Raw genomic sequence first — 124,329 nt, forward strand, 5'->3', positions numbered from 1 at the left:
GTGTAGACTCTCTCCAAGAGCAAGTTCCCACCAACTATAGTCAACCTTGGTCAAAGCCATCAAAGCTTGGTCAACCATGGTAAATGGAAATAAGGATGATCAAAGTGAAGTTATCATGGCCTAATTTGGCTAAAATAAGTCTAAAAGCATCACTTTGAGCCTCATTATACCTATTTTTAAAGTGTGTTGTAGAATTGATGCAGCAAGGTAAAAAACGTATTCGAAGAGGTAAGTTGACAAAATCCAACTATGAAGATGCCCCAAATGGTCGTGTAATAGGTCATTTGGATTGGAAGAGAAATAATACAATTTTGTTCTCTCATCAGAATCACCAATGCAAATACAAAAACAAAAGGTGTTTTGAATGGCGCCAAGACATTGCACATATGTATTATCATATTTCATGAGTGATTCAATGGCAATGCCAAAAATGATGTAATGTTTTCACAATGTCGTTGGATCATATGAGTTCCAGTTTGTATCTCTAAAGCTCCCAACTTATGCATTGAATAGAAATTTTAACTATTGTTCAATCAGACTGCTAGTTTGAAGCTCTACGCATAAATATCACTTTGTAGAATGTGAAATGGCTTTTTGACCTAATTTCTAAGAAAGAAATCTCCTCTCCTTGGAAATAAGCTCTATCTTCCATATCTTTTAAGCTTGATTTGAACTGTAAATGAAGAGCTTTCTCCTTCTCTACTCTCTTCTAGTATCTATTGAGTGTGTGCGGTCTTTGTTTCTTGCATTGCAGATGTGCTTGCTTGGGTGTGTGTAGAGATAATTTTTATTTCCAATGCTTGTATGTGTGTTCTCTTAAATGTTTGCATGTGCTTATTTGCGCGTTTTTTTCTTGATGATGAGAAGAAATGTTTGCTTTATTGATCGTAGATTGTAGGTCTAGTAGGATTGAGAAGAGGTATCTTCGTCATAGATATATACATTCTTCATAAGTATTGAAGTATATCGAGCACTTGTTGCAATATATGTGGAGCAAGACTTGCTAGGTATGGAGCTATGGAGGATTAAGCAAAGTAGCATTCATGATTAACTTAGTCATAAGCTCATGCAACATTAGAGTGAAAATGAAAGTAGAATTTGAATCTTGAACTAGCACAAGAGAGTACTAAGGGCTAAGCTTTTGTACATGGGTAGTAATGTAATACATTCTACGAGAGTCAAAAAAATGCATGTGAGGAGTATCCCTAGGAAGAGAGGTCACCCTAGATTTTGAGCGCTGAATTTGGAAGTCAATGTTTGCACCTAATGACCATCTCATTTCATATTGTCTCATCTCATGTAATGTAATTTCAGGTGAATATAAGAAGGGAATGCTCGTAGGCTATTCATCAATCCTACCCATGGACTTTATGCTATGACAAAGGTAGATACAAATGGGTGTTAAAATGGCTCATAAACTACCATGTCAAATGCTCACATGATAGGTGCCAAATAAATGGCTCATAAGTGCATAAAAGGCTCATAATCAAACTGCCATAATGACTCATAACACTGATAGCAAGAATTTAACAATACAAATACAACATGCTAGATTAGTGCCACAATACGGACAAAGAACAACAAGGTGCAATAAGAAAATAAGATAAATGAGATTTATAAACGAAGAATTTGGTAACCTCATTGACACCTTGCCTTAACACACGTAGTACAAATGATCCCACAATACTATACAAATAAGGATAAAGTCTTGAACCAAGATGAAATGTCTAAGGTATTACTAGCGGACTCACGAAGCTAGCAAATAAAGGGGGTTAGCCAACTAGGTTGTTGTAGAGGTTTAAATTATGAAACATAGAGAGTAGAGTAGAAACAAACCTTAAGTGTAACACTATATTGCATAATGCACCAGCACCTGTCGTGTTCAAAAATGGATTCCCAAGTTCACCATCCATCTTCATGTTGAAAATATCCATCTTTGCAAGTAGCCCCATGTTAGGCCTCCCTCACCTTTAGCTGTCACACACTTGCAAACCTTTAATTATAGTCATTTGCACCAATATTCAAGAGACATTAAAGGACAAAACTACACCAAAAAGAAGAAACACCACAACGATGTGGATGCTTATGAGGGCATCCTACTACATCAAAAATCAAAAGTTCCTAAGTAAACTTCCTACACATTGGCCAATCATTCCAAAATGGGAGAAGCCAAGCCTTATTCAAAAAAGAGAAGACCGTTGACTTTGATGATCTCCCAATTATGTGCATACACATGATCACCTGCTTAACTTCAACATCTTATATAGAAGTTAACAAAGAGAAACTTGAAAAGGTACTCTTGTACCTTATATATGCCCTGTCTTGCTAGATATGATTTTCTACGCCTTTCACTTTGCTCTCTGCTGCCACTTCCATTTGCTCATCATCATGACAGAAATTCCATCTACTTATCCTTACCAACCCTTCTTATTGCTCCCTCTCACTCCCCCCCTCTCCCTTCCTCGACGGGCTTCCTCTCTAGTGCCACTTGCATTTGTTGTATGCTACCCTCTCATTCCTTGCACTCACATTGCTCATAGGTTGATAGTTTGAGACTTTAATTTTTGTATAGAAGAGCAAGAGGGGGGAGATTGAGGGCAAGCGAGGGAGAAGGAATGTTTCATGCTGATGGAACTCATCACAGCTAGGCAGAGTGTGTTAGAAACTTGACTTTCCAAAGGTGGAACTACAACACAACATCTGTCAATTTGTTGTTTCTAAAATGCCACGTAATATGAACCAACTATGGCAAAAAATAAGCCCCTCCCCAATGGCAAGCCCAAAATCCTTTCGAAACACAAAACTATGCACCTAATATGCATAAATGAGGTGTGAGTTTAGAAATTGATCATCCTCTTGAAGTAGAAAATCAAAACACTTTGCATCGTCTATAAAAAGAGGTGGTAGAGTGTAGATGCAATGCATGTACAATTCTTTATTTATTTGTTTTTTGGGCCCCAAATGGAGCACATACTTAGTGGTCAATTGATAAATTTTTATATATTTTTGGCCTGCTGGCCCTAAGGTCCCCACATGTCAAAGCAGTATTAAGAAGGTGCATATCCAATTTGAAAATTTGAATCTACTTCGGTGCATCCAACATATCCTTCTATGGCTATCATTAAGGTGGTGCTCCATTAGTGAGAATTGATTGCCATTGATAGCAAGCATGTGGGACTTCTACATTAGAATAGCATCCTAGCCTTTTATGCTACTATAAATCAGTTTGTAGCCAGCAAGGATGAGAGCATAATTCTAACCTCTTTGAGTTCTTCAAGCGGTAGGAGTAGGTATGGGACTCAAATTTATCAAAATATGGGTGGCACCAACTATGGCAAATGGTTTTATCTATGTATGATATTCAAAAAGTTGGCCAAATCTCATGGGAATCAATGGATAGCTAGGTTAGCTTGCAAAGGTTCAAGATGTTCTTGTATGGATTTGAATCATGTTACAAATATGTGCAATAGATAAGATGTAAGCTCATGTGGCGAAGCCATTAGTGTGCTCATGGAAACTATGGTAAATTCAACATAAGTTTACCTAGTGCCTTACTAGTGTTTGATATTGCAGATACATTGACATCCTACAAAGGATGAGGGTCGATAGCACAAAGTCAAAATTGAGAATTGCATGGCTCAGTCTCAATCATCGTGATGTTCAGAAAAAGCTTCTTATTTTTTGCTTAATTGTGCATATTGGTTTTCCATTATGTTGAGTGGTATGGATGTTGTGACACTCCTAAAAAGGATGAGGATTGATAACATGTGATAGTGTCTATGCGTAAGATTTGGATAGCTAGCCAACCTCGTGAGAATTGACAAATAGCTAAGCTAGCATGTAGAGGCTCAAGATTCTATTGTACGAGTTCGAGTAACGTTACAAACACGTGTGAACTCATGTTTTAAAGCCCTTAATGTCCAACTCATGGAAACTCTGGTACATTCAACATGATTTCACATAGTTCCTTGCCAATGTTTGATGGTTTGGATACATTGACATCTTGCAAGGGATGAGGGTTGAAAGCACAGAGTCAAAATTATGCATGAGATTTTGACAACTGGCCAAATCTCATGGAATTTGATAGCTTACTGAGTTGATTGCAAAGACTGAAGATGCTAGCACCAAGCTTCCATTGCAATTGAGTTCTTGTGAACTCCAGTGCAATGCCTCATTAATCTTGGGGCTTCTATCAAAAAATGGTTTGATGGGAATTTGAACGAAGTCATAATCTCAATTGTCTAGAGGCTCAGAGAAAGCTTGTTATCTTGAGTAAATAAGTGTGCATATTGATTTTCCGTTACGTTGAGTGGTATGAATACCTTGACACTCATCAAAAGGATGAGGGCTGATAGAACATGTTAGTGTATATGCCATAGATTTGGACAACTGACTAAATCTCATAGAAATTGAAGGTTAATTCCTTGCAAAGGTTCAAGATGCTATTGTAGGGGTTTGAGGAACATCACAAACATGTGCTATAGTGCCAATGTGAACTCATATGTTGAAGCCCTTAATGTCTAGATCATGCACACTATGGTAAATTGAACATAAGTTTATAGAATACCTTGCCACCAATGTCTGATGGTTTGGATACACTGACATCCTGCAAGGGATAAGGGTTGATAGCACGAAGTCAGAACTATGCAGCATGAGATTTGAATGGCATGCCAAATGTCATGGAACTTGATAGCTGGTCGACTGTTCTTGCAAATATTGAATATGACAACACTAAGTTCCATAACACTTGAGCTCATCTAAACTCTAGTGTAGTGCCTCATTAAGATCGGTGTTTCTATCAAATTGGATGGCCATCCAAATATCAGTTGTTTTGGTGCTCAGATTAAATGTTTTATCTTGAGCATAAGTGTGCATATTGGTGTTCCATTATGTTGAGTGGTTTGGCTACCTTGACACCCCTCAAAAATGATAAGGATTGATAGCACATGGTAATGTCTATGCGTGATATTTGGATGGCTCGAAAAAACTCATAGGAATTGATACATAGCTAGGTTAACTTATAGAGGTTCAAGATGCTACCATGTGTCTTTAAGTCACGTCATAAATATGTCTAGTAGAATCGATGTGAACTCATCTGTCGAATCCCTTGATGTTCTCACAAAAACTATAATAGATTCAACATACGTTTACATTGCACCTTGCCAATGTTTTTGGTCTTGATACATTGACATCTAGTAAGGAATGAGGGCTGATAGCACGGAGTCAAAAATATGCATGAGATTTGAATGGCTAACCAAATCTCATGGAACTTGATAAGTGGCCCACTTTTCTTGCAAAGACTGAATATGCTAGTGCCACGCCATTGCACTTGAGCTCATGTAAACTCCAGTGTAGTTCCTCATTAAGTTCAAAGCTTCTAATTGGATGGCTATCCAAATCTCAAGTTTTTGGATGCTCGAAGAAAGCTTGTTATCTTTAGCATAAATGTGCATATTGGTTTTCCATTATGTTGAGTGGTATGGATACCTTCACACCCTCAAAAAGGATGAGGGTTGATAGCACTTGTAATTTCTATGTGCGAGATTTGGATGGTTGATCAAATTTCAAGGGAATAGATAGATAGCTAAGTTAGCTTATAGAGTTTCAAGATGTTGTTGTGTGGCTTCTTGATGTCACATTACAAAAATGTGTAGGAGAATTCATATGAACTCGCGTGTTGAAGGTCTTAATGTGCTCATGAAAACTATGTTAAATTCAACATAAGTATACATAGTGCCTTTCCAATGTCTAATAGGGTCGATATATCAACACTTATACAAGGGATGATGGTTGATAACAGGAGTCATATCTATGCATGAGAATTGGATGGTTGGCCAAATCTCATGGGCTAGGTGGGATATATTGCAAGGCTAAATTATAATAGCACCAAGCTTCCTTTGCACTAGAACTAATGTGACCTCGTTACAAGTATGTGTAATAGAATCGATGAGAAAGCCACTAAAGATTTTATGGAAGTGAATGTACATTCAACATAAGTATACATAATGGTTGCCAAAATTTGATAGCCAAATCTATGCTTGAGATTTGGATGATTGGCCAAATGTCATGGAATTTGATAGCTAGTTGAGTTTGCTTGCAAACGTTTGAGACACTAACGCCAAGCTCTATTGCACGTATTACAAAAGTTCATAAACTATTGTGATTCTATTTATAAAAAAATCCAATGAGATTTCGTCGATCGTCCAAATGTCAACTGTCTTTATGTACAAAATAAATGGGATATATTCAAGATAGAAGCTTTTCATATTGTTTATTCTACTATGTTAACCAATGACGCACGCCTTATCACATTGTTTTGAGTCATGGATCGGGCTTGTCGGTCCTAAGGTGATTGGATAGGTGCTTGGGTGATCGCCGATGAGAGGCGCACCACATATCTCATTTAACTCTATTTTTACTTTGACCGTTCAGTGTGGGTGTCCATGTGTGAATGGGCCAAACCCATATAAAAGGGCCATTGTGACCTAAATCCCTCATTCTGAAGGGTGCATGCTAGAGAAGAGTGCTCTTGCCCTATCTCCATCTCCTTCTCCATTGTGTGCTCACGAGTGTGTGTGTGTGTGTGTGTGTGTGTGTGTGTATGCTTGACAGAGAGAGAGAGAGAGAGAGAGAGTGAGTGATTGAGAATTGTGGTAGCATTGGCGGCGAGGCAATCTTCGCGGCAAGGAATCCTTCACGACGGCGAGCGTAAAGCGGTGAGTGACACGCCCTTGCTCTCTTTGCGCTTGCTAGGTTAGCTTGGTTGTGTGCTTGTTGCAACCATCCGTGGCGCGCACATGGTGATCGGAAAGTCCCTAGCTCCAACATCTGCGAGATACGCGCACATTTTTGGCGTCGTTTTTGTTGAGGTGTTGCCCTACACTAAGCTCGAGAAGGACTTTGTGCTGCCTCGTGAAGTCACTTAGTGCATGTAGGAAAGGTAGAGGAAGGTGCGTGTGTGTGCTTTTGGTACAAGTCTGTTAGGAATGGCAAGAAAGTTCTATTCTATTAAGCTCTGTGCTATTTTGTTCAGTCAAGCTCTATTTTAGTTTTATTCTGTTAGTTATGCAGTGTGTTAGTTATGTTCTGCAGTTCTATTTTGTCCTGGTTTTGGTAGGTCCATGCGTGTGACCGCTCAGTTATGTGTGCGACACGCAAATCTGTGCGCGACCACAGGCACATGTAGCTTCATACGCGTGTGGACAGCGAATACGTAGACAAACCTTATCCTCAAATTTAAAAAAGAACAAAGTACAAAAAAAAAAGCACAAAAAAAGAAAAAAAATAAATAGCAAAAGTTTAAAGAAAGAAAAGAAAAGCGTGTACTAAAAGAGTGATCGGGATCATTCCCCATGCAAAGCCCAAGCCTAGGCCTCAGTCCTCAGTCTTATGATATAGTATAGACCCAAGACTTTATATATAGTCTACCCCCACAAGAGGGAGTGAGGGCATGTGGGACAAGTCCTCCACCCTCCTCGTCACACTTTTCATTTTAAGCTTTGTTTCCAACTAGAAATAGACTATTTTGAGGATTCCAATGGTGTAAAGTAACCAAATATTAAGTTGTAAAGCACGCCACATCCTTGACCGAGACGCTCATTTTGAGCTATCACACGCTATATTCAATAGTGTGGTGTTAAAGAAAGGACCCAAAAATAAAAATTTGAGAATAAAACCTGGTTGCAAAACACCCAAAAAACTAGGTGAGCGGCCTTCACGGGCACTCACCAACACTTCTAGGGTGTCAAGGTCACCTGCACCTATGCTCTTATCATGTGCTAGAGCATGAGCATATAGAAAGTGCTTCTGTTTACACGGGCACCCATTATCCCTCCACATTAGGCTCTAGGCCCTCAGCAGGAACCCAAGGCAACACTACTCAAGACCCCCACCTAGCAGCTAGTGACTCTTCTTCTGACTTAGACGCAATGGAAGGTTATCATATACAAAACCCTGAGGAAGAAGGACACGCGTCCACCGGGGCTCCACAACCTAGTGCTAGCATGTTTAGCCGTTTTATGGAGACATTTAGTAGAGCTACTCGCCTCCGAACCCGAGACCAATGAAGCGTATGAAGGGGGTGGAGAAGTAGATTCTTTGTTCACATCTCACATGGGTCCCACACCCCCTAAGAGTGTCCATGTGGATATTATATCTACCTCCTTCAATGCAAGACCTATCGATCTACCTCCCTTGGAAGTTCCCTCTAAAGTATCGACCACGAAAGGCAAAACCATTGGGAGCAACATTGCTTCCACCTCACAAGGGACCTCTAACACGTCAAGTCTAGAAGGGTTATTCCTTAATGAAAATTGGAAATATGACCTCCACACTGAGATGTTGACGGTTCTATACTCTAGCCACTCCTACCATGTAGGTTGGATAGAGATTGTACAATCGACATCTAGCATCGTTAATATTGAGGAGCAACAAAGAATGATATGAAATGTCATCCATGGCATCATCCACTCGAAGAGGAAAATTCGAGGCGTGAACGTATCCTCAATTGGCCCCATGATATTTCTGGATACGAGCAAGGCTAAACAACCTACTCTATCAAAAGTGGAGACTCCTATGATGAGTCCCATGGACCCCTCATATGTCGTTTTTTTTTGGAGTCCCGATGCAATTTAAGCCCACAAATAACAACTTTAGTTTTCCTAGTTTGGCTCAACGTCCTCTCAGAGAAACCACGGCGCCTGCTCCAGTGATGGACATGACAGAGAATGCACCCATGACCTCTAGGGCTAGTGAAGTACTTCTACCTAGTGGTGTAGTACCTACCACTGGGCCTCGATCGTATGTGCCTATAGCCACTTATGCACACATGGCTCCTACACCTCTGATTGTACCAATAGCATATGCTCCACAACTGTCATTCTCGAGCCCTTATCTGACTGGGCCTCATATTCCATATCCTACATTGGCTACATTTATGCTAGGGCCAGTAACCACCCCCGTCCACATATGATTCCAAGAGTGCCTCCACCGGCCATACCTCCTCACATAGGTGATTTGACTGCATTTTCTCAAACGATAGGTTGATCTATTGTGGAGAATATGCGTCATGCATCTGAGAGAGAACCTAGGAGTAAAATGGTACAAATTGCAACGCTTACGCAAAATTTCAACGGGTATGAAGATGCTCAAAAGCACATCGAAGCATTTGACCAAGTGTGTGATTCCCTAAGAGAACACAATGAATGATATAAGTGCAATGCTTTAAGCGTGACTTTGAGTGGGAAGGCTGGGCATTGGTATAGGACCTTAAGGATGGAAGAGAAAACAATTACAATTTACCCTACTCTTTGGAGATTGTTCCTGAAAGAGTACATAAGAGAAGGTGTGATTTGGGGTGTAGCATCTCAGCTACAAAAGGCCAAACGTGAGGAAGGCGAGTCAGTGAGAGACTTTATTAGTTGTCTAAAGCACTTAAACTCTCATTGTCTTGTAAATGAGTGTTTCAACAATAATCAATTTCTCGATAAATTCCTCCGAGGATTGCAACATGAAAATATCTATAATGGCCTAGCTACCTGGGAGGCAGTCACTATCAATACAATCCAACTGGAAGACAATGTAATGATTGCAGGTGAAAGAGTGTCCTGTTAGCCAAAGTTTAGTAGCTCGCAAGCATCGGGGCATGAGCCAATGACCATAAAGCCTATTGTTAAAGAAAGATATCTGAGATGACTTTGGCAGATCTCACCAAGGCCATTCAAGAAAGTCTTAGAGATAATCGTGATCCACAAAACAATCATATGTATCCAAGAAGGCAACAACAATGGTGCTCAGTTTGCGTTGGTCCACATAGCACTAGTGATTCCCTACATTTAGAGTAAAATTCAATGGGAATTGCAATGCATGTGGTAGGTAAGATCACCAGGCTAAGGATTGCATAATGTTCAAATGTGTGATGGAGAATAGACAACCTTTGGCCTGGGCAGATTCACCTCGAGTTCTTGGATTGACGCCTGCCCCACCTGTTGAGAAACTATCGTAACACATGGTTCCTAGAGCCCAAAATGTTGTTCAAGCTACACCACTACCACCTCTAGTGCTAGGACCGCAACCCCGCATCAAAGAGTCACTCTTGTGAATCATATGGGTTGCAAGCCATTTAGTGTTTCGATGGCTACGAGAAAGAAATAGACACTAGCATTGCCTATGGGATGGATACTCTTGAATAATTTCATATATATTACATGGAAGATTGTTGTGGGCAAGTCAAGCATGTTTATCAAAGCAGGTGCTCTTGCAGCAAGAGGTCAAAACATCAACCTCATCACTACGAGACCACCTCTTCAATGCTACAAGTGTGGTAGACCACATCGGATAGCTGAATGTCCTATTAGGCTACAAAAGGATGCCACACAAGTGCAAACTAGTTAAGGGAGCACGTTCACAATGCTAGTACTCACATGTAATCATTGTGGGATAGATCATTTGATTGCACAGTGCCCCCATAACCCAAATGCACCCAAGATCACACCCTTGAATTTTGTCAAAATTGTTAGAGGGACATCAGCAATACCACATGTTGTACCCGCCAATGTGATTACACAATTAATGCTCCAAAATGCAAACCATATCCTTAAAGAGAGAGATACTGCATCGATTGCCAGAGCAAAGAAAAAGAAAACATGAAGGAAGAGATCATTAAATACCGAAAAAGTTCAAAATCGAGTTCCAAGACAAACATAGGGAACAAGAGATGATCCTGTGTATATGAATGACCCTGAGGATGATTCAGATTCAATTGAAACAATGGAAACCAAAACCATTGCCACAAATGGAAAAGCCAACAAAGAACACCATGAGACAGAGCGAAACAAAAATCCAATTTGGGAGAGCCATACAGAATCCCTGAAAACGCAACAAGTGTTTCCAAATCTAATAAGGAACCCCCAAGATAAGCCATGCGAGGGCCAAAAGAGGAAAACCACAAGAAGAAGATTGGGACCTACGCAAACCCAATAGAGGAGATTGAGCAAGTTCATCACCTAAGAGGTTTGGTGGAGGAGGCTCAAAGAAAGGTAGAACCAGAACCTAGACATGTGAAGATTTTTGACACAGTGTTTCTCACGCAAGTCCATCCTCACCACATGAACCATAGACCATTATCCATACCCAATATCATCTGAGAAGAGAGTGAGGACAAGACATCAGAAAGGCATACACCTTTCTTGTATGAAAGGATGTTTAGTGAGAGAATGCATTATCCCATTGAGGAAGGGGAGATTCCATCCCCACCAGTTCCTAGTCAAGGACCTACACCTCACAAAATGCCATTGAATGTTGCTAAGCTAGTGGATTTCATGTCTTCAGAGGTTCGAACCACTATTATAGCAAAGTTATACAGAGATCCTAAGCCATTCTTTGCCCTTTGAGAATTCCTCAATGGGGAGCTACATGCTAGATTACCGCAGTTTGCACAAATGAATGTGCATGATTCAATTATAAGTGTTGAGGAGAATCAAGTGCAATCGCCTGACTTAGATGGACACGAGTCTATTGTCGAGGTACCCATCAACGAATTAGGGTGGTATTTTGAAGGTAAGGAGTCTAATGAAACCCTGCCTATGACTACAAAGGATTTAACTATAAAGGGAATCCTTGATGGTGGTGCGGAAGTTAGCATCGTTACTGGAAATTGTTGGGAATCCATGGGAAAAGCCACCTCAGCATTATACACATCATTGTGGTAAAGATGGCCAATGGTACCATTGCAAAACCTATTGGGATGATCAAGGATCCTAAGATTAGAGTTCTAGGGCACAGGGTATGACCAACTTTCATTGTGATGGATTTCTCTAAGCACCCTATGTCAAAAAACCATGTCTATTTGCAATTCTAGGACTCTCTCATTAGAGTGGATTTGGTGACCAGTAAAGTACACCCCCTAGGAAGTAGAGCCATTATCAATCATCATTCTAACACCATAGTTCACTCAGCCCCACTACAATCCTATTATACACTTGTAAGAAGGATACAGACATTGGCCAGGATTCTCCTTATATGGATGTGTTACCGGGTATGACGAAGTCAGATAATGTTCATTGGATACACCTAGCTGCAACCATAGACACTTGGAGAAATAGAGGAACCACTTGGGTCATACAGAGGGCACCCCTAAACATGATAAGTGCAATGCATATATCCTCTAAGGGTAAGAAATTTGTAGTCCAACCTAATAGTGCTATCGATGACTCTATAGAAGGCTCTGACCATGCAACTCAGAGACTAAATCCCAAAGGTGAAACTGATTTAGAGCCAAAACAATTGGGAGATAAAGCAATTCTAGAGTCAAAACATTCAAGACCGAGTACGTCAACCCATGTTAGCTCATTCGAGAGTGAAGAAGACACCAACGAGGACCAATCTAGTGAGTCAAATCTAGATGTAAATCAAAAGCAGATCTTAGGCAAGAAAAAGAGGAGCTATAAGAGGCGGCGATATCAAGTAAATGTGCGTTCTTGGATGAATGAAAAGAACGCCACTATTTAGGCGGTTACGTCGCTAGCGGAAGCTAAATAGCGAGAACTCAACCAACAACAGAATTTGTCAGACGAGGACGAAGCTTGACCCGCAGGCGCATGGAAACAACTAGGTGGGTGTCAAATCACCTACTCGACCTTCTAATGACAATCACTACTAAGGAAATCAAATCTAAGTTCTAGAATACGCAAGTGACTGAAATCCGTACTACGAGCGAATGCTATACGAAACAGGATCTAGAATCATTGAATCGATCTCAAACTCAAGGGGAAGTCTATACACTAGGTAAGAACAACACCCTAAAGACTTGAACTGCAAAATCAACCTATAACCACTCCGTGTGGTAAACGCGTATGAAGACAGGCCGAAAAATACAGGTGATCAAAACTTGACCCCGATGGTACTAATGTGTAGCTCTACTCGTTTTGGTTCTATAGATATGCTGCACGCTCTATTCCGACACACGAGTTGGAAGAAAACTCACACCGAAGCTCGTAGGAACTTACCACACATAGAAGCCGATAGCGCGCACTCTTGGTATCAGTGCGTAGCTCTCGCCGTTGCTAACACAATGGCGGTGTCGCTTCTCCAATGGCGGCTCCGTAGCTCGCGTAGCAAGTAGATAAGACTCTCTCTCTCTCTCTCTCTCTCTCTCAGACACAGTCACGGCGCTCAAAAACTCACTTTGATTAATAAAACTGAATCTGCCTTTAGGTTACAAAACTTTGGCTTATATACCTCAGCCTTGGAGGTGAGAACATCTCTAACTAATTACATCAGAAAGTGAAATTACTTCGGGATTACAAGCTGGAAACTCAATTGAGTCCCGTTACTTAATGAATGGCTCAATTCAAAATCAATGTCGGAAAGACATTTATTACAATCAATGGTTACAAAAATGATGAGTGTGAGCAAAAATGTGGGTGTGATCCTCTGCTGGCTCAACACTCCCCCCTTCCGCGTTCATGTCGTCCCTGACATGACTTTTATGCTTGGTCAATAAAGTCCTATCGTCTTGAGCATCTGCAAATGTGATTCGTATCGTAGGTTGCCGATGGTCAAGGTTGGGCCGAATATTTTGCTTTCATGGGTGAAAAAGCCGGTGTAGAAAGCTTCTTCGAATGTTTGCATGTGGAAGCTAGGCAAAAACATAATCCTCTGGTATAGGAGGTGCAACACTTTTGGAGAAGGCTGCAATGAAAGATCATACATCATATCAGTCATTGTGTCGGCCGTCGATAGTAGACTCGAGGTCGTGGCTTTATCTGGCGCGAACACTTCAATGCAAGCTAAGAGAGTCCTGCAAATTTTCTTGAGCACCTGACACGAAAGGTCAGGAGAGCCAGTGAAGAGCTTGATGGTGCCCGTTAGGGTTTTCACCATGTAGGCTTTACCTATTCTCTCTCCTGCCTTTGGTCGTGGCATCCTGGGGTAATTAAGCCAATTTGGCTTCTTTTCTGCAATCCTGCCATGCTCTTTCCAGCTTCTGACTCTTGGCACCGGGCAGAAGGTTGCATTCTCCCGAATCTCCTTTGGTGCCTCCACCAAGTAGATGAGGTAGGCTGGGTATTTGTTCAGCCAACCTTTCCTCCATCTAGGCTGCGAATCTACAATCTTCTTTGATTGTTCCTCTTTTGTGATGTCGCCTTCGTAAAGAGCGACATACTGCTCCTCCTCTATTCTCTTTTTCGTTTTTATCACTTCAAACTTCATCAAAGGGAAAGGCAGGCTGGGTTGCATCCACTCTTCATGGAGCACTTTTGTGTCTAATCCCTGAAGTCTAATGGAGATGAGGAGTCTCCTCTCCCATTCCATTTCCGCCTTGGCACTCTCCTCTGCTGACTTTTCTATTTGGTCATGGAGCCTTTGTTCTTCTTCTTCAGAGATTCCTAAAGTCGAGGCCACCTCGTGAACTGGGGCTGGATCTTCAATTGTGGTTGCCTCTCCAGTTTCTGGTAGCTCTATGGCGGCTCCACCTGATTCTTCTTGTGGTGTCTCTGTCTCTCTTCTTTGTTGCTCTTGTAGATCTTGGAGCTGTTTGCGGAGGGTCTCATTCTTTGTTCTTAGTGTTTGATTTTCTAAAGTGAGCCTCTCCTCTGTTGCCAATGATCCCTCCGCAATGTGCAACCTTTGCACTTGCTCTAATCTTAGCTCTCTTTGTAAGCTTCGGACCTGGTCTTCCAGAGCTGGTACAAGAGCTCCCTCTTGTTCGGTTCCTGCTCTGCTAGCTCTAGGGGTAGTCCTGAGTCTAGTGATTGTTCTTTCTTGGAGCTTGACTCTTTCCCTTAGCTCAATGAGCTCATCTTTAGCCGCCTCCAAGTCGTCTTCCATCCGCTCCCTTGCTTCCTGTGCACTTGTTACTTCTCTTGAAGCCTCGGCTAGCTGGAGTATCAAGCCATCTCTCTCGTTTTCCGCGTCGTAGAGTGATGCTTTATGACTTTCAGATTCAGTCATAGCATCCTCTAATTTCCTCTGCAACTCGGCTTCCCTTTGTTTGGCTGTCTCAATATCCACTTCCTTTGCCTTAGATCTTTCTTTGATCTCGCTGAGCAGTTCATGCACCATGTGCATGTCTTTTTCATCTTCATCTGTCAACTCTAAAGCTTTTTCTGCCACCACCTCCACTGGCTTCGGCTCTTCTAGTACGTTCTGCTCGTCCAGTTTCTCTTCACTCTCTTTTGTACTCTTTATTTTTTCCTCTGTCCCTCTCCAATCATCTGCTTTTGTAGGTGGATCCCATAGACTGCCTCAAGGGCCTCTTCTTCAGTGTACCCTATCGCTACCAGATCCTCATAATCGTTTTTCTTTTGCTGAATTGGATCTATCTCCTTTTCCTTGGTCCCGGCCTCCAGCTTTTCCATACCAGCCGTGTCCATCTCTACTGTGGTCTCTTCCACAATGATTTCCGTCTACTTCGGGCTTGGTACATCAGTAAAGGAGGGCTGATTGTCCTCAGTCATCTTGGCTTTCCCTTTGTTTGCTTGCCCGTCTTTCTCTTGAGGTTCAGTAGACTCATCTACTTTCTTCTTCCGCTTGTCATCCTTTTTCAGCTCAGCTTTTAAAAGCTGTACTTCCTCTTCATTGTATGGCTCGACAGGTTGCTGCTCCAGTATAGCCTCTTACTCCTCATAAGCTCTAATATATTGATCATATTGATCAACATGTGGCCTGGCTGAGCTAGTTCCGACTTTAGTGGGGTCTGGAACCCACTTTTCTTCAAAGTCCCCCTTTAGAGCTCTTTCCGCTCTAAACTGCTCCACTAGTCTTTCCATTCTTGCCGCTTTCTGACTTTTGGTTTGCTTGGGAGCAACCTTCTTCTTTGCTTTCTTCATAAGCGGCTCATCCACATCCTCTTCAGGTTCTGAAACTATTTCTAGTTTCCTGCGTGCTCTTGTGGACGCCCTCTTGGATACTTCCGGCTGTTCTTCCTTCTCATCGGCTTCTCTAAGCCACTCATTCTGGGAGGGAACCTTTGGCCATTGATCTCTGGCTCCAATAGCTTCATAAGCTATTCTTGTCAGAACTTCAGCTCCTCCTATATACTTTGGCTTCTCGTTGTGCATGGAAATTACTTGCTCGTGGATGTGTTAGCGTAATTCACCTCTTTTGGCATATTGCTCTTCAATGCCCATGTGATGGTAGTTGCAATGGCATGGGGTGGTGTCGTATACTTTTGCGGTCTTTTACTGCAAATATGGAGAAACTGGTTGTATAGTCGACAAAGGGTTGCCGCTTTTTGGTCTGCCATATCTCCATAGGTTGCATTCTGTTTCTTAGACCCATAAACCTCTATAGCCTCCCTTCTTTCCCTGACAGAGCTCCCTTTGTTGTGCAGCTTCAATGCATCTGCAATGAGCTGTGGAGTGATCTGTACCTCTACTTTCTCTCCATCTATTGCTGTCAATGTGGCTTTCCCATCCTTCTGAATGGAGGTTGCCAACTCATACACTCTTCTTGTATCTACACCTAATGGTCTCGAGGTGAAGAATCTGTGCAAGTCTGCCCTTTCCAGGTACCTGCTGATGTTCTCTGACCTGCTATAATCCACCAATTCTTGTGGGATCATCGGTATATCCACCGCTTGCCCTTGAGGATCTCTGAAAGTCCCCTGGTAGATCTTTATTCCCTCTTGTTCCAGTACTGCTTCCTCCACCCAAGTTTTGGTTGGCTTGAGGGTTTCTGCTGGAATGTCAAAGGGTTGTGCTTCTGCAAGAGCATCTTTGATTGTCAGCCTTTTTCTCTTTGTTGCTGATGACTTGGCGGAATCCATGGATCCTGTAACTCCAATTTCAGAAGTTAGAGTCTTTTTAGTACTGAAAGCCAAAATGAAGCTTTTAACTATTCAAATGACTTGAAAATTGAAACATGAGCTATTCAGGGCCTAAGGATGCAGGGTAGGTGAAAAAATATGCAAACTGGGCTCAAAATCATGCTGGAGACATCATACGCGTATGATGTCTTTTGTGTCAAAATGATTTCATATTGGTTGTGCTTGTAGCTGATAGTGTATACATGAGTATCATATGCTTGGATTTGAGTTTGGATCCCATTTGGTCAAGTTTTGGTCAGTTTAGTCCAGTTCAGGCTCATGGCAAAATTTTGAAAGGGAATTGGATTTTATGATCCAAATTGGATAAAACTTGGTGGTTCACCTTCAAATGGCATGTAGATCACTTCTGTTTGGTGGTTGAAGCCCTGAGGTGCCAAAATCACATAGTGAGACATCATACGCGTATGATGTCTTTTAGTGTATTTTTGGACCAAATTTCTCTATAAACTTGGATTTGGCTTAAGATAGGCTTATTCAGTGGATTTATGAAGTTTGGATAGATTTTGGGCTAAAAATGGTTCTGGAGACATTATACGTGTATGATGTCTTTTTCATCAATTTTTCATGGGATTGGTTCTGTGGACTCCCCATGTACTAGCGAAGGACTGTCCCTACTCAAATCTTGGTTTGGACTTGAGTATGTTGGATTTGGGCTAAAATAGGCTTTGGATGAAGGATTTTCCCTCAATTGAGCTAATGGGGTGATCCACTTGACCAAATGGTTCCAAACTTCATATGTAGCATGTATTAGATATATATAATGGATGTATGATGACAAATGAGCAGTTTTGGCTCTGTAAGTGCAAATAGACATCATACGTGTATGATGTCTTTTGTGTCAAAATGGTGCTTTTTGGTTCCAGATAGCTTGTAGATGTGTTAATCAACAATCCTACAAAGTTTCAATGAGTTTGGAGTTATTTTGACAAAATTAGGACCAAAAATCAATTTTATGGCCTACCTTGCGTCTTTTTGGTTTTCCTTGGGTTTTCTAACTCCAATTCTCATGATACTTGGTTCATAGGATGTGATTAACATGTGGAATGAGGCTATGCACTCAAATGTTGAAATGGATGTGAAAATCATGCTGTGAGACATCATACGCGTATGATGTCTTTTCTTGAAATGTTGGTCTTTTTGTGCAAAGAATGCTTTGTGCTAGTGCCCTAAGCCCTGCTAACTAGTTTTCAACTTAAAAAGTCATCAGTTTAGCTAAAAAGCCCCCTTATAGGCATTTCAGTCTCCAAAGTCGTCTTTTTGCCTTGGAGTTGAATTTCTTCAATTTTTCTTCTCGAGAGTTGCATTTCCAGCTCATTGGATATGTTGTGAAGCCACCTATTTGGTTAAACTTGACTTTGGCTCCCCGTTCTCCATCTTTCTCCATTTGGTTGCCCGAAAGCGTCTTTTTCACCATCGGTAAGTGAATCAACTTTCTTTTGGGTTTTGCTTGCAAACATAAGTTATCCATGTATATTTGAAGCTGCTTGTGAAGTTTCATGTCATTTGGTCGTCAATTTTAGCTGTTATGCCAAAATGACGCTTTGTGTGTCCGCAGCTGAATCGGTTCTTCCGACCTACTTTTGGTGATCCAAACCTGGAGATACTCCATGGTTGCATTGTCCTTGATGTGGTTGAACTTCCTGTGAAGTTTCGTGTCGTTTCGACAACTTTTTCTTGTTTGCCTCTTGCAGGCTCTGTTGACCTAGGGTTTTTCCAGTCGTTCTTTCTCGAGCTTTGAGTGTTAGAAACCTATCTTCTATACTAGGGTAACCCACCTCTAAGTTCTTGCAAGGTTTGGTTAGGCGGTTGTGCCACTACCTAGCGTTCTTCCCCATTCCCCGTCTGCTCTTGTTTCTTGGTTTTGGTCAGTTTTCGCGACAAAAGTTAATGATAAGCATCAAAAGCTTATGGCAACGAGTCTACCTCTCATGTCTGGTGTCCTCTGAGCTCTCGTAGCATTCGTAGAAGACCGTAGAAGGTTGGATGCTCCTGTGTGCTCTTTGCTCTCTCCAAGAAGGTAATAGTGGAAATGAGCTTGAAGGTGAAGTGAAAAATACTTAACTTCGGACTTCCCAGATCACTTGTTACCAAATTTGACATGTGCTCCTATCTCGTCGTGAAATGCACTTTAGGAATTGAAATTTCTCAATTTGGACTCCGTTTGACCTGTTTCTGAGAAATCTGTCCACTTTGCCAAAATTCTGTCATTTCGGGCTTTCCGCAACTTTTTCAGAATTGTACCCACTTTTTACCATGGGTTGCCCTTGTCATTAGGACCATCACCGTCTATTCTTTTCTTTTTTCCGATCTCATTTTACCTGCTTTTTTATTTTTCTTTTATTTTTATTAAGAAAATCATAAAAAATAAAGAAAAATAGCAAATTGAAGCCAAAAAATTCCAAACATACACGATAAATAGCTGGTAACCCTGTGTATATGAATATACACTTATTTGTGATTTCTGGACTTGGATTACCACTTTTTTCCACTTTTTAGCTCCAAAAACACTCTTATTTAGTGATATTTACACGTCTAGAGACCCAAATACATCATTTGATCTCTTCTTGTTGCAAAACAAGGTATATAAGGGCATAAATATTATCAATATCCGCAATCAAACATAAAAATTGCAAAATCATGTAAGACACTGCCCTTGTAATATAATTTTTGTTTTTCTTTGTTTTTGGCGCTTGTAGCTGCTTTGTAACTCCTGTATACCTGTATACCTCCCCCCCCTCCTAGTCTGAGTCCTCCCGAACGACTATGAAGTGTCTGTGGGCGAAGCATTGTAGTTGTTTTGGTCATAAGTTCCAAATGCAATTGTAGAGCGACGATACAACATCCTTTCCAATAAAGCTGCTCTTTGTTTGATTGAAAGATTGTTGGTCGGGTTTTGGGTTGGTTTTGGCACTTCGGTAGTAGAATCAGTAGATGGATTCTTCTTTACCTTGTTGTTCTTTTTCACAATCCAAATCTGCTTCCGCTTTGCTTGTGCTTGCCACAAACTCTTTGCGACCCAAACCTGCTTTGTTTTTTGTGTTGATTTCCTCGCCTTGAAATACCTAGGAGTTTCCGTTGATTGTACTGAAGGGGGTTCCTGTTTACAAATCTTTGGGATCCAAATTTGCTTGCTATGGCTTTGTGCCGTTATGAATTTCTTTGGAATCCAGATCTGTTTCACTGTCCTTGATTGTCTGGAATCACTCTGTTGTCTGGTATTGAAGACTCTGTTTTCCACCTTTGTTTCTCTAGCACCACCTTTTTTGGTCTCCATATCAACTTTGATTCCTTTTTTTTCCAAGGTTGAGCTGTTATATTATTGCTTGTCTTCCTTATCCACTGTTGAGAATTCCTCGTCGAAGAGTAATCCGGTTGTATAGAAACTTTTGGTTGCCATTGCTTCTTCTTTTTCTCTGGTTGTTGTTTACCTTTGTCTTTGGATTCGTCCTTTGGAGTTGGCTCTTCTCCTTTGGTGAACTTAACTGATTGACTTCCACCTTCGTATTTGATAAGCACTGATTTAGAACTCCAGTCAATCATTGCATTGTATTGCTTCTGCCATGGTTGTCCTAGCAATAATGGTTGTTGTGTAGCTTGGTCTTCAACCACGTAAAACATGTGCGGATACACATACTGGTTAATCTGTATATGTAAAACTGTGCATCCGACAGTTTTGATTGAATTCTCAGAGTAACTCTTTAACTCTTGCTTGGCAGTTTGTAGTTTAGTGTCATTTGTCAATTGTCTATACAAACTGAGTGAAAGTAGGTTAGCTTGAGCTCCTGAATCCAATAGTGCTCTGGCTTTGATTTGGTTGGTTCCTACTTTGCAATCAATGATGGGTTCTTCTTTGTCATTATCCATTTCTGTTATACTGATTGCGTTTATTCGTATTGCTCCTTCACTGCGCTGTTTTTGACGTAGTAGTCTTCTTTTCTCCATTCTTTCTTTCGCCTCGGCTTGCGCTTCCTCCAAAATCATTTTCTTTTTCTGGACACGCAGCTTTTCTTGATGTATTTTGAGAAGCATGTCTTGGGTTAGCGGCAAAAGATACTTTTTCACTCTGCATCCACTAATCCAATTGGGCATTTCTTCTCCGTCTAATGTAGCAAGCTTGACGGCTCCACTTGGTGATAGATCTTTAATCACCAGAGGTCCCATCCCTCGCTTTTTAAGCTTCTTAGCATGCTGTTTCAGAGTGTAAACTAGGACATAGTCCCCAACCTTAAACTCTTTAGTCCGCACATGCTTATCAAAAAATTCTTTTTGTCGCCTTTTTTGAGCGTAGATAGAAGCTACTGCTTTTAGGCGAAGCTCATCTAGCTTTTCCAGGTCATCTATTCTATCAGAAAGCTCGTGCCCTGTCCACTCTAGATCCTTAGCCACCCTTAAGGTTGAAATCAAGAATTCTATTGGTAAGATAGCATTTAGCCCAAAAACCATGTTATATGGGGTCGTTCCTATTGATGTTTTATATGCTACCCTATATGCCCATAATGTTGAATGCAACTTCTGGTCCCAGTCAGTTCTCGACTCAGATACAATCTTCGTAAGGACCGTGCATATGGTTTTGTTTGTTGCTTCAGCTTGTCCGTTTGCTTGTGGATGATACGGGGCTGATTTCCTATGGATTACCATGAATTCATCTAGAAGGATCTCTATCACTTCATTTATAAAATGTGTGCCTCGATCACTCACAATTTCTATTGGCAATCCATATCGTACAAAGACGTATTCATATAGAAATTGTGCCGTGGTCCTGGCATCTGCTTTTTGAGTTGCCTTTGCTTCGACCCACTTTGTTAGATAGTCTGTAGCCACAACGATGTATTGTGCATGAGTCTTATATGCAGGAGGTGAAATGGGTCCGACATAATCAATCCCCCATTTTGCAAAAGCTCTTGCCCCCATCATTGGTCTAAGCGGCATATCATCTCTTTTAAGTGGTACTTTGGTCCGCTGACAGTCATCGCACCGTTTAACGTATTCCTCAGCGTCCATATGTAATGTTGGCCACCATATTCCTGCGGCTAAGACAAGTTTTGTTGTCTTATCACCTGAGAAATGGCCTCCACCTACTCCTCCATGAGCTTGCTCTAGGATTATCACATACTCAGACTCTGATGCGCAAATCCTAAGCTGGTTGTCTTTACCTCTCTTATAGAGTTGATCTCCTATTAAAGCGTAATCTCTAGCTTCTGTCTCTACAGATTTCTGACGAGCTTTTGACGTTCCTTCTGGGAAAGTTCTATTTGTGAGATATTCAACAATATACTGACTCCATTCCGGAGCGATCATTATCTGATATAATGTCGAATACTCTGCTGGCGGTTTTGATGAACATACAATACATACAGTGACATATTCATGTACGCTTTCTTTCATTCCTGGCCAATAGACTCCCAATTGTAACAAATTCCTATATGTGTTCCTTCTTGAACAATGAAATGCACATTCCTGAACATGTGCTTCGCGCAGATATATATTATATTCCTCAGGATTGATGCATAGTCGTAAAACATGATCATTTCCCAATTGATACAACCTTCCTGCAACCAATTGAAGATTCTTGGATTGCTGAATAGCAATATGTTTCTGGTTGTATTCTCTTCTATCGAACTCTCCTCCATAGGTTAATAGGTTAACGACATTTTGAGACCACTTCGGTATCATTTCTATGTTGAACAAGTACGCGTCTGGCATGTCGTCATCTACTCCTATAGGGTCTTCTCCATTCGTCAATCGCGAAAGATGATCAGCTCTAAGATGTGTTTTTCCTTTCTTTACTACTACCGTGAAGTCGAATTCCAGTAAGATAATGAACCATCTCACTATTCTCCCGGTATTGCATGGTTTATTCACTAGGTAGAGCAAGGCTTGGTGATCCGTAAAAAACACAAACTTGTTGGCTAGAAGATAATGCCGAAATTTCTTCACAGCATATATCATTCCTAATCCTTCTCGCTCTGTTGTGGTGTAATTCTTCTCTGCATTGTTGAGCTGTCGACTGGCGTAACAGATAGGAAAATCCATGTTTCCTTCTTCTGGCTGAGCCAGAATGCATCCTATTGCATATGCCGAAGCATCTATATGCACATGGAATATCTTCTCCCAATCTGGTGATTTCAAGACTGGAGCAGTAATGAGTGCCTCTTTCAATTTCTTGAACGATTCCTCACACTCCTCTGTCCATTCAAAGTTCACTATTAGCCTGTAAAGTGGTTGGCCTATTATAGCGTACATGTAAATGAATCGTCTATAATATCCGCAATGTCCCATAAAGCTCTGTACTTGTTTCGCATTGGTTGGTCTAGGCATATCCACTATAACTTTTATCTTCTCTAAATCCGTGGATATTCCGTTTTGTGAGACAATATGTCCCAGAATTCTGCCCTGTCGGACCATAAACACACATTTCTCAGGATTGAGACAAATGCGATATGTCCTACATTTCTCAAATACTTTTCTTAGGTGTTCTAGATGCTCATCTCTCAGAAGAGAATGTACACATAAGTCATCCATGTATATTTCTAGAAACAACCTTAAGTATTCTTTGAAAGCATGCGTCATCAGCCTCTGGAAGGTTGCGGGAGCATTGGTTAGACCAAAAGGCATAACCCTATAAGCATAAATTCCCCACTCCGTTGCAAAAGCTGTTTTATGTTGATCTTCCAGTGCTATGGCTAGCTGGTTATATCCTGAAAAACCATCAAGAAAGGAGTATGCTGTTTTCCCTGATACACGCTCTAGAACATGATCAGTTATCGGCAGGGGATAATTGTCCCTGATTGTTGCAGCATTCACTTTCTTTAAGTTGACACACACTCGGAGTTTTCCGTTCTTCTTGGGTACTACCACAATTGGAGATACCCAATCGGTGTGTTCAATCTCGTATATGAATTCAGCTTCCATTAGCTTATCTATCTCTTCTTTGATTCGCTTAGCAAACGTATCATTATATGTGTATGGTCTCTGTCTGCTAGGCTTTGCGTCTTGTTTCAGTGGGATTGTGTGTTGGCATATCGATGGGTCAACTCCCTTTAAGTCCTTATAAGACCATGCAAACACATCCCTATACTCTCTGAGAAGACTCAAAAGTCTCTCTTCCTCGCCTGGAGACAAATCTGTGGCTATGTACACCGGTCTAGGTGGCTCACCTGGAGCTGCTAAATCAACTTTTTTTGCATCCTCCGGTCCGTCATAAGATTCGTTCTCCTTTCTCTCTCGAATAGGTGGGGTTAATACCACCTTCCTATCCTCTATTGTGAATTTCCTATAGTGAGAGGGAACATCCATGTTTTCCTTGATTTTGGCGTTTTCGTCCTCTCCACTCTCAATTTCTGTCGTCCAAACTTCTTTCAGAGTTTTCTTGAGCTCTCTGTACTTGTTTCTACGTTCTAGCTTGGACTCCGTGTGTTCTCTGTTGCGCTTGTTCTTTTCTGATTTTTCTGTTTCAGTTTTCGTTCCATTCCTTTGAACTTGATTTCTTGAGCCTCTTTTTTTTTCGTAAGCTCTTTTGATCATTGCCTCTCATTCTTCCAGAAATCTTGTCCTTAACACAATCTTCCGCCTTTACTAGCATTAGGAATTGATTTTTTCCTCTTATTCTAGGCATCGGATTGGTTCTAACCCCCTTTGTTTTTTTCTTTGCTCTATAGCGTTTCTGGCGTTGTTTAGTTTGGTTCGGAAAATCATAAAATCGGACATCCGTTATAGTTTCTTCGTTTCCGCTTGAATTGTCCGTTGACTCGTTGTCTGCTTCATTTCCCCACTCTGGATGATCGGGAATGTCGTGAAACACCTCTTCTTCATCTTCCTTTTCCAGTGTATCGTTCTTTTCAGTTTCTTTTTCGAGTACAGTTCTCAACATGAAGTACGGAACCACGTCGTACCCGTCCTTGTCGCAAAATTTCGTTGTGGGACCATCCGGAATTGCACAAACATCTAGGGTTGCTAGAATGTGTGTCCATTCTAATGGTTCAAGCGTGTCCTCTGGAAAGGGTTCTCCTATATAAGTTTCGTCTTCGATAGCCCTTTCTAAAACACATTCTTCTCGTTTCAGACTTCCACATTTCGAAGCTCCACACATCCATAACTCCTTGGGTTTACCTAACCAAGCTGGAAATTCGGATCCCGCCAAAGTAGCTGAATCAAACTCCTCCACCGGTGTTCGGTTCACATCTTTGTAGCTATGGTCTTTCAGGTTCACACGTGTAGTGGTTTCCATATTTCTCAGGTATATGTGATCGTAGCCCCAATCCTGGACCATTTTCAACTGTCTCATGAATGGTCTTCCCAGTATGATATCATAGTTATTCTCCTTGCCAAAATCGACAATAGCAAAAGTATGTTCGTATTCAATGCCGCAAGAAGTCACTACAACTTTCTCTAATAACCCCACAGGTTTCTCCATGTGTCCATCTGCTAATTGGAGTTTCAACCTAGTCTTCCTTATTGCTGGTTTCCCCCATTTTTTCCAGATTTCTTTTGTAGCAATGGCTACCCCAGCTCCGCTGTCTAGTATTGCCATCGTCTTCACTCCTTGGAATTCAACTGGTAAGGTTGTATTCCCCTCTTCACCTTCGCAATACTCTCCGACCTTGTTTAAGGGTACAGGCTTAGCGTTCTTTTGTGGTTTACTCAGCTCTTGTATACCCTCTTGCAGTCTCGATGTTGGGTCTTTTATCCCAAATTTCTCCAAGCATTTTCCTACAGTGGTCCACATATGTGGTCTTAGCCTCAAAAGCTCAGCTAGAGTGTTACTGGTGTTGACAAGATCTCTATCAATCCTTGCGAGTCCATGACTTTTTCTGATGAGATTCTTCGTGAGGGAAGTGCTCTAATCTCGGATTTTGCTTCATACTCTCCTAAGTATGAAGGTAAGGTATTCAGTGAATGAGGTTTGCTCTCCATTGTTCTAACAGAGCCCCCATCTCCCCAGTAAGATTGCAGATCCAAGTCCACTTGAGATCCTGCCTCAAATTCCACTATGGGAGGATTCCTGATGTCCTTTTCCCAATTTGTCTAATTAGCTTGGCAACTTAGCTCGTTTGCAAAGTTTGCCTCTCTCACTTGTTTCCAAAATTCATTGTAATCCTCATCTCTTCCGTAAGACCTCTGTACAACTGGATGAAAACTCTCTCTCTCCTGATCGGTTGTGTTCAACACTATGCGGTCATCCTTGTGTGTATTTTCAGGCTTTTGTGCACTTAGAGTCTTTTCAGCTACCCGTGAAACAATAGTCTCCTGCTGAATTGGGTTTTCCGTTCCACAATTCATTGTTTCTTTTGGTGGTTCTAATAAGGCTTGTGCAGTCTCGATCATTCTCTGGCACATTTCAAGTCTCTGCTTTTCCAATTCCGCGTTTGGGTATGTCATCCACCTCTGTTCTTGTGTTTGGTTGTTCTTTAACCTAGCTTCGTAAGCTCTCATCAGTGCGTCCAATGGTTCGTGTACTTTGTCGACTAGCACTGATCCCCCTGAGCTTAAGCTCGTTGTTTCTTTGATACTCTTTTGTTTCGTTCTTTCCGGGCTCATCTCTCGTTTCCCGTTTTGACTCTCAAGTTTTTCTAATCTATCTTTAGTTCGCTTTAGTTCCTCAGCTAGAATAGCGTCTTCACGTTCTTTTCTCAACTTCATGCGTGCTTTTCTAGCTTTCCATGTGTTTCTTTGACTCCGCGGTCCTTGACTAACCACTTCAGTCGCTAACTTTCCATTCTCAGGTTCTCTAGTGGTTTTCTTAGCTTGAGCTCTAGTAACAACTTGCGTTGGTATCAGAGTTTCATTTTCAGACCCACTGCTGGTAGGAATAGTTTCTAGCATATTCAATGTCGTCTTTTGCACTTTGTTTGGATTCTTTGAACAATCCTCAATGAAGTGAGTAACCCCACACTCAGTGCAATAAGCGTTAATTCTAATGATTTCCGTATGTGGACAAACATTCATCAGATGGTCACCTCCACACTTGTAACAGGGTCCTAGTGCTGGTCTTGGTCCCACTTGATTCGTCCTTTGTGGATAGGATGGTCTTTGTCCTGTTAACCCTCCATGAGCTATGAACATCAATGTTCTTGCGTCCAAATTGTATCTCTCTTCATCAGAAGCACTTGTAACTGTTGGTATTCCAACATTCCCAATCATGCCCCATGGTTCTGGTTGTTTGGGTTCTTCTGGTGGGTAATACACAGTTGGAGACATGTGTGCACCAGATTCTTCATAATAGGCTTGAACAGGCACTAAGGCTTGTTCTTCCTGATTCTCTAAGGTTGGTGCATATCTAATGCCCACTGGTCTTGCTCCTGGTAAAGGTGGTTGTTGTCCCAATACCGGTTGCGGTCTTTCTATCCCCATAGGTCCTGGTACATTTCCCGTTGGGTATCGAGGTACTGGATGTACTTGAGGTGGTGCTAATTGAGCAGGAGGTGCATACTGACGCTCCCTTACATACCCTTTGTTGTAATAGCACTCCTCTGTTGGATGGTTTGTCCATTTTTGTTCAATAGCACACCATTTCAGTGGTTTTGGCAATGGTTTTTGGTATGGTGCCATCCTTTTTAGAGCATCTTCTATCATTTGCTCTACATTTGGCATGGTTGTTGTTTGAACATTCTTTTTAGTGGTAGTCTCGCTCGCTACGGAGGAAGAGCTACTGGATGCAAAATCTGTATCCGCTGACACCTCTCCATAAACCGTACAGTTATCCACTAAGTACAATGCTTCTCTCGTTACTTGCTCGAAACTTGTACAAGCTTTCAAGTGCAAGTCCTTCTTGAGAGTGTCGTTTCTCAGTCCCTCAATAAAGAGAACAGATAGTCTGTCATCTTGTGGTCGTTCACGTACTGGACATCTCTCAATGTATTGTTTGAAGCGAAGTGAAGCTTCCTTCACTTTTTCGTGTTCTCTCTGTTTAAAAGCATATATTTGTGAGACCGTATTGTGCTTAATCCCTCGTTTTGAGAATTCCTCAGCAAACTCTCTTAGCAAATGGTCAATGTCATGGAATCCCCCTATGTTCAGTGGTTGAAACCATGTCAATGCCGTACCTTCTAGAGTAAGACCAAATCCCTCGTATTGTGTATGGAAATCTGTTATCTGCTCAGCTCTTAAGACTTGCTTAAAGAGTGACACATGTGCATACGGATCTCCTGAACCACCATACTTCTTTGGCATACACTTGGCTACTTGAGATGGTCTCATACGTCTATGGTCTGCTACCAATCTCATTGCTCCTGTGTCCCGGCTAAAGCTTTCTCTAGCATCATGGACTTCATGGGTTACCCTTGTCGGTTCCCCTGCCCTGAATCTACTACTAGGAGGTAAATGTGATGGTTCCGCTTCGAACCTTGGACCTGGAGTGGTATATGTGGGATTGGAACTGCACTACCTCGATTCGTATCCATTGACTCTCTGGAATGTAATGATCCCATTGGTCCGGGCTTCGAGTACTGAGGTTGACTGAAAGAGTCAGCAACCTGAGTTCTTTGTCCTCCTGTTGTCATTGGGTTTTGCACTCCATTTGTTGGTGCTGGTCTTTGTGAGCTAGAAGTAACATAATACTGATGTAGTGGTCCCCCAAAGTATGTATATCCTTCTAATTCTTTCTTGCCCATTGTTGAGTATTGCCTCCCATACTTGTCGTAAGCAGCAATTTTCACTTCCGATCCCTCTGTGTAGGTAAAGACATAAAGTCTTTTTTGGTCTGTCAACTCTCCGGTGTAGGGTTCTTCACATCTATAATAGAGATCTTGCTCCCCATTATTATATTTGTATAGCCCCACATAGATGTTATCAGTGTTGATCCTTGTAGTTTCATTCTCTCTTCTTAACCTCGCATCAGGGAAGTTCATTATTGGTGCTTTCTCCTCAAGTTCTTCATCTACTTTGGCTTTGGTGCCCATCAATCCCCACTTGTCCACAATGTTAGGGTTTAGGACTACCAAGTACATGGTACCCTCGTCATCTAGATATCTATCTCCGCTATAGCTCACAGGCACTAAGTCCTTGAACTCACTAGGTCTCTCCTCTATCTTTACACAATAGCGGTCCATTCCATCTTTGTAGATCTTGGCACCTTGCTCATTGTCGTACTGATATTTTATGAACAATAGCTTCATTGTGGCGGAAGGGTTTGATGATCCTGCTGCCATATTTTCTCTGTTGTTCAGGTTCAGTGTTCCAAGTGTTCGGTGAAAATCTCGTAAGATCTCTCCGAAGAAGTATCAGAGACACTTCCTTCAAAGATCGGCTCTAATGGTTGCACCCAACTTTGGTTTACACTTCCCTCGGTTGATATGACACTTGCTGGTTCCCCTTGTTTTGGTTGGTTATTCTGGAGGTTCCTGCCCGATCTCAAATTCATCAATTCCCCTAAAGGACTTTAACTTTTCCGTCTCGGCAATTTGTTTTCCTCAAGTTTTTGTGGTCAGAATTGATCCAAACTGATTGATACTTGGTCAATTGTTTAATCTTGTCAGTTGGACAACTTCTGTTTCATCAAGTGAGAATTTTGTTGCAGTTATGCTGAAAAAGACATTATACGCGTATGATGTCTTTTTTCACAGATTTAGACTATTTTGGTTATGCTCACTCTCAGTAGCCCCTTTATGCTCTGTCCACTCACAAAATTTAGTTTGAACTCTGTTTGAGCAAGTTATGGCTAATTTAGGCTTTTCTTGGCAATTTTCCGCTTTTGACTTGTTTTTTTTTTTGGGTCAATTGTGATCCAAATGGGATGAAACTTGAAATATAACCTCTAGACAGCTATTACAATGGATCTGTGTTGGCAAAGTATCAAAATATGTCCAAAATTAGGTCAAAGACATCATACGCGTATGATGTCTTTTTCATCAATTTGGGTCAAAACTTGATATTTATGCTTCCTACAGTGCTTGTAACAATCTTGTCAGGTCAGATATTAAAAATAAGCAGTGGATGTGCTAAAAGATATTATACGCATATGATGTCTTTTGTCCCAGATTTTGACTATTCTTGGTTTTAAGCCTTCTCCAATGTTTATAATTGAGTTTCAAGTGTTTTTGTCAGGTTTGAATGTAAAAACAAGATCTAAATCCAAACTTTCTTATTCTTTGCGTTTCTTGGACTCCGACTTGTCTTTTTGGGTTTCTTTGAGTGTTAATGCTCTTGTTTTAAGTTGAAATTAGGATATAACCCCCTTTTTGAACACTCTGGTAAAGTCAAAATTTTTGTTTTGGTCTCTGTTTGGTCATTTAGACATCATACGCGTATGATGTCTAAAGTTGCAGATTTCCAGTTTTTTGGCACAGAATCCTTCCTAAAGCTTTCTCTAGTGCTCAGCAACTCACAGATACACAAAAAATTTCTCTGACTTTTGTTTATTGCAAGTTTCACTACTAACTCGACGGTTTAGTGATCTAACATGCAATCAACCATATCAAGCAAATACTCCAATGATTACTAGCTCTAGATCAAGATCAAATGAAGTCCTACCTAAGCTATTCCTAATCATAAAATGGGTTTGGTAATTGTGACTTTAAAGATATCCACTGTCACTCACGGACTAGCAAATTCTTCTTCTATCAACAACTACTCAACACCAACAAAACAACAAACAATTCTAAGCTAAACTAAAAATACTGTCAACACGGAAGACCCAGGAATACCCCACTTCCTAGTATCTCTCGAGATCTTCGGAGTCCACCACTCCTAGATCTTTTCTAACTAAAGTATACAAAGTAGTTTATACGACTCACCTCGTAGGATTAGTCTAAGGTCACCTACTTAGGGCTCTCGTCCCCGACAACGGCGCCAAATGTTTAGGCGGTTACGCCGCTAGCGGAAGCTAAATAGCGAGAACTCAACCAACAACAGAATTTGTCAGACGAGGACGAAGCTTGACCCACATGCGCATGGAAACAACTAGGTGGGTGTCAAATCACCTACTCGACCTTCTAATGACAATCACTACTAAGGAAATCAAATCTAAGTTCTAGAATACGCAAGTGACTGAAATCCGTACTACGAGCGAATGCTATACGAAACAGGATCTAGAATCATTGAATCGATCTCAAACTCAAGGGGAAGTATATACACTAGGTAAGAACAACACCCTAAAGACTTGAACTGCAAAATCAACCTATAACCACTCCGTGCGGTAAACGCGTATGAAGACAGGCCGAAAAATACAGGTGATCGAAACTTGACCCCGATGGTACTAATGTGTAGCTCTACTCGTTGTGGTTCTATAGATATGCTGCACGCTCTATTCCGACACACGAGCTGGAAGAAAACTCACACCGAAGCTCGTAGGAACTTACCACACATAGAAGCCGATAGCGCGCACTCTTGGTATCAGTGCGTAGCTCTCGCCGTTGCTAACACAATGGCGGTGTCGCTTCTCCAATGGCGGCTCCGTAGCTCGCGTAGCAAGTAGATAAGACTCTCTCTCTCTCTCTCTCAGACACAGTCACGACGCTCAAAAACTCACTTTGATTAATAAAACTGAATCTGCCTTTAGGTTACAAAACTTTGGCTTATATACCTTAGCCTTGGAGGTGAGAACATCTCTAACTAATTACATCAGCAAGTGAAATTACTTCGGGATTACAAGCTGGAAACTCAATTGAGTCCCGTTACTTAATGAATGGCTCAATTCAAAATCAATGTCGGAAAGACATTTATTACAATCAATGGTTACAAAAATGATGAGTGTGAGCAAAAATGTGGGTGTGATCCTCTGCTGGCTCAACAGCCACTGCAGAATGGCTTTGTTATGTGGGAGCTTTGGATGCTCATCAAAAGCTAGTAGACAATTGGGGTGAATACTTCCAAAGTGTAATTTGGTGCATTCCACAACCCCATGACATTGGCCAAATAGAGATTGCAAAGAAGCCCAAGTTGAGCCGTACAACAAGGAGATGACAGAACCAGGAGTTAGCCCAACAACAAAAAGAAGCAGAAGCTAAGACCAAGAACTTAGAACAATAAGAGCATGTAGACTTACACCCCGCACATGAACATTTCAAATCTTATACCATGGAAGAGCATAAGGTGGTCTACACCAAAGCCCAAAGAACGCCTACACCAGAAAGTCAAGGAGTATACGATGGTCCGACAATGGTGAAGGACATCAAATTAGCAGAACCATGTGAGGAGTCTAAACCAATCTTTATTGCCCAAGACCTCACAGAGAAGGAAGAGGAAGACCTTAAAGCACTACTTAAGGGATTCAAGGATGTATTCTCTTGGACATACCATGATATGAAAGGTGTTTCACCTTCTGTGGTACAACATACAATTCCAATGGTTAGCACTGTTAAACCGATCCAGCAAGGTCCCTACCCAATGAATCCTAAGTATGGAAAGATAATTAAAGAAGATCTTGACAAGCTTATCATATGTGGATTCATAAACCCTATTGAGGACTTTGAATGGGTGTCCCCAATCGTCATCGTGCCAAAAAAGAATGGGAAGCTCCGAGTGTGTGTGGACCTTAAAAAGGTTAATGCAACCATTAGGAGAGATCACTGTCCATTGCCATGTTTAGAACATGTGCTTGAATGAGTAGTAGGTAAGGCGACTTATAGTTTCCTCAGGCTACAATCAAATCATGATTGCACTAGAGGACCAAGTTAAAACTGCCTTCATAACTAAATTTGGTGTATTTGCATTTCGAGTGATGGCTTTTGGCTTGACCAATGCCCCTGCTACATTCCAAATATTAATTAACATTGCCTTCAAGGAGTATCTAAGGGAGTTCATTGAGGCCTTCTCAGATGACTTGTGTGTCCATTCCTCTTGGGAGGAGCATCTGACTTGTTTAAGAAAGGTACTTGAAAAATGCAGATTATATTGCATCTCATTGAACCCCTTCAAATGCCAATTCTGGGTTAAACATGGAGTGATTTTAGGGCATATAGTGTCCAAAAATGGGATTTCTATAGATGAGAGCAAAATTAGAGTCATTCTAGAATTGGCCCCACCAAAAAACTATAAGGGAGTGCAAAGATTCATGGGCCATGTTGGTTATTATCGACAATTTATATTATTCTTTGCTGATATAGCTCATACCTTGTACAAGCTTCTTATTGAGTTTATTTGGACCGAAGAATGTGACTAGGCCTATGAGTTATTAAATAAGGCTCTAGTGAGTGCCCCGATCCTATGAATGCCAAATTGAGATGTAATCTTTCATGTGCATATCGATGCATCAAACTTTGCTATCGGCTGTGCTTTAACTCAACCCGGCGAGCATAACCTAGACTGCCCAATTAGCTTTGCTAGTCGCTAGTTAAACGATGCTGAGAGGATCTACACCCCTGTAGAGCAAGAGGGGTTGGGTATGATTTATTCAGTGAAGAACTTTTGATATTATCTTCTTGCCACAAAGTTCGTTTTGTATGTAGATCACCAAGCGCTACTATACTTGGTAAATAAACCCTGCTCCACAGGAAGAATTACATGTTGGTTATTAATTCTTCTTGAGTTTGACTTCACTGTTCTTGTGAGACCGAGCAAAAGCCATGTCATGGCCGATCATTTGTCTTGTATACCCGATGGGGAAGCCCCTATAGGAATTGATGATGATTTACCCAATACTTCCCTATTCATGGTTGAAACAATGCCTGAATGGAGTGAGAGAATTGTTGACTTTTTAGTCAATGGCTTTCCACCTAAGGAGCTTCGTAAAGATTTAGCTCGGAAGCTAATCAAAGAGTGTGAACCATATTGCCTAATGGTTGGAACTCTCTACAAGAGAGGGAAGGATCACATACTTAGACGTTGTGCCTATGAAGATGAATACTTATTTTGCAAGAAGCACATATGGGCATAGCTGGGGTCATTTTTCAGGAGAATTGACTGCTAGGAAGGTGTTGCAATCAGGCTATTGGTGGCCCACTTTGTTCAAGGATGCGTCACTTTTTGTGAAAGGGTGTGATGAATGCCAACGGTACAAGAAACCACAGCCGAAGGATCAGATGCCCCTGCATCCCACAAAGTAAACCATTTGAAAAGTGGGGCTTATACTTTGTAGGTCCAATTAGTCCGGCCGCACGTAACATGCAATCACGATACATTATAGTGGCCATGGTTTATGTAACAAAATGGGTTGAAGCTAGGGCTACACGCAAGGTGGACGCATAGACAACAACCAAGTTCCTCTTTGAGAATATTATTACATGCTTTGGGTGCCCCTTTGAACTTGTAAGTGACAATTGCACTCATTTCATAAATGACGTGATCAAAGAGCTCACAATGAACTTCATGATATCCCACCAAAAGTCTACACCTTATTACCCCCAAGCGAATGGCCAAGCCGAGAGTACAAACAAAACTCTCATCTCTGTTTTGACCAAGTCTGTTGAGGCACATCGCATTAACGGGGATCTAAAGCTAACGTAAGCTTTATGGGCCTATCGAACTGCGTATAAAGTAGCCATCAATTGTACACCATTGAAAATGGTATTTGGCCAAGAAGTAGTGATGCCCTCACAATTTGTCATCCCTAGTCTTCGTGTGGCTAGTCAAGAAGGCTGGGATGGTAATCCTTTGGTCGAGCGATTGTATATTCTTGAGCCTCTAGAGGAAGAAAGGCAATTGGCTGTGTGCAATGCCCTAGTAGAGAAAGACAGAAGGAAAAAATGATTTGACCATCCTTTAAAAACAAAGATATAAAAGTGGGAGACAAAGTTCTTATGTATAGTGTAAATTGAAATATGCTGGTAAGGGACCGTATCGAGTGTGTGAAAATACCCCACAAGGTACCAGGAGGCTCTAGATGGAGTTGAAACCGTGGGATTCCTTAATGGGAGTAAATTCAAAAGGTATTATGATCCTCTAAGCCAAGAAGAATTGCAAGCCATCCATCAAAAGAAGGAAGCCAAGAAACAAGCAGAGCTACAAGCCCAAGCTGAGGCTCGAGAACGGCAACAATGTCTTAAATGCCAACAAGAGACTAATTTGGGGATCACGCGAGCGTTTTTTGAGGAAACCGATGATGATTTATTAGAATCTGAGTCACCCCTTTGATACTCGATTGAGCTAAAAAGCCCCTATGGAAAAGTGTTGTATAATGCCTTGTTAGATACGGGAGCTCAACATAATTTGCTATCATATGGAGTATGGTGCCAATTAGGAAAACCACCCCTATCTTCGAGTACCATGCAAGTCAAAGGAAATAATAAGAAGAAAATCACTGTTTTTGGAGTTCCCTATGAAAATGAGAGTGTAGGCCAAAGCTTTTTGGTCATGCCTGCTAGAACTATGGAAGGCAATATAAACCTAGGATGCAAGTGGATGTTGGCAACCAAATGCACTATTGATTGGGGAACTAGGAGTGTCACAATACAAAAACCGGCTATTCTCCCTACCATTCAAGAAAGGTCACCTATGTTATCAACTGTGGTAAAATTGTAAGATAACCAACATTCACGAACCAAAGTCGTTAAGTCATCCTCATTGGGTACCCACAAACCTAATGTATCAATTCCCATAGTTGCAGCAAGCATTGATACTGCAAGGACTCAACCTGAGTTGACTAAGATACGTATCAATGGGCGCTAAAGGCCTCACTTCCAACTCTTTCAACTCTTCCACCTAATTCAAGAAAACGCTTTTGTAGAAAATCAGTGACGCACTCTAAGAAATTCAAGACCACATCACGTTGGATTCCTAAAATCCTGTTAGATGTCCAAGGATACTATGATGGGAATGATCAAAGTTGGGTCACTAAAGGTAAGGTATCTTCCTCTATCTCACCCGCCACACCACACAAATTCGATTTTGCCACCCCAATCTCAATTGAGAATTGTGGCAAAGGGAAGATTCCAAAACACCCTACCCTTGTTCCAGAGTTAGTTTGAAAAAGCAATTTCAATCTATTCCAATCAACTCAGGATGGGAAGAGTCCCAGGACGCTCCTAGTTCCTCATCTAACTCATACCTTTTTGAAGAAGCTCCTACTCCTGCCCATACTATTGTGAATCACAGGGAAAACATGGAAAACTCCATGAAAGCACCTATAGAACCACCGACTACTGAAACATTTCAGGCACCATCATGGGAGAGCCTCAATGTGGCACTTGGGGTAGTGAGAATGTATTGGCCTAAGTCACCTCCCATCATAAACTGGAACAATTGGTTTCAAAGGGTGACAACAACTTTTCAAAGAGTATGATCTACCTGAGGAAGGGGGGAGTCCTCACTCACATCATTATTTTGGATTCCTATGCTCTTAATTTTCCTTCCTTGACATCTCAACTCTCCAATTGAGGGACACTATATACATAGCCTTATACTTATACTAACAAAAAAGAAAAAACAAAAACAGTAAAAGAGCAAGAGCGACTAGCAACGAGAGTTCACCCTATCAGATCCAACACATAGCCCAAATTCACCATGTCACATCAAGCAACACAAGAAAACAACCCTTATGTTTTAGAGACATAACCAAATTTATCTGTGTTCCCAGAGATGGCTAGTTCACCAGAGACGTGGGCTTCTATTTTTTATGAAAGGTACCCTTTTTTATTTTTCTCAAGTGTTTTACATATGCTATGTTGTACTTTCTTATGAATGGGATTTGGTAGAGAGACTTGCGTGCGAGAAAAATCTTGAGGAGTTAGAATGGCTGATATGTCTATGGACTACTAGTGATCCCTACTCGGTAGCGAATGTTTTTTCAGTGGCACATGCCTATTCTTTTGCACAAGATGAGTATCCACACATAGTGAGATTCTTGATTAACATATGTGCACAAGAAGACAATGAAGAATCAATAATAAAGACTAAGGAAGACTATGGACTCACTTAAACTGATTTTGTTTATCTAGGAGATGAGGATAGAGGCCTAGCCTTAGGGATGCCACCCGGTCTATATAATATCCTCTTCCCTTGATTCCATAAGTGGTGGCAGAAGGTAGGTTAGGGGTCTAGATTTTGGTTCAGCTTGTTTTCCTTGAATTTTTGGTCTTTCCACATTGACATACCTCCTTAAGGTATAGTGCCTTGTTTCTTGATATTGTTGTGTAAGAGCATTGATAAACCTTATATGGATCTCCATCCACATGGAGGACATCTTCTTCGACGTCATGAGCTACTCCATATAGGAACATGTGTAATTCTTCCATGATTGCTTTCCTATTTTCACTTCCATTTGTTTTATATGTATATGTTGCTAGTATTTATGATCATAGACCGTGAAATTATGTTGCTACTTTGCCACATAGATTGATTCATGCTTGTGGATATTTATATTTGCTGATTGTGGTTTTCCATGGTTTGATTGAGTGCATTCAGTTATGTTTTGTTATCTGCCATTATAAATGTATAAATTTATCTTTGCTTAGGTTGATTGAACTAGAGTTTAGTCTTATAAATGAGCCTTGAGGTTAGGAGGCCGTGGCTTTAGGTTAGCTCATTTAGTTGACCACTAGTCCTAGTTGGTAAAATTATCTGAGTGTTTGAGACCTTAGGAGTGTTTTAGGCATAGAGAAGCTTGCTCACTTAAACAACAAAAAACACTAGTGAGAATACAAAAGAAATGGAAGAAAAAACAAAAGTGCCACAAATGTAAAATCTTAAGCTGGAAGAGAAATCCCAGCTTGATTTGGTACTTCACTTACATGTATTGTCTATGGTACTAGAGCCCTAGAGGTTCGCTTTTCTTTGAGAGGCAAAAAGCCCTGCGCATACAAAATAAGCACACGTCAAATGATTTTGAACCAAAGTGAAAGAAAGAAAAATGAAGAGAGAAAGGGAAAAAAAATGACATGCAAAAGACTTCCATTGAGCTTAAAGTGAAGAATTAAAGCTTTTGTTTGGAGTTGTGAGAGTTAGTTGGCTATTCAAAGTTGAAAGGCACAATTAGGGAATCTTGCAAATAGATAATATTCTTAACTTAGCTAGTACTAGAGTAGTTGTTTTAACCTTCTTCATAGCTAACTAATCGATAGACTCGTCTATAAGCCCAAAACTCTTGATTGATTCATTCCATCAAAGTGTAATTTATTTGTCCTTAATGGCGATGTAGCATTTCATAATTCGTTGCATTTACTCATTACCGCATGTACTTTACATTCCCCCTCGTGCTTTATTTCCATATAGTTCAACTTGCATACTCTCACGATGACTTTGCTTTGCAGACATTCTATCCTAGATGTTCTACCACCTTGACAAACGGGCTTTACCTGACTAATTTCCAAGGACGGTGTCTACATCAAGAAGGGGGGCATATTGACCGATGACGGATGTCTTATCACATTGTTTTGAGTCATGGGACCGGCTTGTTGGTCCTATAGATGCCTGGGTGATCGCTGATGCGAAGTGCACCACATATCTCATTTGAAAGTATTTTTACTTTGACCAGCCGATGTGGGTGCCCATGTGTGAGTGGGCCAAACCCATATAAAAGGGCCATTGTGATCTAAATCCCTCATTCTAAAGGGTGCATGCTGAAGAAGAGTGCTCTTTCCGTATCTCCATCTCCTTCTCCATTGTGTGCTCACGAGTGTGTGTGTGTGTGTGTGTGTGTGTACGTGCGTGAGAGAGAGAGAGAGAGAGAGAGAGAGAGAGAGAGAGAGAGAGAGAGAGCAATCGAGCATTTCCACGATGGCAAGGCGGTTGAGCACGGTGGCGGTGGCTCTCTCATCTTCGCAGCGAGGAATCCTTCACGGCGGCGAGCGTAGAGCGATGAGTGACACATCCTTGCTCTCTTTGAGCTTGCTAGGTTAACTTGGCAGTGTGCTTCCAGCCTTCCGTGGCTTGGACACGATTCTCAACAAGTCCCTAGCTCCGACAGTGGAACAAACGCGCACATAATAGAATGTTCACTTGAACAATCTGAACTCTAACGTAAACGCTCATAAAGTGTGATACTTTTATCCAAAATTTGTTACGCAAGATTTGACTAATCACCCAAATCTCAATGATCGTTGTACTCAAGGAAACTTATGCTACATTTAGCATTTTATATTTGATAGTTTGGGCGAGTGGCAGTAGAGTATCCTCCCTTTAGTAAATGTGGGCATGCTCACTTCCACATAGATTGAAGATTCATGGGACCAACCATCATTTCCCTACCCACTAATGAAATTTGAGTATCTCATGCTCAAATATAGGATGACTAAAGAGTTCTAAGAAGAAAAGGCCAAGGCAAAAGCTTTGAGCAATGACATAAAGCCCAAGTGGAGGGTAAGTAGGATTAAAAAAATCCAAGGTACTATATTGTGCTCACAACATTTCCAAAAGGTATAAAAAACGATCCGCTTTATAGCCTAGTGCCTTGAGTGAGAAGTTGGCCATCTCATCAAAGATTACTGAAGTCTAGGGAAACCATGAAAACGTACGGAGGCATATGAGCTACAACTTGTGCTATGCTAATAAAGATAGCCAAGATGTTGTTTACATGCTTGAAGACTTTTCACACATTGGAGGAAACTAATGCTGTGTAGATATCTTTTCTAGAAGGGAGCAAAGACCTTTGCTATGATTTATCAAGGTAGCCAACGAATGAAATTCTTTATGGTTTCTTTGCTCAAGTGATGTTCTTACTGTCTTCCTTCATGTAGATCTTTTTACACTTGGTTTTTTACATTGAGGATAGGGATCTTGGGACTAGTACCAAAGAACCTAGATGCCAAATTTGTTGCCTATTCAACCATTGATCTCAAAAACCCGAGCACCAAAGAATCTATGTCAAAAAAACATAAGAAACTATGAATCAAGTGTGAAGAGGCTTTGGAGCAACTACCAAAGAGAGGTTGAGCTCTAGATCATTGGCTTGCTCTTTGACCATTGTGTCAAGGGATGACACGACCGAGAGCGGGGGGGGGGGGGGGGGTGTAGTATGTTAGCTACAAAGCTAACATATGTAGTATAATGGACTATCTTGTGGGGACCTTTTGTAATTTTAACATTAATTTATGTTCTCAGCCAATTTAAGTTTTTCATCTCGACTTGTAAATTTTGATAAATTAACAAATGGAATTATGAGCAATTATCATTGAGTTGTAGCTGCAAGCTTTTAGATTGTATCCATCATTTTTGTTGTCAACTATTTTGTTAAGTATTATGCCCTTTTGGGCCAAGGACCAAATCCTAAACTTTGGCCAAAGTATAAATATCACTTTTGCAACTTATTTTGATAAGTTTAATTATTGATAATAATTTTTTGAGCATACGATAGTGATTCTATGTATTTGCAAGCTTTATCTACTTCTTTCTTTGGCATATGCTATCAAAATTTAGTTTTGAGCATTGCTACACATTGCCAGGGGAAGGCACTTCAAGTCGATGTGAGTCTCTTGTGCTGTTTCTCAAGTTGTATTGTGCATGCCTACGAGCTGTTTTGTGTTGTATCTTGAGATTTATGTACCCAATTGAATAATTGTCAGTTGCATAAGATAGCTATCATTCCCAAGCCATAGGATCTCTTAAACATTGATTTTGACTTGTTAAGATTAGAATTAATATTTTTTGCATGTGGATGTTGTTTGGAGGTCTAAGACCCTTAAATTGGTTGTCCTAGTCTCCTTGATCATCCCTATTAATTTGGTTACATTTGGGTATTGTTTGGTTGACAAAGTTGTAGAGATTGACTCACAATCATAGATTAGCCTCTGATGATTTTGGGGTCATTTGAGAGAATTGGTAGATGTTGTTTTCAAAGGACTTGACACATCCTTGTTGCCTCCATGCCCTAGCGGGTCTACTACGTCTCTCACATTGACATTAATGTGAGGTTCTTCCTAATTCTACACTAAAATTAGAGCAGACTGTACTGTTGTTTACTAGTGGTTGCCATGCCTTGTACACCGTTCATAAAGAGAAGGCAACTTTGTTGCTCGAGACTTGCAAGTTCCTCATGCTGCAAATTTTGCACCTCCGTGAACCTGCATGGCGTTGTTTCTTACCCTCCTGTGCAAGCTCCCATCCTCACATTAGTTCCTTTGTTGCTTTTGTAAGGCCGACATCAAAGGTGTGTGTCCCTTTCTTTGTTTTCTTTTCCCACCCTTAGGTCAAGCACTTGAGGACTTCCAATAGTGCTGCATCTTGTTACAACTATTCCAAGAACCATGGTTTGGTATCAAAAAGAATTGTCATCTAAGAAAAGCATGTTTTGAAAGTGAAATAATTGTCTTGATTGTCTCAACCATAGTTGCAATAAGGTTTGCTCCTTTGTCCATCCAAACAAGCAATCCATGACCTCGTAAACCTCAACATGAAAATAGCAATGTGTGAATCTCCCTTTTGCTACTCTTTTTGTAGGTGTCATGGTCCAATCCTTCCAAGCAGCCTAAAATAAAATTATGTTTCTGTATGCAGCCTCAACCTTCCCTTCCATTGAAAATTAGCCTTAGCCCTTCCCTTCCCTTGCTATATGGAGCGTTAGCTGTTCCCTCTATATGCACTATTTCTACTTGTGAAGCCAAGAGAGAGCAGGCAAATCATGGTGTAGAGGCTATATGGTGAAGACTAGTGGAGACCATGTGATTATGCCCACTCCATTGTTGTGCCATCGGACATGGTTGGTCATTTTCCCATAAGTATATAGTTAGCAATGTAAAGCTGCATGAGACCAGGTCAAGCTATAGTCATGACGAAGTTGGTGGAACGGGAAGACTGGCCAAGATCGTGCAAAAATTCTGGGGTAGGCAGGCACCTACAAGTCCATGGCACCGAGGAATTGGTTGCCTTGGTTGAAAATCCTTAAACTTTGCTAGGTACTAGTGGGTGGCAATAACTATGGCAAACCTTTTGGTCGAGCGTGCGACCTCATTTTAGTAGGGTTATAAAATCCCCACTACCCTACGATAGGATTTTCCACCCATCTCCCCTTCTTCATGATCTTTTCTGTCGCATGGACTTCAAAATTTTCATGATTCTGTCCTAAGAAGGGCTTGTCAAAAAATTGCCCTTCTCTAAGGAATGGGAATAGGGCATTTGCCACTTGAAGGACAATACATTAAGATGCCCATCTAAATTAGAAAATGCAGACATGCAAATAATAAAGTAGCATGTGAAATACGAGTCTCTTCTAGCATTTATGTATTCCCAAAATGCTTGGGGAGAAGTTTTTGAACTAGACTAAGTTTTGTAAAAGAAATTCTAATTAAACATTGCTCACTAAACATGCTACTTCTTATATTCTCTACCAAACATGTCGCTAAGTTACAAAAATTGACTTGTAATTATTGTAATACTTCATCATTAAAAGGGCCAAACTAGTCTTGCATGGTCGGTATTATCGTAAAAATGTATGTTTTCAAGATATAATAAGATAATTTAATGAATTTCTTGGATGCTAAAACTAGTCCATAAATATAATAGTAAAACCAAATACGAGTTTTGCATTAAGAACAAGCACATTCTATTCATCAAGAGATTATAGCACAAGCCTTCTAAGTCATCTGTTAATTTGGAAAAGTATGCAATCCAAAATCTTGCCATCAAGAAACTACCAAGAAAATTAAACTATCAATTAAACTTTTCATTCTATTAAAAAAATCAAATCTATAGAAAAATAAATATTGCACAGACTAAGTGAGTGCCATACAGAAGTATGGTGGAGAGTTGGCATAGTTTTTCTCTAAAATTTATAAGAAACAGAAGCCATGCCCTACCTCATACTCTAGTTGTAAGGTTATGGGCTTTGTCCTAAGTCACCAAAGTGTGAGTGAATGAGAGAAGAGGTGGAATTATCCCACATGTAAAGGTGTGAGGTTGTAGACCTACTTAAAGCTCCTTTCATGAATAAACGAATCCAACCAAGTTTGCATTACATGTCTCTTGTCTATGGTGAGCTTGTTATGGGTTAGCAAACTACTTAAGATCGTGTTTAGGAGTCCAAGTTAATCTATCTTGGAACCTAATTTTCTTGATAACAATCTAGCCTACACACACTCACTTGTGTGCACAATGGTTGTCTATCACCCACCTTAGCTAGCACGATCCCATTCCCATCAAGTGGTATCAAATCCATGGTGTGCAAGCTAGGTTTATTGTTATGAATTTGTGTGTTAGTAATTAATGTCCCTTAATCATTTCCATATGTTAGATCACATTAGAACTTCCTCTCTTGCTAATTTTGATCGTTAATATAATTCCTTACATCTACATTTTTGGTTAGTGCCAACTCATTACCTAATTAACTTGTAATTGAGGGATATGTTCATGATACTATCCCATTGAGCCACTACCCTCATTATGAACTTGATTATGCAAGCAATAAGTGCATTCGATCTTTCTAATCAGCTCTCTAATTGAGCATCATTTAAGTAAATTATTGCATTCACGTTTAGTATTGAACTTAGTGTTGATTTTTTCAAATTTTGCATCTTCAATTAGTTTTTCTGTCTTTGCAATCACCTAACACTACTCACCTCATCTCAAAGTGCTCGACACAAGCTCTCCATACAGCCTTCCTGCTCTGCAATCCAAGCTGGGGAGCCCTTTCATCTCCATGCCCAAACCTATAGGTGTGTGTGTGTGTGTGTGTGTGTGAGAGAGAGAGAGAGAGAGAGAGAGAGAGAGTGCCTCTGCTTAATTTAAGGTCTCTCTCTTTGGCTATTTCCACGCAACAAGGGGTTGAGTCCAAGTGGCTAGCTCTAGCACACTATATTTGGTAGTGTGTGGAGGGTGGTTCAAATCCCCCAACTGAAATGTTCGAAGGAGGAATCTGGACGACTTGAGATCCGCGGTCAATTTGGACTAAGGAACCCCTTACGGGTCCGCTAGAGCTCATTCCCACAACAACGCTTGCCCAAGGCTTTGCTCTTTCTAGCGGACATCAAAGGCATTAAAGCTTGACTTTTTTTTTGAGTTTTCGGCTGAGCAAGACATGGTTCATGCGCCACCCTTGTCCAAATTGCTTACGTTGATCACGATCATCGCTCTCAACTGGATTTAAGGAAAAAGGTCGCGTCCGTCCCTACGGCCCCCTCTTCCCGTGCCATGCTGCCCTGATACTCCCAAGCGTCAACCCCTCACAAGGGGAGCATTCCCATAAGCTCCTTAAGCCCTTAAGCCAAGGAGCCCCAACCTCTTATGAAGAGAACTATCCCACGACACTGCAAGGCCTCAAGAGACCCTTTAAGGGCCCCGCTCCCACTGAGGCTGCAGCAAAGCCAAAGAATAAAAAAGTTTCAAGGCCACTCATAGGCATCGAGATAAAGCAACCAAAGATTGTGAAGGGTGACTTCACACAAGTGAAGAGGTACTTCACACTCAAGAGAAATTTTAAAGTATGCATTAAAATTGAAAATCTTGTAGCCAAGCACAACAGTTTTGCAATAGGCTCTCGGCAAATGATGCCTATTTCTCACTCAACTAGGAAAGTTTGATGATGAACACTGATAACACTTTCTTAGAATATGCGATGCTTGCTTCTAATTTTGTGAAGACCTGCGAAACGAAGAACATGTCAAACGAAAGGTAGCTGTTTTTGGGCGAATGAAGTAGCGTGCGTTGATTAGAGCAAGCTGAGCCACCATGTGCTGATTAAAGCAAGCGTGAACAGTGTTGTGGAGAATACATGGCAGGCGCATAATTGCTCTTGAAAAGTGCTGCATAGATTAGAGATCTGGTTAGTTGTTGTTGACGACTGAGATTAGGCTACGTGGAGTAGCGGCTAGCCTCATTTCACATAATCGGCTTAGGCCAACCAAGTAATAAAGATATGCCATTACAGGGGGAAGGGTACTACTTTCCAATGCCTATTTTTTGAAAGAATCGGGAGTCTTAACTCTGCCATTGTCCCAATCAATATTGGAGCTTTGCATCATACTCCTAAAGAATCTCAACCCACCTCACCTTTCGACCGACCCTTCAAGTCAGATTGCAGTGTACACCACTTTATACTTTTATAGTGAAACACTATTTCAAATTGAACACTATACAAATAATGTCGCCATGTTTTTAGGACGGACACGATTACATAGAGCTCTCTTTCGTAAGTTTTGCTATGCAAAAACGAGTTTCTTACGCGGCCATAACAAAACGTAACGCCAAGTTAATCATGAGGTCGGACGGAGCTCGATCGCTCGAGCATCTTGGGGCTTGTTCCCGCGATGCAAACGTCTCTCGTCGTCTTCGATGTACGGTATCGCGGGCGGGCGTGTTGTTAGCGCATCAGCACAGTTGGAGATACGTTGCAAAACGGCGGTGTCGTGGAGGGGCAGCGCGAGGCACCAGGTGAGGGCAGTGCACATGGAACCAGCCGCCTCCGCAGAATTCGCCACCACAGCAAATGGTGAGAAGGCAAGCGACCCAGTCGCCCAATATGTGGTCATCAGAAAGGATCTGGTGGACACTCTCAAGTGGCCTCTTGGCAGTGTTCTTGCCCAAGCATGCCATGCTGCTGTTGCTGCCGTCTGGCTCCACAAGGACCACCCCGACACCCTTCAGTACTGTGGCGACCTTGACTCCATGACTACGGTTAGCCTCCACCTTTGACATATACTATATTGAACATTCAAGTTATATTATGGTCAGCAACATCTCTAAGGCTGCATTCAGACTGCATCTTCAAGAATCTTGTCGGAGTACGTGAGCAGTTACGGGTGCTTTGTCAAGTGCATGACATGGACGTATGCTGAAATGTGAGTTGTATTACAGAACCAGAGGCACCTAAGTGTGAGCCTGGACAAGCCCATAGGACATGCTGCTTCTAACAAGTGACATAGCGGAATGGTTGAGTTGGAATACATTATCAGGGCATGTGTCTGTATCCATGAATGATTGAGAGATATTTATTAAACGCAAAAGGAAAGCAGCTACTAGTGAGTGAAGTTGGGGGCGTTTTTTGCCTTCCAACTTTAATGCTACATTATACAAATAACAATGGGTGAACAGGGAGTCGTATGCATCTTGACTCATTATGCTAACAGAAATGCAAGGGAATGAGGTGCTACCAAGTCATTTGTCCGTTATCTTATCTCCAGTCCAAGACAAGGTTTTGATTAAAGCCCATTGACAGAATGCGTTTAAGTTTCTTTTCTCCAGAACCGAAACTTCACCATGGAGTAGCTCTTGAACTCCTCAGGAGCATGGAGGCACCATGAAGAACAGAGTTATATAGATGGAATCGAGAAAAGGTGTTCTTGTTAAGAAGCCTTGGAGAAGGCTACATCTTTAGTGGGCATATGCCCTAATAACAACTACCTTGTCTCTGTATTAAATGTTTTCCTATTTTTGGCTTTTATTAGAGCTAGTCTTTATTATGGTATTTATGGCCAGCCGAGCCTGCCTTGCATCCTTTGCTTTGCTTGTGGGAGACCTGGTCATGTGGCAGCTGCATGCTCGTGCACGAAGGGTGGTGTTCTAGTGTTTATCATTTGTTAAAGTGGCCAGCGGTTTCAGGTGCTAGGTTATCCACCTGTATAGGTGACATGTCAGCTTCTGCCACATCATCTACTCCTAGAGTGAACACCAGCAATCCGCAAACCTCTCGTTCTCTCTACTCATCTTTAGTATGGTAACAGGGATGCCCCATCATCATTTGTGACATTCTTATTGATAGAGTGATTCCGATTGGGCAGGATGTGTTTACACGCAGAGATTTATTTTTGGTTTTCGGGCTCATATCATGGAAATGTCAGAAGCAAAACACCACTATCTCTTCTTCTACATAAGCATAGTGTTGGGCTTATCTTGATGCTACAATGGAAGCTTTCGATAGATTTTCTATCACCTTGCTATTGCTCCTACACCTCCTACCGCTATTTTTTCAGATAGTGAGCATGATATTGCTTTAGCACATGATCCACATGATCCTGTTGTTCGTGGACAGACTAAACATATCGATGCTCATCATCATTTTGTCGTGAATTACATTGAGGATGGATTTATTAGCTTGGAGTATCGTCCTACTACGGGCAATCTTGCTGATCTTCTTACAAGGTTCTACCACTAGCTTGACCGAATTATCTATTCGGGGATGTGAGTTGGACTGCCCGTTTGGCACTAAAGAGGAGGTGTTGAGATTTCTTGGGAGCATATGTTAGTACCTAGTTCTACACCCACTATTGGGCACTGACGATGTTAGTACCTAGTTCTACACCCACTATTGGGCACTGACGATGTTAGTGGGGATGTCATGGTATTTAGTCAATACTATGCATGATGGAGCTGATAGCCTGATGGTTATATTGTCTTGTGGGTGACTACCAGGGTCTATTGTCACGTGTGCACTGCACTTGCGCCACGCCGACAAGCTACTGCTATAGTCTAGCATTAGTCTTAGTTAGCTTAGGATCTAGCCTAGCATTTTGTGAGCCTCTAGAAGGACGTGCATGATCAGGCAGGTCATAGTTGCTGTCACGAGACGGCACTATGTGCCAACGGAAAAGAATAGATTGAACAACCTTAAGCACTTTAAATAACAATTGAACTGAAAGAGATAGAAGACACGAGACGGGGAGTGGCGGAATTCCACCCCAAGAGAGCACTGGCTCCAAACCTTGGCGTCCCTTATGGTATTTCTTTACTTTACTTGAACTCGGTACAATGCCGGTACTCACGCTCTGCACCTTCACCCGGGAGCCCTCTTTACATATTTAAAAGCCCTTGGCCTTGAAAAGCAGTTACATGAAAATCTTGAAACACAAAAGCATCTGGCCCAAAAGCTGGCGCTGAAAATCAGCCATCGTAAATCACAGAAATCTGTACAGGGTTGACGTGAGTTGGTGTAGATTGCGAAAATCTATATAGGTTGCCACGTCAGCAAGTTAGCGTAGATTGCGGAAATCTGTATAGGCTGCCACGTCAGCAAGTCAACGCAGATTGCGAAATTCGTATAGCAGCTGCCATGTCATCAATTCTCCATGCTAGAGTTTCAGTGTGTATGTGGTCCTACTTTATTTTAACGTCTTTAGGTCACTTGGGGCCCATCGGACGGGGTCCCATAAGTTGGTGGGAACTTCTTCCGCTTATTCTTCTTCTGTTGCTTCTGCTTCTTAGGGTTTAAGCCTCTGAGCCAGGATTTGTAGGTTGGCTCCGTTCTTCAGTGGCTTGACACGTCGGCAATTTGTGACATTCCCCCTTCTTGAAAGAAAGTAATCGTTCGTGATTACAGCATATTTGCCAAACAACTCAAGTTAGCTCAAAAATTTCCAAGGGTCATTCCAAGGGACAATCAATTTTCTCATTCCAAATCAGAGCTCTTGATTTCCTGGGTCGTTCGCTTTCCAAAAGAATCTCATCCAATAAGGAGTCTCATTCCAGATCAGAACTCTCTTGGGATGTTGACTTCCCAGAAGTATCTCATCCAAAAAGGAGTATTCCGAGGTTGACACCAATGCAACATCGATGCTCACATTTGCATATTACAAGACAACGAACGCCGCTGCTGAGCACTCCCCCGAGATAGACGGTTTGTTGTATGAAGCTACTCAACGACTACCTCGTCACTTCCCTCGCGAATAACCTAAAAAGGTCTGACTCCTAAGCCATGAGTTCAGAGGACTGGTACAACCAAACACTTCCCCGACCGCAGCCTGCATCCCTTGGAGGTTCAAGCATACAACCAAACGCTCCCCAGACATCCCGTCTGCCTTGTTCAAAGGTTTTCCAGTATACAACGAAACGCTTCCCAGACATTCCGTTTGCATCGTTCCAAGGTTCAGAAAATACCGAAACAACATTTCTCACTACTCCACCCGGGAGTAAATTACCAACCAATGAAATCAGTATTTAAAACCAAAGTCAAACAGTTCAAATCGGCACCGAGACAGGTTTAAAACAGATACAATCCATTTCAAACAAATTTCAAACAATACTTTCTCAAACAGAGTTTAAATGTATCTAATGACGAAACAACTCGAAAATTCATTAATGTTTTTGTTGGGACAGCCGAACTTTGAGGATGATTCGCTTGTCCGTCTGCATCAGAATAATGGTGGTTCGGATGTGGAGAATCACATCATTCTTGTCGTGCCAAGGCATGCCCAAGAGAACGTCGAAATTGCCTAACTTTATAATGTGGAAATCGGCTTTTCCATCATAATCTTGGATAGTCACTGGAAGAGCACTGTGACGCACATCCAACCCTATGTGTCCGTGGACAAGCTACAGCATGACAAAGGTTCAATTTAGTCAAGTTAGTCTAGAATAAGAAGTGATCTGGCACCTTTGTGAGTCTGTTTGCAGACCGTGCATATCCAGACCCTTAGATTAGATGCATATCCTCCGGTTGCACACAACATGATCATCAATATTCCCATCAGAATCCATCAGGGGAATTTTCCAGTGCATTAAACCTATTTTCCCTATTTTTGACATTTTTCACTCATTTATTAAGTGACTTTTGTTGAGAACTAGGTAGGGCAATTTTGCGAAGATAATATATAAGCAAACCAAAGCTAACACTTTCTGGCAGAAGAGGCAGTAGGAGCACTCGCTCAACAGGAAACTTCTCAGCAGAACCCTCAAGAGGCCCTAGCGTTTTTGCTCCACAGCTGAAGGCTAGCGTTTTTGGACAAAACCTCAGATCAGCCAGCGTTTTTGCTTTGACAACAGCCTGGCGACAACAAGAAGGAGCAGACTCCCCAGCATAGCAGATTCTCCACAGCAAGACCATTTTCAGTCCTAGCGTTTTTGCATCTGCAAGACACTTCAGCGTTTTTGCAGATCTTCGTGACGGAATCCCCACAAGCATCAGCGTTTTCAGTTTTCAGCAGTCGGACTCCACAGTAGAACCCCCAAACCTCGCAGCTCTCACCTTCCCGCAACAGATCTTCGCCGCACGGTCAGATCCCGCGTAGTTGTAGATTCAGCCCCAAAAACGCAGATTTCAGCATCTGCGTTTTCAGCGCGTTGTCGCCACATCGTTGCCGTCACCGACATAGAGTCAGAATTTAGCAGATAAAGATTTGCAGTTTTCAGCCATTAGCATTTTCAGATTTCAGCCCGTCTTGTCCTCGTCCTCATCGTCGTTGACATCGTCGGCAAGTCCAAGCATTGTAGAGATTTGTGCAATCATAAGTAGACCGCTCTCGCCATAGAGAGTGGGGCCTTCGGAGGAGGGTTTGACAACATTCTGGTGTCGTATTCTTCTCTCTCTCTCTCTCAGTTTCAACATCTTCATTCACAGTGTTCACCCACTTTGTTTGTGTCCATTGCACTCTCTCACTAAAGGAACGGAGGGCTCTCCCTTCTGTAAGTAAAAGGAACCTTGAGCACAATTCGGAGCACTCATCTTGAGCAATGTTCAACATTCACTTCCGTTGCACCTTACAAGCACCAATAAGCGGTACCACTTTCTGAGTTTGCCCATGGCTAGCTCGGCTTCAATTTCTCCACCCTCTGCATCATAATCAGAGTGTATCTGCTTTAAGAATTCCGGATGGATGAAGTTCTCTGTAGCTCCGGGGTCAAAGAAAATACGGGCTTTCAAGCCGTAGACTTTGCCATATGCTCGACACAATTCATGTGTATTTTCAAAGCGTATGCCACATAGTTACCCGGTGTAACAAACTTGGACACTCCAAGTCAAGAATCAACTGCGACAGCACCAAATAACCACTTCAAAACAAGTCATAGATCACAATAGATGTACACTGGCCCGGCGGAGTTCCGTGCCTAGAGATATTGGCCCCAAAGATTGGTGCCCCTTTCGGTATTTCTTTTTATATTAATCAGATCAAAGTACAAGAGAGTGGCTAGGGTTTCACTCTCAGACTCTGCGTCCAGATGCTCTGAGAAGTGAAGCCCTCACCACTTATTTAAAGATACAAGGGATGCCCAAAAGCAGAGTCCCAAAAGCTTTTAAAATAAAAACCATCAATTCTCTCTCTCTCTTAGAGTCTTTTCTCTTTTTTTATAAAAAAAAAGCAAAATTCGTGTCGCTCATCATTTTTCCAAATTTTTTTTTTCAGCCTCCGCGATTTTTGGAAATTAGGGTTTTTGGCAGAAATTAGGGTTTCTGCTGTCCGCCACGTCATCACTTTGTGACATACCCCCCTCTTGAAAGCATTGTAATCGACCGCGATTGCGCCTGTAAAACGGACAAAAGCCATAAACCGTCTTAGCAGACACTGACTGTTAGTACCTACGTACTAGGAACACACATCTAGCACATGTACAAAATCGACGGTCACATCACACGACATCACAGGACATCACCAGACATCACAGGACATCACATGACATTCAACATTCATTCGGATCTTAGACCATGATTTATTGACAATGTAGCTAGCAATCACATCTAGGTCCAATTGGGACCTCATTGATGTCCGATTGACTAACCCCTATTGAAACCATGTCTATTTGAGATCAATCAGACCAAAATGCTGCAGTCATTTCGTCTATCAGTTCCTGCACTCACAAGAAGTCAAGAACAAATCAGTATCATTATCAGGAATTCCATTTCATAAAGTCATCCAACAGAATACTGTCAGCTCTCAGTATCCCTGAAGCTCAAAGAGACATCAGTGACTTTAGTATCAAAATCGAGGCATCTGTTGACAAAGGAGCGGAGTAACTCCCCTCTTGTGCATCCCACTGCACCAAATCTTCGGCCAAGCTGAGTTTCTGGGTTCCGTTTGGAGTAGACTATGCTAAACCAAAACATCGAGGTAAAGTTTCACAATCCGAGGAGTATCTGCTAGGTCCTCCTCCTCCATCCACTTCGCATCAAATGCAGGAAAGTTCTTGAACTTAACCAAGAACCGGCTTCGGACTTTACCTTTCTTCGTATCGTTATGTGCCAAAATCTGTTCAGGAACAAGGATCTCCTCATTTTCTTCCACTTCGGGTTGCTCATCAGGCTCCCCATTATCAGGCACATCACCCTTAACAGGTTTCAAGAGACTCACATGCAATGCATTGTGAATCCTCCAAGTTTCTGGCAGTTTCAATCGGAAGGATACATCATTTATCTTTTCAGTAATCTGGAAAGGTCCGTAGTATCGCATACTAAGCTTTGGAAAAAGCCTCTCCTTTCCCTTTTTCTTTCGTAGGCGTGCCTTCTCAAAAGTAAGAGCACCCAATCATCCTCCTTCAATTTCAAGTCGCGACGATGGCGATCCGCTGCCTTTTTTTGTCGTTCTTGAGACTCCTGCAAAGTCTCGCGAACCTTGGCAAAAGCCGTATCCAAATCTCGCGAATATTCATCCGCTTCAAATATCTAATCTTTCGTGCTCAGGAAGGATGGAACCTTAGCAGCACTTTCAACAATCTCACATGGCGTCTTCCCCGTCGAAGAGTGTATCGTGTTATTTTAGGCAAATTCCACCAAAGGTAAGTTCTTTTCCCATTGAGTCTTCTGATCCGAGATACAAGACTTCAATAAATCTAAAATCACTGAATTGGCAATCTCAAATTGCCCGTCAGTATGCAAGTGGAACGATGACGAGAACTGCAACTGCGTGCCAATGTTCTCCCAAATTGCCTTCCAAAACAAACTCTTAAATCTGGGGTCTCTGTCTGAGACAATCGTCTCAGACGTGCCATGTAATCGGAAAATCATCGTGATCATTTTGTTTTCTTGGGAGATTAAAAATGAAATCCATTGCAATACTTTCCCAGGGGTGGGTGGGTATGGGTAAAGGCTGTAACAATCCCTGTGCCTTATGCCTGTCAAACTTGACCTTCTGGCATACCAAGCAACTGTGCACAAACTCTTCCATATCCTTTTTGAGTCTTGGCCCAAAGAAGTATCTCTCTACCCCCTTCATGGTGGTAACAATGCCGCGGTGACCCATAAAAGGTGGACAGTGGCATTCATTCATAACCTTATCCCTCAACGGCTGTGTAACGCACAACATAGTCTTTTTCATCAAGTAGCCTTCCCGAAGGGAGTATCCAGCTACTGTCTCCCCATCCCGTATCCGTGTGAAAATATCTGCAAAATCTGTATCTGTGGCATACTGATCGACCATATCCTCGAAGCTCCTATGATGTATCGCGGAAACAGCAAGAACCAACGGTTTACGAGACAAAGCATCTGCCACCACATTCTTCTGTCCCTGCACATGGACAATCTGGAAGTGGAACTGTGACAAGATGTTCGCCTACCGCATCTGCTTTTCCGAAAGCTGCTGCTGTGACAAGAAGTAGCGCAAACTTTGATGGTCTGTAAAGACAGTAAAATCCGCTCCGAGTAGGTAATGCCGCCACTGAGTAAGAGCATGGATAACCGCCAAAAGCTCTTTCTCATAGATCTGTGCTGTCATCTCCGGCCTAGAGAACAAACGGCTCTCGTAAGCTATGACATGGCCTTCTTGCATCAAGACCGCACCCAGACTACGACCACAAGCATCACAATATACTTCAAATGACTTCTGCAAGTCTGGCAAAGTCAAAATAGGTCCCGTAGTCAATTTCTCTTTCAATGTCCGAAAGGCAGTCACCTCTGTGGGTCCCCACGAAAAAGGTACTCCTTTCTGTGTCAAGGTATGCAAAGGGGAAGCAACCTCTGCAAACTTTCGTATGAACCGCCTATAGTGCGAACACAGTCCCAAGAAGCTTCTAACTTCATGGACATTCCTCAAATCGGGCCAATAATGGATAGTCTCTATCTTGGCCGGGTCCATTTGCAGTCCTGCTGCTGACACAATGTGTCCCAAAAAGTGTATCTCTGGTAGGAAAAATTCACTTTTCTTTGCATTAATCACTAACGTGTGATATCGTAATGCCTGAAAGACTTGAAGCAGATGATCTCTGTGTTCTGCCTCATTCTTGGAGAAAAGAAACGTGGACCACCAAGTACGAGCATTCCTCTTAGTGTAAGAGGCAGCTCTCCGAATCTTGGAGTGCTCTGAATAGCTTCCTCCTGCGAAAGCGATGTCAAACTGTTGTATAAAAGACAAAGCCTTCGAAGCATCTAGTATCCTGAAAAAGTATCAAACTTGACCGAGTGGCCACCTTCCTTAAACTCTCGGACTTTCTTGCTTTTATCTTCAAGAAAGTCATACTGGTTAGCTTTGTAAAAAAAATTCTTCTTGTTTGCATAAAAGTTTCCGTCATCGGAATCTCAGCTGTCTGTAGACGAGTCCTCAGTAGAACTGTCAGTCCCTTGGCGAGATGTAGCCTTCTTTGCCTTTTCTTGCCCTTTCCAAAGCTTTGTTTCTTGCTTCGCTTTTTGCTTTTTCTATCTTCTTCGCTCGAGTCTGAAGAGCTAGAAGAACTGTTTGAAGAAGAAGAAGAACTGGGTAAGCCTTCAAACTTGACACGCTTCTTTTGTTTCTTTGCCTTGTCGAATGTCGACCGACGACCCAAATATCCCGGGAAGTCAGTGCCTTTCTTCTGCTTTTTGTCGTGCTTTTTGTCCTTCTTTTGCACGTCGAAAAGCTGAGCAATCCGTGCATCAACTACGTTCTCCAGCTCCTTCTACGTATATTTCTTGGAGGCAGAAGGTTTCTTGAGAGCGTGTTTCGGGAGTGGTGTTGTGGTTCTTTGCCACTCCATCTGTACCTCTTCCAAAGAGGTCTGGTTCATATATTTTGCCATCTTCGGGTCCTTGGCAAAATTGAGCATCATCTTTGTTGCATCGCCAATCAATTGACGACGCTCCATCTCTCTTTGCTGCTCCGCCTGAGTAGGCCGAGGCGGGCCATACTCTCTCTCTGAATCTTCGTTGTGATCCCAGCCCGCATCTCCAGATGCAGAGGGAGTCAACTGATCATTGCCTGAAGCCATAGGTGCTGCGGAAAAAAAATTTCGGGGATCGGATTTCCCGTAGAAGAGAAATCGGTCGTGCTCTGATACCACTGTAACAAACTTGGACACTCCAAGTCAAGAATCAACCGTGACAGCACCAAATAACCACTTCAAAACAAGTCACAGATCACAATAGGTGTACACTGGCCCGACGGAGTTCCGTGCCTAGAGATATTGGCCCCAAAGACTGGCTCCCCTTTCAGTATTTCTTTTTATATTAATTAGATCAAAGTACAAGAGAGTGGCTAGGTTTCACTCTCAGATTCTGCGTCCAGATGCTCTGAGAAGTGAAGCCCTCACCACTTATTTAAAGATACAAGGGATGCCCAAAAGCATAGCCCCAAAAGCTTTTAAAATAAAAAGCATCAGTTCTCTCTCTCTCTCTCAGAGAGTCTTTTCTCTTTTTAAAAAAAAAAAGCAAAATTCGCGTCGTCATCATTTTTCCATTTTTTTTTTCCAGCCTCCGCGATTTTCGGAAATTAGGGTTTTTGGCAGAAATAGGGTTTGCAGGAATTTTAGGGTTTTTGGCAGAAATTAGGGTTTTTGCTGTCCGCCACGTCATCACTTTGTGACACCCGGAACGGGAACGGGGAACGGGAATGGGAGGGTCCGGAACAGGACGAGAATGGGAAGGAGGAGGGGGGGCCGGAACGGTCGGCTAAAGTAAGGCTTGAACTACCTCCATTTAGCTTAGTCCCAAATAAACTCCTAAACAACCCAAAGACTGCCCCCAAATCTGCCTTCAAACCTGTCCTCAAAGTGCACCAAATATGTTCCCCAAACAACCGCAAATCTGTCCCCGAAAGCGTATTTTTTTGCCCCCAAATGCCTACTTTTGCCCTTTCCACCCCGCTTTTCGCCATTCCACCTCATGTTCCCCTTGTTCCGGAACACCGTTCTGGTTACACTCTGTTCTGGAACGGCGTTCCATTCCCGACTCCATTTTGGGAACACGACTCATCTGGAACGCCGTTTCGGAACATTTGGGCTGTGTTCCGCCCATTCCCTGTTACACTGGTACGCCATAGATATTTGGACTGGTCCCATAGCGGGTCTAGCTCTCTTAGGTGGCCCTGTGGATCTTTTTGTCGTGGGAGCAGAAGGCTGCTCTAAAGACGTCGAGGCCCGCTCAGGACATGTAGTGAATGTATGTCCTGTTTGAAAACATTCGAAACATCGGCCTTCTTGTAAAAGGGTTTCTCGTTGACGTTGTGTCAGACAAGGCCTTTAAGATTGGGTTTTACTAGACTCCCTGTAAGGTGCAACGGAATGATTGTTTGTGCTTTGCTCAAGATGAGTGCTCCGAACTGTGCTCAAGGGTTCCTTTTGTTCTTATGGAAGGGAGAGCCTTCCGTTCTTAATGGAAAGTGCTATGATCACAACAAAGTGAATGGACACTGTGCGTGCGAGTGTATGAGACTGAGAGATAGAGAGAGAAGAGAGATACGACACCGGAGACGTTGTAAAACCCTCCTCCGAAGGCCCCACTCTTGTCGGCGAGAGTGGTCTACTTATGATTGCACAAAGTGGTACAATGACGATGCAATGAACTGATGCAATCTGGGACTATGCCAGTGACGGCGACGGTGATGACGACGACGACTTTAGGGCTGAAATCTGTGGTCTTCTATCTGCTGAATTTCGGGACTGTTTTGGTGGCTGAAAATGACTGTTTTGGCTGCGTTTTCGATGGCTGAAAATGGGGGTCTTCTGCAATGCTTCTAGGCTGAATTGTCTGCTGTCCAAGAAGGCTGAAAACGCTGCTGTTCTATTGCGGAATGGGCTGAAAACCAAAAACGCTGATGCTCTTCTAGCGTTAGTAGAAAACGCTGGCTTTGTTGGATCTGTTGGCTGGCGATCATGGCTGAAAACGCCAGGGAACGGTGGAGTTGCTGAAGGTGTGCAAAAACGCCATGGTTGATGGGAAACCCAAAGCGCTAGGGCTAGGTATCTGCTGATGGCGATGATGCAAGGCTGAAAAACGCCAGGGATCTGGGGGTACTGCTGGGGAGGTCCAAAAACGCTAGGTTGATGGGTTCTTGCTGAGAAGGTGTCTGTTGAGCATGTGCTTCTGCTGCCTCTTCTGCCAGAAAGTGCTAACTTGGGTTTGCTTATATATTAACTTAGCAAAGTTGCCCTACCTACTTTTGTTGAAAAGTCACTTAAAAATAATAAGTGAAAATACCAAAAATAGGGAAAATAGACTAAATGTACTGGAAAATTCTCCTAACTGATTCTAATGGATTCTGATGGGAATTCTGATGATCGTGTTGTGTGCAACCAGAGGATATGCATCTACACTAAGTGATTGGGCATGCACGGTCTACGAATAGACTCACAAAAGTGCCAGATCACTTCTAATCTAGACTTGACTGGACTGACTGAACCATGATCATGTTGTAGCTTGTCCACGGACACATAGGGTTGGATGTGTCACGTGACACTCTCGAGAATTTGTTCGTTGTTGCCGAGAGTTTTGGTTGGTGGCCGGAGTTGGTTCTGTGGTAATCGCCAACTTTCCCTTCATTCAGTTGTAGCCGACAACGGGATGGTCCATAAGCTCTTGCATGGTTGAGACTTGCTTGGATAGACAACATTCCTGCAACGGTGATGGTAGTCCAATGATGTATCGCTCGCACTGTTCCTCCAAGGAAAAGAACTTAAAGAAGGACACCGGAAGGTAGATGTCGAGAAACCTTTTGTTATAGTTGTCTGTGGTCTCTGTGGCAAGCATTTTCAAGTTGCCCCATTCTACCAAAATCTAGACTTCAAAGAGAGAAGTCATATACCTGCGTGCAAATATTGTCTTTAAAGCTTGCCAGGTCCTTGGAGCATGCGGTTGCGTCGCGATGGAACTCAACCACTGCATGGCATTATCTTAAAGAAATCCCGCTTCTCGAAAAATCTTGGATTCTTATGTATAGTTCCCCAAAGCATAGATGTCGTCGAATTGCTGTAGGAACTGCAATGCTTTCTTCTGATCTTTCATTCAAGAAAAGGTGAACCAAACCTTGGTGCCCCTTTTGGTATTTCTTTATATTACTTGTACTCGGTACAATGCCTGTACTCAACGCTCTGCACTTCACCCAGAGGAGAATGAGCCCTTTGAACATATTTAAAGGCCCTTGGCCTTGAAAATCAGCTAGCGTGAATTATGGAAATCCGTACAGGCTGCCACGCCAGTAAGTCAGTGCAGATTGCGGAAATCCGCACAGGCTGCCACGTCAACAAGTTACTGCAGATTGCGAAAATCCGTACGGGCTGCCACGTCATCAAGTCAGTGCAGATTACGGAAATCCGTATAGCAGCTGCCATATCATCAATCCTCCATGCTAGAGTTTCAATGTGTGTGTGGTCGTGCTTTATTTAAATGTCTTTAGGTCACTTGTCCGTACAGGCTGCCATGTCATCAAGTCAGCACAGATTGCGGAAATCCGTACAGCAGTTGCCACGTCATCAATCCTCCACGCTAGAGTTTCAGTGTGTGTGTGGTCTTGCTTTATTTAAATGTCTTTAGGCCCCATCGGACGAAGTCCCATAAGTTGGTGGGAACTTCTTCCGCTTCTTCTTCTTTTGCTGCTTCTGCTTCTTAGGGTTTAGGCATTTGAGCTGGGATGTGCAGGTTGGCTCCATTCTTCAGTGGCTTGACACATCGGCAATTTGTGACAGTTTCATACCCTCACTTGCACAATTAAGTCACTTAAGCATATAGGCATATGAACAATCACTTGAGTCATTTATTAATAAGTGACTTTGACATGACATTTATTAAAAGTAGGTAGGGCAAATGGCTAAAATACCTTTGGGCGCCAGTAGAAGGCAAATGAGCAGTGACAAAGCCTCTCCAGTAGTACCAGTAGGACCAGCGTTTTGGCACCAGCAAGGCCATCAGCGTTTTCAGCATTCAGCCCATTCCTCGTCGCGATTGCAGTCCTACCCTCAGCATGTTCAGTTTTCAGCCCATAGCCTCTCCAACGATTTCAATTTTCAGCCCATCGCCGTTCCCAGTGATAGCAGATGAGCCCACAGCCTCGTCGTCATCGCCGTCGCAGTACCAAGTATCTCCAACAATACCCATTAGTACCTTCATCAACATCGCAGCACAAGTACCCCTCGTCGTCGTAGTACCCCAATATCTAGCATCCCTTATGTTTGGCTTGGCTCCTGCCTAGCTTAGCGTAGGGATCATTAGGACCTCCTTGTCCTTAGCATCCAAGTACCTTCAGTACCAAGCACCAAGTACCTGCAGTATCCAGTCCTTAGCCTCGTAGTATCCAGCACCTCTAGCTAGTACCCATCAGTATCTCAGCAGTACCAAGCATCTACATCAAGTACCCATTAGCATCTCAGCGTTTAGTTATTGTATCAGCATTTGTGCAAGTAATAAAGCAAGTACTCGCTCTTGCAACAGAGCAAGGGGGCCGACATGTGGTGTCGTCTCTCTCTCTCTCTCTCTCTCTCTCTCTCTCTCTCTCTCTCTTTCATTCAGTTTAGTTCAATTCTTTCAAGTGAAGTAAAGTAACCTTGTGTTTTTGCGGAGTACTAGATCCGAGCTAAATCCTTCAACACTTCCGCTGCACCTGACATCTATATCTTGCACTTTCCTTAAAGGGTGAATCTGTGCTTATCGTGGATTCATCTAAGTATATTTTTTAGTCGTACAGCGGACACACAAATTTTACAATGTGAAGTTTTCTTCCAAGTTACGACTAGTTGATATTGTGCTAATTCTTTCTATCTTTTGTGGTTCGTATGCCCTCTCAACTACCTCATTTTTGTGCTAACTTTTCCAATATAATGCTTCTTTTAGTGCTAATCTTCATCATGGCTGAGTCTGCACTTGATCCCCGGAGTCATGATAGAAACTCAGTACGCTGAAGTGTTGATGTATGCTCATGTGTGTGCACGTGTGGAGTGTGTGGTGTTTGGGAGCATATGTTAGTACCTAGTTCTACACCCACTATTGGGCACTGGCGACGTTAGTGGGGATGTCGTGGTATTTAGTCAATACCATGCATGATGGAGCTGATGGTTATATTGTCTTGTGGGTGACTACCATGGGTCTTTACCTTGCACTTTGTTTTAAAGGTGAATCTGGGCTTATCCTGGATTCATCTAGGTATATTTTTTAGTCGTATAGCAGACATGTAGACTTCACATTGTTAAGTTTTCGTCCAAGTTACGACTAGTTGAGATTGTGCTAATTTCTATCTTTTTACTTATGAGTTTGATTTTATGGAGCGTCTTGTCCTTGCTAACACTTGCCCAATATTTTTGCACAAGTTATGCAATGTAAGACGCTTTGTAGATGATCTTTTTGTTCTTGGCGTTCCTTCTTTCAAGATTTTATGTACTTGAATTCGAGTTCTGTAGACGGAGGAATTTATCCTAAGGAGTTTTGTAAACTTAACTGTAGTACAACTAGTTTTGCTTGGTGGGCCTTGCTATGTAACATCTATAGAATATAGCATAACATATGCAAATTGACATTTAACATCGTTGGTTGTAAGAAGGATAGATACAACTTTGTGCGTGTGTGAGAGAGAGAGAGAGAGAGAGAGAGAGAGAGAGAGAGAGAGAGAGAGAGACAAATATACAATGTGAAAATCAAGCATCTCTTTATATGGACACAAAAGGTCTTTTGATTTTTCACCTTCATATGTCTTTTGACTTTTCACCTCCATTTGTCTTTTCATTTTTTAAACTCACCCTTCACTTACGCACTTAATATGTTTTGCAAGACATTTTATTTTTTCGAGATTGGGAAGACCTAATCACTACTAATGCATTTAATTCTTTAATACACCACATGTTAAAAATGTTATTATGCCTACCTACCATATGCAAAGAGTCGTATGTATAATTAACATATACAGATGTTGATCGACATCGAGTGTATAGTTCTGAAAGCATCATGCAGGTAAAGCAAACTGAAGGAAGCAATGTACAAAATTTTAAAAGAAGCAAATTGATAAAGCATCAATGGGGTGCAAATTTAAATGAAGTGCTTTACTGACTTGAAATGTTGTACAAATGTTTTTGGACTATCCAAGCTACAGGTCGATCTTTGATTCAAGCTACAGAAAAGGAATGTGAATAGTTAAATTATTTCATCTTGCAATGAAATATCTTGCAATGAAGCGCCATAAATTGAAGATGTTAAGTATACAGTGCACGTCATGCAAAAGTGCCATACAAAAGTATAGTGGAGAGTTGGCACTGTGGTCTCTCCAAAAATTATAAGAAACGGAAGCCGTGCCCTGTCCCGTAGTGTTTATGCGTTACGCCAAGCAAACGCATAGTCATGGAAAGTTGGATGAAGATAACGAACCTTGCAGTGTAGTCCAGCTGGAGTTACGCTTGGATCTAATTTTATTGTATGCTCAACAGCTGAGCCTGATAAGAACATCGCCAAAAAGAAACTCGTCAAAAAAGACAGCACTGATGAAAAATCGCTATCATTGAAGAGCGCTCCTACTGTTTCGCTCGTTTTTGTCAACTCATCAACAACATTTGGGAAACAACATTTGAAAAGACATGATTTCTTTGTCTTCAAGACTTTTAAAACTTTCAAACAAGACTTTTAAAACTTTTTTGAAGGACACATATTAAACAACTTGGAATGAATGGCCTACACTCATATGGATACTAACTACGAAGGCCTTTAGTTGGCCAAAAATATGGATGTGGAAAAAGGGTCCTTCTCAAATATTGTTTTCAAGAAGGGGCCTCAAAGGAGGATATGAAGGTGATGAGAAGAAGCAGCCAGAATCTTGAAATTTTATCGATCTGGCTTATAAATAAAATTATTTTAAAGAAAGGCCTACTCTGATACTTGTGTGTGTGGGTGCCCCTTGCACTCGATTGCTAGAAACATGATCGCGATAGAGAAAAACGAGGCGAGCTACTTCACCGTCTGCAGCCCCAAATCTCGCTCCACCACCTTGCAGCAAGCCCGCCTTAATTTTGCGAATCTTTGATTCTCCCTTTGTCATCAGGATAGAAGGCCCGTGTTTCTCCATGCATGTTTGCAATCTTGCTTTTAGGGGGAGAACAATTACACGAGTGCTGGTGAGCAAAACTTTCGACGAAGCGCTCAGGAATCTTAGCGCCATCCTCGCTCATGCTTTCAAAAAGCGTTTCATGCTTGATGAATGCTGCTAACACCTTGTCAAAACAGTTGATGTTGGCTTCAAGCTCTGTGCATACTAGGGACAAGCACTTTCAATCAACCATATAAAAAGTCTGGCGCACGAAAAGCTCTGACGCTATTGAGATGGAGATTACATGGCGACCTTCTTGCCCAAGCCCGTGAGCTCTCTGTGTGCTGCACCTCCCTCCTCTCCCCTGACATGGTAGCCCGGTTGAGCATGGACTTTGCTTGGCGCGATGAGGCAGTAGGGTCTCTCTCTCTCTCTCTCTCTCTCTCTCTCTCTCTCTCTCAAGCTCGAAGATCTTCTGTGTGCAATTGAGCAACGCAGAAACAAGCTTTATTTAGAGGTTTTTACGCTAGCGCAACATTTGTTTATTTTTTATTTGTTTTTAAATTAATGCCACGTGGTGGCTTCTGCGTTCAATACTGCAAAAAGATACTTGGGCTCACCAAGTAAATAGTGATTGTTGTGCCTTTTTAGACCTTAAGATTTTTCAGACTCCCTTGGGATTAGAAGTAGATATCTATGATAAGCGCCTTGAACCAGAATATGCCAATCTAAATATCATCCGTATGCCTCACGTTTCTTTGAACATTTCTCTTTTAGCTAAGTACGGTGTCATTTGCTCTTAACTATTTAGATTTTCTCGTCTTTGTTCTAGTAAATCTGCTTTTGTTGTTCAATCTTGCCATCTTATTTCATTACTAGTTGAAAAAGGATACTCATTTAAAAGAATCATGAAAAACGTTCGTTCATTTTTGCATCATAGTAAGTTTATTTTTAATGTTTCTTCCTTTGGAATGTTCAAGATAATCAGTAGTAATTCAATAGAAGTGGGAGCTAATAAGCCCACTTATTGTTTGACTTAATAACATCTTGTGTTGTTGTTTTGATCTCTAGCGCTTCTAGCGTTTATCATGGTTGAGTATGCCTATCACCTTCGGAGGGTGATAGAAACTCAGCTCGTTGGTTTTGTAGAGTAGGTTCAAAGCATGAATGACCTCTTTACAAACTTGCACCTACTCTTGGGCGTTGACGACATGAGTAGGGATGTCATAGCTGCTGTCCAAGCTATGCATGATAAAGGTGATAATCTTATTCTTCCTATTTGGATAAGCAGTGAAGTTGAGGTCACATATTGTCAAGTTTGGATCTTTGCTCTTCGTAGGTGTGTAGTAGTATTCATTTTTCGATTTCGTATTTAGCCTACCCGAGGACTTAAGAATGTGTTCCGTTAGAAGTTGTTGTGTGAAGTTTGATTTCTAGGATTAAGTTTTTAAGATGTCTTATCCTTTTTTGCTTAAAGTTGAGTACTTGTTTTAAGCCAAGTAAGTTGCGTCAACTTATTTTACGCATGCCTTTTCTAAAAACATTTTTAAGTTAATAATGTTTTGTTTTGTCTAGTTTTGTTTCGTAGCAAACAAAGTGATTTAGTTAGTTTGTCTTTGTTTTTGTTTTTGTTTTTTCTTTTCTTTTCTTGTGTCCCTTGCTTTTATAGTTTTATGAGTGCTTTATTCCATCTTATAATTCGTGAGTTCCGACTATTCAGAACTTATGAAGGTATATTGTGCTAATTCTTTCTATCTTTTGTGGTGTGTATGCCCTATCAACTCTCTCATTTTTGTGCTAACTTTTCCAATGTAATACTTCTTTTAGTGCTAGGTTTCATTATGGTTGAGTCTGCCCTTGATCTCCGGAATCATGACAGAAACTCAGTACGCTGAACTTTGTGTTGATGTATGCTCATGTGTGTGTGTGTGTAGGGTGTGTGGTGTTTGGGAGCATATGTTAGTACCTAGTTCTACACCCACTATTGGGCATAGACGATGTTAGTGGGGATATCGTGGTATTTTGTCAATGCTATGCATGATGGAGCTGATGGTTATATTGTCTTGTGGGTGACTACCATGGGTCTATATGTCACAAACTGCTTACGTTCAAACCACTGAAGAATGGAGCCAATTTGTAGATCCTGACCAAGGGGCTGTCACGAGGACGTGGCAACTGCTAACCCTAGTTGTTGGTTTCTTTCCCTTGATTTTTGTTTAATTTTTGGGACCCTGCAAATGCTCGGACATTGTATGGCTAGTGTGAAACGGCCAACGGCCGAGAGTTTCACCCGTAGTCGGGAAGGACAGGTCGCCACCGGGATGGTCGGGCCAGTCGGCACTAAAATCCGAGCAGTAAAAGGGTGTCTAGGCTCAGTTCAAAGTCATTTAGGTCCCCTTGCTACACTTATAAGTTGGTGAGTACTAGGAAATTAACTCAAAAGAGGCATAAGGGACACATGGCGGCTCCTGGTCGATTTTCTAAGAGCATGAAGAGGGGGGCGCCCATTTCAAGAGAGACTGTTTTTGCTCAATAAGTGACTACAATGTGTGTGTGAGTAGTGGGTGTAGGTGATCACAGCTTTAATGGAAAGCTTGCCTTCTCCCTTGCTCTATGTAGCACAATGATTTGCTCTCTTGCATCTCTCTCTCTCCTTTGGCACATACGGTAATGCCCCACTAGATGGGCTACTCAATTGACCATGTGCAGTTCTGAGGGTTTATGCACGTTTGCCAAGGCAAGAGCCTTCTGAACAAGCGGGCAAATGCTTGTAAATGTGCCAAGTGGCACTTTCCTGTGTACTTGCCCTATGCAGAAAAATTGGCACTGAATTTTAAGCTGGGAGAGGCCTCATTGGCTTCCTGTAAGAGCTATGGAGTGCTTTCTTTCCACTCAATGTACAATGTGGTGCTAGGAGTGATGCCCTGCACACTACACACTGCTCTCTCTCTCCCCTATGTGCAGTTATGTGATGCCCCACAAGAGGGCTCTTCGTTTAACTAATGTACAACTGTGTGGTTTCATGCTTTTGTGCTGAGCCAAGAGCCTCCTTGAGCAGGAACAGGGGTAGCTAATTGCTACTCCAAAGCAGGCACCAGTGAGGGTTATCCTCACCGTACAGGTGCGTTTTCAGCACTGTGTATGCGCTGTAAATTGATTGTTTTTCAGCCATACGGATGTCCGAACCATTGGGAATAGTGCCCCAGTTGGCAGAGGATAGTTAGGGGATTGTTTGGGGCTGAAAACAGGGCAAAAACCAGTAAATACAGCGTGCTGACTGTTTTTGGACAGAAATCAGAGGGTTTATGCCAGTGGAAGTGAGTTCCAGCAGGGGAATTGGTTTCGCTCAAGTTTTGGGGTTGTTATGCTCCCGAAATTTGGCCAAAATTTAGCATTTGTGTTGCATTGTGATGTGCCAACTACTGAAAATTCCTAATTGGATGAGATTGCCTGGGTATATAATTTTAGTGCATGAAGACACCCGTGGAAGAACAGTACAGTCTAGGTGTGATGGCCAATTTTACTACGCCGGAATATCAAGAGTTCCAATCTGGAGAAAGGAGAAGCTAACTCCTTGATCAAAATAGCCGAAAGGAGAAGCTAACTCCTTAATGAAAAGAGCAAATTGATTGTCCCTCGGAAATTTTTTGAGCTAACTTGAGTTGTTTTGTAGATATGCTGTAATCGCGAACGATTACTCTCTTTCAAGAAAGGGAGATGTAACAAACTGCTACGTGTCAAAGCCTAAAGAATGGAGCCAACTTACGAATGTGGCCGAGGGGCCTAAACTGTCACAAAGTGATGACGTGGCTGCTCGAGAGCAGAAACCCTAACTGTTGAAACCCTAATTTTGGAAACCCTAACCCTAAAACCTGCAAACCCTAATTCTGTTGCCAAAAACCCTAACCCTAACCCTAAGGACAACAGGGAGATTTCCGCGTTTTGCACTGGCCGATGACGTGGCAGGGTGTACGGATTTCCGTGATTTACGCTGACAGCTTTTTGACTTTGCTTTTGGACCAGAAGCTTTTGAGTTTTGAAGGCTTTTCACTGTAATTGCTTTTTAGGCCAAGGGCCTTTAAATATGAGGCTAGGGCTCATTCTCTGGCATGCTTCTTGGAGAAGGTGCAAAGTCTCAAGTACCGGCTTGTACTGTGTTGATGCAATATAAAGAAATACCGAAAGGGGCGCCAAGGTTTGGGGCCAATACTCTCTGGGGTGGAATTCGCCACTCTGTGTCGCGCGTCGTCTCTCTCTCTCTCTCAATTCAGTTGTTATTGAAGTGCTAAAAGTCTGTTTCAGTCTCTTCTTTTCTAATGGCATGTGATGCTCGTCTTGTGACACATTGGATGTGCTAGCTCTTTGCACACGTTCGGTTGGGGCATACGTAAGCTGTAACCCAAAGGCTTCAAGGTAAAGTTGCAATACATTTGGTGACATTGGCAGTTCATGCTCTTTCGTCCACTTTGCATCCATAGGCGGATAGTTCTTGAACTTCACCAAATAGCATCTTGCAACCTGTCGTTTAACTTTTCTGTCCTTACGTGCCAAAACTTGCTCAGGTACCAGGATCTCATCAAGTTCCTCAACTTCTGGCTGATCCTCATTTGGCATATCTTCTGGCACATCACCCACGAAGGGTCTTAGAAGACTCACGCGAAACCCATTATGAATCTTCCACGCATTAGGCAATTTCAGGCTGTAAGCCACATTGCTGATCTTGTCAAGCACTTGAAAAGGCCCATAGTAACGCATACTCAGCTTAGGAAACAGCCGTTCCTTGCCCTTCATCTTCTTTAACCTTGCCTTTTCGAACCTTAACAGTACCCAATCACGAGGTGATAACAGCAATTCACGACGGTGACAATCAGCAGCCTTTTTTGCTTTGCCTGAGTCTTCTCCAAGGCAACTTTAATTTTCTTATACATTCCATGTTCTCAACATATCGATCTGCCTCAAAGATCTTGTCCTTTGTGTGCAAAATGGGAGGAACTTATTTGCCGCCTTCAACAATTTCAAAAGGTGCCTTGCCAGTTGACGAATGCACCGTATTATTGTACGTATATTCAAGCATAGGCAAATACTGTTCCCACTTGCCCTTATTATCTGACACATAGCATTTCAGCAGAGCTAAGACAATAGAATTAGCCTCTTCTGATTGTCCATCAGTTTGTGGATGAAACGAAGACGAGAACTTGAGCGTAGTGCCTGTAAGAGACTTGGACACTCCAAGTCGAGAATCTACCGTGTCACCACAAATAAACACTTCAAAACAGTTCACAGTTCACAATTGGTTCGACACTGGCCCGGTAGAGTTCCGTGCCTAGAGATATTGGCCCCAAAGACTAGCGCCCCTTTTGGTATTTCTTTTTGTATTAATCTGTGTTCAAAGTGCAAGAGTGCGGGCAGGCGCTCACATTGAGACTCTGCGTCTAGATGCTCTGAGTTATGAGGCCCTGCCTGCTTTTTTAAAGAGTACAAGGGATGCCAAAAGCAGAGCCCCAAAAGCTTCCCATAAAAAGCTGTCCATAAAAAACTGCCTCTATAATAGGCTTACCAAAAATAAAGCAACTTATAAGTATAAAGCTCTTTCTCTCTCTCAAGCTTGTGTGGAAGTAGAAAGCAACAATTGCGTAGAATCTCAGCTTGAGCTTTATGTAGAAAAGCAGCCAAAAATTTCCGTACTGCCAGCTATGTCCTCCGCTTTTTTCGGCGTGAAATGCGAGACTGCCGTACTGGCATGACATGTCAACAAAACAGCGTGAGTTGCGAGGCTGCCGTACTGGCCTGCCACGTCAGCAAAACAACGCGTGTGAAAGGCCCGTTCCCGGGGTGTGTGTGGGGATATGTTCTCTACTGCCCCAATTGTCCAGACACGTCACGAATTTGTGACATACCCCCCTCTTGAAAGTATTGTAATTGCCCTTGATTACGCCAATCGACAGTCACATCACACGACATCACATGACATTCAACATTCATTCGGATCTTAGACCATGATTTATCGGCAATGCAGTTAGCAATCGCATCTAGATCCACTCAGGACTTCATCGATGCCCGATTGACTAACCCCTATTGCAACCATGTCTATTCAAGATCATTCATACCAAAATGCTACAGTCATTTCGTCTATCAGTTCCTGCACTTAAAAACAAGTCAAGAACAAATCAATTTCATATTCAAGAATTCCATTTCATAAAGTCATACAACAGAATACTATCAGCTCTCAGTATCCCTGAAGCTCAGACATCAATGATTCTAGTACTCTTAAATCGAGGCATCTGTTGACAAAGGAGCGGAGTAACTCCCTTCTTGTGCATCCCACTACACTAGATCTGTGGTCAAGCTGAATTCTGGGTTCCATTTGGAACAGACTATGCTAAACCAAAAGCTTCAAGGTAAAGTTTCACAATCTGAGGAGTATCTGCTAGGTCCTCCTCCTCCATCCACTTCGCATCCAATGCAGGATAGTTCTTGAATTTAACCAAGAACCGCCTTCTTACTTTACCCTTATTCTTTGTGTCCTTATGTGCCAAAATCTGTTCAGGAACAAGGATCTCCTCGTTTTCTTCCACTTTGTGTTGCTCACAAGCTCCCCATCGTCATGCACATCACCTTTAAAAGGTTTCAAGAGACTCACATGAAATGCATTGTGAATCCTCCAAGTATCAGGCAATTTCAGTCGGAAGGAGACATCGTTGATCTTTTTGGAGATCTGGAAAGGTCCATAGTATCGCATACTAAGCTTTGGAAAAAGCCTTTCCTTTACCTTTTTCTTTCTCAGGCATGCCTTCTCAAAACGTAAGAGCACCCAATCATCCTCCTTCAATTTCAAATCGCGACGATGGCGAGCTGCTGCCTTTTTTTGTCTTTCCCGAGATTTTTGCAAAGCCTCGCGGACCTTGGCAAAAGCCGCGTCTAAGTCGCGCGTATATTCATCAGCTTCAAAAATCTTATCTTTTGTGCTTAGGAAGGGTGGAACCTTCACAGCACCTTCAATAATCTCAAATGGCGCCTTCCCTGTCGAAGAGTGTATCGTGTTGTTGTAGGCAAATTCCACCAAAGGTAGATACTTTTCCCATTGAGTCTTCTGATCCGAGATATAAGACTTCAATAAATCTAAAAACACTGAATTGGCAATCTCAGATTGCTCGTCAGTCTGCGGGTGGAAAGATGACGAGAACTGCAACCGCGTGCCAATGTTCTCCCAAATTGCCTTCCAAAATCAAACTCGTAAATCTGAGGTCTCTGTCGGAGACAATCGTCTCAGGCATGCTATGTAATCTGAAAATCTGGGCCACAAACAGTTTCGCTAAGTGATCCGGCTTGACTGTTTTCTTCACTGGAATGAAATGAGCCTGCTTGCTAAATCTGTCAATAACAATCAAGATATCATCGTGACCACTCTGTGTTCTCGGGAGATAAAAAATGAAATCCATTGTAATACTTTCCCAGGGGCGGGTGGGTATGGGTAAAGGCTGGAACAATCCCTGTGCTTTATGCTTGTCAAACTTGACCTTCTGGCATACCAAGGAACCTCTCACAAACTCGTCCACATCCTTCTTGAGTCTCGGCCAAAAGAAGTATCTCTCTACCCCTTTCATGGTGGTAGCAATGCCGCAGTGACCCATAACAGGCGGACAATGGCATTCAATCATAACCTTTTCCCTCAACGGCTGTGTAACGTACAACATGGTTTTCCTTATCAAGTAGCCATCCCGAATGGAATATCCCGCTACTGTCTCCCCATCACGTATCCGTGTGAAAACGTCTGCAAAATTTGTATGCGTGGCATACTGATCGGCCATATCCTCGAAGCTCCTACGATGTATCGCGGAAATAGCGAGAACCAACGGCTTCCGAGACAAAGCATCTGCCACCAAATTCTTCTGTCCTTGCACATGGACAATCTGGAAGTGAAACTGTGACAAGATGTTCGCCCACTACATCTGCTTTTTTGATAGCTGCTTCTGTGACAAGAAGTAGCGTAAACTCTGATGGTCTGTAAAGACAGTAAAATCCGCTTTGAGTAGATAGTGCCGCCACTGAGTAAGAGCATGGATAATCGCCAAAAACTCTTTCTCATAAATCCTTGAGAACAATCGGCTCTCGTAAGCAATGACATGGCCTTCTTGCATTAAGACCGCACCCAGACTATGATCACAAGCCTCACAATATACTTCAAATGACTTCTGCAAGTCCGGCAAAGTTAAAACTGGTCTCGTAGCCAATTTCTCTTTCAATGTTTGAAAGGCAGTCACCTCTGTGGGTCCCCACGAGAAAGGGACTCCTTTCTGTGTGAAGATATGCAAAGGGGAAGCAACCTCTGCAAACTTTCTAATGAACCGCCTGTAGTACGAACACAATTCCAAGAAGCTTCTAACTTCATGGACATTCTTCAAATCGGGCCAATCACGGACAGTTTCTATCTTGGCCGGATCCATCTGCACTCCCGCTCCTGAGACAATGTGTCCCAAAAAGTGTATCTCTGGTAGGAAAAATTCACTTTTCTTCGCATTAATCACTAACTTGTGATCTCGTAATGCCTGAAAGACTTGAAGCAGATGATCTCTATGTTTTGCCTCATCCTTGGAGAAAACAATGATCGTCAAAGAAAGTGCCAACAAATAGTATGTACTCTCGAAAAATCCTGTCCATCATCCGGTTAAATGTCGCAAGGGCATTGGTTAGGCCAAAAGGCATCACCAAAAACCCAAATAACCAAAAGTCGTCCGAAAGGCTGTCTTGTAGACGTCTCTCGGCGCGATTCGGATCTGATGATATCCACTCTTCAAATCAATCTTGCTAAAACACGAGGATCCATGTAATCTGTGGAGTATATCATCTATCCTAGGAATCTGAAATCTGTTGTTGATGGTGATTTTGTTGAGAGCTCTATAATCAATGCACATTCTCCAAGATCCATCTTTCTTCAATACCAACAACACTGGAGAGTAGTATGGTGAAGTACTAGGCTGGACAAGACCCTTTTCCAAGAGATCTTTCACTTGGTTCATAATCTCTTCGTTTTGGGCTTGGCTCACACGGTAAGGTGGCTGGTTCGGTGGTGTGCTTCCAGGTATCAGATCAATAGTATGATCTTCAGGACAAGCAGGTGGTAACTCGCCTGGCAGGCCCTCTGAGAAGCAATCGGCATGAAAGTGGAGAAAATCTTGGCGTTCTTTATCAAGTTCAGACATATTTGTCCAAACAATCATCACTCACCTCTTTCAAAAAGATCGAGTAAACAAACAGACTGGATTTCATTAATTTAGAAATGGCTGAAGCCGATACAATAGGGACAGATTCGCCTTTAAGTTTTATATCGAGTACAATGGTTCTGCCCTTCTCTGTGGTCAATGTCGCTTTCCTTGCCCGATAGTCGACCACGGCGTTGTTCTTGTGGTACCAAGGAATTCCCAAGAGAATATCACAACCTTCCAAAGGCATTATGTAAAAGTCCTCATGCCCCAAATACCCCCGACAATGCAACCGAAGTTTGCCAATGACAGGTGTAATGGCTACGTCCGTGCCTGGTGCCGCTAGAACTGTCTCTGCAAGTGGTCCCATCTGATCGAGAGTGATCTCGAGCGCGCCGCCAATTCCGGTGAAATGAAGTTGGCCTTGGCTCTTCCATCAAAGAAGATCATGGCTTCTTGGTCTTTCACTTTGCCCCAAGCTTGGCAAAGTTCTGTACTCTCGTCCAACGTGCTAGGATCGGTATCCATGCAATCTGGAACTAGTCCTGTTTTCATCTTGCCTTTTCTTCCACGTTCCTCAGCTGCTCTCGAATTCTCAGGCCTCTCGTCGTCCTTGTCGTTCTGTTCTTTCTGTGCCTTACTAGGGCACTTCACGGAGATATGTCCAGTTTCCCTGCATCCAAAGCACTTCCCTTCCTTGATGTAGCGAGCCGGCTCCTGAGGAGTAAGCTTGGGTCGTACATCTTTCTTTTCTGGGTTGCTGTTCCTCTTTCTACTTTCATTCGTCGAAGTCTGTTTGGCTCTTTGTGTCATGATCTCATCGGTGGGGTAGGTCAAACTGCCTGAGTGAATGGCAAAACCCCGTTTCGTATGACTCATCAACTCTTGAATGGAAGCTGACTTTCGTTCCAAGCAGTGATCTCGGATCTCTATAGGAAGACCCAAGGTAAACCGCTCAATCTGTTCCTTGAACGAGATCTTCTTAAATGAAGAGACGGGTAGAAAAGAGCTCTAGAATCTCTCGCAATAAGCATCCACTGCATCCTTCTTGGTCATCCGAATACGGTTCGAAGCAGTTCGTATATTACGTTCATACTCTCGAGTCAGCCAAGAAGAAATATAAAGCCTCTTGAAGTTTAGCCATTTAACTGGCGTTGTCTTGTTTAATAGAAGCATGGACCACCAAGTTCGAGCATTCCCCTTAAAGTAAGAGGCAGCTCTCCGAATCTTAGAGTGCTCTGAGTAACGCCCTCCCGCGAAAGCTATGTCAAATTGCTGTACAAAAGACAAAGCCTTCGAAGCATTTCTATAACCAGGAAACGTGTCAAATTTAATTGACTATCCACCTTCCTTAAACTCTCGGACTTTCTTGCTTTTGTCTTCCAGAAAGTCATACTGGTTGGCTTTGTAAAAATTCTTCTTCTTTGCATGAAAGTTGTTGTCATCAGAGTCCGAATTGTCTGTAGACGAGTCCTTTGTAGAACTGTCAATCACGGGGCGAATTTAGACTTCTTTGCCTTTTTCTTGCCCTTTCCGAAGCGTTGTTTTTGCTCGCTTTTTACCTTTTCTGTCTTCTTCGCTCGAGTCAGATGAGCTAGAAGAACTATCAGAAGAAGAAGAAGAAGAACTGGGTACTCCTTCAAATCGAGCACGCTTCTTCTGCTTTCTTGCCTTTTCAAAAGTAGACTGACGACCCAAATAACCCGGGAAGTTAGTGCCTTCCTTCTGCTTTTTGTCATGCTTTTTAGCTTTGTTTTGCGCGTCAAAAAGCTGAGCAATTCGTGCATCAACCACCTCTTCTAATTCTTTCTCTGTGTACTTCTTAGGAGTAGGAGGTTTCTTGAGAGCGGGTTTTCGGGGTGGTTTTGTGGTCTTCTGCCCCCCTACGTGTGCACCTACTCGAAAGAAGTCTTGCTCATATATTTTGTCAATTTTGGGTCCTTGGCAAAATTAAGCATCATCTTTGTTGCATCGCCGATCAATTGTCGACGCTCCATCTCTTGACGCTCTACCTGAGTAGGCCGAGGCGGGCCATACTCCTTGCGTGAATCTTTGTTGTGATCCCTTCCTTCATCTCCGGATGCAGAGGGAGTCGACTGATCTTTGCTTGAAGCCATAAGTGCCGCGGGAAAAAAAAAGGGATCAGATTTCCCGTAGAAGAGAAATCGGCCATCTTTTGATACCACTGTAACAGACTTGGACACTCCAAGTCGAGAATCTACCGCATCAGCACAAATAAACACTTCAAAACAGTTCACAATTGATTCGACACTGGCCCGGCGGAGTTCCGTGTCTAGAGATATTGGCCCCAAAGACTGGTGCCCCTTTCGATATTTCTTTTTGTATTGATCTGTGTTCAAAGTACAAGAGTGCGGGGAGGCGCTCACACTCAGACTTTGTGTCCAGATGCTCTAAGTTATGAGGCCATGCTTGCATATTATAGAGTACAAGGGATGCCAAAAGCAGAGCCCCAAAAGCTTCCCATAAAAAACTGCTTCTAAAATAGGCTTACAAAAAATAAAGCAACTTATAAATTTTAAGCTCTTTCTCTCTCTCAAGCTTGCGTGGAAGTAAAAAGCAACAATTGCGTAGAATTCCAGCCTGAGCTTTACGTAGAAAAGCAGCCAGAAATTTCCGTACTGCCAGCTACGTCCTCCGCTTTTTCTAGCGTGAAATGCGAGACTGCCGTACTGGCCTGCCACGTCAGCAAAACAGAGCATGTGAAAGGCCCGTTCCCGGGGTGTGTTGGGGATATGTTCTCTGCTGCCCCACATTTTCCAGACACGTCACCAATTTGTGACAGTGCCCATGTTCTCAAACAATCCTCTCCAGATAAACCGGTCATGCGATGATCACGATTCGTGACAATCGATTGTGGCATACCAAGGGATAAAATGGGCCTACTTGCTGAACCTGCAGATAATGGTCCATATACCATCATTCCCTGTTGGCGGTCTTGGAAGATCAAAGATAAAGTCCATAGCAATGCTTTCCCATGGCTTATCCGGAATCGGCAATGGTTGTAACAGCCCTGGTGCCTTTTGCCTGTCAAACTTGACCTTTTGGCAAATCAGGCATGCTCGCACAAAGGCATCCACATCTCTCCTCAAGGTAGGCCAATAGAAGAATGTGTCTACCGCTTTAACTGTCGCATCAATACCACAATGCCCTGTGCTGAAACATGACTCTCTTTCATGACCTTATATCGCAATGGCCTAGTGACACAAAGTCTGCCATGCATCATCATAAAACCATCTCTGAGGAGGTAGTGCTCATGATGCTGCCCCTCTTGTAACTGTTCAAAGATCCTTGCAAAATCTTCATGAGTAGCATACTGTTCCTTCATGTCACGAGGACGTGGCAATTGCTAACCTTAGTTGTTGGTTTCTTTCGAATGATTTTTGTTTGATTTTTGAGACCCTCTTTTTGAAGTTGCAAATGGTCTGACATTGAATGCCAATGTGAATGGTAGTTTCACTGTAACAAACTGTTGACGTGTCGAAACCCTAATTCTGTTGAAACTCTAACCCTAAAATCAGAAACCCTAATTCGGCCCGAAACCCTAATTCTGTTGAAACCCTAACCCTAAAATAAAAAACCCTAGGTTTGTCCAAAACGCTAATTCTGTTGAAACCCTAACCCTAAAATCAGAAACCCTAACTTTAACCCTAACCTTGATTTGCTGACGTGGCGGGTTGACACGTGGCCTGCTGTACGGACACCAACGCGATTTACGAAAAGCTGACAGTTTTTGGCTTTGCTTTTGGACTAGAAGCTTTTGAGTTTTAAAGGCTTTTTACTGTAACTGCTTTTCAGGCCAGGGGCCTTTAAATATGAGGCTAGGGCTCATTCTCTGGCATGCTTCCTGGAGAAGGCGCAGAGTCTGGTGTACCGGCTTGTACTTTGATGATGCAATATAAAGAAATACCGAAAGGGACACCAAGGTTTGGGGCCAATACTCTCTGGGGTGGAATTTCGCTACTCCGTGTCGCGTGTCGTCTCTCTATTTCAGTTCAGTTGTTATTTGAAGTGCTTAAAGTTGTTCAGTTTGTTCTTTTCTATTGGCACGTGGTGCCCGTCCTTGTGACAGTGCTATCAGAGCATCAGGCGTGTGCTTTTCTGAAAGCATACCGGTCCTACAAAAGAGCAGACAGAGCTATTGGTGGAATTTTATTTGAGAGATCTTCGGCCTCCAACCCGGACCTATCAGCGACTCCACTCTTACTTCATCGCGCATCGGGCGCGCTCCCGTCTTCACTACTCATGTCTTACAGGGCATAAGCCAATTAAGATCACTTGCAAGAGAAGGATCCAGATTTGTTTCAAGTCACTGTTTTTCTCAAAAGTAGTGCCATGCAGATGCTGATGTCTACAGCTACCAAGTAGCATACTCCAAGTACTTGGCAAGCTTTCAAGAAAAAAAAAAAAAAAAGCCCGAAGTTATATGGTTTCTGACATCTTCCTTCGGAGTGCAACTTCTGGCAGAGTGGGGTATCCTGAAATGCTTGTCATGGAAACCCTAGCAGATTATATCTTGAAATTTCTCGACATCTCTCAGTAGATGTCTCTTCACGAGCAGATGACCTTGGAGGTTTAGTGCGATTGCTATCTTGGGACTACCATCGCCGCCAAAGCAACACTGTTTGTCCAAGAGCTGACGGACCATGCTGTGCTGGGCTACGACCTCATGGAAGGAACCTAACCTTAATTTTTGGTGTTGGTTTCAAGATGGAAAGTCAGTCGACTTTTCGAGCTTGACTGATGTCAAGATTGCTTTTTAAGTTTGAGTTCTGTTTGATCTTGTTTGGAATTTGTTTGAAATGGATGGTATCTGTTTTGAACGTGTTTTGGTGCCGATGTGAATTGTTTGACTCTGGTTTGATACTGGTTTCAATGATTGGTGATTTTACTCCCGGGTGGAGAAGTGAGAAATACTGTTTTGGTATTGTTTGAACCTCGGAACGATGCAGGCTGATGAAGTATGTTTGAAAACCTCCGAACGACGCAGGCCGATGCCTAGGGAGCGTTTGGTTGTATGCTCGTAAAATAATTGTTGTTGTGACTCCCGGCCCGGACCTGGATGGTTATGCGGGAGGAGTATTAAGAAGTTTGAGCAGTGGTTACTCTCAACACCTCCAAACGACGCAGGCTGCGGTTTGGGGGACGTTTGGTTGTAAAAGGCCTTTATATCTCCCGGCCCGGACCTTTTTAGGTTATGCGGGAGGAGTGATGAGGGAGTCGTTGAATATCTCTCGGCCCGGACCTTGTTAGGTCTTGTATGTCTTGTAACATGCATATGTAAGCATTTGTGTTGCATTGTGATGTGCCAACCACTAAATATTCCTAATTGGATGAGATTGCCTGGGTATGTAATTTTAGTGCATCAAGACACCCGTGGAAGATCAATACGATGAGGGAGGAGTGATGAGGGAGTCGTTGAATATCTCTCGGCCCGGACCTTGTTAGGTCTTGTATGTCTTGTAACATGCATATGTAAGCATTTGTGTTGCATTGTGATGTGCCAACCATTGAATATTCCTAATTGGATGAGATTGCCTGGGTATGTAATTTTAGTGCATCAAGACACCCGTGGAAGATCAATACGATTTGGGTGTGATGGCTAATTTTTTTACGCCGGAATATCAAGAGTTCTGATCTGGACGAAAGAAGAAGCTAACTCTTCGATCAAAACAGCAGAAAGGAGAAGCTAGCTCCTTGTTAAAAGAGCAGAAAGGAGAAGCTAACTCCTTAATAAAAAGAGCAAACTGATTGTCCCTCGGAATGTCCCTTGGAAATTTTTGAGCTAACTTGAGTTGTTTTGCAGATTTCCTGTAATCGCGGACGACTAATCTCTTTCAAGAAGGGGAGATGTAACAAACTGCTGACGTGGCGAAACCCTAATTATGTTGAAACTTTAACCATAAAATCAGAAACCCTAATTCTATCCGAAACCCTAATTTTGTTGAAACCCTAACCCTAAAATAAAAAACCCTAATTTTTCCCAAAATCCTAATTCTACTGAACCCTAACTCTAAAATCAAAAACCCTAATTTTAATTCAAAACCCTAACCCTAAAATTAGAAATCCTAACCCTAACCCTGATTTGCTGACGTGGCGGGTTGACACGTGGCCTGCTGTACGAACACTTGCGAGATTTATGAAAAGCTGACAGTTTTTGGCTTTGCTTTTGGACTAGAAGCTTTTGAGTTTTAAAGGCTTTTTACTGTAACTGCTTTTCAGGCCAAGGGCCTTTAAATATGAGACTAGGGCTCATTCTCTGGCATGCTTCCTAAAGAAGGTGCAGAGTCTGGAGTACCGGCTTGTACTTTGATGATGCAATATAAAGAAATACCGAAACGTTTGGGCCAATACTCTCTGGGGTGGAATTTCGCCACTCCGTGTCGCGTGTCGTCTCTCTCTATTTCAGTTCAGTTGTTATTTGAAGTGCTTAGAGTTGTTCAGTCTGTTCTTTTCTATTGGCACGTGGTGCCCGTCCTTGTGACATTCACCCGTAGACGGGAAGTTGGTTGGCACTGGAATTCGTATAGTAAGAGGATGTCTAGGCTCAGTGTAAGGTCATGTAGGTCCCCCCGTCGCACTTAGCAAGTTGGTGATACTAGGAAGTGAACTCAATAAAGGCATAAAGTCAAGGTGGGATCACCAACAGAAAGTATCCGACAGTTGGGCCACATTGCACTTTTGGATGCGGTCCCAAAGAGGATAAATGGTTAGATGACCAGTGGGAGCCCAACGGAAGCATCTCCTAAAAATTAGGGAACTGCTATTTTGGGCCATGAAATGTGTTCGCGTCATTACCTTCGGTATGACCAGGGAGCACTTTACAACTCTGCCGCGAAGTCAACGGGGCAACCAATCGGGAGATTTTTAGGCGGCAACCCTGAAACAGGCAAACGCTTGTAAATGTGCCAAGTGGCACTTTCTTGTGTACTTGCCTTATGCATAAAAGTTGGCGTTGAATTTTAAGCTGGGAGAGGCCTCATTTGCTTCTTGTCAGGTTAAGATCTATGGAGTGCTTTCTTTCCACTCAATGTACAGTGTGGTGCTAGGAGTGATGCCCTGCACACTACACACGGCTCTCTCTCTCCCCTACGTGCAGTTATGTGATGCCCCACAAGAGGGCTCTTCATTTGACTGATGTACAGCTGTGTGGTTTCATGCTTTTGTGCTGAGGCAAGAGCCTCCTTGAGCAAGAACAGGGGTAGCTAACTGCTACTCCAAAGCAAGCACCGGTGAGGGTCATAACCTTACCGTACAGGTGCGTTTTCAGCGCTGTGGATGCGTTGTAAATTGACTGTTTTTCAGCCATACGGATGCAAGAACCATTGGGAATAGTGCCACACTGGTAGAGGACAGTTAGGGGATTGTTTGGGGCTGAAAACAGGGCAAAAACCAGTAAATACAACATGCTGAATTTACTATTTTTGGGCAGAAATCAGAGGGTTTATGCCAGTGGAAGTGAGTTCTAGTAGGGGAATTGGTTTCGCGCAAGTTTTGGGGCTGTTATGCTCCCGAAATTTGGCCAAAATAGGTGGTATCTAGCTGGATACAGGTAAAGAATTCCCAGGACTCTACTTTGTAATTCACCCTCTCAAAGTATGAGGAAATACCGAAAGGGGTGCCAATTTTGGGGCCTGTAGGTTGTCGGTGTCTGCTCGGAGCATTCTAGCTTCCGAGCCGTGTGTGTGCTTAAATGTTAATTCTTGTCACTGGTTTCCTTTGCACATCTCTGTGTGTGTGTATAAAGTAAAGAATTTCGGGTGAAAGCCAAAGCCTACCACCCCACGTGCCGGTTTCACGTGGCCAGTGAGAATGTGTTACTCCCATTATTGGAAAATTGCGTCTGCATATTCAGTTGTATGTGGACACTGAAGAGTTCTATATCATGCCATTGGAAGGGTGTGATGCGCTACTGGGAATCCCGTGGATGTTCAGAGTACATGGTGTGCTAGATGTTGTCGGCAAAACGATCACCCTTCACCATAGGGGCAAAACTCATGTTTTGGATGTAAAGCTCAAAGGGGAGTCTGTCTCTACTTTATCTGCTTCGGCTATCACTTCTGTAATTAATAATCATCTTGCTGCGTACTTGATTTTTGCATGTGATGTTTCAGATAGTTGTCAGTCAAATTAATCTGTGTTAGATAAAGAAAGGTTAGCATTTTTGTAAGAGTTTAATGACTGTTTTTGTGATTCATTACCGTCACAATTGCTGCCGGAGAGGCCTGAGGACCAGATGATAGATTTGGTGCTTGGGTGTAGCCCACTAAACAGATCTCCCTACAAGGTTAGTGCGGCTTAGCAGAAAGAGATTATGGGCCAGATTGAGGAGCTTTTAGAGAAGGGGCTGATTCAGCCTAGTTCTTCACCTTTTTGCTCCTTAGTGCTCCTAGTACAGAAGAAGGATGGCTTTTGGCGCATATGTATTGATTATTGTGTGTTGAATTTGAATACCATCAAGAACAAGTTTCCTATCCCAAGGACTGATGATATTCTTGACCGTTTAGAGGGTGCTGTAAGTTTCAGCCGGATAGACCTTAAGAGTGGGTACCATCAGATTCGTATAAGGCTAGAGGATGTGCACAACACTGTGTTTAGAACAACGTTTGGTCTTTATGAGTTCCTAGTGATGCCATTTGGTCTTACAAATGCTCCTGCTACGTTCAATAGGATGATGGACCGGATTTTTCGCTCGCATCAAATGTTTGTTGGCACATTCTTTGATGACATGATAGTCTATTTGAAGCATGAAGAGGAGCATGGCGTCACTTGACCATTGTGTTCGAAGAACTGTGCAATCATAGGTTACTTGTCAATCCTAAGAAAAGTGAATTCTTCTTAGAAGAGATCCACTTTCTTGGCCACATAGTGTCAAAGGATGGTGTCCGAATGGATCCTGGAAATGTTGAAGCTATTAAGACATGGCAGGACTTACAGACTGTCGTGATTGTCTTACTAGATTTTAGGAAGCCATTTGTGGTCCAGTGTGACGCGTGTGGCAATAGCATCAGAGCAGTGCTAATGCAAGATGGTCGGGTAGTAGCTTACGAGAGCAGAATCTTGCAAGGGCAAGAAAAGACTATGCAAATCTATGAGAAAGAGCTTTTGGCCGTGATTCATGCGCTTTCTAGTTGTAACCTTAAAAAGCAAGAGAGGCTAGCAATCTCAAGTATTGATTGCCCTTGTAGTAAAACTGCCTTTTCTTCTTACGTAAATGGAGCTTTGGGTCATGTAGTTACTGCCGATTGTTCTATCCTTCCTTCGGATTCCTTGAAAGACCTTTTCTCAAGAGGTACTAAATATAGGCTCCCTTCCTCAAACGACTCTTGCCTTCTCAAAGCCATAGAAAAAGGAATTTCTAGTTTCGTAGTAAAGTTTGAGGAGTCTTTAGGAGTTCAAGGTATTTTTACCCATTGGAAGTCTGTAATCCTCAAGAAAGCTTCTTTGAAATTAGCATCTTGCTCTCGGAACGTTTCTTCAGGAAGGAATAGCTTATCTTCTTCTGATCGTGATGCTCTTAGGAAATTTCATCGCGATTTTGTAATCTCTTATGTAGATAAGTGCTCTAATAACTTTGTTGTTACATGCAAAAAGTTCTATTTAGAATGCTTGTTAGGTGAGGTAAACTCTCAGACTTACAATGATTGTGATCTTTCTATGCAAGAGGTTATCTTAAAACATCAAGACTTTTGTAAGTCTTTTGGTTTCAAGTGCCAGCCTAAATTACCTTTTTTATATACCGTTTGGAAGTTCCACAAGAACCCTATAAAGCCTAGATTTATAGCTGCTTCTTGTAACACCTCTTTGACCGAGGTTTCCAAATGGCTTAGTTATTGTTTCAAAGCCATTTTACCTAGCGTAAATGAATTGTGGATAAACATGCTAAAGGAAGCAGACGTACCTACCGATTCAAGTTGGATTTTAAATGATTCAGTAGGTGTGATTCCTGTTTTAAAGTTTTTGAACTCTTCAAGAAGCCTCAAGGAGAAATCTTCTCCTTTATGTCTCCAAACTTTTGACTTTACAACGCTATACACGAAGCTAAATTTGGAGGACCTTAGATTTAGAGTCAAGTCTCTTATTTTAAAAGTTTTTGCGTACAAGCTTGAGAAGGATAGGTACAAGGCATTGCTAGTAGAAAAGTCAACCTTGAACTTTGACTTCTTATGGTTGAAAACTAAGAATGTAGATGTAGACAAAGGAAGAAAGAGATTCACTAGAATTGTAGATGACATTGACATCATATCTTGGTTAGATTTTCTTTTGGACAATTTATATATAACCATCGGCGACTCTCTTTTCAAGCAAACAATTGGTATCCCTATGGGTACCAATTGTGCTGTTTTTCTTGCTAATTTCTATCTTTTAACTTATGAGTTTGATTTTATGGAGCGTCTTGTCCTTGCTAACACTTGCCCAATATTTTTGCACAAGTTATGCAATGTAAGACGCTTTGTAGATGATATTTTTGTCCCTGACGTTCCTTCTTTTCAAGATTTTATGTACTTGAATTCGAGTTCTTTAGGTGGAGGAATTTATCCCAAGGAGTTTTGTGAACTTAACTGTACCACAAATAGTGATTGTTGTGCCTTTTTAGACCTTAAGATTTTCCAGACTCCCTTGGGATTAGAAGTAGATATCTATGATAAGCGCCTTGAACCAGAATATGCCAATCTAAAAATCATCCGTATGCCTCACATTTCTTCGAACATTTCTCTTTTAGCTAAGTACGGTGTCATTTGCTCTCAACTATTTAGATTTTCTCGTCTTTGTTCTAGTACATCTACTTTTGTTGCTCAATCTTGCCATCTTATTTCTTTACTAGTTGAAAAAGGATACTCATTCAAAAGAATCATGAAAAACGTTCGTTCATTTTTGCATCGTAGTAAGTTTATTTTTAATGTTTCTTCCTTTGGAATGTTCAAGATAATCAGTAGTAAATTCAATAGAAGTGGGGAGCTAAAAAGCCCACTTATTGTTTGACTTAATAACACCTTATGTTGTTGTTTTAATCTTTAGCGCTTTTAGTATTTTTAATATAGCTTGACAAATGCTAGCCTTTATCATGGTTGAGTATGCCCATCACCTCCGGAGGGTGATAGAAACTCAGCTCGTTGGTTTTGTAGAGTACGTTCAAAGCATGAATGACCTCTATATAAACTTGCACCTACTCTTGGGCACTGACGACGTGAGTAGGGATGTCATAGCTGTTGTCCAAGCTATGCATGATAAAGGTGATAATCTTATTCTTCCTGTTTGGACAAGCAGCGAAGTTGAGATCACATATTGTCAAGTTTGGTTCTTTGCTCTTCGTAGGTTTGTAGTAGTATTGATTTTTCGATTTCGTATTTAGCTTACTTGAGGACTTAAGAATGTGTTTCGTTAGAAGTTGTTGTGTGAAGTTTGATGTCTTATACTTTTTTTTTTTTTGCTTAAAGTTGAGTACTTGTTTTAAGCCAAATACGTTGCCTCAACTTATTTTACACATGCTTTTTTAAAAACATTTTTAAGTTAATAATGTTTTTGTTATATCTAGTTTTGTTTCGTAGCAAACAAAGTGATTTAGTTTGTTTGTTTTTGTTTTTCTTTTCTTTTCTTGTGTCCCTTGCTTTTATAGTTTTATGAGTGCTTTATTCCCTCTTATAATTCGTGAGTTCAAACTATTCTGAACTTATGAAGGTATATGAAATTGCGTGACACTTGGAAGATTCATAATGCGTTTCACGTGAGTCTTCTAAGACCCTTTGTGGGTGATGTGCCAGAAGATATGCCATAGGAGGATGAACCAGAAGTCGATGAACTTGATGAGATCTTGGTACCTGAGCAGATTTTGGCACATAAAGAAAGAAAAGTTAAAGGACAGGTTGCAAGACGCTATTTGGTGAAGTTCAAGAACTATCCACCTATGGATGTAAAGTGGATAGAAAAGCATGAACTGTCAGAGTCACCAATTGTATTGCAGCTTTACCTTGAGGCCTTTGGGTTAGAGCCTACGTATGCCCCAACTCAACTTGTTCAAAGGAGGGGTAATGATAGAGCTCGCACATCAAATGTACATACTGATTTAGTGCAATAGAAGTGTGCATCGCTCTTCACGTGTTAAAAGGTATTATGCTCATTTCTATCATAGATGAAAATGACAAAAGTATGAAGGTCTCATTAAGTCATTTGTATCTATGTGTTATGACCTTTCTTGCGGGTACATGCGATGATAAAAGCGTGCTAACAACACAAGATCATCAATGGCATGTATATATGGCATGCAATGGAGGACGTTTGCGATTTCAAGAGGGAGGTATGTCACGAGGACGTGGCATCTGCTAACATTAGTTGTTGGTTTCTTTCCCTTGATTTTTGTTTAATTTTTGGTACCCTCTTTTTGAAGTTGCAAATGCCGGCCGGACATTGTCTGGCCAGTGTAAAACAGAGTTTCACCCGCAGTAGTCGGGAAGGGCAGGTCACCACGAGATGGTGAGGCCAATCAGCACTGGAATCCGAGTAGTAAAAGGGTGTCTAGGCTCAGTTCAAAGTCAGTTAGGTCTCCTCGCTACAATTATAAGTCAGTGGGTACTAGGAAATTAACTCAAAAGAGGCATAAGGGACACATGGCGGCTCCTGGTCGATTTTCTAAGTCAGCTTGAAGAGGGGGGCGCCCATTTCAAGAGAGTGAGGCTGTTTTTGCTCAATAAATGACTACAGTGTGTGTGAGTAGTGGGTTCTCCCTTGCTCTATGTAGCGCGACGATTTGCTCGCGCATCTCTCTCCTCCCTTTGGCACATATGGTAATGCCCACTAGATGGGCTGAAACAGGCCCGTAGGGCAGTAGACTTTGGCTTTCAGGCGAAACTTCACTTTAGACTTTAGGACACAAAGAAACTTGCAAGTAAAACCTGTGACGGGAATTAACACTTCAACATACACGGCTTGGAAGCTAAAGTGCTATTAAGCAGACAACGACACCCTGTTGGCCCCAAAGACTGGCGCCCCTTTTGGTATTTCTTTATTCTTATTTGTCCTGTACAAGCACCCAAGGCCTTCCCGAGGCTCCCCTGGCGATATCTTGCCGTTTAGGTGCGAAACCATAAACCTACAGGAAAACACAGCAGGCTATAATTTTCTGTTTCGCATCATTTTGGGCAGAGTGAACACGTGTGTCTCAGAGGCTCCCTCACGCAATGGGACAGTTCCCTTTCAAATCGAACGAGTTTTCACGCGAGAAAACTCTCCGTTTTCGCATTCCTTTGCGATAGAACTGTGCATCCTTGAAGAGGATTAACAATTAGCTAATCCGATTCTTGTATAGAAGGCTCTTGCCTTGGCAAACACGCATAAACCCCCCCCATAACTGTACATGGTCATCTAAGAAGCCCAACTAGAGGGGCATTACGATATGTGCAAAGGGGAGAGAGAGATGCGCGACAGCAAATTATCTTGCCACATAGAGCAAGGGAGAAGGCAAGCTTTCCATTAAAGCTGTGAGCACTTGCACCCGCTACTCACACACACTGTAGCACAATTATCAACAAAAATCAGCCTCCACTTCAATTTTGGGCGCCCCCTCTTCTTGCAGACTTGGCAAGTCGCTCTGGCGCCGCCATGTGTCGAGTCTATCTCTTTTGAGTTAATTCCATAGTACCTACTGACTTGTAAGTGTAGTGAGGGGCCTAAATGACTTTGAACTGAGCCTAGACACCCTTTTATTGCTCGGATTCCAGTGCCGATTAGCCCGACCAACTTTGGTGACCTACCCTTCCCGATTGCAAGTGAAACTCTCGGCCGTCGTCCGTTTCACATTGGCCATACAATGTCCGGCCATTTGCAACTCCAAAAAGAGGGTTCCAAAAATTAAACAAAAATCATCGAAAAGAAACCAACAACTCAAGTTAGCAATTGCCACGTCCTTGTGACTCGGGCTACTCAGTTGACCGTGTACAGTTCTGAGGGTTTATGCACGTCTGTTAAGGCAAGAGCCTTCTGAACAGGAATCGGACTAGCTAATTGCTAATCCCCCACAGGTATGCACAGTTCCATCGTGAAGGATTGCGAAAATGGAGAGTTTTATCGCGTGGAAACTTGTCCGTTTCAAAGGGGAACTGTTCCATTGCGTGCAAGAGCACCTGAGACACACGTAGGTGTGCTCGCTCCACTCAAAACGATCCAAAACAGAGAATTACAGCCTGTTGTGTTTTTCTGCAGGTTTAGGGTTCCACACCTAAACTGCATGACAGCGTCGGGGGAGCCTGGGGAAAAGCCTTTGGCTGCTGAAACAGGGCTTTGGGCACTTGACAGTGTTAAAACAGGGAATTACAGCACACTGAAATTGACCTGCAGCTTACTGGAAAGCTCCCTAACCGCAAGGGAAAGTGTCCTTGACGTGTACTTTTGACCTACAGAGGGTTTTGTGTTGTTATGCTGGCGAAATTGGGTCAAAAACCTGCAATTACAGCCATGGACAGGTTTGGACAGCTTGGTGAGAGATAGGTGAAAGTGTTCGGGGCGTCTATTTGCAATAACAGTAAAGAAATACTAAAAGGGATGCCAGTTTTTGGGGCCAACAAGTGTCGGCGTTTGCTTGGTAGCGCTCTAGCTTCCAAGCTGTGTGTGTTCGAAGTGTCAATTCCCGTTATAGGTCTTTATTTGCAAAGTTTCTTTGTGTCCTAAAGTCTAAAGTAAGGTTTCGTGTTAAATCCAAAGTCTACCGCCCTACGGGCCGGTTTCAAGGGTCTAAACCCTAGAAGCAATAGCAGAAGCAGAAGCAACAGCAGAAGTTTTACCAACTTATAAAGTCTTTCCGAGAGGCCGATTTTTAAAGAAGAGTTCCCACCAACTTGTGGGACCTTGTCCGATGGGTCCTAGGTGACCTAAAGAGATTAAATAAAGCGGGACCTCCACACACACACACACAAAGCGTGGAGCATGTTGACGTGGCAGTTGTACGGACGCTCATGTTTTGCTCTAGCAGTGCCATGTTGAAAACAATATGGATTTCCGTGATTTACGCTGATGACATGGTAGCCGTACAGATTTCCGTGAAATGTGTTGATAGCTTTTAGTGTCAGATTTTGGAACCAGATGCTTTTAGAGTTTGGTGCTTTTCATGTAATCGCTTTTGAGAGCCCAAGGGCCTTTAAATATGAGCCAAGGGCTCATTCTCTGGCATGCCTCTGCGTAAAGGTGCAGAGGATGGAGTACGGGCAATGTACTGAGTTCAAGCAATATAAAGAAATACTGAAAGAAACGTCTATAGCTACCAAGCCGTATACTCCAAGGACCTAGCAAGCTTTCAAGAAAATTTTTGCTCGAAGTTACATGCTTTCATACACCTTCCTTTGGAGTGCAACTTCTGGCAGAGTGGGGAATCCTGAAATGCTTGCCATAGAAACACTAGCAAATTATAACTTGAAATTTCTCGACATCTCTCAACAGGTGTCTCTTATCGAACTGATAACCTCGGAGGTCGAGTTTGATTGCTATGTCTTGGGACTACCATCACTACCACAGGAAGACTATCTGTCGAGGCTTGTTTCGACTATTCAAGAGTTTATGATGCTACGGTCAATTACAACCTTATGGAAGAAATCTAACTCTAATCTTGGTGCAGGTTTCAGGATGAAAAGCAAGTCGTTTTTTCGAGCTCGACTGATGTCGAGATTGCTTTTTAAGTTTGAATTTTGTTTGAGAACTTGTTTGGTGATCCTGTTTGGAATTTGTTTGAAATGGAGGTATCTGTTTTAAACTTGTCTTGGTGCCGATTTGAATCGGTTGACTTTGGTTTCAATGCTTGGTGATTTACTCCCAGGTGGAGTAGTGAGACATGTTGACTGGAAATCGGAACTGGGAACCGGCAGCATGGATGAAATGCCATTCCCTGTTTCGGATACTCACGTTTGAAACACGGAACGGGGATTTGGAATGGCAAATTGGGATGGGAATAGGGAATGGGGACCTCAAATTGGCCATTCCCTGTAACTATGTCCGAACCTCGAGACGATGCAGACGAGATGCGTAGGGAGCGTTTCGTTGTATGCTTGAACCTCCAAACGACGCAAGCTGCAGTCTGGGAGGTGTTTGGTGTCACAAATCAGTGACGTGGCATGCCCAGATACACCGGACACATTCCGAAAAGCAGACAATCCCGAAAATTCCGCAGACGGTGACACGTGGCACAGTCCGTGATTTGCGGCGGAAATTCCGCTGACTTGCTGACGTGGGAGTGCGTACGGAAATAATGCAGGCTGTACGGAATTCCAGCTTTTGCGCAAGTTGAATTCTATGCTGGCTGTTTTTGGAGAAGCTTTTGGACCAGTTGCTTTATTCTAAGAGCTTTTGAGTGAGAAGCTTTTTAATTAATGCTTTTGGGGCTCTGCTTTTGGGCATCCCTTGTACCAATAAATAAGTGGGCTAGGCCTCAGAGTCTGAGAGTCTGGACGCATAGTCTGAGAGTGAGCGCCTGCCTCTCTCTTGTACTTTGAACCCAGATTAATATAAAAAGAAATACCGAAAGGGGCGCCAGTCTTTGGGGCCAACATCTCTAGGCACGGAACTTCGTCGGGCCGTGTCAAATCAATTGTGAATTGTGACCTGTTTTGAAGTGAATCTCTGCTGTGTCGCGGTAGAATCTTGACTTGGAGTGTCAAAGTTTGTTACAGTAATATCATAGCACGGCCGATTTCTCTTCTACCGGGAAATCCGATCCTTTTCTCGCGGCACTTATGGATTCCAACAATGAACAATGGACTTCCTCTGCATTTGGGGATGCGGGAAGAGATCACAAAGAAGATTCTCACGAAGAGTACAGCCCCCCTCGGCCTACTCAGGCGGAGATTGAAGAGATGGAACGTCGACAATTGGTTGACGACGCGACAAAGATGATGATCAACCTTGCGAAAGATCCAAAATTTGCAAAAAAATTTGACTCAGACATCCTTCGACAAAGTGAACTCCCAGTGGCAGAAAGCCACAGAGCCACCCCTCAAACCGGCACTCAAGAAACCTCCTACTCCGAGGATGTTTATAGAGTAAGAATTGGAAGAGGTGGTTGATACAGGAATTACCCAGCTTTTTGACGCCAACAACAAAGCCAAAAAGCATGACAAAAAGCAGAAGAAAGGAACTGACTTCCGAGGTTATTTGGGTCATCAATCTACTTTTGCCTCGGCAAGAAAGCAAAAGAAGCATGTGCAATTTGAAGGAGTATCCAGTTCTTCTTCTTCTTCTTCTTCTGACAATTCTTCTAGCTCTTCTGACTCGAGCAAAGAAGACAGGAAAGGGAAAAAGCGAAGCAAAAAGCAAAGCTTCGGAAAGGGCAAGAAAAAGGCAAAGAAGCCTAAGTTTCGCCCAGATAGTTTGGACTCCGACGATCACAAATTTTATGCAAAAAAGAAGCATTTTTATAAAGCCAACCAATATGACTTTCTCGAGGATAAAAGCAAGAAAGTTTGAGAATTCAAAGAAGGTGGATAATCAATTAAGTTTGACACTTTTCCTGGATTCCGAGATGCCTCGAGGCCTTTGGCCTTCATACAGCAGTTTGATATAGCTTTCTCTAGAGGGCATTACTCAGAGCACTCCAAGATTCGGAGGGCTACCTCTTACTTCAAGGGAAATGCTCGAACATGGTGGTCCACTCTTCTATTGAAGAAGAAAGTGCCAGTTAAATGGCTGAAATTTTAAAGGCTTTTTCTTCTTGGCTGACTCGGGAGTACGAATGAGATATACGAACTGCTTGAATCATCTTTGGATGACCAAGAAAGATACTTTGGACGCATATTGCAAGAGATTTTGGAGCTCTTTTCTACCCGCTTCTTCATTTAAGAAGTTCTCGTTTAAAAAACAGATTGAGCGGTTTAGCTACGGACTTCCTACAGAGATCCGAGATCACTACTTAGAACAAAAGTCAGATTCTATTCAAGAACTGACGAGTCATGCGAAACGGGGCTTGGCCATACATTCAGGCAGTCTGACTTACCCCACATATGAGATCATGACGCAGAGAACCGAACAGACTTCTAAAAATGAAAGTAGAAAGAAGAAGAGCCCCCAAGAACAGAAAGATAAGGATGCGTGAAACTGACTACAGGGATCCTCTTGTTTCAACAGGATCGATTTGAAGAGCGGATATCATCAGATCCGAATCGCGCCGAGAGATGTCTACAAGACAACTTTTCGGACGACCTTCGGTTTATTCGAATTTTTGGTGATGCCTTTTGGCCTTACCAATGCTCCAACGACCTTTAACCGAATGATGTACATGATTTTCAAAGAGTATAGATCTTTTGTGGGTACTTTCTTTGATGACATTATTGTCTTCTCCAAGGATGAGGCAAAACATAGAGAACATCTGCTACAAGTCTTTCAGGCATTGTGAGATCACAAGTTGGTGATTAATGGAAAGAGAGTGAATTTTTCCTACCAGAGATACACTTTTTGGGACACATTGTCTCAGCAGGAGGAGTGCAGATGGACCCGGCCAAGATTGAGACTATTCGTGATTGGCCCGATTTGAACAATGTCCATGAAGTTAGAAGCTTCTTGGGCTTATGTTCTTACTACCGGCATCATTTAAAAAAGGGATATGGCCTCCTTAATCTTTTGGAAAGATTTTTGTAGGTCACGGCTATACTCATCGACAACGAAGATCTTCCCATGTACTTAAAGTAGCAAGGGACTTTTAGGTCTCCCCTCTATGATCTCAAAAGGTGTTCATTAGAAAGTCTGCAGAGGTTGCTGCCCCTTTGCATATCTCGACACAGAAAGAAAGGGACTCCTTCCTGGTGGGGACCCACAGAGGTGATTGCCTTTCAGACATTGAAAGAGAAATTGACTACAGGACCATGTTTTGACTTTGCCGGATTTGCAGAAGTCATTCGAAGTATATTGTGATACTTGTGGTCGTAGTCAGGGTGCGGTCTTGGTGCAAGAAGGCCATGTCATTGCCTATGAGAGCCGATTGTTTTCAAGGCCGGAATTGACAACACAGATATATGAAAAAGAGCTTTTGCCGGTTATCCATGCTCTTACTCAGTGGCGACATTACCTACTCGGAGCCGATTTTACGGTCTTCACAGATCACCACAGTTCACGCTACTTCTTGTCAGAGAAGCAGCTATCGGAAAAGCAGATGCGGTGGCCAAACATCTTGTCACAGTTTCACTTCGAGATTGTCCATGCGCAGGGACAGAAGAACTTGGTGGTAGATGCTTTGTCCCGGAAGCCGTTATTTCTGGCTATTTCCGCGATACACCATAGAAGCTTCAAGGATATGGTCGATCAGTATGCCATAGACACAGATTTTGCATATATATTCAGTCGAATACAGTATGGGTAGATAGTAGCGGGATATTCCATTCGGGATGGCTACTTGATGAAGAAAACGATGTTGTGCGTTACACAGTCGTTGAGGAAAAAGGTTTTAACCGAATGTCACTGTCCACCATTTATGGGTCACCGCGGCATTGATACCACCTTGAAAGGTGTGGAGAAATACTTCTTTTGACCGTGACTCAAGAAGGATGTGAACCATTTTGTACGCGGTTGCTTGGTATGCCAAAAGGTCAAGTTTGAAAGGCATAAAGTACAGGGATTGTTACAGCCTTTACCTATACCCACCCGCCCCTGGCAAAGTATTGCAATGGATTTCATTTTTGATCTCCCGAAGACTCAGAGTGGGTACGATGGTATTTGGACTGTTATTGACAGATTTAGCAAGCAAGCTCATTTCATTCCAGTGAAGAAAACAGTCAAGCCGGATCACTTAGTGAGACTGTTCATTGCCCAGTCTCACTTAGTGAGACTTAATGAACAGTCTCACTTAGTGAGACTGTTCATTGCCCAGATATTCAGATTACATGGCATGCTTGAGACAATTGTCTCTGACAGAGATCTCCGATTCACGAGTTTGTTTTGGAAGGCTATTTAGGAGAACATTGGCACGCGGTTGCAGTTCTCGTCATCTTTCCACCCGCAAACAGATGAGCAATTGGAGATTGCAAATTCAGTGGTACTGGATTTATTGAAGTCTTACATTTTGGATTAGAAGACTCAATGGGAAAAGTATTTGCCCTCGGTGGAATTTGCCTACAATAACATGATACACTCTTCAACGGGGAAGGCGCCATTTGAGATTATTGAAGGTGCTCCGAAGGTTCCACCCTTCTTAGGCACGAAAGATAAGATTTTTGAAGTCGACCAGTATACGAGGGACTTGGACACAACTTTTGCCAAGGTGCGGAAGGCTTTACAGAAATCTCACGAAAGACACAAAAGGGCAGCAGATTGACATCGTTGTGATTTGAAATTAAAGGAGAACGATTGGGTGCTCTTACGTTTTGAGAAGGCACGCCTAAGAAAGAAAAAGGGAAAGGACGGATTTTTCCAAAGCTTAGCATATACTATGGATCTTTCCAGATAAAAGAAAAGACAAATGATGTCTCCTTTAGACTAAAGCTGCCCAATACATGGAGGATTCACAATGCTTTTCATGTGAGTCTCCTTAAGCCTTTTACAGGCGATGTGCCCGATGATGGGGAGCCAGATGAGCAATCCGAAGTGGAGGAAAGCGAGGAGATACTCGTTCCAGAACAGATACTGGCACATAAAGATAGAAAGATAAAAGGTAAAGTGATAAGGCGGTTCTTGGTTAAATTCGAGAACTATTCCCGCATTGGATGCGAAGTGGATGGAGAAGGAGGACCTGGGAGATACTCTTTAGATTGTGAACTTTATCTTGAAGCATTCGGTTTAGCATAGTCTACTCCGATAGAGCCCCCATTTCAGCATGGGCGAATCTAGTGCAGTGGGTATGCAAAAGAGGGGAGTCACTCCACTCCTTTGTCGACAGATTGCCCTGATACCTTGATTTGATATAAAGTCACTGATGTCCCTTTGGTTTTCAGGGATACTGCTGAGCTGACAGTATTCTGGTGTATTCTCGATAATGAAAATGATACTGGTTGATTTATACTTGACTTGTTTGAGTGCAGGAAATGATAGACAAAATAACTGCAACATTTCGGTCTGATAAATCTCTATAGACATGATTGCAATAAGGATTAGTCAATCAGGCATCTGAGAGGTCCCAACTGGATCTAGATGCGATTGCTAAATACGTTGCCGATTAATCACGGTCGGAGATTTGATTGTTGAATGTGATTTGTCATGTGACGTCCTGTGATGTCATGTTTAGTGATGTGACTGTCGATTGGTACACGTGCTAAGTGCGTTGTTCCTAGTGCGTCAATACTAATAGTCAATGTCTGCTAAGATAGTTTATGGCCTCTGTCTGTTTTGCAGGCGTAATCGAGGGCGATTACAATGCTTTCAAGAGGGGGGTATGTCACAAATTAGTGACGTGGCATGCCCAGATACACCGGATACATTCTCAACAGGCAGACAGTTTAATGTAGACGAGATGTTTGGGGAGCATTTAATTTATGCTTGACACCTCCAAGCGACAGAGGCTGCGGTTTGGGGAGCGTTTGGTTGTATCAGTCCTATGAGCTCATGGCCCCCTTTTTAGTTTATTTGCGGAGGGAGTGACGAGGTAGCGTTGAGTATCTTTATACCGCAGACCGTCTATCTTGGGGGAGTGCTTAGCGGCGTTGTGTCTTGTAACTTGCATATGTGAGCATTTGGGATGCATTGTGATGTGCCAACCTTTGAATATCCCTGGAATATCAAGAGCTCAGATTTGGAATGAGAAACTGATTGTCCCTTGGAATGAACCTTGGAGATTTTTTTTGAGCTAACTTGAGTTGTTTTGCAGATATAGGATAATCGTGGATGATTACTCTTCTTTCAAGAAGGGGGGATGCCACAAACTGCTGACATGTCAAGCCACTGACGACTTGAGCCGACTTGCAGATCCCAGTCGAGGGGCCTAAACCCTAAGAGTAGAAGCAGCAGAAGAAGTTTTACCAACTTGCAAAGCCTTGCCAAGTGGCGATTTTTAAAGAAGTTCCCACCAACTTATGGGACCTTGTTCGATGGGGCCCAAGTCCCTAGGACTTAAAAAACATTAAAATAAAAAGGTACTTAGCGTAAAGAAAATGACATAAGGGCTCTACGGACAGTTCCCACAATTCACGCTAACAGGCTATATGGATTTCCACATTCTACGCTGATTGATAACGTGGCAATGTACAGATTTCTGCGTGCTGTGCTGATTGTGGCTGGCGTGGAAGATGGTACGAACAACCTACTAGTGAAGGAGTACGAGCGGAAGTGCGACGCGAGAGAGAGTGCGAGAAGAAGAGCACGACGATATGGTGAACTCGCTCTACTGTAATGTGTAGAGCATAGTGAGTTCTTATTAGGTTTTTACAAAAGAATATGTGTACATACCTGGCAGCCCGCCCACTTACCTGGGCGACCACATTGGGCTTTATACCCCAACAACCTCCCACTTAAAGTCCAATGTGGTACTTTAAGTGTGAGAGAAGCTACTATACAAGCTAATATACAAGAGATGTAGAGAAGTGATGTACTACCCTACACCTAACTGCTTGCGAAAATGCGCAAAGCTCTCTGAGGGAAGTCCTTTTGTAAGTAGATCAGCAGGATTTTTTGTGGTGTGAACTTTGACAAGCTGAAGTTGCTTATCCTCGAGCATTTCCCTGATGAAATGATACTTCACATCCACATGCTTTGTCTTTGAGTGATAAACTGGATTGCGAGCCAAGTGTATAGCACTTTGACTATCACAATATAACACAGGCATCTCTTCTTTGATTCCCAAGTCTGTTACTAGTCGATTAAGCCAAATTGATTCTTTGCATGCCTCTGATGCTGCAACATATTCAGCCTCTGTAGTAGACTAAGTAACACAATCTTGTAATCTAGAACGCCATGATACTGCTCCACCAGCCAATGTAAAGACATACCCTGACGTAGACCTTCGGTTGTCTAAGTCACCTGCATAATCTGAGTCTGTAAAACCCTTTACACTTAGCTCCTGACTCCCATAGCATATACGCATACTCTTTGTAGCTTTCAAGTATCTCAATATTCCTTTCAGTGCCTCCCAATGTTTCTTGCCTGGGTTTGACATGTATCGACTTACTACTCCCACTGCAAATGCAATGTCTGGGCGAGTAGCAATCATTGCATACATCAAACTACCCACTGCAGACGCATATGGAATCTTATCCATTTCAGTTTGTTCTTCCTCAGACACATGACAATCTTGTTTGCTAAGTTTCACATATGGTGGCAATGGAACACTCAATGCCTTTCCCTTCTCCATATTGAAACGTTGCAAAACCTTGTCAATATACTCTGTTTGAGATAACCAAATCAACTTCTTTGATCTGTCTCTCTCAATGCGCATACCAAGTATATGACTTGCCTCACCCATGTCTTTCATGTCAAACGATTTTGCCATCTTTGACTTCAAAGCTGAAATTTCTTCCAAGTGCTTGCCAGCAATCAACATGTCATCCACATACAAAATAAGGATCAGCCAACTGCCATCCTTAGCCTTCTTTGTATATAGACAGTGATCGAACTCACTACGTTTGTAGCCTTGAGAAAGCATAAACTTGTGGAATTTATGGTACCATGCCCTCGGTGATTGTTTTAAGCCATAAAGACTCTTTAACAACTGGCATACCCAATCTTCCTTGCCTTTCTCAACAAACCCTTCTGGCTGCTGCATGTAAATTTCCACATCTAAATCACCATGCAAGAACGCTGTCTTGACATCCATTTGGTGCAACACCAAATCTAATATGGCAACCAATGCAAGAAAGCATCTCAATGTAGTCATCTTGACCACCGGAGAGAAGACTTCATCAAAGTCAATGCCTTGTTCTTGCTTAAAGCCCTTGGCAACAAGCCTTGCTTTGTACTTTGGCTGACTATCATGAGCGGTGATCTTATACCTGTAAACCCATTTACAAGGTTGAGCCTTTTTGCCCTGTGGTAATTTAACTAGCTTCCATGTCTTGTTTTTATGCAGAGCTGTCATCTCTGACTGCATGGCCAATTGCCAATTCCCGGAGTCCTTCATTTGCACTGCTTCCTTGTAACATGAAGGCTCATTGCAATCAGTCAACATGACATAGTTCATAGATGGAACAAACCTATCAGGAGGTCGCGTGACACGTCCAGATCTACGCACAATAGGTGGCTCAGGCTCAGCCACAACCTGTGGTTCCACTCTATCCTGTCCTTGCTCCTCTTGAGCCCTGACATTTTGTCTTGCACGTGCAGGTCCATCTTCTTGGAAGACAACTCTTCTAATCTCCTCAACCCTCTCTGGTTTAGAATGATATTTGGATTCATTAAAGTGAACATCATTGCTGCGGACAACCTTTCTGGATTCGGGATCCCAAAGTCTGTACCCCATCTCACCAGAATTACCATAGCCTAGAAAGATGCACTTTCTACTCTTTGGCTCAAGTTTGTTCCTAAATTCCTTTGGAACGTGAGTATATGCCTCACAGCCAAAGACTCTGAGATGCTTGTATGAGGGCATTTTGCCTGACCATACCATCTGGCACTGAATCCTTCTGCAAAACCTTGCTAGGAGATCTATTTACAAGATGAACAGCTGTTGATACAGCTTCAGCCCAAAACCCATTTGGCAGCTGTGCATTAGACAACATACTTCTGACCTTCTCTTGTATGGTCCTATTCATCCTCTCAGCAACACCATTTTGAGGAGGATTGTAAGGAGCAGTAAGTTCACGTTTTATACCTTTTGACTCACAAAAGTCCTGAAAGGCCTTTGAAACATACTCTCCACCATTGTCAGTGCGTAAGCATTTAAGCTTCTTGCCACTCTGATTCTCCACAAGTGTCACAAACGTTTTGAAAACACTAAACGCTTCATCCTTGTGCTTGAGAAAGTAAACCCATACTTTCCTCGAGTAATCATCTATAAATGTCATAAAGTAAGAAGCTCCCCCTAGAGATAGGTTAGGCATAGGTCCACACAAATCACTATGAACAAGTGCCAACTGTGTATCTCTTCTACTACTTCTATGCTTATGTGGCTGCTGCGTTTGCTTACCATACAGACAATGTTCACAGAATTCAAAATCATTAAATGAAAAGCCAGGCAAATAACCAGAACGAGACAAGATTTCCATTCCCTTCTTGGACATATGTCCTAAGCGGCTATGCCACAAAGAAACGTTCGGCTACTCGGTTACATTGATTACATTTTTAGAGACATTTGATACATAGATCATGTAAAGTCCTCCAGACTTTACTCCATGTGCTACTGTCATAGAACCCTTGGATATCTTCCACTTGTTCTGTCCAAAAGTGGTGACGTAGCCAGCATCATCAAGTAAACCTGTGCTGATCAAGCTCTTTGTAATTGCGGGAACATGTCTCACATTCTTCAGCGTGAAAGAAGAGCCATTCTGAAACTTCAATTGTACATCTCCAACACCTAAGATCTCACATGTCTGCCCATTTCCTAGCCGAACATGATCTTTAGTGGTCACATAAGAGGTAAACCACTCCTTGTTTGGAGACACATGAAGTGATGCCCCTGAGTCTATAATCTAGTCACTCAGTGCATTTCCATCAGATGCTGTAAGAAGAGCTGAGTCCATTGTATTCTTCAAGAAGTAGATGTCTCCTGACACTAGATTGTCATCCTCTGCAACAGTGTTTGTCACATTTATTTCTTGAATCTTCACTGAGGACTTGTTCTTCTCACCATGGTCTTCAGCTTTCTCTTTGTCTTTTTCTGCTTTCCATTCTCTGCAGTCTCTTTTCATGTGACCCTTCTTGCCACAATGGTAGCATTCTATGTCACTCTTGCCTTTAGCACTGCGAGACTTGCTACGAGATTGATTCCTCTTTCCACCTTTGTACTTTTCTTTGGTCCTTCCCCTGACAACTAAGGCTGTTCCTTTGCCTTTGTCCATTGTCTTTCTATTGGTTTCTTCAGTAAGCAGACTTCCTTCTACACCTGCTATGTTCAAACCATCTGGAGGTGCAGAATTACTCAAAGCTGTGCGAAAAGTGTCCCAACTTTCCGGCAATGTGATCAACAGGAACATAGCTCTAACAGGTTCATCAAACTTGACACCTTGAGCTGACAACTGGCTATAGATTGTGTTGAATTCATTCAGATGATTGGACATAGGTGTCCCTTCTTTCATCTTCAAGTCAACAAGCTTCTTAAGCCAGTATACCTGTGAAGCTGCACTCTGCTTCTCATAAAGATCACTCAGCTTTAACCATGCTTGATAAGCCGACATCTCGTCTGCTACATTGAAGTAAACGCTTTCTGCCAAAGTCAGCATAATGGTAGAAAGTGCCAATTCATCCATTTCGCTCCATTCATCTTCGTCCATATCTTCTGGTTTTATCCCCTTGAGCTTTATAGGTTTTATCTGCTTCTTTTGTACCAACATGTGCCAAATTTGCTGCTTCCACAATGGGAAATTGGTTCCATCTAGCTTCTTGATATTGTAAAGAGCAGTGTCCTGTGATCCAGCCATAGCTACGCTTCACAGTAGTTTACTTTCCTGGGAAAAATTCGGTAGAGTTTCCCTTGTAAACTGACCTCTGAACCAATATCAACCTGTCAAATGAACCAAGAAAGCTTCAGATTCTGCATAAATTTCGGCAGAGTCTCCTTTGTAAAATGGCTCTGGTGTACTCAAAAACAGACCAAAAACAGCTCAAAAAACACTGTCTCTCTGACACTGTAAGCTGTGGGTAAACTTGTCCTGCACATGTACTATCTCTGATTGTCCTGTCACTGTCCTGTGAGCATAGACTGCGACAATGTCTCAACAGCAGTAAAGCAAAGATGCAATCCCAACTGTCTAACTCTCAGTCAATACATCCTAGTTGCCTATCTAAGGGTGCTTGAGGGATCACTCCAAGACCTGTATCACCGAAAGGATCTCAACATTCGAGAATCCCCCAGCTCAATAAAACCTCACTCGACCCTCAACAAAGGCTGCAGTAAATCTGACAGTACATAGACTTCCCACAAAGTCATACATCCACAAATTTCCCACTGTATGCTCTAACCGCTGCGGCGGTTGTTTGCTGCGTGACTCACAGCCAGCAAACCCTCAACAGACATACATCATCTCTGACAATACATCCCATGTGGAAGTACCTGCAATGTCAGGATGAAATCTGGAATATCAAGCAGCAAACACAAGCTACCTGATGAACTAGTGGATGTCGCCTACAGTCTGTGTAGATGCGCCCGTGTCGTATGTGACACGCCTCCAAGAACTGTGAGCCGTCCTTCGATGTGTAGACAGCCACAAATCAACACTCTGGGAGTGTCGATATCCTCAGCACCTGCAGTCGTAGGCCGAAAACCCCAAATTTGCAGAGTCGGATCTGCACCCGTCGAGACCACGTAGTCCAAAATGGCCTGCGCAGACCTTTGTCGAAGCCGAACGGTGGCCGAGATGACCTCAGAATGAAATTCTGAGAACACCGATCCCTTCGGGCTTTCCCACAGGATTTGGGGCCGTGTCTTCGCCTATCGAATTTCACTCCAATATGAGCTGGTGACTCTAGCCTCCTGCAGTGTTGCCCCGAGCCTCGATTTGAGCTCTGATACCAGTTGAAGGAGTACGAGCGGAAGTGCAACGCGAGAGAGAGTGCGAGAAGAAGAGCACGACGATATGGTGAACTCGCTCTACTGTAATGTGTAGAGCATAGTGAGTTCTTATTAGGTTTTTACAAAAGAATATGTGTACATACCTGGCGGCCCGTCCACTTACTTGGGCGACCACATTGGGCTTTATACCCCAACAACTAGCACTAGCTTTTGGGAGTTTAAGTGCTTTTAGACCAGATGCTTTTCATGTACTGCTTTACCAAGGCCAAGGGCCCTTAAATATGTGCCATGGGCTCATCCTGTGGCACGCTTCGGCGTCGGAGTGCAGAGGACAGTACCGGCTTGTATTGTATTGCAGCAATATAAAGAAATACCGAAAGGGGCGCCAAGGTTTGGGGCCAGTGCTCTCTTGGGGTGGAACTCCGCCACTCCCCGTCTCGTGTGTCGTGCACTCTTTGAGTTCAATTCAGTTGTTTTGAAGTGTTTAAAGTTGTCTCGTCTGTTCTTTTTCGTTGCCACGTGGTGCCCCTCCCGTTACATGGATTTCTATAAGCGAGACACAACGTTCACCACGATATGCAACATCAGACTTTGGACCATGTGGTAGGCTCGATGTGCCCACATTCTGGGCTCATAGTCCTCCCCTAGGCTCATAGTCCTCCACTACGTCCAGTTTGACAGCCATCTGGATAGAGTTGCTGCATACTCTTTGCAGTCAGTGGGATTCTTCAGTCGGCTCCTCCAAGGCAGCGGAGCAGTGTCGATGCGTCTTTCTTCACACATGGGCACAGTCGTCAACTCTTTTTCGTCGGGATCAGGGCCACATCACATGGCATTATGCACCCCCATAATGGTTCATTTTACATTCATCGTACATACCACCTTGATGTTTAGCCTACACATTGTCACTCCACTTTTGTACTTCCTCTGGGTAATTGGCCACTGAGCATCTCTTATATACACAGAATACAACCCCTGAGAGAGAGAGAGAGAGAGAGAGAGAGAGAGAGAGAGAGAGAGAGAAATGAAATGTTATATTAACGTCTTCAAAAGGCCAAAGTGACCTATGAGACCAGAAAGTTACAATGTGGTGGATCTGATACAAAGTCAGAGTCAAAGTAACATGATGACAACAATGACAAAAATGAAATGACAAATGCCACAATAAAATACTATAGAATCCTAAACTACTAGGTGTGAACAGCAGCTAGCTGGGATATCTAGATCACAAGAGATCCAGCATCGGTCGCTGGCGGATCTCATCAATCTCCTTCATGGTCAGTAGTCTGACCGGGCGTCGTGCATGTCGAGCCAAAGTGATCCGAATCCTCTGATGCAGCCTCCGTCGATGCTGTGTAGTCCTCCGCAGTCGTGGGCGTCTGGATCTTCCAAGCTCAGTCGCTCGGTCGATCAGTGTGCCTCTGGTGTGAGACGACAAGCTCTGCTGTGGTAGTAACTCCTCCGGGTGTCCAGTGACAGCTCTAAAGAAATCTGTGATCTGTCTCTGGGACTGACTAGCCTCTCCTCTCATCAGGCTCTCTCTGTGTCTGCGTAGCTCGAGCAAAAACAAGCCCAAGCATCTCTGATCCTCGTACTGCATGACTCTGGAGAATGGTCCAAAGCCCTCTCTGAACAAGCAATGGAAGCGTCCTCGTATCTGATAGTAGACGGGGTAGTGGCATGTGTAGTGCAACTCTGTCTCAGGCTCGATGTCACACAGGGGGCATGTCCTGGCCTCTGCTGGTACTCTGCTGTATCTCCCAGTCTCGAACCGCAGCTGGTGTGAAGATGTACGTATTTGGCCGATAGCACATCGTATCCTATGAGACAAGTGGGTGTCCATGTATCTCGGCCTCGTCACAAAGCCATCAACCGTAAGCTGGAGGAGATGCTCTCTGTAGAAAGCCATCTTCGTGCCCAGCTCCTGTGCTGGCTGTATCCATGTCCTCCTGGTGTCTAGCTGAGTCAAGTCCTGGCAGATGAGCCTGTGATCTCGGACTGTGTAAGAGTCAGAGAGGGTGCATCCAGTGAGTACTGGAAGGGAGGCAATCTGTCTATGCTGAACCCATGCGCCTGAAACCATGATGTCATCTCCCCATACCAGCATGCTGTGTCTCCCTGCATGGCTAACTGTCGAGAGGACTCAAGTGCAAGGCGAGCATATCTGTCTCTGGGAAGTTCCCACATGCGGTGTATGAAGGAGACCGATCTGGTGAGCGCCTCCACCACTAGTGGGGGGGAAGCTAGCTCTGCTCGAACAATAGCACGTGGTACTGAGGCCTTGGCTCTAATGAGCCGCGAGATCATAGAGACCAGAGGCTTCTCCATGTCCCCCCATCCATCATTGCGGCCTGTCCTCCCGTGATGATCTAATGAAGGTCCCCAGATCTCAGCTCCATAAAGTAATGCAGAAGCCACCAGAGTGTCAAAGAGCCAGAGCTTCGTCCTAGGCTCCTAAAACTGAACCTGTGAACACATCCTTTCCAATCTACCCAATGCTGCATGGGCTCTAGTCAGTCTAGTCTCTGCTGCCCTCCTCAATGAAAATGTTGGCCCACTAAAAACCACTCCGAGGTAAGTGTACGCATCTGTATACTCCACAGTCGCCTGGCCGTATGTGAATGCTGGTGCTGACCTCCTGATCCACTGTGGGGTGGTATTAAATACCATGACCTTGGTTTTACCAAGGTTGACGGACAAACCACTTTCTTGAGCAAACCTATTCAAAGCATCCAAGTGACGTTGCATCCCCTCCGAAGAGTCCGAGATCAACACAATATCATCAGCATATAACAATAATGGAATCCCTGTCCCTGCCATCTGTGCACCTCTATCACCATCTCTCTCAATGTAGTCAGAAACCTCATCCACATACATACCAAATAGAGTAGGAGAGAGCGGACTGCCCTACTTCACCCCAATAGTGGAGTGAATCGGGGTGGATAGACCCTCTGAGGTGCGTACCTGCCCCACTACTGACTTGTATAATGCCATGACCCCCCATATGAGCTCTGTGGGTACTCCCATCTGCTGTAATCTACGCATCAATCTAGCTCTAGGCACCGTGTCAAAAGCTTTGCGGAAATCCACAAAGCTACAATAGATCCGTTTCCCACGCGATCTACCCTCCTCAATGATGGCTCAGAGTGTCAAGATATGGTCAAGAGTAGAAAAACCCCTCCTGAACCCTGCTTGCCCGGCTGCGCGTATCCCCTCCCTCTCTGCCCATCTACTCAGCTGCTGCTCAAGAATGGATGCGTACAACCGTGCCAATGTGTGTCCAATCATGATAGTGCGATAATTCCCAGGTTCCATAGGGTCTCCCGACTTGAAGATAGGTACAATAGTAGATAGGCTCCAAGTATCAAGCAAGCCCTCACACATGGCATGGTTAAACATCACTGCTAGAAGCTCTGCTAGTAGATCTCTGGCATGTGTGAAATGCTCAGCCACTAAACCATCATGATCATAAGCTCTCCGAGTCCTCATCCTGTCAATGGTCTTCCTCACCATCTCTGCGGTGAAAAAAGCACATGTGTGTGGGCATGGATCGGGGGGGTCGGGAAGGGGGGGTTGCTCAGGAACTGTGTACAGAGATGATGCGTACTGGCCCCAGTCCTCTGTAGAAGTGATGGCGGGGGGGGGGGGAGAGTGCTCCTGAAAGAGCCGCCATGCCTCACGTGAATCCTGACTCAAGAACAGCTGATATAGATCCTGCTCTAGCCGAGCCAAAAATGCCCTCTTCTTCCGCCGCACTAGGCGCCGGAAGTCAGTCTGTGACTGTCTGTGAGTGATGTCCCCCAAAAGCACCTCCCTCTGAAGTCTAGCTCTAGTGTCCCGGCATTCCTCATCATACCAACTGTTTTGGGGCATGCTCCCCGAACGGCGTCTCTGCTCAGGCTGGGTATGTGGGTATGCCTCTGCTGCTGCATCATGTAGTGTCTGTGTCAATATAGTAGTAAGCTCCTCCAGAGGTCGCCCTGGCTCCTCTGTGCATAGGCGTCTGTAGATCCCATCTATGTATACAGAGTCTGTCTCCCGCGTGAAGGTGTAGCGAGTAGGGGCTGCTGTCCGTAGCCTGTGTGCTACACTAAACTGAAAGGAGATGGTCATTGATACAAGAGCATGATCCACTGCCACACCAACAGGTCTGGGTCCAATCGTGAGATCCTGCATACTAGAGATGAGGCTCGGCTGTGCCATGACATAGTCCACTGTGCTGGCTCCATGTCTGTGTGGAAAGCATGTAAAACCCCCTGAGGCGGGAAATCTCTCTAGGCCATTCAAGATGGCCAATCCATGTGCAGTCCCCATGTCTATCAAGTGTCGTCCATACTCAGTGTGTTCTCCATCTTGTGATACTCTGGATAGGCCTGTCTCTGCAGCATCCAGCTCTCTCAGCATCTCCTCTGAAGTATCATAAAATACTGTCTGATGATGGGCAGTCCTAGCATTGAAATCTCCTAGAATGATGATGTCACCATCTCTAGAGAACTCCCATATGTCATCATCCAAAATAGAGAAAGGGGACTGTCCTCTGGGTGGTGTATATACTGACGTGCTCGGGGGAAAGTAGCAAATAGCAATGTAAAGATATCTGTCTGTCTCTGCTCTCAGCCTCACCCACATGTACCTAGCTTGCTCATCTCTGCGGGCTATATGTATCAATGGCTGCAACTCCTCCCTGAATAACACTGCCACTCCTCCTGATCCCTGCCCTCTGCGCTCTGATCGTGTCTCCTGTCTATAGGTAGTCTCCCATCTGTATCCACTGATGTGAGGCATAGACTGCCCATGGGCCTGATGTGTCTCAGAGTAGAAGACGATGTCTCTTCCCCTGAAACTATCCTCAAAGGCGCCCACATCAAGTCGCATAGATCCATTACAATTCCACGTGGCAACTTTGAGGGTGGTCCCACGGGTCTCGCACCGTCATGTGGAGTGCCGCTCTACAATCACAACCCGGCCATCTGTGTAGAAGGCCGTCTTTCCCTTCTCCCTTGCCCCTTGAATCTCTGGCATTACCTCTCTCATATGCGCAAGCTGTGTGAGAGTGAGGTCATCTCCAAGGAATATGCCCATTTTCTTTAGTGTAGGACGCTTCTTCAAGAAGTCCTTCTTTGCCTCCATGGATGGGAAACGGATGATTAGAGCTCTCCCTTTTGAAGTCTCCCCATTGCCTTGTGTCTTCTTCCCCACCCTCCATGCCTTTGTATGAGTAGCCTCACTACCCATCATGCGGAGTAGTTCTTCAACTTCCCCTTCCACATCATCTCGGTCTTTTAAACTGGTTACTCTTATATGCAAAGCTCTAGTTTTCCTGTGTTGTTCTTCCTCTAGAGTCATGTTGATGAGTGAAGGAGTGGGGACAGATGTGGTTTCTTTCCCCTTGCCTTTCTTAGTGACTTCTATCCACTTCTCAGCCTCATCCGCCTTCTTTTGCGTCTTCGTGATCGCATCCATCCACGAAGACGTCTTTACCATCTTTTGTTTCTCCTCCTCTTTGATCATCCGTACTTGCTCTTTGATGACCTTCATTTCCTCTACTACCGACGGCTGGAATTCCCCCTCCTCTAGTCCACTGCTCGCTCTATCGGCAAGTTCTCGCTTGAGAGCTGAGACCTCTTCTTTAAGTGATTTGGAGTCCGCCTTAATTGCTTGTAGCTCTGCGTGCAGGTCCTCTTTCTCTTTCTTCCACTGCGCGCCTTCGTTGAGAAACATTTGAAGAAGGTTGGCCTTCTCCTTCCACCATCCCTCCATATCGGCTTTCCAGTCTTTCATCTCCCTCTCCATTTGTGTAATCCGCTTGTTTGTGAGCACAAAAGTTGCCTTCGGATGGGGCTTACATACCGGCGAAGTAGTCATTACGTCCATCAAAAATCAACAGTACAATCTGCACTTCTGCCAAGTCAAACCCCCTATGTCCACATCACACATACATCCCTGTCCCACATGATGCATACATAAGTGTTCCCCATATCAATCATACATTTTTTATTTTCTGCAATTTCTTGCAATTTTCTGCAATTTCCTGTCAATGCTGCAAAGTATTTAAATCCTGAGATTCTGAGCTTTCCCTGCAGGAAATCTGAAAATCTGACAATGTTTGCACTGTAATGCACCTGCGGGTTTTGGGGGGGGGGGGGGGGGGGGGGGGGGGGGCGTGGGGTGCAGTTCAGATGATAGTAATCCCGTGTGGTGGGGGGTTGGGGGTGGTGGTGCACTGTCACAACAGGGGGGGAGGGCGCAGTCCAGCTGAACAGCAAGGTGCAGCCCAGGTGGCGCGCAGGCAGCAGCCATATGTCCGGCTAGTGTGAACCGACCCTGCTTGTGAACGCACCCTTAGTTGAAGGGAGGTTAAGAAGGGCAGTTAAGAAGTCCTATAAATAGGATTGAGGTCTCATTTGTGAGCCATCTTGTGTACACTGTAATAAGTTATAACCACACTTGGACTTAAGGCCCTTGGCAGCCCTACCCACACACCCGCTTGGTGTGGGATTGGTGGTATGGGACACCAACCCTTGAGGTAGAGGCTAGCCCATCGGCTACAGGCTCCCAAGCATATGAATACTCTCTGAGGGATGGCTACATATGGAAGCATGCTAAATGAAGGCTTTGTTCAATCTACTCTAGTGTAAGCATTCTTTTATCCTATATGCTTGTGAAGAGTGTAATCTCTTATTTGGAAGACAATTGTGAGCAGATGGAGGAACATGTGGGCACTTGAGAGAGTGAATAGAAGGAATGAGCGACTTGGAGAATCGACATCAACATTCACTTGTTTGCAAATGTTGAATTTTTCACTTTCATCGGTATGCAAGTCTGGCATTGTATTACTCATGGTACCATGCACAATTCTCCCATAAATAAAGAGAAGTTTTGAGGGAGCGGCTGGCCGTTCCGGTTCATTGTGTGCCTTGTTTCATTTTAGCTTTGGCTTTAAAGTATACAAATGTTGGTCCTCTTAGTGTCCAAAACGAGAGAGAGAGAGAGAGAGAGAGAGAGAGAGAGAGAGAGAGAGAGAGAGAGAGAGGCCATTGGTTGTGCAGGTTACATTGGAAGTGAAGGGAGAAACCCAACTAATTAACCTAGCAGACAAGCTTCGGGACAATGGGATCGCTCACAAATTATGGATAGAGCAGCCAGAAAATTTCCCTACATGTCTGGCTACCAAACCTTATCCAAAATCAGAAGTTGCTCAATATTTCAAAAAGCTGAAGCTTTGTAAATGATGTCATTCTTCAGCTCTGTGCTTTGTGATTTCTCTATTCTTCATGTTAGGGAGCATTTAAATCAAGATTTTGCACGAAAGCACGTCTGTATGAGGCTGACAGATAAAATTGTTTAGTTTCAAGATACTCTCTATCTTGGAATTCCTGGAGCTGAAAACCGAAGGAAAATTAAAGCACCTCAATCACAATTGATGGTTGTTTATGGAGATGCATTAGGAATGTGAGGACGGAACTAGTTCCTTGGAATGCAGGAGGTTGAAAGGTACCGAATGTTTGCTACGCTCTCTGTTTGTCAGTGAACGACTGTGCGCAGGGGTTTCTGTGTAGAGCCGTGCCTTCAAGTTTGAGCCCCAACCCTCATTAGTACGTTCCTTAGATGATGACATTTACCAAAAAATAAGACTCTTATTCACACTGCGTAAAGAGTGCATACCATATCAACCAAAACTATGTAAACCTCTAGCTTACAGAAGTGACTTGCCGTATGGATGAGCATTCTAGACATATTAGTTTGAATTGGAATTATGAGTGTTGTGCATCAAATGTCGTAGGCACAACAGCCCCTTCTGTACAGAGAAAAGAATGACCTATACAATTTAAATTGACATACTGATGTCTATGGTTGTAGGAAATTCAACATTTTATGCACATGCTATTGTTGACAATATGAAGCAATGTAACAATATGGGGATGAGGAGAGTCATTTCTTGGAAGGAAAGGTGAGGTGGGGTGGGGGAGGGGGAGGGTTTGGCTCACTTGAGGGCTGAAACGTGGAGTGCATATGTATCAAAAGACTACAAGAGGACAAAAAAATGCACCAACATCCTCCTTTCTGTTCATGTTAGAGATAATTATGATTTCCTCATTATGATGTATATTTGTTGCAATTGTCAAAAGGATCTGTGTTAAGTTTTGACAAGTAAACATCGATCCCGATCAGTACCCTGTTTTGATCTTCAAGTTCTGTTTACATTTTCACACGTCATTCATTCAAATATAAAGACGTAGTCTTGGCTATGGCATGCTGTGAACACTCTCTTTTCTTTTCTGAGTATGGCTGGTTGGTATGTTGAACACATTCTATTCAAAGTCTGCGTTACATGCCATTATGGTCTAGCCAGCCGCCTGGTGGCATATTGCTTGAAAGGGTAGCCTTCTTGTCGCTATTCCCTCTCAATGTGGAAAACTGGATCTGATTAAGGTAATCATGCTTAACAACAAGCAGCCACCCGGTCGGCTTGGCTACTGTCTTTCACCTCCTTCCCCATGAGCTGTTGACCAGTGTTTTCTCCATAATCATTGGAGCACATGGTGACTTGCAAACTGAACATGAGGGCTACAGAGCAGTATTGTGCGCTTCATCGGAATTCTCTGTTGTTTTCTGATCGAAGTACTTTGTTATCTTCTGCATCTGTTCGGCATCGCTTTTGGACGTGTGTGGATGCGGATGTCAAGGACCATCGTGTGCAGGTGTCTAAAGCTACCTTTACTCAGCTGATGGCTGATACCCCCTTTTTTTACCCCTTGGCAGATATACTGTTTGTGCAGATTTGGATAACACTGGCAAAGGTGGCCAAGACTGGCTCGACTCACGTTTTGGATGAAATACTGTTGGTCCAGCTATGGATTGGCACATATTGGCTTTTCTTCCTGCTACATGGTCAAGCCTGGGTTTTTTTATGAAACATTGGATTTAGGTTTTTGTGGTCTTTCAGGCTCTTGTTTTTTGGGGGGCTTTGTTTGGGTTATGTGCCCTCTTGTATACTTAGTCATCACTCTCAACTTTTTTTCAAAATAATATAAGTTACTGTAGCAACAACAAGGCGAGCACTGCCTTTCACTCTGGAGAGAGAGAGAGAGCTCTCCCTTAAAAAATTTGAAGAGTACACTCTAGTGTACATGGGTTGAAACTCCTTCGGCATACACCTTCCCTTTCTGTCGAAAGGCAATGCCAACAAAAGAAAATCAGGGCTTGTAGAGACTTCCCGAGAGAGAGAGAGAGAGAGAGAGAGAGAGAGAGAGAGAGAGCTAAATAGTATAGATTAATTAAAACTGAGAATGGCTATCTTGAAATAAAAAGAATGAAAGAGAATGCTTTTATCAATGTGTGATATCAAAGAAAACAAAGGCCAAATAATTTTTATGTTTTTTTGAAGGAAGAAATCCTTTCTTGCTTTCTTTTTAGAAAACCAAGCAAAACCATTCAATTCATACATTGTAAAGCCAATGACTACTTTGAGTGGCTCACATCAAAGACATATCATCACTTTGAATTAAACCAAAAAGAAAGTTTACAAAAGGAATTGACATGAACGGGACTCGTTGACAAACTTATAAAAAGAAAAAGCATAAACAAAGTTGGTGTTGTATATTAAAGAAAGGACAAGGAAGTCGTACGATGCCTTAAATGAAGGATTATCCATTCACACACTTCAAATAAGACACACAAAAGTTTGTACACCTTTTTCTTTCTCCTGGTGTAGCATGCCAAAGATTTCACCCAAACACATATCCCTTGAGCAGGCAATGGGTGCAAAAGAAGCCATTGTGAGTCACCTTTGTAAAAAATTTAAGCATTTCATGTTGCTAATTTTTAATGAGATGAATCTAGTCCTTAGATACAATGACATGCACATTCTTTAACACTAGTTTCGTAATTGGACACAAGTGTCCGTAGACATTAATGTCTTCAATTTTTCAGCAACTTGTCATGATTATGTGTCACTTATGAGGTGAAGAACATAGCCAAACTAAAAATCTTACCAAACGTGATACATATTAAGATTATGGTGATAAGTTTTAGGATGAAAAAATCATAAAAGTTTAGTGCAATTTTTATAAATTGAATTTAACATTTTGCACAAGGTTTATGGATAGGAAAAAACTTATGATAACAAGAACTCTAGTTTCATAACTTAATTCTTAGACCATTTTTGTTATAATTAAATAAAGCCCAAATTATAAAAACACTGACAAAGAAGAAAATTTAGGTCTTTCAAAGCTTCTTTCATTAACATGATGAGGTTATGGGGCAAAATTGAAGATCTATAATGAATCTATAGGCAAACACCTATCAACTAAGCATTTTTAGAGGTTTCAAACTCTCAAGAATCTCGTGATTTTAGCTCATTTAAAAAAAATATAGTGTGTAATTTTTTGCAAAACAAACATTGCATGACTTTAATTGAATATAGTGGGTATTGATCCGCACAACTTTCTATATTTAATTCTAGTCATAAAGAATTTTTTTACATGAGACTTGCAAAAATGTCAAGCACGTATATAAGTAGTTACCATGGATTATTGCATGCACCCGGATCATTTTTTTCATGAACTAGGGCACGAGTTTTAGTAAAACATCAACAACTATTCTCTATAGGTTTTCATGAGCGTAGTTATTGTTGAGGTTGTGTATAAAAGTGAGGGATTATAATTTTTATCTGTATTTTAGCTAACCTTTTATAAATTTGCAAAAGCATTTCTTAAAATGTTTTCTAGATGTCATGTGCCATTTTATTTGAATTCGTGAGAAAAGGACATTAAAGTGTCCTTTTTGGTACCAAACTAGCGTTAAAGACAACTTGCAAATCAACCATTAACAACTACTAAAGATAAATTTATTGAGGGATATGTATACCTCATGACTAAGTTACACAGAGCATTTAAGAGGGGGGGGAGGGGTGTGAGGGGATCAATGGATGGGAAGTCCACATGCAGCCGTCGAGGCGATCTGCATCATAGATCACTTATCAAAACTAAACCCGGCCAAGAACTAAACCCGGACATGGAGCCTGTTCGGGTTTAGTTCTACGCCAGTCCAAGTTGAGTGTTTATAACACCATGTAAAATGGCATTCGTTTCACATGCACGCAGACGGGCGACGTGGTTAGCTCAAGCCTCAAAAGGCATTGGGACACGAGGTCATGGGTTTCAATCTTGGCTCCCCAACGTCGCCCCCATTTTTTGGATAGACGTGTCCACCTCGAGATGTCCGCCAACTTCCCTCGCCGTCGATCCCCTTACCCGCCCCCACGTCCCATCTTACGTCACTTAGTGCCGTGTGTGTGTGTGTGTGTGTGTGTGTGTGTGTGTGTGTGTGTGTGTGTGTGTGTGTGTGTGTGTGTGTGTGTGTGTGTGTGAGAGAGAGAGAGAGAGAGAGAGAGAGAGAGAGAGAGAGAGAGGAGAAGAAGAAGAAGAAGAGAAAAGAGAAATCAAAGCCGTAGGAACTATCCCAAGAGAACTCATAAGCCTATCTAACTTTACTAAAAACTAGACTTATACAAGATTTAGAGAATGGTGGAGGGATCAGAGAAGAGATTCTTACATTCATAAGGTACATAGGTAAATATTGTGAGGTCTCACAACGAACATTATTCTTCCTCTACATTGTTGGGATCGTGTGGCACGGTCACGGCTAGTGTGACACGTTGTCCCTTATTTAGAAAATGCAACTAGCGACATGAGCACAAGGTTTTTGGAAATGAAGATAGTACATGGAGTGTGGTCCTTGACATGAATATCAACGGCAAGTGCAGGCTGTCTACAAGGGCTTGGGAACCCAAGTGGCAAACAAGCTTGGACGGTATGTCTATGCTCAGGATTCACAAGTGCAAAGAAATCAAAGTTGTTATGCGGCCGAGTTGGACTGGTGGTCACCAAAGCAATGGAGCTAAGTGAAGCTCATCCACGTCTACACAAGTTATCTCCATGGGAATTCAGAACATCAATTTGCGGCTTGGATGGAGGGCGTGCAGGGAATAATACTCCACCCTCATGGAACTTTGTTGGGACTGGGATAGAGACCACTTCAAAGGAATTGAGGACATGTACAAGGATGCTACCACAAAATGTATTGACAAGAAATGGATCGCAACAAAGCTACGAGTTTTAAAGCGCCCGAAATGGGACGAGGCAATTATCCTTCTAAGTATCTTTGGATCGGAATGGGATGGTTCACATACGCGGTGCCTTGAAGAAAACACAAGAGTAAGGCCAACCTCCAGCCAATGTATAGCCTAAGATGACCAAGGTCTACTCCAGTACAATACATGGCAAAGGAGCGGAGCCAAGGCTTCTTTATTGTCATGTGACGATGAGATGTCTCCTTGCACGTAGTCCAGAGGGACTCATCGCAAGGTCGGGCCAACGAGGGAAAGCGCCGCACTAGATCAACGTGAGGTCAATAGTATCTCTCAAGGAGAAACCAGTCGGTAGGTGAAGGCAGGCACTACAAATCCTAGCCCCTATGCTAAGCAGGTGAGCCAAGTAGGGAAACATCCCCCAACTCAAACGAAGATGCAAGCAACCATCTCAACCCCAAAACTTCACAAGTAGGACTGAATGCACCTGCAGAACATCAGGCTAATGATAGAGCTCTTCAAGTCAGCACCAAAACTTCAAAAGCAGGATCGAGTGCTTGTGGACCATCAGGCTACATAAGAGTCAGGATTACCATCGGCAAAGCCAAGGATCCTACATGACTCCCATGGCCCGTGCACCAAAGCAAAGCCGAGGACCTAAAATGACTCGGGTGGACCGAGCAACAAAGAGAATTCAAGGACCCAAAATGACTTGGGTGGACCATGCATCCAATGAACCCGATGACCCAAGAGTGGGTGGACCAACAAGCACCCAATGAAGTCAGATGGCCTGCGCGAGTGGGTGGACCGTGCATCACAACGAAGCTAGAGGCCTGCAAGCGTGCGGGCCATGCATCTCTTTTCAACACAAAGCTTTCGGGGATAGCCCACCTTCAAGACGGATCAAAGGCATGGGCCACATGAGTAAGACCCCTCTAAAGACGGCCGAAGGCTACGCGATGCCTTCCAACAGTGAAGGTTCTAGAGAATAGCACTGCCCATGTACACAAGCCAACATCAACCCAAGCTGAGTGGGCATATTTTGAGGTGGAGTAGGTCATGAATATTTCATCCAATTCCCTCTAGTCTTAATCTAGAGGGGTCTGGTTATCATCTTCAGACAGAAGAATGGCAACAGGCTATGTCAACTAAGCGGGGTGACATAGACCCTTCAAGCAAAGACACCTACACTCGGCTCAGACAGGAGCCCCAATAGGTAAAGACATGTAGCAAAGATCCACATTCGGGTCAAAGAGGAGTCTCTACAGGTGCAAAGGCATGTGGTAAATCCACATCGAGCTCAAGAGAGGAGCCCCACTCAGATCGCAAAACGGATCCAAAATAGGAAAACGGTGAAGACCCAAGATGAGTGATTCTCAACTTCGCCTTTGGCAAGCCACCATAGATGGATTTGTGAAGAAAAAGTCAAAGTTCTTCAAGAGAAAAAGAGACAAGACCTGAGCATCCAAGCTCAAATCAAGACAAGTCTTGAAGCAGGCTAGCAAGGACAGAGGCAAACTGGCCATGTTCTTCTTTTTGAGTCACCTACTTCAAGTCTTGCCCTCAAGTTTGCAAGACTCATATCTGAATACCAAGGTTCAACAGAGTCCCTGAAGTATGTCAAAGTTCCAAGGGATCAATGGACGGCAAAGTCTAATGAAAACCTTGACTTGTATGTAAAGAGAAACTTAGAAAGGATTCATCTATCTCGTCAATGGGGTGACCGGTCCTCAATAATTGTTAGAGGCAACTCCGAGCATACCTTACTTCAACTGGTGGTAAGGCTCATTAGGACACCAAGTCTACAAGAGCAGTCAAGTAAGTGCCTCAAGAAGAAAAATCCAAGGGCCAAACTTCAGGAGCTAACTAGGAAGATGGAGGCTCGATAATTAAGCCCAAGGATTGACTTTGAAGAGTACCCACTCCCCATGGAGTTGAGAAGACTGGAAAATCTATTTGGTGCACACTACTCCTTCACCCATCCAATTAACCAAGCGTCACCACGAAGTGGACCATCGTGCCATTCAGAAAGAAAACTTGATGAAGACACTCCAATCAACTTACAAAGAAGCAAGTGGGAACCAACACGACTTGGTTCTCACACTCAAAGACGAGTGCTGCATTGTCGATGCAACTCACGTAAAATTTGGAATAGAGAGGTTTCCTCTACATAGATCAACACAGTAGATGGTCTATGTCCACTTATGTAATTCTTCCTATGAACCCCTCGCTAAACTACCATATGGACTTGGTACTCACTGCTTACAATGCCTATCAAGATGCATGGTTGTTATGGGTTGATAAAGACACTACCACCAAAGGTAAGACCATCTCGGAGTAGCCCTACTTTTTGCACAAGTAGATGCACGTAGGTCTACACACTCCAAGGCGTTACTGAGGGAGAGGCCAGCCCTAAAAATTGGCAAAAGGAAGAGAGTTTTTGCGCCCGGGGGGGGGGGGGGGGGATGCTATGCCTCATTCAAAGCTCTGAGGTGATGGCCAACACCCAATCTTGGAAAACCACGACTCAATACCACGAGGCATAGATGGACCCGATGGGGACGATAGACAATGGGACATAGTCCTTCATTTCTCCTCAACTCACCGTCTTGGTTCATACAGATGCATGATTGGGTTTAAGAGGGCATGGTAATAGGAGTGTCCCACTCCGTTCTTCAATGCAAAGATATACGAGGAGTCCGCCTCGCACGAGGAATCCAAGGCAACTAGACCCAAGGAGAAACGGGGCACCCAGCTTGCATGTGGGGTTCTACGGGGCCGTTGGCCTGCATGTGGGCACGACTCATCGGTGAGCATCAGCGACTTGGTCCTCATGGACGCCTTTTTTTATTTTGACATTTCGATACTCCACACGGAGGTCTTGACATCCTCTTTAAGATAAGCTATGCAATTTCATGAATGCATGCTCGAGGCGCTCATTGTTCATCTACTCGGCATGTCGACAGATTTTGGCCTGCCCCGGACCGAGGCATTTTCGGCAAACTTTCAAGATTGTCCAAAGTTGCCTGAGAGGCTTCCACATGAGTCTCTTGGGCATGCACTTGAGGCCCAAATAGCATCGTTCGCCCAATGCATCCTAAATGATGCTTCCGCACTCAACTTCAACTTTCACCACGCGGAGCCGCAACGGCTCGTGCACGCATCAAGCTAAAAGTGACCATGGGCCATTTTTTGAACGGCCCCTCCATAAGCCGCATCAAAGGGGGTTTGAGTTAGCCGAATATGAGCCTCTTAGCCTACATGCTCAAAGTTGCAGGGACTTGGCCTCTCAGTGAAGGTTCCACCTTAAGAGTCCTGGGCACACCTGTATCCTTTTTGTGCAAGGGGCTCCTACTGTTTGGAGCCAGATTTGGGCTTCTAGTGTTAAAAGCCAAAGGCGATATATGAAATGATTTTCAAAATAATAAGGAGAAATGCTTACATTGATAGCAAAAATTCCTTATTTGGTAATATAGCTATAAAGGTAAATGTGCTTTCTTCACTCGGAGAGAAATTCAAGAAAAAACTAATATGAGAAAATAGTTAGATACTTTCAATCATTAAGAAATGAGTATTCTTGACAATTATACAAAGTATTAACTTAGAACAATGCAAGAGGTGATACACGAAGTTCACCAAGCACTTGTGCATTCACCAGGGGTGGGGGAGGGGTTCACTACAATTAAAAAAAGCCTCCATATATAGAAGGTGTTGAAAAAATGAGGTTAAAATTTTTAACAGATTGAATAGGAAAAGGTCCCTTTTATTGGTGAAAAATTCATGGCTAAGAGGTTTTATAAACAATTTTTGAAAGCACGTGATATATAGGTTTTACATATAGTGATCCCTGAGGCCTTCACACCACATTTGGCATTAATGTCAACCAAATCATTGCTAAACAAGGTTTTTTTAATCTCCTCATAATTTTTTTTACCCATGGCGACATCTCATGTAGTGCCACACGCTTCATGATGCAAGCGAGGTGATTGCGTTCGAAAAGGGTGGCATTGCTTCATATACCTTGCCCCTTTGAGACACGCCCTGGAAGGAGAAAGTTCTAAGAGAAACATACCAAGTAAGGATCTCATCAGGTCTATATAGTATGGTATACGTGTTAAACAAACCAGTGCCAGTCATGCAATCTTTTCTCAACATCCCCGCACTCGTGAATTGTTTGCATACGGAGGAGAGAGAGAGAGAGAGAGAGAGAGAGAGAGAGAGAGAGAGAGAGAGAGAGAGAAAACATAAAATCGGAGATGGTTTACATAGACAACTCTTCTCTTATAGTGGGAATTTTTTGTTGCCACCAAAAACATCCAAACATAGCATTTTTATGTGGTTTGCATATGTTGTTAATAGTCTCAAATGAATGGCCTCATGAAAATAAGAGACCAACATGGTACGCCACACAATAGCGCTAAGAAGCCTTGGACAATTATTTTTTTGTGTGTGTGTGTGTGTGTGTGTGTGTGTGTGTGTGTGTGTGTGAGAGAGAGAGAGAGAGAGAGAGAGAGAGAGAGAGAGAGAGAGAGAATTGTGACAATGGTGAAATTTATGGGAAGGCTTCCTTTCATGAAGGGGTTTTTCAACAGGTCCTCACTTTGTTGACAAACAGAATACCCATCCCATACGTTTGTGCTCACACCAAAAATAAATTAAAAAAATGTGTATATATTGGTGCCATCTAAACGCTGGCAAAAATTCAAGATGCAAGCATCAGGCATTTGTTAGCAAAGATGAGGTAGCCAAAAGGGAGAGGGAGGAAAAGGAAAAGGGGGGGGGGGGGCAACTTCACATGTAGTGGAATATTCAAAAAAGTAATTGAAAAGGTTATCCAACAATGATTATGTCAAAATTTTATGCGCTCATATTCCTAGTGCAACTCTCTTCAAAGGTAACCTACCAAGTACCATGGGTGAGTCCGGGCCCAAACCTAGAGTGGGCTTCTCCTTGTATCTAATGAAAAGAACCATGAACTTCTTTGCCCGACCAAACATCTAGTGCAATGAGTTCAACAAGCCCTCACCTTGTGCACAAACGTATACATACATACAAATGCAAGTGAGTGTTTCCCCAAGTGAGATCTCCTACTTCAAATCCTTGGTTTTAGAGCACTGAGATGCAAACCAAACAAGAGAGAAATAAAAAAATTGCTTAATCATGAAACCATGTCCTTCATGATGTCAACATACACTCAAAGTATTCTCACATATGGCTCCAGTTCCCAATATATTTTTGTATAACTACCAATTATCAATCTGCAAATAAAGCCTTGTAATTGTAAACAATTGCATACAATACATCAAATAGAAACCCTTTGAACTATGAGAGATACTATAGACCGTCTAAGGTGTGTCAAATAATTATTTGCAACATGAGGTTGAAGTGTTCTTCCTTTGTATCTAGACTAGGTGGTGTAATATATTGTGGTATGAGGTAGGGCCATTTAGTTTAGAGTTTGGTGAGATTTTTCTTGAAAGTCCTATTTTCTCTTTAATTAGCTCAAATGATGGTTTTCTTGCATAGGGCACAATTTGCTTTTGTGTATAGATTATGTTCTCCATGTTGAATGCAAAGTTCTCTCTAATTTCTTTGCGAGCAAAGTTGTTGTCATGTAACTATGCCACCCACCATGCATTAATTTTAATAGAGATCTCTTTGAATAGAATAGATCCTCTACTTAAACAAACCATGGATCCCTAGCATCAAGCGGGGTTTGTCCATAACATTTTCTCTTTACAAATGGCCGAATATTAACCTCAAGTTCCAATGATATTGTACAGGGAAGTAGGTCCCGTAGTAGAATGTTATTTCCATACAACAACTGAAAAGTTGGTAGGTAAATAAAATTCTCTTGAGGGTGCACACAATTTTGTAAAGTGTGTCATCAATGAGAAACGTACGCTTAGGGTCCAAGTAGAATGCTCTTTCGGCTTTTGAAAGGGGCTTGAACATGATTTCAACTCCAAGCTTGTTTTGATTGTATATTTTATCATGAGGATGCATTTTGCAATCCTCTTGTCCCCAAACCATAAAAAAAGCTCATCTTCACGTCCCTTGAACGATATTACAAGGCTTTTACCATAGATCCACATCACATTTCATAGCTATGGACCATATGCTAAAGTTGAGCCTTCCCCCTAGTTTTGACAAAAAATCCAAGCATCATGGTCGTAATACAATCTAGCGTCTCATACTTGATGCTTGTTGGATCTTGTAACATTAATCTTTTCTCTCTTGTTGTCAGCCTTTGATCAAATGTGCATGTACAATTCTTTCAGGATTTTTTTTCACAAAAAAAAAATGTTACTCTGCTTATGCTAGATAAAAGGTATTGCATGTGTATTCTAGATTAACAAAACACATGCAGAGGTTATTACTAGAGCACATATTATATAATATATTGACGAAACAATCCATAAATGGAGGGAGAGAGTAGGGAGGGGCCATAAGAGAGACATCCATTCTTCATTAAGAGACTATCATAGATTGGTTAAACTTTGGATACGCATGCTTTCAAGAGGTTTCCTTTTTCTCTAGAAAGTTTGGACCCTCACAAGAACACATTTACAAAGGCTGAGCACCCTCTACATATAATGTTCTCCTTGTTCATCTGATTGTCTCCGCTTATATTAGACAGCTTGTTGTCCATTAGGGTAGATCTTCAAATAGCTAATGTTAAGAATTTTTTTGAACTTTTGGTTTTTATTTAATTTTATTCTTGAACCATACATAAGATAGGACAAGACAAATAGAAGTTGAGTAACAAGAACAACTGGAGTGCGGAGGTGTATGTACGTTTGTGCTAAGAGAGAGAGAGAGAGAGAGAGAGAGAGAGAGAGAGAGAACTTGATGGGTTATGAGAAAAAAACTCAATTTCAATGCATCTATCTTTACAAGAAAGAAAAAAAATCTTACTTGATTTCTCAACTTCAAATGTGAATAAACATGACATACTTGCACAAGATCCATAGAAGAAGACACCATCTCATTACAAGAGTTCACTCAAATCAACTCTCACATTTTAGCCAAAACCAACATCTCTAGATCTTTCCAACGTCTCTTTGGATATTGGGGTATGTGAAATCTACCTTCAATTCCATGTTTTTCTTGAGATTTCACACTAGTTTGGTTATCATCAGTCTTCTCCTTGTCTTTTGAGATCTCCCCAATTCTCAACCATGTTGTAAGTCACTTAGATTGCTTCACAATACTCTCTAGCTTTGCTTCTACCTCGGACACTTGGAGATGTAAACAAACAACAACTATTAGCCTTTTCTTTATAAGTTGTGCTTGCTTTTATTGACAATAAATCATTGATGACAACTTCATTTTCCCTATAAAACATAAATAGAGTCAAAGCACAGGTGGGAGACTTTGGAGTCTTAGTACCATGGCATAGCTTATCTTGGAGCCATTCTTTGAAAATGCCTTGCTACTCTTCATAAACTATGTTAGAGATATCAAAATATTTATTGCACTCATCCCAATCAACAAGGTGATCTTGAGAATACTTTCTCTTGAAGAATCATAGAAGTTTGTTGAAGCCTTATTTTGTTTAATAATCTTGGCACATTATTGCATCCCATACACTTGGAATGGGCTTTATTTTTCTCTCCTTCTGAATCTATTTAATATCTTGTACATCGGACCCTTGTGGACATTTGAAGGTTGAGATTGTTGGTGGATGCCGAAAATCAATATTTACATGATTCGAGATTATTTTCACCTACCTGTCATGATTTTTTTTTGCTGAGCATACAATGTTGGTGTCACGATTTGCAAGCTCCTTCCCAACTATAACAACAACAATTTTAAAAAATGCCTGCAAACCATGGAAAAAAACCCAATCAAACACTAGCACCCACAAAAATCAATCAAGAACATATAATAAACTTTTAGTTTATGAATGTGAATTTAGAGTGAAAATAACAAATATAAGAAATACATAAAATATTGAGAGTATTTTCAATTCTTGAGTCAGTATGTTTGAGGTTTGGAGGACTGTCCAAATCTCATAAAGACCAAGGGAGAGCGAGTAATAGATGAAAAAATAACTCTCAAAAGACCATGTCATTTCAAGATGCGCGTTCAATCTGCAAACACGCCTTTGAAGACAAATCAATTGTCTTTGAAGCTTGACTTTGAGAATTGGAAAGTTAACTAAATCTCATCATCCTCTAGAGTTTGTGCAGTTCTAAATTTGTGAGCGACAAGTTAATGAAATTTGGACAATCGCCCAAATCTCATGTGTAAGCATGGATGTGTCTTGGGATTGAGATTTGGATGTTTGTTCAAATCTTATCTCGTAAGATTGTATAGTGTTAGGGATGTGAAGATAGCAACACTGATCATGGGTCTTAGATTTTAGATAATCCTTAGAAATAGGACAATATACCATGATTAATGCAAGACCCATAGGTAGACCAAACATAAGTAGAATTTGGTATCTAGTTGCAGCAACCCCATGGGAAAGGTGTCCTTTGAAGTTTGGGTTTGAGATTTGAATGGTTGTCCAAGTCTGGTTTGGAGTTGAGATTTGCACAATTGTCAAAATCTTATCATACTCTAGGATTTTGTATTTGCTAGAGATGTTAAGAGTCATATATCCATGAGTGACAAGTCTATGAAATTTGAACAACCTTCCAAATCTCATGTTGAAGCATAGATTTGGTTTGTTGTTGAGATTTGGACACTTGTCAAAATCTCAAACCTTAGATTTGTGTTTCTATTATGGATGTTAATATGTCAAGAGCAGTCATCGAGAGTGACTTGAGGTAAGCTTTGAGAACTAGACAATTGACCATAATTAGAACAAGACACATATGTAAAATTAAAGAGAGTAGAATTTAATATCTAGTTGCATCGAACCCATGAGAAAGGTGTTCTTTGAAGCTTTAATACCATATTGGATAAAATGAGAAATTCTCAATAAACTGAGAATCTTAAACTTCAATCCATCCCACTTAAAATTGAAAAAATCTCACTTATTTTGGAAAATCTAGCTATGTCAAAATCTAGATACTATTACACACCATGAATTTTGTTCAAGCACAAAGTCATCTTGCTCAATATTATTCCAATCACTTGTAGAATGCTTTTGAATTTAGAAAAGAGCTCGCATCTCATAGAGTATGTGGTTTTTATAAACACCTTAAATACCACAAAACGCCATAACAAGAGTCTTAATCTCATTTTAAAAAAAATATTAAGATTAGAGTGCATAAAAGATAGTAATATTCATGCTAATCACAACACTAATTACTCAATGGAAATTGACTGAAGTGTAGACACAAAATAAACTAGATAAACTGGTTGAAATGAGCACTAAAGAGGGGCTTACATAGCACTAGAGAGATAGCATTTGCTTACCTCATGCATGACAACTTGGAACAGCCTATTTTAAGAGCCAAACTTGAATTTGCGTATTTAAGGGGTTTTGTTCATGCCTACACGACTCCTACATGTGATATGATGCTCTAGAAATGCTCCACATGATGTAGCCTATGACAAGGCCTCTTTTGAAATTGCTACACATTCCATATGCCACTTAAAATGGTGAGTAAACTAGGGCTATGCTCAATGATGACTCTAATACAAAGACCATGAACCTTACAACCCTCCCCTTGGGGTTTGGGCTAAACTGATACATTGAAGACATAACTCAACATCCATACAAGATGACGATATCCACTAAGGATGACAATCCTGACTTTTGCATTGGCTCTTGTTCATCTATGAACTGGAGGAGCCGAATATAAATCTAGATCCTAGAATAAAGATTTATTCATGTGTGATTGTCTTGGCTCATTAACCTGATTTCCACCCGTTTGATTTAACAACTGGATGTTGATGAAGCTAGAGAATTCTTTGCTTAGATGGGTATAAGGTTTGCTTTTACTACTGTTTCTGATTGTGAGGGCATTAGAAAACGTGAATAGGGTCATCCACCTAGCAACAAAATTTTGGCAAAGGCATGTAAAGGATGCATTGGGGAATTTCAAGGCTACTAAATTATTCCTATCTGGGTCCAAAATTGTGCCAAAAAAAGCGTTTTTGGGCAAGTTTGGAGGAGAAACATGATTGGCTTCCACATGGCATAAAAACATCTCATATACAATGGAAGAGATTTAGAGGGGAGTATATATATAAAGGAAGGATTTTCATTCTATAGGCATCACAAAGAGGGGAGCTATCTTGGCAAGCCCTCAAAGATTCTTGAGGCTATGGCATGTGTGTGCCAGCGTGGATGTGTGTTCGCACATGTGGGTGGACCTTTGTTGTACAATGATGTTGTTGGAAGTTATTGACAATGTTGGTGCTAGGTAGTTGTGGTATCATTGACAATGGAGTTTAGGTTTCACACTATGTGGCAACTACCCAGCTCAGTGCCTCTCTATTAGGAGGTTTTTCTCATCATGGAGATCAATAACAACACTACGACGATAGAAGAAGGGGGTTTTCACATATGAGTTGGCTGGACTTGACGTGTAAGATTTTGTGGCCCCTATGAATAAAATAATTAAACCATCTTTTGCTATTTTAGGGGCCATGTTTTTTAGCAAGAGGAGGGAGGTTTTTCCACATGCAAAAGAGGAGAACAAGCATTTTTTTGGGCATATACATGTAGAGAAGAGAGGGAAGAGGAGAGATTCATTGTTGTCATCGGAAACTTCTTCTTCATTGGTTCTCTTTGGAATGCAAGGGGGGAGTTTCTGTCGGCTTGAAAGGTGACTCCAAGGGAGGAGGCACCATCATCATCTTCTTCTTGTTGTCAATTGACATAGAGGGTAGAAGGCTATCTTGCTGAAGCTTGTTCTTTCTTGTGTGCAAGTTTAGGTCAAAACTTAGGCTTACAAGGTGGATTTTGTTTCTTCCCATCATAATCTGTAAATTTTTGAGGCTTTATACTTTGGATTATTGCATATTTAGCTTTGATTGTACAAGAAATTCAACAATGGTAGTTGGGAAATCAATTCTAGTTTTATGGTTTTGGGTTTTTGTTTGAAAATACAAGCAACCAAGATGACTTTTCTTTGTACTTATTCTATTACAACAATCAAATCTAGTTGGAATCTCTTTCTTTTGCTTCTCTTATCTCTATTTGAGTTCATATATCTCACCTTTCTTGTAGCCAAAGGCCTTGTGCCTTTCTGCCTCTCTCAAATAACTTTTGGTCCGACATATTTTTATGAATGTGCTATAAAAATGTCTAGGGCGAGGAGATAGACTAGTGTCAAATAAATAAGGTAGAAAATTACAACAAATTATGTAGCAATTTGTTGCCCTTGTGCAACAACCACATGTACATCATCAATAATTGTTAAACCACAGTATTTTTCAAGAGAAAGCCAAGGTAGCTGGCAAAACTGAACAATTTGGTTGGTTCAAAGAACGGGTCTATCAAAGCTCTTAAAATTAGCAATGGAAGATAAAGGGGTTCAATAGCTAAAAGCAATGGAAAATTTGTTTTTAATTGTGGTGCATGAACTTTGTGTATGTGTAGACGAAATTTGGATAGCTCATGGCACTACATGGATGGAGTTGCTTAATATTTTTAAAGAGGTTTTCATGGAAGATAAAGAGAGGATGACAAAACATAGCTTTATTAAATAGGTTCAACAATGCAATAAAGGTTTAGGTTATCGGCACCAAAATTGTTACAAGAATTTGACAAAAGGTTTGACTAGATTTCTACAGATGAACAAAAGTCTTTAAATGTAAATTATTGTGCAAGCTACAATTCAATGACTACAAAAAAGTTTGGTGAATCTTTAGATCTAGCGAAAATGTAAATTTTGTGTAAGCTATAGGTCAACAACTACAAATAAGTTTGGTGGATCTTATAGAGGATCCGATTGGGGAATTAGGGTTGAGTACATAGTGAAAGGAGGTTATAGAGGCTATCAACATGCTAGTAAAGATGCAAAAATAGATGGAGGAGTTGATTGTGGAGAAAATTATAGGAGCTATATCAAGCGAGGACGATTTAGATGTGGAACCAACCAAGATAGGAGAGCTTATCAGGTATTAGTTTGCAACTTGGAAAATCAATTCTGGATTTATAGTTTTGGGTTTTTGTTTCGAGACATAACAAGTCTTTGTACCTATATTCTTATCATCAATCAAATCTATTTGTAATCTCTAGCTATTGCTTCTCTTATCTCTATTTGAGTTCATCTATCTCACCGAAGCCAAAGGCGTGGTGTCTTCCTTAATCTGTCAGTCTGTCTCAAACAAATTTTATCATGGCATTGTGTGTGGTGTCCTTTCCTATGTGGCTTGGAAGAGACTTGTTATAGCTCCTCAATTGGAAGCACAAAAGGCCCGTTTGCAACTACTCTCTAGCTTGGGCTCTTGTCAGCAATTTGGGTGGGATTAGTTCACGCTTAGTTTTAGACGAGTTAGGAGAGGCAATTACTTCAAGATAGTACAACAAAATCTTACCTCTCTTTTTGGACACATTCTTTGGCAAGTCTTTAGGTGCTTCTTTGCAATTCTTAGCTAGATGATTAATTACACAACTCCACAATGCCTAGGAATGTGATTCCATCTAGATTTCTTCCTCCCCAACTTCTTGTTAGAGACTAATGGGAAATCTTTCAGCCAGCGTGGACCAAAAAACATATTGCAAGTGTATCTTGTGGATATTTTACTATACCTCACTGCTTGTGCTAGCTTTGGGGCTAGGATATTCCTCTCTATGATACATACACTTATGTTGGCACTAGTAACAACTCTTTGCCTTTGCTTTCCTGGGTCGAAGTCTCCTTAAGTTTCACAATGTTTGGTACAATGGTTGTCGGCTCACTCTAAGGTTTGTCATTCGGTATATTGAACATCCATGTTCTTGCATATAGTGCAACATATGATAGCAATGGGAGAGCTTGTGATTTGTCTAAAGTAGACAAACATCAAACCATAAGGATTTGCACTCTTCCATTGAATGATGAAATCCTCCACAATTAGGCATTAAGAAACACATGCACCTACCTTTTTCCTTTGCATGGAAAGATCAATTCGTCTTTGATGGGTTGGATTAGACTATGAGAAGTGTTTAACAAAACCTTTAGCAAAATGCACATTTTCTTGGACGTAGCTCTTGGGCCCTTTATCATGGTGGGGATAAGTTCCTATTGTCTAGCCCTATCCTAAATATCAAAAGATTCTTTATTTTTTAAGCATCCTTTTCATTCTCAGGCTCATTGGCCACCCTTGATTTTTCTTTTAGAAGGGCATGGTGTCCTTTAGCCAATTGTTGTCGAGAAAGGTGGCCTCTCGACAACAATCATTCAAATTTCCATACCTCTTGCCAAGGTACTAAGCTTTCAATCCCTCACGGAAGCATGACACTAGCCTCTCTGGGTTGGCATTTCATTGGTTGGACATCTTGTTATGTATTGCTTCAAGCATGCACTACTATCCCTCATGGACTCACCCTAGAAGATTTGTGTAAGGGTGTTGTGCTTAACTCTCATCTTAATGCGGGCTTCCATAAAGCATTTGATCTATGTCTCAAAGTCATGTTACAGGCTCGGCTCAAAAATTTGGAACCAATGCAACGCTTTGTCCCTCTAAAGTGATACCAAGACTTTGCACCATTATCTATGTATCGCTCATGCTTTCAACATAGACAACTTGTTAAAAATAGGCAATACAATTGAACAAATCACCTATACCATCAACTTTTTGCACAATCTTACTTGCTTGGATGACCTAGTCTGATAGTGCCAAGTCTGAGTGAGGATATTGCCTATTTCCCCAATTCTTTTATGTGTGTACCCATCTTGATATTCTCGTGATAGCCCTTGATTGGCCTATTGGAAAATGTTCCTTTCAAGGTATGAACTCACAGGGATTGGAGAGGAAATTTTTTCCACTCCATCTCTATCGCAAGAATTCATTAGTCCTTCAAGCCCAAGTGTACCCTAAGGCTGTGGTTCCCACGGTTTTGATAATTGGATAAGGAGTAAATCCCTTGTGAATTTTGTTCAATTTCTAGTCGCCCTTGCACATTTTCA

General features: G+C 42.4%; 1 protein-coding gene across 1 annotated transcript; it reads left to right on the forward strand.

The window, feature by feature from the left end:
* The first annotated feature begins 44,844 nt into the window (after window positions 1-44,844).
* On the forward strand, window positions 44,845-105,695 carry LOC147448105 (Peptidyl-tRNA hydrolase II (PTH2) family protein). Its single transcript, XM_086523968.1, has 2 exons — window positions 44,845-45,238; window positions 105,267-105,695. Exons 1-2 carry the CDS (start codon window positions 44,897-44,899, stop codon window positions 105,447-105,449), a joined length of 525 nt encoding a protein of 174 aa, XP_086380094.1. The 5' UTR covers window positions 44,845-44,896; the 3' UTR covers window positions 105,450-105,695.
* The last annotated feature ends 18,634 nt before the right edge of the window (window positions 105,696-124,329 follow it).

This window comes from Adiantum capillus-veneris, chromosome 11 (genome assembly GCF_014529385.1).
Source record: "Adiantum capillus-veneris isolate H3 chromosome 11, ASM1452938v2, whole genome shotgun sequence".
Lineage (NCBI taxonomy): Eukaryota > Viridiplantae > Streptophyta > Polypodiopsida > Polypodiales > Pteridaceae > Adiantum > Adiantum capillus-veneris.

Coding starts and splice junctions, on each gene's coding strand:
- LOC147448105 (XM_086523968.1), top strand. CDS start 44,897: ATGTACGGTATCGCGGGCGGGCGTGTTGTTAGCGCATCAGCACAGTTG. Junction 45,239..105,266: donor ACCTTGACTCCATGACTACG/GTTAGCCTCCAC, acceptor TTGGTTGTGCAG/GTTACATTGGAAGTGAAGGG.